This window comes from Corapipo altera, unplaced genomic scaffold (assembly GCF_003945725.1).
Source record: "Corapipo altera isolate COAL_440 unplaced genomic scaffold, ASM394572v1 79, whole genome shotgun sequence".
Taxonomy (NCBI): Eukaryota; Metazoa; Chordata; class Aves; order Passeriformes; family Pipridae; genus Corapipo; species Corapipo altera.
Window position 1 is genome coordinate 3,589,912 of NW_020884927.1, and position 128,922 is coordinate 3,718,833.

The 128,922-nt window shown below is 44.5% G+C and overlaps 2 protein-coding genes across 12 annotated transcripts in view; both read left to right on the plus strand.

Annotated features, from left to right (window-relative positions):
• PACS2 (phosphofurin acidic cluster sorting protein 2) overlaps positions 1-34,111 on the plus strand; it is a 72,792-nt gene extending 38,681 nt beyond the window's left edge. For 2 of the 7 annotated variants that reach the window (XM_027658362.1, XM_027658366.1), the window contains exons 8-24: positions 1,396-1,455; positions 2,715-2,872; positions 4,807-4,897; positions 5,626-5,703; positions 6,459-6,580; positions 7,342-7,477; positions 8,161-8,265; positions 9,781-9,887; positions 10,600-10,754; positions 14,115-14,225; positions 16,227-16,335; positions 23,411-23,453; positions 26,765-26,807; positions 28,000-28,135; positions 30,515-30,741; positions 32,739-32,852; positions 33,787-34,111. In XM_027658362.1, the coding sequence (XP_027514163.1) occupies positions 1,396-1,455; positions 2,715-2,872; positions 4,807-4,897; positions 5,626-5,703; positions 6,459-6,580; positions 7,342-7,477; positions 8,161-8,265; positions 9,781-9,887; positions 10,600-10,754; positions 14,115-14,225; positions 16,227-16,335; positions 23,411-23,453; positions 26,765-26,807; positions 28,000-28,135; positions 30,515-30,741; positions 32,739-32,852; positions 33,787-33,905 (1,914 nt within the window). In that variant the 3' untranslated portion in view covers positions 33,906-34,111. The remainder of the gene's footprint in view (positions 1-1,395; positions 1,456-2,714; positions 2,873-4,806; positions 4,898-5,625; positions 5,704-6,458; positions 6,581-7,341; positions 7,478-8,160; positions 8,266-9,780; positions 9,888-10,599; positions 10,755-14,114; positions 14,226-16,226; positions 16,336-23,410; positions 23,454-26,764; positions 26,808-27,999; positions 28,136-30,514; positions 30,742-32,738; positions 32,853-33,786) is intronic. The other 5 variants (XM_027658363.1, XM_027658367.1, XM_027658365.1 and 2 more) reach the window with 3 other exon arrangements.
• Positions 34,112-43,536: 9,425 nt separating this feature from the next.
• MTA1 (metastasis associated 1) lies at positions 43,537-120,749 on the plus strand. 5 transcript variants are annotated; one of them, XM_027658421.1, is made up of 21 exons: positions 43,539-43,704; positions 58,742-58,809; positions 61,211-61,304; positions 68,991-69,117; positions 69,283-69,346; positions 74,660-74,777; positions 76,402-76,504; positions 78,509-78,608; positions 79,776-79,964; positions 81,116-81,190; positions 87,911-87,969; positions 94,747-94,862; positions 95,730-95,881; positions 97,510-97,699; positions 98,075-98,164; positions 100,080-100,232; positions 100,982-101,017; positions 106,730-106,741; positions 111,684-111,715; positions 114,579-114,730; positions 119,068-120,749. In XM_027658421.1, the coding sequence occupies exons 1-21, from the start codon at positions 43,677-43,679 to the stop codon at positions 119,204-119,206; spliced, it is 2,097 nt and encodes a 698-aa protein (XP_027514222.1). In that variant the 5' UTR covers positions 43,539-43,676; the 3' UTR covers positions 119,207-120,749. The 5 variants fall into 5 exon arrangements, 4 of the variants coding, with proteins under 4 accessions (XP_027514225.1, XP_027514224.1, XP_027514222.1 ...); XM_027658422.1 differs by lacking the exon at positions 106,730-106,741; XM_027658424.1 differs by lacking the exons at positions 106,730-106,741; positions 111,684-111,715 and having other exon boundaries at positions 43,538-43,704.
• Positions 120,750-128,922: the final 8,173 nt, after the last annotated feature.

Genomic DNA, 128,922 nt, shown 5'->3' on the forward strand with positions numbered 1-128,922 from the left:
CTGATACTGAATCTCCAGTGTGTGTAACTGGTGCAAACCTGGGTTTGGTGCTGCTACTTAAGTTAACATCAATGCAGCTCCAAACCAAATCTCCTTGCTGTCAAACCATTCAGGCTAGCAAACAGCTCTTGCCATGTCACCTTAGCTACTGCATTTTGTGTCCTCCCTCCACAGACTGCCCAGCTGGTCCAAGGTGATCTGTGTGATGGATGATTTTGCTTGATGTCCTGAGCCAGAGGAAAACCCTCACTATCATGAGAGCATCTTGGCCTCACAGGTGCATTGGAGACAGAAATAGGGCAGTCTTTGAAGAGTCTGGGGCATTTATTCCCCCTAAACTTCAGCTGTCTAGGAGGTGGCTGCAGCTCACAGGATGTGAGTTGAGAGGTAAAGGGCTAGTTTTGAAGACATGGGTTTGTATGAACTGTCTGAGGCCAGAGTGGGAGCGAGCAGTTGGACTTGCAAGAAGAGCTCGTGAGAGATACAGGAGAGCCAGCAAGTGAACAACTTTCTTCACCTAAGTGTGTCCTGGTACCAGCCACTTTCTACCCCCTTTCCTTCTGACATAGGGATGCCGCTTCAAAAGCTCTGTACCAGCACTCAAACCTAGGCCCTTCTCATCTTCCTTTTTTTCACACTGTGCATATTGGGTTGGTCAGTGACAGGCAGAGAAGGGCTGGGCAGCTCATGGTAAATCTCAGCTGTTTCATCCTGCAAAAGAGGGGGCTCTTAGGGGCAAGCAAAGACAAAAGAAATGCAGTGGTTTGGCTTGTGTTGTTTTAGACTTGGTCTTTGCTGTGTCTAGGATCTGGGGCTATGACTTGGGAAGCATTTTTGTGATAGGGACAAGAGCTAAGGACAAGCCTCACAGCTTTTCTCCAGTGCTGTTACTCAAATAGTTCAACCTGCCAGAATGAACTGCAAGCTCCTGCAAAAAAACCAAATCCATGCTTTGGTGGTAAAAAACATAGTTGTTCTTTGGGTCAGTGGGTGGATGCCTGTGTTGGCTCACCCTTTTTATGAATCAGAAAAGCTGACAGTCAAATGTTTGCCAAAAATCTGTCGAATAGGTATAGGAGGTGATCTGGCAGATAAAATGATTTATTATCCCCTGTGTGTCCAACCAAGAGCAATGTGCCATCTGTCAGGGCCAGGAGACTTATATTGCTTGGTGGAGTGGGACCTAGGTTGTGGTAATGCAGGAATGAAATTATCATAGGTGTGGAAAAGCTGATTTCAACGTAAGAAGAGCAGAGATGTGGTCTGTGGTGCCAGGAACTGTTTGATTTGAAGCAGCAGCTAGAGCACCAGTGTGAGATGTGTCTGGGCTTCTTGCAGACAGAGAGAACAGTTCACGTAATGCTTTACTTATGTAAAAGTGTCTTTAACTTACAGCAACAAAACTTCAAACAGAAGGTTGTGGCATTGCTGAAGAGGTTTAAAGTGTCTGATGAGGTAAGTAATTAATTCTGTAAGCCTTCCTGTCTTCCGTGTTGCCCTCTGCTTGGAACATCTTGCTTTAGTCTTCAGAAACACTCTCCCATTTTCCCATAGTTTCCCTCATTTTGTTTTTAAGTCTGCAGTGGATGTGACCTTTCCTTACACCCTGGCCTTGCATGGAGGCTTGAGGGCCAGCTTCTAAATGTCAGCAAACACTTTCTAGATCAAGTTTTATCAAAAGCAGATTTTGGCAGCCATCTGTGTACCCATTAGTTTTGCAGACTGCTTTGAAATTATCTTTGACCCTTTCAAAGGCAAATAGTCTATGGTGTATGTTGCTTGTGAAGTTAAATCCCAGCCTATTTGATCATCTCACTAGAACAGCCAGGCAAGACATGTAAAACTTGGACAGGGAGCACAGATCCACAGGAGTCAGCTGTTTGGTCATAGCTGAAAATGATGAAACAGATCCAGAACCCCTGTGTAACATTAAGTGTCTAATAAAAACAGTTAACAACTCAGTTGGCTGTTTGGCCGTGTGTTGATTTTGTGGCTTGTGGGAAAGAGTGAGTAACTCCTCGTGCTTCCTTATGCTTTCAAACAGTCCTGTTAGCTTTGCTGTTCTTCCCAAGTTAGCTCAGCAGAGTCAGCACCCATAGCTAAGGGCTCAGACAGCTGAGCTGCCACTTTTCCAGAGCTGCCACTCAAAAAGCAAGCTCTGAACTGAGCACAGCTCCCTGCTTACTCTGGAGGATGTGCAAAGCAACCAGGAAAGTTCAGCGTGAGGTGTCTGTTCTGCCTTGTGTGTGGGTGGCAGTGGATCCTTGTCCAGGTTTCAGGCGCCTCTTGTGGACATTTTTGGGTATCAAATGAGAAGTTGTCAGGGCAGCTTTTTCAGTAAAACCCAAGACCGGTTACGCTGTTGGGAATACTGGAGTTTTGTGGTGATTCTAAGAAAACTGGGACTCCCTTACAGCCTTTTCAAAGCATTGTTTATAGAATGGAGTTGAATAATGGACATAACCTGTAGTTAAATGGCTTGCTCATGGATGTCTAGTCCAATATGAAACTCCTGCTTAACCAGACACTGACAAGCTTGATCCAAAACATGCATTTCTCATATTTAATGCTCCTGTCAGATATAGTATCCAAGCTCCAGGAATAGAATCTTACTCCCAGGACCATGTACTGCAGTCCTGGGGAGAGCACAGGTGATGTGGGATCAATCTGTCTCCTGACAGGCTCAGTGATACCTGTTTCTGTCCTGTGTGTAGGTTCTGGATTCAGAGCAGGACCCAGCAGAGCACGTTCCAGAGGTGGAGGAGGATTTGGACCTTCTATATGACACACTGGATATAGAGAACCCCAGTGACAGCGGGCCAGAAATGGAGGATGATGACAGTGTCTTGAGCACTCCAAAGCCAAAGTTAAAGTAAGTGTGAGGCAGCTTATGCTGGGCCAGAGAGAGACCGTGCAGTGTCAGCACAGATCAGATGTTGGTTTCATACCCACACCTCCATTCTGGTTTTCCCCCTCATTGGAACCCTAGTGTGGGTTGTGAGAATGGGAATGACTGCTTGTGAGCTTGGGATAGTGTGTGTGTCAGTTCTTCCTTGTTCCCTTTGCAGATGTTATGCTGCCCTGCCACCTGAGCACAGGGGTAGGAACTGCTGACAGGCAGGCAGAGTTTTGAGGAAGTGGTAGAAACAGATAGGAAATGTGTGCTAAGGTAGAAGATGGTGTTGTTGGAAGCTGCAGAAGTAGTGGCAGGGATGGGCAAGGCAGACTGTCTTTCTGGAAAGGCTGGTAATACCCTGTGTGGAAAGACAGCCTTTGCAAGGATTAAGGAAACAGAACTGCAGAAAACAAATTAATTCCTCAGGGCCCAAGGGCGCTGACTGCAGTGCATATAGATACACTCAAGCCTGTTCTGAAAGGGCTTTTGTGGGCACTGATGTGTGGGTCAATCACAGCACTGTAGAGTTGAACTGGGGATCACTGGCTCGGGGTCTTGAGCAGATACAGAACCCTGAACTAATGGGGGTGACACATCCCTGCCCTGTGTCACATCTCTGCCCAATAATGACTGAAGACATGAGACTCTTTGAGCTGCACTCATCCTTCTGACTGGTGTGCGGTTGTGTGCTCAGGCCTTCACTGTTGTGATGGCTCTGAAACAAAGCACTTGGGTTGAGAATAAATTCTGAGTCTGGAGTGACCCAGATGATGTCGAGAATAGATTGGAGCAGCAGTGATAAGTGATGGGGTTGGTGGCTTACAAAGGTTTGGAGCTTGACCCAAGATATTACCAGTTGGTAGGCCCTACCTTGAAGGGATTTGAAAGTAGATGTGTTGTGGTAAGCAGCAGTTTGAAACAAGCAAAAATGTTTTACTGTACACACCGAGAGTTCATATCCTGTTCCCTGGAGCCAAGGAGCTAACTGTTCTGAGATATGTGATTACTGGAATAATGCTGAAATTGGAACTTTACTGTGTCTGATCCTGGAGAGACGCTTTGTGGTTTGCTGCATCCAGTTCTTGAGTTCATATCTTGAAGAGGATGTGATAAATGCTGATGGCTTGTAGGCAAATTTTTCCTGCAACAAAAAAAATCAGTTCCTTAAATTGTAATTGAGTCTTGTAGCCTGATGTGATGAGCTGCCTCTTATGTGGAAGCACAATCTGATTGTGTGTGTGCTACCTTATCTTATTGAGCAAATGTGTAATTGGAGCCTAGGGCTGAGAGCCAAATCCAGATGCAAGCTGGAAATAAAATGCATATTAACACCAAGATTCACTTACCCACAGGAGCAGAGTATCGGGGGGGGGCGGGAGGGGAGGCAGTAATTCTAGTTGCTGTGTTTCAGTCAGGAGTTAGACCCTGTCTGGAATGTTGTGTAGTTCAATCAGCATTTGCTACATGAAACAAGATGGTCATTGTGAAACTTTGCACCTGGTGCTTGGGGTAGTAAGGACACAAATGCTTTTGTGGGGTCAATGTGCATTCTGTTCTGCTGTGGGAATATGCTGGACCACATGCCCACCCTGGATCTTATGAAAGCAAAAGCTGCTGTTTGCTGTGTAGAGTGAGAGTGTGCAGGCATTCCTAATAAGAGCTTTATAAAAATAGTCTCCTGTGTGACAGTCAGACAGTGTCAGGGCTAGACAGAAATCCTTGGACTTTTTGGCTTCTCTTACTGTCCCGGAGATCATCCTCTCCTTTTAAAATTAGCCTATAAATTTTACTGGAACCACTGGGGAGAGCAGTAAGACCCCCTGGGAACAGTCATGTTGCTTTGCTGTGAATGTGGTGGACTTCTGTGGTGTTTTTGATACTAAGGAAGTCATTTTTCTTTTCTTATTCAGACCTTATTTTGAAGGACTGTCACACTCCAGCTCTCAGACAGAAATTGGTAGCATCCATAGCATCAGGAGCCAGAGAGAGCCATCAAGTCCTGTAAGTCACGTTTCAAGTGTTACCTGTCTGCAGGTAATATAGCAGACCTGCACTAGCTCTATTTGCATGTGTAAATTAAAGCACCCCCTCTGACCTCCTCCAAAGACTTGGATGCAGAGATATGAATTTTCTCCTAAGAAAACACATTTGGTTCTTGGTTTTCTTTGTGGGATTGGGGCAGTTTTTTGTTTGTTTGTTTTGGGTTTTTTGTTTTGTTTTCTTTTTTAATGCAAATACTGTATTAACTTAAGGATACATCTTCAGGTTATGTATTAAGCACTCAGTAATGGTATGATTAGTTTCAGATTCTCAGGTGAAATGACTGCCAGGGTGAGAGATGTTGCCTGGGAGTTTTAGGGACTTTTTGGCACTGTTTGGAGGAGGCTTTACCTTACTGTTTTTGGCATATTTTTCATGGTGGCTGAGAGCGAACACTGAGAGGCAGCTCAGCCCTTTTTCCATCCCCTTGTGGATGGGCATATTGGCTGCATAAAGGGTCAGTCCCATTCCAGGGCACTTCCTTGCCTCTACTGTGTATTGTGCACAAGCTCAGCCACATCCCACACTAATATGTTTGGTCCTGGTGTGGCCAGGAAGTACTCCTGTTCATCCTGCAGAGCTGTGCCATGTTTAAACGGAGAAGTCTGTCTTTTGAGTAGCCTGATCCAGAGAGTGTGGCTGGAAACTGTGCTTGTGCTAAACCTCCTGATGATTTTTCTCCTCTCAAGCAGGTAGAAGTGCCTGAAAAGACAAAGAGTCTTGGAACCAAACATACAGGAGACAGTATTTCTGACACTGTCCCTTATGTAAGTTGAAAATGCATTTGTTGATGTTCCTCCTGTCAGTTAGGGTGTCAGCTGGGAGCTGCATGCTCTACCATGTTTCTGTCTGTCCATGTAGTTGCATGTGCAACACAACTTCCATGGGTAACATCAGCTGCAGTGAAGATAACGCTGAGCTCTCCTCCTGACCTTAGTTGTTGGAGGTTCTTGTCTTTCAACTTTTTGCAACTGAAATGCTTTACATGGCCTTCTTTTCAAACAGCCTTTCTCTTGGTTTGAGGAAGGCTGACCCAAAGTATGCCACTGAGCATGTGTACCATCCTGAAAAGGGTTCTCAGACCTGTTCCATGCTATTGGGCAGAAGTATTACTTCAAGCTGAATTGGCAGAAATCAAACTGTTCTTGGGGTAAAAATCCCAAAGCTCAAGTTGCTCTGCTGGGGACACAAAGTGTGTAACATTTATCCCATGTCTTTCTCTCTCTGCTAGTTCATTTGGGTAAGCTGAATTAATCTGCACTTCATGAGGAGTCATGTCCCTGGCTTTTAGCTGGGAGAGTGCCTGTTCCAAATAGCATCCTACTTTTTCTACCTCAAGCTCCCTTGTGAGGCAGAGCTGGGAACTGGTAACCCCAGGTAACCAGTATTGGCTTCTCCCTTTTGGCAGTGAGTAGCATGTCTGGAGGAGGCAGGCTCAATGTGCCCCAGCCAGAGCAAAGCTCTCCAGGTGAGAAGAGGGGAGGATTTGTTCCTGGTAACTCTGTTCCCTGTGTTTTTGCAGGAGTCTAACCAGCAAGCTGAGGTCCAGGAGGCTGAACTCCCCACACCAGACGTGTTTGTTGAGAAGCTCCCACCCAGCGGGAAGATCACTAAGACAGAGTCCCTCATCATCCCGTCCACCAGGTAGAGAGAGGGGGGACAGCATTGTGCCTGCTGCAGGGCTGCTCAGGAGGTCAGGGACAGTGTGCAAGGGTTTGGTCATGATGCCACTGACTGCAAGGACACCCTCTTTGTGTTTGGGCATTTGAATGATGGGTGTTGAGCACTTGGTAAATGAATGCTCAGAGCCCTGAAGGGCAGCACCGCTCTGAGGCTGCTTTGGTCTCCTGTGTTGTACCTGCTCCATGACCAAGGAGGTTTTATAGAACTCTGGAGCTACTTGCTTAAAGATATTGTTGCTAAGTCAATATCTGATGCTGATTTTGGCATGAAAGGTGGTTGGTTGTCAAATCTAACCTTTAAACCTTCCCAAATAGGATAGTGAATGTGGGCGTCAGCAATCCAACAGTATAGTTTCTCTGGTTTGCAAGTAAATAGATATTCTTTTGGAGGTATTTCTGTGCTGCTTGGGAGTGCATGACTGCAGTTTGCACGGCTGGATCGTATTTATGCTGGTGTAGCAATAGCAGAGCAGTGGTGTGGGTCTAAGCATGGGCTGTGGAAGTCTTCCTGGGACTTCTGGGAATGTGCTCTGTAGCTGAACCATGCACTCTGCACTATCAGAAGCAGAATTAACAGGTCTCAAGCTAACTCAGATCTACGTGCACAATTCCCCAGTGCCTTCGCTCGGATTATTGAGGTTGCCAGACTGGGAGTTCTGGGATTTGGGAGGTGGGTCTCACTCAGATACGAGCCAGCTCTGGAATGTAAGCACATCTCTCTAGCAGGTCTGAAGGGAAGCAGACGGGACGTCGGGGAAGAAGCACATCTCTGAAGGAGAGGCAACCAGTGAGGCCACAGAACGAGAGAGCCAACAGCCTGGACAATGAGCGCTCTCCAGACACCCGGCACCACTTACAGGTGTTAAAATGATTATTGTCTCTCCAGCCACCCATAGTTTTTCCTCTTTTCCAACTGTTTCCCATGGTCCTTTTCATTCTGGTCCGAGTTCTGTCCCTGCTGGAAAGGAACTGGGCCCTGTAGCTTCAGGAAGGAGGGAATTTATGTCTTGGCTAAAACTGTATCTTCCATCCAGTCTGCTGGGATTTGCCAGCTTGTTGTTTTGTCAGCCAGCCATAAACTGAAAACACTGGGACAGATTGTTAGAATGAGAAATGAATAGGAATGTGTTGAGGAATTACTCCTTTGAACTAAGGCAGATTGCTAGGGATTGCAGTAGGGGACTGACTTGTGCACAGCATATGTGCCATGCTTTTATTAGCTGCAGGACTCACTTATTTCCCTCCTTGGAGGAGACTGTTCCTGGCTTTTATGAATCCTAAATTGTTGGGCTACTATTAGTTGGTATAAAGTGATATAAGCAAAAGTGCATGGCAGAAGAAGTAATGGCCAACCAGTCCAAGGTGGCTAATACTGAAGAAGCTGCTGAGTGTCAGTCCCATGTGCTGCTAGTGTGCCTTTCCTGATGGGATCACTGACCAGCCATGCACAGCCACCTCTCATGAATTGCAAGAACTAGAGCTGATGGCTTGATGGTTACGTGACATCTTTTACTGTTCTCTTCTCCATGTCTTTATTTCCAGATCCCCAGGAAAACAGTGTATGACCAACTAAATCACATCCTGGTTTCCGACGACCAGCTGCCAGAAAACATTATTCTTGTCAATACATCTGACTGGCAAGGCCAGGTAAAGGCAGGAGACGTTACCTGAAGCACAGTTCTCCTGCGCTGTTCCTCCTCAGGAATGGACAGGCCTTGAGCTCTACCACTAACCAAGTAGGTTCTGTTGCTTGGTTGGAAGAGCAGTGGTGGTGCGTGGGGGCTGGCAACCTACTGAGTGCTTAGTGCCTACAGGTTGGATTTCATTTGACCTCGAGATGCTGTGGGTCTTGTAAAGCTTTTACCACCTAAATGTTTCCACAGAGGTGTTTTCTCTTCTATAAAGTACCATTCCTTCTGTTTAGCAGCACACTGGGAATGGCTTGACCCTTGCACTTAAAAGCCTGCTTCTAAACTGTGGTAGAATGGAACAAAAGCAGCAGGGAGGTCTAACCTGTGGTTTAGGCTGAGATTTCTAAACGCAGGTGGTGAACACAGGAGAAAATATTTTGGGTCAGCTTCGTAGCTGTGCACATGCACTCATGATTCCTGACTGCAGGTCTGTCACCCCATCCTTTCTGAGTGATAGTTTTGTTAAGGAGAACCCTGAGCAGTATGTTTTTTTTGCTGGCAACAAGGGGTGGTTTGTTACAGGTTTGGAACACATTTTTCTCCTTTTGGAACCTTATTCTGAGAAAGCAATAAATTATGTATGGCAGAGGACCAATAAACATGTGCTCGGTGACTGTTGCCTGGAGAACTTGTGCCAGGCATTTGGAGTTACACTGTCTGGTTTGGCTTTCTGCTTCTGGAAGAACTAGGGTCTCAATGTGTAAGAGAGCAAAAATACCAGCTGAACTACTCTTTCCAGTTTCTCTATACTTGGAAGACAGAGAAATGCCTTCTAGAGATTAACAGAAAGCATTGTAGGTCATCTTCCAGTGGTTCTGGCAGCTTGTGCTTTCAGTGTCAGATGACATGCACTTAGCAATGGCTGGGTTGTATAGATTAGCAGTACAGAATTTAAAAGTGTGAGATAATTGCTAAGTGCCATAATTTATGTCCATGTGTACACAAGCTGTGTGTTGTTTCCCATTAGCTGCATGGAGGGGAAACAGTCCCTCATGAGGAACATGTATGTTGATAGCACCCATCCCTTTTTTTTAGTGCTCAAGGGTGGGCAGAACATTGCATTTGTTTAAAACCTTTTGAAATCTGGGAGAGATGCAACTGCAGTTCTAGAAGCCGGCAAGTAGACAGTATCTGCTCTTACCCAGTGCTGTCTGCTAGGTGAACAGCCTTCTGCTGGTGCCCTGCCCTCTGTGACCATAAAAACTGTGCTGTTCTGGAGTTGTTGTTGCTATGTTTGGGATATGGTCTTGTTGTCTGTCAAGAAGGTGTTTCCATTTTTCTAGAGGAAAAGCTTTCCTTTGGCTGCTGCACAAGGACAAGGTGTTTGAGAAACAGCCATATCACAAATCAGACACAGGGAGAGAGCCCAAGTTTGGGTATGAGAAGACCTGGGAGGTTTGGGGAGGCACGTTTTCTTCTTGTGACAAACTGTACCAAAAAAGGACTATATAATGTTCTGTTCTCTCCTCAGTACCTATCAGATGTCTTGCAAAAGCATACATTGCCAGTGGTCTGTACATGCTCCTCTGCTGATATTCAGGCAGCTTTCAGCACTATTGTCTCCAGGATACAGAGATAGTAAGTTCTCACCTTGCTTGTGTTGTTTGTCTCAGCTCTAAAAGCCTCTCAGTTCCTGTGCCCCAGGGCCCAGGGATTTTATTTCTCAACTACTGGATGAAGCTTCTGCCTTTCAGTACTTCTTCCAACCTGCTCTCCTGAGGTCAGAATTGTGTGGCTCTTTAGCCCTCACCAACCCTGCAAAGTTGTTCATGTTCTGCCATGTGTGGGGGGATGCAAGTCACCCACACCAGTGACTATAAAAGGTTGTGCTTTGGAGGCTGCCTCATAGCTCAGATACATGCAGCAGTAAAGCATGAAAAACTAATAAGTGTTTTTTAAATAGTTCTTGCTTCCTCCTCCAAGTAATTCCCAAATTAATTCCTCAAGGCACTCCTTAGTTATCTGCTGATAGCTGTGGGTACCTGAGAGTGTTCTCTGACCCAGCAGCTAGTAGCAGTAGGGTACATCCTAACCTAGATAGTTGAGTCTAGCCCTTTAGATGATCCAGATGTGTGAAAGAAGAAGCAAGGAGACCAATTAAGAAACTACTGAAGAAGTGTATTTTATTAATAATGCTTTAAGCTGCTGATTATCATTGTGCTATTGCCCTTTGTATTGAAGGAACTCTCTTCTGCCATAATTGTTATTAACCTTTTTTTTTTTTTGTTACTTGGTCTGAAATATGTGGTTGAAACACGATTACAAATATGTTTCCTCTTTTTCTGTCTAGCTGTAACTGCAATTCACAGCCTCCAAACCCAATTAAAATTGCAGTGGCAGGAGCCCAGAATTACCTCAGTGCTGTATTGAGGCTCTTTGTAGAGCAGCTGTCTCACAAAACTCCCGACTGGCTCGGCTACATGAGATTTTTGATCATCCCTCTAGGTAAATAAGGAACAGTTTTTCTTCATAGAAAGATGAATGGGTTAAATGTGCTGTGTTTGCTCAGGAGAAGGCTTTCTGGAAGCTTTGGCTATAGATGTATGTCTGTTAAATGAGGCAAACTGTTGTATTATTGTGTAATGCTGGTGTTGGCTGCTCTTGCGTGAGTGAATTTCATCTTTACGTTCTTGATACCAAAGTCTACTTGTAAACCTTTCATTTGAATCAAGGGGTTAAGTACTTCTTCCCCATACAGAGAGATTCTTATATATCTTTTTATCATGGTACAATAAATGCACAGAATAATGTCCTAGAAGCTCTTTCCCTGGCCAAAATGTTAAATTCATTGGGCACCATGTTTCCCAAAGCGATAACTGTTCTGGCCTCTGTGAGCCTGACTCCAAAAATGTTAGTGGAGAAGGGGTTGAAAATTTTTTAAAGGCTCTGAAACTGCTGAGAATTTTAATTATTCAGATTACATGCATCTTTTGACCTTTCCTTTACGTGCTGTTCTCCTCAGGTTTTTCCCTCAGTTTTTCTGCACCTTATCTCTGCCTTTTAAGCAGCTTAACAAGCCTGCCTGGCTGGAAAGTTACCCAGCTTCAGTCGCCTGTGTTGAAGGAAATGGAATGGACTGATAACAACATTAAGGGTCTTGTTCTAGTCAGAAACGTAAGGAATGTTGTAGTGGCAATGCCTGGGAAGCCAGGCAGTCACTGATGCTGTGGGCAGGGACCTCTGGGCAGTGCTGGTGTGGTAAGGGTATGAGGCCAGGAGCTGGTCTAGTCCAAGTCTTGACTTGTGTGAACAGAGCACTTGGGTGATGTAGGCAGCAGAAAACTTTGAAAAGCCTTTTTCTCGATGTTTTCCAATCTTCTAGGATTGGGACCAGGTGATGGCAACTCCTGTGGGAATCAGAAGCTGGTGACCCAGCACGATGAACAGTGGAGATAGGCTGCTGATTCAGTGGTAGGATTTGTAGAAGTTGGATCCTTCTGTAAGGAAAGGCATTTAGTTTCCAAAGTGGTTGACAGGAAGAGAAGAGAGAGCCCTTTTGGGACTAAAAACAAAAAAATATTTTCTGCAAGGTTCAATGTGCTTTGAATGAGAATCTGTGTGACTGAGACTTTGATCCTCACTTGCTGACTGTCTCCTGGCCTCAGAAAAAGAGTTTTCTGTCCTGCAGTCATTAATGATTTGAAAAATGTTCTCTCTTTGGAAGTGAAACACAAGGTTCAGCTAGCGTGGCTTTGGGTTGGCTTTTTAATCATAAAACTTTGTTTCGTAATTTAAAAAAAAAAGAAAAAATTAACAAAGCACTTTGATAATGAAACTGCTTCAGAACTCTGAATCCTTTTTAAATGTACTTCAAATATAGAAACTTCTCTAACAGGACCTTTTCCACAGAAGTCTGCAGTGTTTCCTGGTCAAATCAAGAGCTTATTTCTGGCCAGCCTTCTGGCAGTTCGTTAAAGTGATTGAGGAGCAACCTCTCATTTCTGACAATTGAAAAAGCACCAAAGACAGAATGGTGACCGTGCCATAAATGTCTTAAAGGAAAAGCCTCTGTGCTGCTATCAATACTTTCGAACTAGGGATGGTGGAATTTTTCCTAAGGTGGTTTTACCTTCTGAATCCACAACTACACTCTGCAATGACAGTGGTTTATTAATAATGAGAAATGCTTAGTGTCTGTAAGCAACTGTACTGGGAGATTCAGTCCTGCTTCATGCTGCTGATTCTATGGCTGGAAGACTCTTTTGGTGTCCAAACCACTGTATAAACAACTGAAAAGGGGCAGGTAAAATAAAATAAAAAGTTGGGGGCTATTTTGGCTGTTTGAGGTATCTTAACATTTTTTTTAGCTCCTGTGGATAGAACTTCTTGGGAGACCTCCTGTTTTTTAGTTGTCTCTAACTGCATTTGCCAGGTGCAGTGTGTTTTCCCAGCATGTGGGAAAGCTTCTCCAGTGCATGGTGCAGAGCTGTTCTGTGTGCACTGTTTAAAAGTTCACTGCAAAAGAAATGATGGGTGTGAAAGTAGCCATGATCAGGAGGGACCGGGAAAGGATTTAGGCATGACAATGAGGGGAGCTCAGAGAGACCTGCTGCTTGAACCTTTCGTGGAGGTCTGGAAATTAGCACTTTTTTTCCCCTGAAAATTCGCAGGTTTTTTCCACCATAGTCTTTACTGGAGCACAGTGAGTATAGTTAAACAACTGGAGTCGCCTCAAGAGAATTTGTAAGGTTACCAGTTACCAGCTGGTGACTCAACTGTTGCAGCCTCTGGAAGTGTGAGATGTGAGAATGGAAGATGTGAGAATTTCGTATGCAGGAAAGATAAAAATAATCTGATTAGTAGGAACTCTGAGGCTGCTTCATGGCTGATTGTAAATGTACAGGATTCATGCTGAGCATGACTGCCATGTGGTGACTGGGAAGTGTGATCCTGGCACACCTTTTCTCTGATGTTGAAAGACTGGAGAGGTAGTTGCAAGAGGGTGCTGTCTGTTTTAGGGACATAGGTGGCCTAAAATGAAAATTTGCCACCTCCCAGGGTAGAGTTTGTCACTTAAACACCTTCCCTCTCCTGCTCAGTGTAAGTATAAAGTTAGATCTCCATCCAGAGCTGGAGACTGAACACACAAAGCTTCTGCAAGGAGGTCTTTCCATGCTCACAGAAGAGCTGAGCCATGAGGCTTAGCTAGAGCAAGCAGGGACCTGATGCATATGCCAACATTGACTGGGGGCTGTAATCCTTGGACTCTGTCTTCTGTCTTTAATTGCAGTGCATTTATTGAGCTCATAGCCCTTTTCCACCGATTAAACAAGGCTCCCTGGGTTGTTTTTCCTGGTTGAGGGCAATTGCCTCTTAGTATTGCAAAACACCTGTGGTGTGTGAATGATGTTGGGAAGAAGGGGTCTGGCTCCTCCTGGCAGAGGTGACCTAGCCATGGTGTGTGTGGTGCAGTCTGTGGGCAGGAAGGGCTGTTTGGGAAAGCCCCTTGCAAAGCTGAGAGACTGAGATGGAGAGTCATAGTGCCTCTGTGTCTTCCAAATCATTTATTTCCTCAGCAGTTTCCCAGTCCCGTTTTCTTTGGCCTTCTAAAATTTAATTTGTTGGGGTGAAGGGGGAAGTGTCAACTGAAGGATATCAGTGTGTTGAAGCAGTCTCTGCTGGGAAGTCTGTTTGCATGCTCTTGTAGAGATAAGCTGCACTAAATTACTTGGTTATAATTGAAGAAGTTTATTTCTGGGATGTCTAGTGTAATTTTGATTTTGGAGTTTAATTCCTTACAAATAAAAATCATGCTTATGTGAAGTGCTGGGAAGAACAACTGTCCTGTTTTCCTTTCTTCCTTAGGCTCTCATCCAGTGGCCAAATATCTGGGGTCTGTAGATTATAGATACAACAACTTCTTCCAAGATCTAGCCTGGAGAGATCTATTCAACAAACTTGAAGCACAGACCACTGGTAAGACCATGTGTCTGTGTCTGGCCTGTGTGGGATGAAAAGTTTGAATGAGTAATTTTAGCAAAGGTCAAGTAAATACAAGAGGAAGCAGAGAAATGTTTCTGTTCCTCTTTTCTCCTCACTCCACCACATTCCCATTTCAGATCTGACCTTTGTAAGCCCTTCACATGGCGGTTTGCAAAGAGTTGTTGGCTCCCAGAGGCACTAACTAACTGCCTCTGAGTCATGCTGTTCTTACCTGGCTCTCAGCTTTGTTCTTGGCAGACGTCTCTCTGCCAAGTTCAGTACATTGCTTTCCTTCAGAAACTGTACAGCGTAAAGATTTGGAAAACTGGAAAGTCTGGGAGGATTAACTTCTCTTAGCTGTGTGTGAGAATGTTCTGAAGTCTGCTGGCAGGACCTTTCTTGTTAAAGAATTTTGTTCTTCACCGGTGTGGTAGCAAGTGGGAGCTGCCCTAGGTCAAATCAACAAATTCCTATTCTGATCTGAGACTGTTCTAGGCCAGGTTAAAGCCTTACTCTATGTTAAAGTATTCATTTGCTTAAAATATTAATGCTTACAGTTTTTTCATCGATTTCAAGAATGGAAAGAAATAGGAGAGAGGAGGATTTGCATCTGGCATTTAGGGCTACATGAAAGCTTGAGATTTGATGCTGTCACGGCAGCATAGCCAATAGGGAAATTTCACTTGAAGGAAAAAGCTTTGGAGTTTGTGGAGCACCGTGAGTGTGGGGAGGTTGCAGTGTGGTTCTCCCTGTTGGAATTGCAGTGCCTGAGACTCCCAGGATGCTCCTGGAAGTCCTTTAGCCATGAGAGGAAGAGAGAGAGACCTCTTCATATGTAAATCTACTTTTTTAGCAGATGGGAAGGTGGCTGGACAAGGCCCTGGGCACCCTGTTCTGAAGGTGAAGTTAGTCTTGCTTGAGCAGGAGACTGGACTAGAAACACAGTCTACACGTTTCCTTAATCCTAAAATTGTAGAACAGGTGTATGGAACTGGTTTCTTTTAATTCCTTACTGCACTTGAAAATGCAGACAAATGTAAATACAGACCTGATTTTTGTGTCTCAGTTAGGAATGCTTCATAATACAGTACAAATCCAGCCTGAGAACCACAGGTGTTCCTTAGTGAGATGTCATATGCTGGTTATATGCTGCAGCCCTTATTTATTTTTGCATTATTGTTCAGTGCAGATCTTGTACATTCTGTGTTTTCATCTGTGCCGTGGGAACTGCACAGAAACCCTGTGATGGCATAAGAAGATCTGGCAGAGAATTGTAGCTCTTAAATAGTTCACTGTTCAAATACAAAGAGTTGGGTTAAAATGCCCATTTATAAGGTATGGAAGTGCCTGGTGAAGGTCACTTGCATTCCTGTGATCTCACATTGAGGCTTTTCGCTGGAAACCAAAGAAATATTGAAGGTGTTTAGGAGATGTCTTCCTGCCAACTTGAATCAAGCACAGTCTCACCTATCTGGAGCATTGCTACCATAGATGTGATCTTTGTGCTTTTCCTATCCTTGCATGTCTCTGTCTTCTCAGTGAACTCAGCAAGGCCATGAGGTCATTAGGAATTCAGGTCACTGAATGCTGGTGTGAGCAGAGCAGCTCACCTGGGAGAGGTGGACAGGCACTTTCTTCAGCAGATATCTGCAGTCAAGGTGTGAAAAAGCCTTAATCTGACTCTGGGCAGGTACATGTTTTCAAAGAAAAGCTTTTAACCACTATAAAATACTCATGACACTTCAGTCAGTAACGCTGGGTGCAGATGTCTGTACTTATGTACTTAGTGTTCCTTCCCAATGTTTTCACCTTAATGCTCTCATAGGATGTTTGCTTTTGGTTGGACAGCTTTACTGTGCTCTGGAGTAAGCAGAGCTTCCTGGTGGAGATGCAGTTCAAATGCAGATGGCAGGGTACTATCAGCAGGTGGGAGGACAGTGGTGGTGGTGGTGGTTGGAAAAGTCACTTAAATGCTTTCCTTTTGTTCTCTTGCAGTTCCAGAGGCGCCCGATGTCGTCTCCCGGATAACCCAGTACATAGCAGGGGCAAACTGTGCACATCAGTTGCCCATTGCTGAAGCCATGCTGACATACAAACAGAAAAGGTATGTCACTGCTGTCATACTGGCTCCCAGGGTGAGCAGCTGGTTGAAAACAGAGTGCTTTTCTCATCTCATGTGCCAGCAGTCTTAAAATCACTCCAAATGGCAAAACCCTTGGGAGCCTTATGGTAGCCTGCACCCAGTGATGTGTCCCACTTAGTGAATCTACGACAGTGGGATTACTTCAAGTGCAGTGATTTTCTTGAAGATATGAGAGGTTTGGAGAAGTGGGGACTAAGGAGGTTGGGGGACAAACAGATTATGTCTGCTTAGGTTCCAGAGATCTCATACCACAGAGACCTTAGGTGTGTAAGACTGGACCTCAGCATTCCCCCTCAAAGTATCTCCCATGAGATCTAACCTTTTTACATCAGCGTTGATGGAACTGAAACCCTTTCTTTTTGGAGTGTAAATAGCAGAGCTTCTCGCAGGAGAGCCAAAATCCTTGTTGATTGGCAGTTGCAGGCTACCAGGACTCCTTCTGGGGAGGGCTGACATTCACCAGGTTTTATCTCAGCTTTTCTTAAGGGATAAGCAGCCTTCAGGAAGGACGATTGGGGTCTGAAAGCAAGAGCAGGAGTATGTAGAACCTCATGTGGCTAGGGTCCAGGAAGAAGAGTAACTGTCATTGAAGGGTAGAGCAGCATTGTTATCAAGGGACAGACAGAATAAGAGATTCCAACTCACATCCTAATAATTTCCAAGAGTAGGACAAACATTCAGCTCATGTGATTTTTCTCAGTTAGGGACTAGCAATTTCCTATGAGGCATGGATGGTGTTAACTGTTAATCACTTCTATTTGATTTTTCATTTTTGGTCCATTAACATCCCTCATTGGTGTCTCCTTTGCGTAAGAATTGTGAGGGATTAAAAGTGTGGATAGAGTAACTTTTTTCCCTCTTTTTGGAAATTCTCATAGGATATTGCTTTTCCATTCCCGTGTCTGTTCTTACATTACTTCGCAGAAATGATTCAGTAAAATTCTGCCCACTCTACGTATTTTCCTAGGGAAAATATTTCTGAACTGACTGGTCCAGTAAAAGAGACTAGTCCAGTCTCTTCGTGTATTTGTGAACTTCTGTAAAATTAACATGATAATAAGAGTTAAATTTGAAGAGCCACAGGGTACTTGAAGCTCTTGTCTTCAATTTTCCATTTTGTTTTTGGTGTGAAGACTTACCTAGTTACCAGCAGGGAGATCAGACACCCCTAGTGCAGTGTGAACCCCTTCTCAGGGCAGCCTTCTTCTTTCTCTGCAGTCTTGGGTTACTGGGTTCTGCACTGGTTTCCACTGCCTCCTCCATTCTGTTGCAGATTCATTGTTGTCATTAACGCACATTTAATCATTTTGTTTCTAATGTGCTCATAAAGATCAATTCAGTACTTTGTTGAAAAACATCTGAAATGTACTTGAGCAACACATGCCCTTAGTCCTCCCAGCAGTGTCCCAGCAGGCTGGTCTGATCCATTTGGATTTTACATCCTCTGGACTCTGGTGCCATACCTGAAGCTGTCGATAGGTTTAAGTCAGGCTCAAACCCTGCGGAAGGCTACTGGGAAGAGAGATTGCTGAGACTGGTAGTCAGACTGGCACAGCTGGCAGTCTCTCAGCGTCTCTGTGTGTCTGCTTTAAAATAACTCCTGCGTTCAGGTCAGTACCCCATGAGCAAACCAGAGTGAGTTAGAGTAACAGGCTCTCCCATGGAGTGTGGGCAGTTGTCTCCCAGTGTGCCTTCCTTTAGATATGCCTGTCTCTCTCACTGGCAGAAGCTTAGGGAGGGTATTGTGAAAAACAGCACAGAAATTGTGTCTCCATTAGCACTATCTAAATGAATGCATCGCTTTGTTGTAAGTATAATAACGCATTTATCTTTTTCTTTGGTTGCTTCCTGAAAAGGAAAAAGAGCTTTCATTTTGATTTTACCTTAAGGTATCAGTTCCTTTTAGGTTCCCCCTCCCATCTCCTATCTCTTTTCCCAGTGAACTGGTCTTTTGTGCCTTGTTTAACAGTTCCTGCGGATCTGGGATGCACAGTTTGTGCTTTAGGTTAAATTCTGCTCGCTGCTTTGAAACTATGGCATCTGCTGGCAGAATGCGTAACTGAAAGTGACTGCTGTGCCTTTGGACCACACATTTGGGTTCCCAGCGTGTAGACTGAATGGGAACGAAGGAGTTATTGAGAGTAGCTTTGAGCAGTAAAATATGGAGAAGGTAGGGTTTTTTCTTGCCTTTTTCCTGGCTATCAGAGGATATTGTGTAGCCCCAAAAGGATCAGAACTGAGAAAAGGCTTTTCAGTTCCTGTCTGTTGGAACTGGAGTGCTGTAGGTGGCACTCAGCGGCTCAGGGTGGGGTTCAGCTGTGCAGTGTCTGAGTGCAGACCAGCAAATCTCCTCCCTGTAATTAAAACAATTGAGGACTAGTCTCTTACTGGCAGGCTATCCCAAATGTATGGGACTTAAGAAAGAGAAGACAGATGTACGCTAGCAGTGGAGTTGTGCTCTCTGAGCTGCCTCCAAGACCCCCTTGCTCTGCAGGGTCCCATCCTTTGAATCATACGATAATTGGACATTGTTTATTTTGTCCTCAGCTCACAAAGTTACTGCAGCTCCCTCTCCCTTGAGGACAGAGGTGAATGGCTTCTCCAAGTCCAGCTTTCAATGCAGTGGTCTATGCAGAAACAGCAGCACTACCTACAAATTCATTGCAACAGAAATCTCCCAGAATCCTAGCATTTGCTCTGTTAAACAAGTCCTAGTGGTCCAAGGAAAGCCAAGCCAGTCTTTAGGATGTAGCTGTATGTGATAAGCTGCTTTATAACTTTACTGCCAGCTATCCCTATTTTGACCTACCTACACTCTCCTTCCCGTCCCCTTGTTCTGTTTGTCATGGCAAAAAGTTGGCGCATGTGCTGCCTGTGATGGACTGCAATGGTGCCAAAGCTTTGTCCTGTTCTTTTGGAGCATTTGCTGGCCTTACCTGAAATCAGGGGGGCTGGCAATGAGGAAGGGGTTCAAGAAGGAAACGAATTGCCATTGCAGCTCCTCTGCGTTACACTGGGTGACTGACTTTGTCTGTGAGCTCTGGGTACTGGTTACAGAATTGTCAAGGAACAGTGCAGCCCAGGCAACATCTGGGGTGCTGGGACCATGGTGGTGAGGTGGGCTTCTCACTAGGAGAGGTGTCTCATTGATGTCGATAAACTCTCTGCATTGTTTTCCTGAAAGAGAGACTGTGATATTTGAGATCTGAGGCTCACCAGACGCTCATTCCCAGTGCTGGATTGCTGATCAGCTCTGTCAACCTGGGCTGATGTCACCCACTGTAATTCAGTGCCCAGCACAGCTCATGCCATGTGGCTTCTGGACAGCCCTTGCATGAATCTGGGAAGCAGCTTGGCTACTGAAAATGGAAGCATTGTTCACTTGTCAGGACAAAGGCTGGGTCATTTCCTGCCTGGTTTACCAAAAGCTCTTCACTCTGTCCTGTAGAACACTTCCCAGCTTTTGCTCCTTGGAGCACAGTTGCCTTGGGTTGGAGGGTTCCTGGGCAATAGGAAGCAGGGGTAACACTGCTTTCTGCCTGCTGTGTGTCTTGGAGACTCTACAGAGTCCAGGTCATTGCTCCAAGTTCTATTTCTCGAACACACCTTGCGGTAGTCACTGAACATGAACGCAGCTGGTGAAGATGGCCCCGATCTCTCCTCTGGGTCAACAGAGCCCCTGTCATCTGTCTGGTTGCTTCAGGAACCTCCTTGAGCAGCTGGTGGAAACGTAACAGGAGTTCACTGTGCCCCTGGCCTGGCCAAGCAGTGCAGCAGAGGAGAATCAAGGCTCAAGAAAGGCTGGGTGTTCTGTTGAGTATGGTGTCACTGTAGGAATGTGAAGAGTGCTGTATGGGAGGTTTTTGGGAAGGTTGAGAGGTGGCTCATCTGATGTGTCATGGGGACCTGGAGTTGCTTTGTCCCTTTTTTGGCTTGACCACTGGAGACTTGGTGGAACTGGGACAGTGTTGGCAGCTGCAGCTGCCTGGTGATAATGCTTCATACCAAAAATAAACCTTGGACAGTTGTTGGTAGTGCCTGGTCTGAAGTGGCTCAGAAGTGATAAAAGTCCCCTCTTTCCTATTGCCCTGCTTCAGGACTTGCCTGGAATAAAGGTAGTGTCTGAGACCCTCCTGCTAGGAAATCACAGATGTTTGGTTTCATTTGAATCTGTTTTGGGTTGCTTAAATTTTAAAGGCTAATAAGTGGCATAACTGCTCTAAGTGGTAATTCAGTCTCTCTTACTGTAATATCCAAGTGCTTTGCAGCTTAGCTTGTACACTGAAAGATATTATTCCTTCTGCTTGTCAGGTGGCTGACTCCTGGTGATACAGCTGCTTCTCCTTTCTAAGAGTCCTGAAGCATAAATCCAAATATATGTCTTAATCTGAATGAATTTCTTGGGGTAGGGAGGGAGCCTGCAAGTCCATTTCTGGGCAGGTTACCTTTGAGGCACTGATTACAGTTGCATGGATTTTGCCCAAGCAAGAAAAGTAATTAGACAACTCCGAAATCCAGATAAAGATTTTCTTTCTAGCCTCTCTGGTTTTTGTTGTCCTCTAGAATTTGTTGGTTTGTGGGTTTTGTTGTATGAGGGTTTTTCTTCCCCAGAATTAGAGACATGAAATATCAATAACACTGTTGGAAATTACAACCCAGGGTCAGGTCTGGCTTTAAATTACAGCTGAGGCACCAGGGCCTTCAGAAGCCCTGTGGGTAAAAGTAAAGCCTTGGATATGGCTGTGGGGTTAAACCTCTGGAGCCTGGGAATCTGTGCAACCAAGGTAATAAGGGGGAGCTGCCTTTCCAGGGACAGGGGATATTTTTAATTGCAGGGCTGTGGTAGGAGGAGTTGAAGGGGCTGTTACGAAGGTGAAAGGATTCTGGATTAATATTTTGGGATCTTGAGATCTTGAAGAACAAGAATTGTGAAAGAGCACAAAAGAGGAAGTGGAGAACAAGCATGATCACCTCATCTTTCCTTTCATCCACATGAAGAGCAACTGTTTTGAAAAGCTGCATTTTCAGAAGTACATGTGCAAGACCAGAGTTCCCAAGAGGACATGTGACAGGACTAGGCTAGCTGAACTGAAATCCAGCTGGATTGCTTCTGGAACAGCTTGTGCATCATTGTGAGCTGTGATAAATAGTGACTGAAGCAATGATTTATTTCAGAATTGCTGCTGAGCTCTCCGCAGTGGGAGTCAGAGCTCCCAGGGGGAACAAGAATGAGTTTTCTGCTGGAATTGGGCATGGTTTGTTTTTTGAGAGCTCAGAGTAAAGCCATTAGTAGCTGAGAGATGACTGGACAACTATTGTGCTTCCCTCACTTGGTCAGCAGGACTTGCTTTCTGCCTGCTTCTCAGCCCATGGAGCTCAAGGAATGAGAAAAAAGCTGAGCCTCTGTTCTGTGCTGCTCCCAACAGCTCAGTGGTTTTCTCGTTTCCCTTTGCAAAACTAGAGGAAAATATCACGTGGAAATATCACGTTTGTAGGAGATGTGTTTGCTGGGGGCCTGCAGCTGTGTTTGCAAAGATGTGACCTTTCTGCCTTCCAATCAGGGATTTGGTCACTGTCCCGTGCTTTGGGGGAAGAATGAATGGGTGCAGTGCCTGGGTTTGTGAGGTAGGAAGCGAGTAAAGCCCCGTTGTTTGCCGTAGGAATGGATAAGAAGAGCTGAGCCTAAATGAGAGGCTGTTTGCAAAATTACACTCTGCTTTGGACCAGGAGGGAACTCTGCCTGAGTCACATTCACTGCAGTTCTATGCCATTCTTTCCATGAGGCTTAGAGGAAAGTGTCCAACCTGTGCTAATCACACAGTGGTTGACAACCTTTGTGCATTTGGTGCATTTCTGATCTGTGCTGGAAACAGCATAGAAACATCTGTGTTCCTGCAGTAGTCATGCTGCCACAAGCTCAATTCTGGATAGTTTTTCTGTGAGCAGAGGGATGCACAGAAAGAGAAACATGAGAAGTCTCAGTGTTCGTCTGCTTCCTACCTGTCTCCTGTGTTTGGTCACTGAGAAATGAGTGTCTTGCCCGTGCAGTCACTTGCAATGCTGAGCTGTAGTTCCTCGGAACATGTGGATATGCTCCTGTGGTCTTCTCCTTACCCTGTGGGTCCATCTTAATCTCTGTCACCCTTGAAGGGAGCAGTGACTCTGCAGGCCCTTTCAGCCTGCCTTCCTCACTTAGATCTTGTTCCTCTTGTGTTTGCTGAGTCTTTCCCTAATTCCTTCTAAGTTTGACCGTGACCTTTGTTGCTGGCCCTTCTCTACCCTCTGGCTTCTGAATCCTGGGCAGGGCCAGAGCAGGAGGGGATTTCCAAGTGTGTGCATTGTCTTCAGTTGTTTCTGGGACGTGGTGTGCCTTTTGTTCGGTTTGGTTTACTGTTTGCAGTTCTCGAGTCGGTGTCCTGACCTGCCCGGTGTGCTCTGGTGCCCAACCTCTCCATGTGCCTGTGGAAGGGACTGTGAGCTCCCGGTGGCCTGGGACGCGCGTGTGTGTGCGTGAGGGGGTGTGAGCACGTCCTTGCCAGTGCTTTACAAATAACCACGTGTCACGGCTTGTAACCCCGTGGCAGGCTAACTGCTTTAGCGGTGCCGGGATGTGCAAGGTATGGCACATGGCTCCAAAGGTGGGACGCGGGAAGGCCGTGCGTGCAGAGCACTTCAGGGACTAGTAAGTAACGCACAGTTCTCCGTGTTGTTGTGGCACAAGATCCATTTCCTTGCAGTAGGAGGTCGTGTGTCTGTGATGACTGCCATGCCATCAAAGCATGTTTCTCTGTCAAGCGTGAGGGAGGGAGGAAGAGACTGTTCCCCGAGGGACGTGCAGAGGGACATGCCGTAGGCTGCGTGCTCCTCCCCACCCGTGCAGACTCTTGGCGTGCTGGCAGGGGGCCTTGAGAGGAGCGTTGGACTGGCGCTTGCATACTGTCCGTCCCTGCTGCATGCTGGAATGCAACGTATAAAGTGAGTATCGTGACTGGGGTGGAAGCAAAGCTGCTAACAAGTCTTTTCTCTTTGCCTTTAGCCCTGACGAAGAATCTTCGCAGAAGTTCATTCCCTTTGTTGGGGTGAGTGTTGCTGTAGTTACACTGTCGCAAGTCAGCTATAATAAGTCTGTAAGTGTTAACCCAAACTTACCTGGTTTCTGGAGTAGAGCAGAAGCCATTGGGTGCTCTGAGGCAGAATATCAACATGAGAACCTGATGGTTGGATGCAACTGCCTGGTATGTAAGCATATCTCTCTAAGATCCCTCAACAAACTACAAGGTGTATTTTACTTCTCAGATGTGAAAGTGACGTGTCCCTGGAAATCTGATTGCTCTGGTTGATTTGGCCAAATTTGCTGTTCTACTGTCAGTCCTCTGTGTGCTTGTCATGAACAGACTCCAGTTTTCTTAATATCTCATCCACTCCTGGGATGTGGGTAGTACATCCCACCAGGGAGATAATTTATACCTCTCTTAAGCTTTGAGTCTGGGGCAGAGCTATTTAATGCATTTTATTACGTGAACATGTATTTGGGATAGTAGTCCCTAGTTTTCCCTCCTGTCCTTATCTTTAAGTGTTCCTGGCAGAGGTGGCCAAGTGCAGAGTATCTAGGCAGGGCCATCTTTGTTCTTCTGTCCATGTATTTCATGCACTGTGTCCTTTGCCTTTTCTAGCTTCCCTCCCCTTATTTGATCAAGCTCTTCAGTTCATTAAGTTTTAGGTACAAAGTCATTGACCTGCAACTAAAAAGGAATCCCCTGGCTGCTCTTCAATTGTGGGATGTCCTTTTCACAGTTTTTGCTACTGTCTTGTAGCTTCTCTTTCTTGCATGCTGGCTGCCTTGCTCTGCCTGCTCTATGTTAAGCTGACTTGTGTGCACTCCCGTTTGTGTCCCTGTCGTCAGAGCTAATCCGAAATCCCAAGGCATTTAAAGAGCTTAGCCTCTCTTGCCCTCAGGCTGACCCTGCTTTCACTCACATGTCTCCTCAGAGTGAGAATCTCTCTCTGCATTATTCCCGAGAAGATATATCTTCCCAATTTGTTCCCTGCTGATGAGCTTTGCTTGATCTTGTCCCTCCCATGAACTGCAATTTCTAGTGAAGAACTGGTTTTATAAAACAGCTGTTTCACCTTTCCTAATAACATGAAAAGTCCAGAAGGGTGTGGAAGCTCCCAGACTCCTCTCATAGCTACATGGCTCTGTAAAGCTTTTCTTTAGGACTGATTTAGTTCTGTGTTATGTGCAAGCAAACGGGGCTCAAAGTGTTTATCATATTACTCTAAAGTGATCATTGTCCTGACATTAGCACTGCTTTTCCAGTCTGGATGTGATTGTCTGAAAGTGGTGGAAGAGTGAATGGCTTTGTTGTTTACATAAGCCCCCAAAAACTTGCCTTGAAAGCACAAACTGACTTCCTATGTCAGCTGGTGATGAGGGTCAAATCATTGCTACTTGCTCTTGCTTCTGAAGTGTTCCTGACACAGTAATTCCCCATGAAACACATGTAAAGAGACTCTGAAAGGCCAGTTGCAGGTGTCTCACAAAGTCAGACGCTGGATATGAACACTGAGGCTCTTTCCCTCAGCTGCAGCCTGCTTGGAACCCAGAAGTGAGCTGGGGAGTGCCTTGCTGCTCAGCTGGGCTCTGAAGTGGTGGGAGTGGAGCCTCACAAGGGGCCAGGGTCAGGTGGTGGAGGCTCCGTGATCCAGTTGCCAGGAGAGTTAACAGGATGTGCCTCTTCCTGAAAGGAAGGGAGGCTGGCTGCTGACACATTCCTGGATGGAAGCATGTTGGAACTGCAGCAGTCTCAAGGGCCTCCCTGAATGGAGGGAAGGGAACGTGTTTGTGTTCCTCCCGTGTGTCTGAACTCGAGCATCTTCAGTCAGCTAGCAAGGAGGAAAAGGCCAGAAGAGATTCCTGTCTGGCTTGCAGATCAAGATGGCTGTAGGCAGCTTCCTGTGTTGCTTGTCTTTCCTAAATCTTCTGCCTTGCCTCCTCTTGCTCACAACCAGTGACAGTCTCTGAAACATCCTCTTGGTGTTTAACACATACAGCACAAATGACTGCTGGACTCCAGAGCCTGATTTGTTGCCCTTTGGATGGAGACTGGACAAACTGAGCTACAACCTCCTTCTCCCAAGCCAGTGACCCCTCAGGGAGCCTCAGTACACACTACTGAGTTCATGATGGCTTTTCCAAGACTGGGTCTAACAGAGAACCCACCAGAAAGCCTGAGAGCTCTCCAAGATCAGCATACCTCTCCCCACCCTCAAAACTCTGCAAAGCTTTCTGCTTATAATAAAGTCCTTTTTTTTTTTTTTTTTTGGTCCCATAGCACAGAAACATGTTCCCTAGAGATGTGGTCCAAACATGGTCATGTCTGAACTTAAGGACTTTCTATTTTCAAACTAAACAGATTGCATGGCATCATTTCTCATTCTAAAGCAGATTTTATTGACTTGAACTCCCTTTGCAGCTCTTTCCCATTTGTCAACATTTACACAGGGTAGACATTAACCCTGGATACAAGTTTCTTAAGGACCTTAAAAAAGGATCTCTGCTGTATTAAGAGGAAGAATCCCTGTGCACCATAGCAGATTATCATTAGAAGATGGTCCTTGCTTTTGTATCACCAAGAGGCATTTTATCTTTCTAGGCGTATTGTGTTCTTGGGAGCTTGTTTGTAGCATGTTCTGTTCCTCAAATTATCACCAGTGGCATTTATCATTAATCTTAATGTACTAGCTGGTGGTTGGTTGGCCACACACATTTGTACCCTTATTACTGTGTGATTTGGATCGTTCTGACCAGTCCGTGTGGTAGTTTGTCCATGTCTGCATCCAGAGGCTTTGCTAGGAGCTTTATCCTCTTTGCCTGACACTACCCTTGCTTAGAGCATAGAAAACTCTGAGCAGAAACTGTACGTTGCTGCTTCTGTGGTTTCCTGACAAACCCCAGCTATGCTGCACCCTGGAAGTGGCTGCACTTCGGTGGTGGAAGCAACGTGTATGTAATTAGCAGTGCTGAAGGGATATATATGTCCCTTTCTCCTCCCTGACCCACTCCCACAGGTGTCACAGGCACTGTAGTTGCCATAGCTTGGGGCTGATGGTGAACTGTTCAGAGCTGTCAGGTCTGTAACAGCTCCATAGGGTCTCTGCTGTCCCTTCTATAGGTCAGGGATGGGCTGTGAACTCATACTGCTTGGCTGGACGCTGCTGGAACCTGCCCAGCTCTTAGAAGACTCCACTTTTTCCACTTACTTCAACTACTCTGACTGCTGGGACAGTGCCAAGGGGACTGCAGGGATGAGCTTAGGTTTGGGGTTGTGGGTTCCTGAAGTTCAAGGGACTCCTGTTTCATAAAGCTCTTCTGTTTTGCCCCCTTTAGGTGGTGAAGGTTGGAATAGTGGAACAATCTTCTGCAACATCAGGTAACGAGTATCCTGTGTGCCTTCTGTGTCCTACAGGTGGTAGGAGTCTGACTTCACAGGCTAAACAAACTTGTCCATTGATGATGTCTTGGAGTGCTGTGAGGTGGAATTGGATTTTACTGGCTCCCAGTTCCACTGCTTTGACTCCTAGTGGCTTGTCTGCAGAATGAGAGCCCTCTCAGTTGAGAGAGGCCATTTTTCATGTTACTTTACAAGGAGCTTCAGGCCAGATGAAATTCCCACACTCTCATCCAGTGAAGCTCCACTCACATTTGTGCAAGTGCCCATTTTTCTCGCTTGTTCTCAGTGGGGTGGATTCACTGCTATGGTTCCTACTCCAAAATGTGGAAGCAGGCCATCAGAAGTTCATGCCTGTCTCCCTACACTGGGCTCAACTGCCTGATAAAATCAATCTCAGACATGTACACTGGGAACTTTAGGATGGGCAAAATTTGGACCCTTTTATTTTTTTAATGGGGAGTGCAAGATGATTTACACCATACTGCCTGCTTACACACATGGATATGAGGTAGTGCTGTTTTATTAATGTGAACTTATTTTTTCCTCCTTCATACACACTACTAGTCAGGATTATTGTTTTCATCATCTGTTGGGATTGTTTCTTGTATTGCTTCACTATTAAACCCAGATTCTTGTGGCCTGTGTTACACATAGGTTTGTGTATGGAGGTAGCCCTTCTGTGGGTCACTCCTTGTGACCACAGTGATCCCTCCGTTCTGAAGGGCTGACATGAAAGGAGTGATGCCTTGGTTGTGGAGGGTGGAAGCAGATGGAATGGGGAGGTCCCTGTGATCAGCCCAGAGGTACTGCATTCTAAGAGTGCTGCTGCCCTGCAGTGGTTGCAGGGGGAGATTCCCCATCAGAGATCAATGGGCTGGGCTCTGACTGTGCAGAAGGCTTAAAATCAGCTGGGAGCAAACCCTAGGAGAGCAGATGTCACATGAGGAGCCCAGAGGAGGGTGAATGTCTGTCCCTGCCTTGTACCCAAACATAGAAACCTGGTGGTTGAAGTGTGGAGGCCATCGAAACTGGTGGGCTGGCTGATCTCTGGATTGAGTGTGAGCAAAACCTGTGCAGCAGCAGCGTGGGCAAGGAGACTGAGCTATCCTGGTGTGTATGTGCTGGGCTGTGAGACAAACCCAGACAAACAGTTTGACTTCCTTTTTTTAAGGTGACTCTGATGATGCAGCTCCCTCAAGCTCCAGTGTCCTTTCTTCTACCCCACCTTCTGTATCTCCTGCTGTGAAAGAAGCCTCCCCCACACCCCCTTCCTCACCATCTGTTACAGGCAGCTTCTCGTCCTCAAGGTAAACCATGTTTTGTCTCCTCACAGCCCCCTTGGCTGCTTATCTGGCATATGCATAAGAGAGAGCTCCTCTAAAGGGAAACCCATAGCTCTTTCTTCATCCTTAGCAAACACTCAAAGCTGTCACCTTTCCCCTTCACCTCTTTTGCCTCTGGAGTCACGATGTCTTTGCTGACCAATAAGGAGCTGGGGAGGGCAGGGGAGATCTTGCACTCAATGGGAAGGCTGCATGTCCCAAGGTCAGACACACTGGAACTACAAGGGGCAGCCTTGTTTCTGATAGTCTGGCAGAAACCAGAGCTGAGCCATTGTGGCAGCCATTTGGGTAGGTTTGTTATTTCCATCTACTGGTATTTTCCCTTTGAGACTGGATTCTCTTGAGGAGATATGTAGTCAAAGAAATTACTGACCCTGATACACGTGGGTGCCAGGCTAATCCCTCATGATTCTTATGTTTTCAATGACCAGGTGAGTGTAAGGTCAGAGGGACTCTTGAAGGAGCTGACCCCTTTCTCTGTGAGGGGAGAGCTGGAAGTCTTAAGGTGACAGCACTGGAAGGTGTTAGTGGCTGTTCACATGTGCCAGAAGGTCCAGTTCCCTGGGTGCCTCCTGTTGGCTCCCTGTGCTTTGGTGGCAGGAGAGCCCTGTGTGCCCCAGGCTGGTCCCAGCAGCAGCTGAGGGCTGTGCAGGCTCTGGGGAGCAGACCTGACTTCTCCTGTGTGAGCTTTGTATGGGCTTTCGAAAGGTGGAAGTGCTTTGGGAACCAATACACACAGGAGTGTAGGATGTTCAAGTTGTGAGCCATGGATGTGATGTATCTGAAGTTGACACCCAGGCTGGTACTTTTTAGTTCCATACTGTAGGGTAAAATCATCAAGAAATGAGGAAGTTTAGGTTCAACATTGTTCCATCTCCCCTGACCTGTAAGTGACAACACAGGGGGTGGAGGGTGACCCAGACTGAAAGATTAAGCCACATGTTTAACAGGGAATGGAACATAAAGTCCTGCCTGGGCATAGTGAACATTAGGATGCTTTGTCTTTACAACTGAGTTGAGAAATGTGATGCAAAGGAGTCTTTAAACTCAAAGCAGCATCTCAAAAGCGTCATCCTTAAAGAATCTCACTTCTGAATATTGCCCTGAGAATCCAAAACCTGGTTTTGGTGATCAAAGATGAACTCAGCTCTGCAGTCTGACTCTCAGCTGAATAAATGGCAAACAAAAGGAAGAGCTGAGAGGACTCTAATGATGGGATGTCCTTGTTTAACCTTGAGAGTTTCTTATTAGACAGATGGTGCAGAGGGATGCATATTTCATTCAAGATCAAATTTATCTTCCTTAACAATTGCCATTTCTCAAACAGGGGACATGGACTGGTAGATAAATTTAGCTTTTTGTCCAGTACCTGTATATTATTTAACACTGATTGTCATTGTGTAGGAAGAAGTATAAGCTGTCAGCCATAGGTCTGCTCCCTTGGGGTTAGCTAGCAAGAGGCAGGGGCAGGCAAGGGCTGAAATTTCCCAGGTTGCTCATCTTCCCCTTTCTGGCTCAAGAAAGGCTGGCAGTGTGTTTTGGTGATGCACAACTGTTACCACACAACGCGCGGGAGTTTTCAACAGCAGATCGTGTCCTGAAATCTACCATTGTTTAAGCAAGCATCACAGGACTGGCAGAGCATTTTTCCATCAGTGGAATTCCCCAGCAAGTGGCAGGGGAGGCAGTTATTGCATACCAACTCCATAACAGAGACCTGGGTAGAGCAGAGATGCTGTTTATTCTGAGCCAGAAAGGAAGCAGCTGGTGGCAGGAAGAGCTCAGGAACATAGGAGATGAAAGCAAGTCAGGGAGACTGGGAACTGAGTACTGGAGGAACTGAGTTCAGGGACCCACCAGGTCTTTGCTCACCCCAGTTCAGGGTTGATTTTGGCGGTGCTGCACCTGGACAGAGTCACTCATCAGTGCTCAGGAGGCAGCAACAAGTGCTTACAGCCTCTTTTCCCCACTCAAAAGACAAAGTGATCTGGGACGCCTCAAGGGTTACCTTTACTGGCTGGGTCACCAAATTCCACATTGTGGAAGGAAGCTTTCCCACTGCTCACCCCCATTGCTGTGCAAGAGGTCGGCTTGTCTTGGCTCAGTGCAGTTCTGTGCTGCCAAACTGATGCCCCTGTGCTGTGTGATGCAGGCTGCATCTCTCAGGGATGAGTTCTGGGGCTTTTGTAATTGCTGGGTCTCGCTCTGAAATGTTGCTGCCTGATTCCCCAAAGAGCCATGTGTTTATCCTTTGCCCAGGAATGCCAGCCACTCTGAAAAAAGCACAGATGGGGGGAACTGCTGAGAGCTGTGCAGAAATTACCTTCTTGTCTTGTTTTCCAGCCAGGGCCTCGGTGCTGAGTTGATGGGCCTGCAGGTGGATTACTGGATTGCAGCTCCACCCATGGATAGAAAGAGAGACCCGGAGAAGAAGGACCCCTCCACTACCAAAAACACACTGAAATGCACTTTCCGGTCCCTCCAGGTCAGCAGGTTACCTGCCAGTGGGGAGATTACCACCACTCCAACCATGTCCATGACTGTTGTGACAAAAGAAAAGAACAAAAAAGGTAAGGTGAAGGTGGACACATTTGCTGCTGCCTGAGGCCAAGAATGCAATGCTGCTCTCCCTGTCCTGCTGCTCCAGGGCTGCCTGACTTGTCAGTCCTGCATTACAGCACCTCAGTCATATTTTTATCCTCAAAATCCTGATGTGTAGATGAGAAGTGACTACATAAGGTGACAGAGTTTGAAAGGGTGGTTCCTCTTTGTGCTGTAAAAAGGGGATGTGTTCACTCTTACGGTTGAACAGCTAAGATGGTGTAGCCCAGAAGAACAAAGGTGGGGACAGAGTGCTGGAAACTTGGGAGAGTGATGGTTACTGGGATGATATCCCCATCCTGTGAGCCTTCAGCTCTAAAGAGCCACAGAGAATAAAAAAGGCATGTAAGGGGAAAAAAAAAGAGGGAGGGAGACAATAGCCCAGCAAGTACCACAGATCCCTGTGAGATGACAAAATGGGAGAACCCTCTGAACTGGAGTCTAGGACCTCCCACTCTCCCCCTGCACACAGCCTCACTCTAGAACCAGTGGGGTGATCTAGAACCTGGAGCAAAGTCATGTGGGAGTGGCCGAGGGAGCTGGGGCTGTTTAGCCTGGAGAAAAAGAGGGTCAGGGAGACTTTATCACTCTCTACCACTACCTGAAAGGAAGGTGGGGGTCAATATCTTCTCCTAGGTAATGAGGGACAGGAAGAGGAAATGGCCTTGGGTTCTGCCAGGGGAGTCTTAGATTGGATATTGGGAAAATTTTCTTCACCAGAAGGATTGTCAAGCACTGAAACAGGCTGCCCAGGGCAGTGGTGGAGTTGCCATCCCTGCATGCTTGGAGGTATTTAAAAGATGTGTAGATGTGGCACCTGGGGACATGTTTTAGTGGTCCAGTTGGCAGTGTTAGGTCAGCAGTTGGATTTGATGATCTCAGAGGTCTTTTCCAACCTAAAGGATTCTATGACTCTTATGCTTTTGTACAGAGTACTTTGTGGGTCAAAAGGAAGTAGAAGAGAAATGCTCTCAGTTCAAAGCCTCATGTTATCTTTTTTCTTTTTTATTCTTCTTCTTAAACTCACGGCTTTAAGCTTATTTTCTCAAAACAAACTAACAAAAAAGGCATTTTAAATATTGTCAGTAATTCTGTATTTGCTCCTGGCCTTGATAATGTGAAACATTTTTGAAACTGAGAACAGTTCTGCAGCAAAGTATTTTCAAGGAAGCAGCAAGGCAGTTCTGCACTTACATTCAGCTGCCAGTAGCTGTCCTTCACAACATCTTCCTGCCTGTGGGCTGGGGAGTCACTCCTGATGGAAGCAGGGGTTTTGGGGGCTCTGAGAGGAGGCTGACAGAGCTTCTTTGCATAACTGTGTAGCTAGGTCAGTCCTGGGCCAGCACAGCTGTGGCACTGCTGGTACCAGAGCTGCCACCTGTGATGACACCCTTTAAGTGTCATGCTGATGGGAGAAGCAATCCTGAGACACTCCACATGTTCTTCCCTGGGGCTGGCCTAGCCTGCAGCAGAGGTGTTTTAACACCACCAGCGTTTGCGGAGCTGATTTGTACATCTTCACTCATGCATTTGGACAGTTCTTAGGGAACTGGACCCTTTTTTAACTTCTCTTCTGCCTTCCCTCTCCACCAGCTGCCCCCAATTTGTAGCCCCTCCTGCTCTCCAGGTGTGTGTGCAGCCCAGCCCAGTTGGGGTGCAGTCAGTGCAGCAGACCTGCCACTGCAGATGTAGATATTTTCCCTGCATGGTGTCTCAGGAGCAGGAGTTACCCTGAAGGTGCCCTTTGGTGCCTGGGTTATGAGCTGGAAATGCTTCACAAAGAGACACTTAGGGCTAAGATGCTTATGTGCATATAGGTGATAGTGCTCAGCACTGACAGACTCTTGCCAAGAAGAGAGGATCTTAGAATTTTCAGACATGAATGTTTAAATACAAAAACTCAAATAAGTGTCAGTGCAGCTCCTGTGAGTGGCATAGATTTACTGTGTGCTGTTTCTTCTTCCAGTGATGTTTTTGCCCAAGAAAACAAAAGACAAGGAGGTTGAGTCAAAGAGCCAGTGTATTGAAGGAATCAGCAGGTTGATTTGCACAGCAAAACATCAGCAGAACATGCTGCGTGGTAAGTGCACGGCTTGCATCCCGTTAGGCTCTGGGATGAGGCTCAGATGATTGTCCTCCAGGCAGAGGGCTGACTTGGTGTCCTGCCCTGTGCCCTGGTGCCAGCGTGATGGGGTGTTTCTGGGGAACAGGCTTGGATGTATCCAGCATGGGGGAATGCTTTAATAGGTCTGGGATGTGGGAAAATCCTCCCTTACCTGTGAACTTCTCTGAATCAATGCTCTGGATGAGGACAAGGGCTGGACCAGGCTCCATTCCCCTCCCTTTCATTCTCTATTTCTCTTGCACAACTAGTACAAGTGTTGGTTGGTGGCAACTGGTGAGAGTGTGGCTGCTCCTATGGGCAGGATGCTGGCACGCAGATACGCCACAGCAGGAGCCATATATTCATCTGGCAGGCAGATCTGAAGTGGCTGTCACCAGAACTGAGCATTCAGGATCAAAAATATTCCTGTAGCCTGTTCAGTTGAGAATCTCCAACAGAGGGATCTGCCTGGGTCACCTCCTGGCTCAGTCTGATGCTGGGGAGCGTGAGAGGTACTCACAGAACATGTCACCCCTCTAAGAGACATGGGTCTCCTGGTTAGAGTGCCAGTGAGGAGAGACTGATGTGCAGCTCTGTAAGAGTGCATTTGCCCAAATGAGAAAATGAAGTGTGTTTAGGAAATCTGAGCAATCGGATCAGATGACACTGAAATCAGCAGTCTGGGGAGCTCTGGTGTCAGTGAGCAATTCTGGAACAACAATCTGAGCTGTTCTCCCTAAACCTGGTCTACTCCCAAGCCTTTCTTCCCCCACGTGTGCAGCTGGGTGGGGTAGTCGGGCAGAGCAGTGCGTGGTCAGGCCTCCCTCTGCCGACTGCAGGGAGATTTCCAGCAAAGCCACTTCCCCTCCGTATTTTCTAACTTTTCCTCTCTTTTTGCCCTCCCCTGCAGTCCTGATCGATGGGGTGGAGTGGAATGATGTCAAGTTCTTTCAGCTGGCAGCACAGTGGTCCTCCCATGTCAAGCACTTTCCCATCTGCATATTTGGACACTCCAAATCTAACTTCTAGCTGTGCTCGGCGGAGGGACCTTCTGCCTGTCCCAGGGACTGCACACCAGGAGCCAGGAACTGCGTGCCAACTCTGACTCGCGTCGCTCTGCCCTCTCCTGCAGAATTAATTACAGATGTGCTTGGATTACTTTTGAATTACTTTTTTCTATTAACTCTTAAGTTTACTACAAGGGAAGGAAACCCCTTTAAACAAAGGCAAAAAAACCCAGTCTTAAATATAGATGTGCTGACAACATGAAGTCGTGGGGGAGTTGGCAGGAGCAGGCAACCTGCCCAAGAACACCTACCACTTACAAGCAGATAGCTGAATAACTGCACTGCTTATTAACCTGAGACCTCATTGGTGTGAGTGGGCTGGGGGAGCCGTGGATCAGCTCAAATGGATTTTGCAGAAGATCATGTGTGTTACTGTACATTTGGCCCCCTCCCTCTATATTTCTAGGAAAAAAGGGTGGCCAGTCTGTCTTCCTGCTGCCAAAGGACGGGAGATCAGCGAGTCTGGAGGGAGTTCAACGGTCCAGTTTGGAAAACAAACCACTTAAATAGCTAGAGAGGTCTGGAGAGGGGATCCCCTTTGGAGCATGGAGTCTGCCATGGGGACAGGCAGGTGTTTGTGCTGAAGTGATGCCTGAGGAGGGTTGGGCAGGAACAGGAATTAGGGAAATGCTAAGAGGAAGGAAACTCCAGTGTCCCAGGTCTGTGACAATGACCAAACCAAGCCAGTCACCATGTCTCCACAGCTGGCTGTGCTGCAGAGGGACACCATGTCAGTGGGGTCGCTGCTATTTACATACTCACACCAATTATTTACCTGTCAATAAAACCTCGTCCAGCCTCTAAAGGGAAAGGATTTTTTTAACAGCTGCAGATTTTTTTTAATGCTTTCTAAAAAAAATAAAATAAAATAAAAAATAACAGGAAAAAATTAATTTGCCAAAAGAAAAAAACCAACAAACCCAGGAAGATGAGCCGTTGTCTGTGGAGTGATATATCACTGGAGTGGCTGGACTGGGAGCCAGCCCAGCGCTCTGCGTGTCCAGCTGCCTTCCTGTCCATCTGTCAGACTGCACACATGAGGTAGCGTGGGATGCTCTGTCTGCTGCCTGCATCCTGCCCTGACCACACTGCTCCCTGGAGCCTGCCTGGCTTCAGGGCCCTTGTCCTCGAACCACTCAGGATCTCTCCTCATGGGAACTGAAGGAATGTAACAGAAATGAAGGGTGCTCAAGGCAGGCAGCCTCCTGTGGGCTGCTCTGGAGATGGACATTGTCCTTCTGCTTCCTGAGTATTCCTCCCCACAAGTGTTTCTCTCTAGATCACATCCTTTCCCCAGCAGAATATGCTTTTCCTCTGGCATGGCGTTGCCTGTGGGTTGAGGCTTTGTGAGGGGTTTCAGCTCCAGGGTGCAGAATGGAAGCTGTCATTGGAATGTGAGTGAGAATGAAGCCAGACAGATTTTCTGTCCACTTTGGTCAGCAAGACGTCCTATGAGATGGAGGACTGGGATTTTAGGGTATCTCTGTTGGCTTGGCTCTGGCTGCACTTGTGTTCAGTTTGTATGCCTTGTTGCTGCCAGGGATGCTCTTACAAGGAGACAGCGGGACAAAGGTGCTGCAGATTGGGCCTTTTGCACTCCAGGCTTCCCAAAGCTTACCTGGGAGCAGGTGGCAGCTGGGATTTGGAGAGGAGAGTGTCCTTGCTATGGGGAAGAACAGACATCTCTGGCATTTCAGGGTAAGAGACTAAAATTTCTGATGGGTCCTTTTAGGTCCCACCCCTATGGACAAGCTAGGCACTGGGAACATTTCCAGAAGGCACTTTCTGAGGGCAGTGATGCTTTTGAACCTTTTTTTTTTTTTTTTTCAATCTGATCCCTTACCTTTGGGTTTTTAAAGGCTTGGGGTATCCACTTTTGTGCTGCATAGCTCTGCACAGGGCCCACATGGGTTCTTTTGGGCAGGGCAGTGGTGGTGTGCTCTGCTGGGCCTTCTGCTGACAGGGAGTGAGGAGTTAAGAGGTGAGAGCTGGATCTAGTGCCTGGCAGAGCTCACAGCATGGGCTGTTTCACTGACTGATTTCACAAAACCCTTTCCCAGCACAAGTGGAACCTACTTGGCCAGGGGCTGGGTATTCCCTTCAAACCATGCAGGGGAGGAGGATAAGGTCCCCTGCCCAGTGACAGGCTGCTGGGTAGGACAGATTGTCTAGCTGCAATACTCTGTGCTGCAGGCAGGTCTGCCTGCTGGCTCTTGGCTGTGGCAGAAGTTTGGCTGTAGTTGGGCTGCTGTCAGGTCCCTCAGTTCACGTGTTTTTGGTTGACCTGAGCTGGTGCTCTGGGACTATATAGCATTGCCTGGCAATGGCAGCATGGAAGATGGCATATAAGCACATCACTTCTTTATCTTTATTGAGGCTGCTGCATCAGAAAAAGCTCTGTAAAGGAAATTAGTCAGTTTGCAATTTCTTCCTCGAGTCTCGTGCTGGTGTGACAAGAGCAATGGGGCTGGGTTCCAGCGTCAGGAGCCACAGGCAGCCTGGGCAGCTCTCAGTGCTGGAGTGTGTTACTGCTGCAGAGCTGGGGTGGACTGACTGCAATAACTTTGTTTACTGGGGGATGAGGGGAGAACCATCACTGTGCTCCTCTTTGTATTTCAATCTACTGTAAAGAAAAAACCTGGTAGCTAGGACAGGATTTCCAGGGTCCTGCCTATCAAATGTGTGTTGCCCTGCTGTACTCTGTGTGTGTGTATGTGTGAGAGAAACACTTCTGCTCGTTGGATTTCATGTTGGTTTGTGTTTTGTTCTAACTATATACAAGCAAATTCACTGGGAAACTTTCCGTACACCTGAGGGCTTGTGTCTCTGCAGGGTTTCTCCCCTGTGGAATGCTGTTGTTGCTCTGAAGTGCTCTTCCATGCAAGAAAACATCCTGAAGTCTCAACCTTGTCATCCTGGAGGGAGTCCAGCAGTAGCAGGCTGGGCTTGCCCAAGGGCAGCTGTGTGCCCAGGGTGTGAATGTGGTGTTTCCTGGCCCTGGAGGGCAAGGGCTGGCCGTGCAGATTTGGTGCAGCTCAAATCAGGCTTTTGTGCCTCTCTTGTTTCTCTTGTATCACGTGGAGCCACTTTGTGTGGCTGTTTCTGTCCCTGACTGGAAGAGAAACAGATTTCTATCTCTAAGGAAAATGAGTGTCACAGCATGTATGTGGCTCGGACCTTTTTGGAAAGGGGCTTTGCACCTGGTGAATAAGAGGTGAATGAGTGACTGACCTAGGTCTCCCACCCTCCCACCTTCCCCAACAGTTTCTGGGGGGACCCTGCCAGGAACAAGCCCCACTAGCCAGAGGGATCCCTGCTGCAGGACCAGGGAAAGCTGCTGGGGCAGCAGTGGGCCTGTGCCTGCAGAGCTGTGCCAGCCTGTGGGGTTGGGTGATTGCAAGTCGGTGAGTGCAGAAGGATGGCTTAGAGCCCGAGACAGCACCACTGCCTTCGGCTCTCTAGAGTTTGGGCGGGGAAGACACATCTCAAATGAAGAAAGGCAGTGGGGTTGTCTCCCAAGTCAGGCTTGCTTTTGAGCTGTGCAGTCTGACAGTGAAGGCAGGGGCTGGGGTGGGCAGCATCTGAGTGGATCTCCAGAAGGGAGGTGCTCTTGAAGGCAGTATCTGTCCTCTGGTGTCCCTGTCCCTTTATGTCCCAGAGTTTGCCCCTGCTCCCTGTGTAGCCTGTCTCTCCAGCTCCTCTGGCTGTGACTTCTCAAAGCAGCCGGTTTCTTTTCCAGCTGCAGTTGGAGAAGGCCCCCGCCTCGCTCGGAGGTGAGCTCTCGGGAGCGGGCTCGCTGCCGCGCCGAGCTGCGTGACGCTGACCTACTTTAACAGCGCTGGCAAGGAGATGAAAGATGGAAGGGTTTTGTGGCATTGTGTTGCACCTTGAGTGCTTCCTGGTTTTCTGGCTTAGGTTTCCTGGAGACAAAGGCTGGGCTTCAGCCCTGCCAGCGCTCAAGCAGGGCTGGCTCTCCTGTCATGGACATCTTGGGCGGCTGTTTTAGCTCAGTGCTGCAGTTCCCATCCAGTTCAATTGTTACCATTTACATTGCAGTGATAACTGCAGAGTCCTCCTTAATTACACATGAGTTTGGGGAGAGCCATGGTCTCTTTGGCTGTGTTTTGCTGCTTTAATTAGAACAGAAGATAAAGCTTGTGGCTTTATCCTGCAGAGAGGGCAGGGGTAGGTGGCTGGGAGGTTTCTGGGCTGAGGAGATGTGCCTGTTTGCTTTTCATCATCAAACTCAGCCAAGAACTACAATGCCCTGTGCTTAACCTGTGATTACAGCACAAGCCCTGTTGTGTTTCTCACCAGCAGTGTGTGCTGGAGACAGCACAGGAGAGCCAGGGCAGAGGGCATTGCACCTGGCATTTCCAAGTTTAAGAAGAAAATCCTGTCAAAAGGCAGCAGAGGCGATGGCCTTCTCATGCTTCTTGGTGTGCTGAGGGATCAGAAAGGCTGGGATTAGGACAGTCCTGCCATGCAGTGGTAATGGACTGGGGGTCCTGGAGCTTTCTTGAAGCAAGATAGGATGCAATGCCTCTGTCCCCTTTGGGGAGGCTCAATCTCAGTGGATGGCTGCATGGTAGTGTTTAGTGTGGCACTTCCTGTAGGCTTACCTGGCAGGAGAAGGCCAGAAATGAGCAGCAGCATCACCTGGAGCCTCTTCGGCAGTGTTGTCATGGGAGATGTTCCTGGCAGGGCCGGCTCCTGCAGGATCACTTGGGTGCTTTGGGACAGCCTGGGGCGAAAGGGGACGTGCCACTTGCAAAGCAGCAGGTCACTGGCTTCCTTAAGGAAGAGCACCAGTTTGGGGCCACATCCAGGAAGCTGCTGCTTTGCTCCTTGGCCGGAGAGCTGCCAGGGTGTGTTGCCTGCTTAGTTGCATATACGTGGTGGCTGTGGGGAAGCGCCCTGTGAGCACAGTTCCTGGGGCTGCATGCCGCCAGGCTTGTCCAGACCAGGACATCATCACTTTGTAGATTCTCGAGTTGTCCATCTGTTTCATTGTTGTATTGTTTGGGTTCTAGGGTTGTTTTTTATGAAGACAGATTAAATGTAAATAGCCTTTTTTGGAACAAACTGCAATGTGCTCGACCTCGTCAACTATTTTATGGTACTAATGCAACACTAATAAAACTGGACATGAAAGCACACACCCGTCCCCTGCGTCGTCTCTCAGCAGGGGCTGCTCTGGCATGACTGGGGCAGTTGCCTTCAGAAGGAAAGAGCAGCATGACTTTCTGGCATGGAGGGATCTCTTGTGTTATTTATCCAGCTGCCTGGCAGCACTTCCAGGGCAGAGCTGGTGGCTTGGCACGTCCTGCCCAGCATTGAGCTCTCCTGTAGTTTTTGCAGCCCTGTTACCCTCTCCACTGTCCCTGCTGCCTCCTTTGCCTGCAGCTCTCCTGGATCTGACAGCCCTCTCCAGTCCTTACCTCCTCGCAGCAAGAAGGGACCAGGCTGGTGCCAGTTTCGGGTCTGGGGGCTGTGTTGGATGGACATGGTGGTGTTTGGGTATGAAGAGGGGGGCATCTCCGTGGGAGAAGATTGAGGCTGTGGTAGCCTGTGTGTGCTCCTGGGAGCACTGTGGGAGAGGAACCGGGATGTATGGGATTCCAAACACCTAGGCTTGGTGCTGGGGAGTCAGAAGGTGAGAAGAGCTAAGCAGCTGTTTTGAGGCAGGAAGGTGAAGAAATTTTGGGTAGTGGGCCGTGGCCATGGTCTCTAGTATACAGCACATTGAAGGCAGTGGGGAGGATGCCAAGCTGGACCAGCCTGCATCCCTGTGCTCCCCTGACCGAGGGTGAGGGGTGGAGGAGTGGCTGCTGATGGAGCAAGGAGCTGGGGTGAAGGGAGCCCCTCGCAATGGGCCAGGCTGCTCTCAAAGCACTCGGGTCTCAGTGGATGTTCTAGCCCCTCCGTGTGGCCTGGCCAAGTGCAGGCACATTTATGACCCGAGCCCTTTGCTGTAGGAGGGGACACAACTCTCACCCAGGTGGCACGGAGCAGGCATTGGCTCATTCCAGGCAGAAGGAAGGTGGGTAGCTCAGGAGAGGGCAAATTCAAGACTCTTGAGTGCAGAAACAGCACCAAAAGCCACAGAGAGAGCCTGGCTGCTGGTGAGATGGGGGAAGCACTGTGGGGCAGCTTGTATAGACAAGCATGTGAAGGCTGTTTTGGCTGTGTATTTTTTGCACAAGTTTAGCTATAAACTTGCACTGAGGGCACAGCTGTGTGAAAGAGGCACATCCTGAGCTTCACTTTTTAGAGTCTATGGAGGAGCCCATCTCAGTAAGGGAAGGAGGGTGCAAGTGGAAGAGACTGAGGTGATGGGAAGGCTCGTGTGGTGGTGGGGGAAGCAGAGGACCAGCCCCACATCAGTGGGGAACACACCAAGTCAAATGCCCTGTTTGGACCCTGGCTGTGGCCACAGCTGTTGCTTAACCTGGAAGAGGAACGGCAGGGAAGTTCCGACACATTTTTGCTGCTGTCGTTTAAAGCACACTTTAGCATCTGGAAAAAGCAGTCAACACCATGTGACCCTCCGCTTCTTCATGTGCAGCTACCGAGTGCCCTGTGATGCGATTTGTAAATATTTATTCTGGATAATTTTCCTGTGTCCTACTGGATTATTTTTTGCTCTGCTTAATGGTTGCTGAAGCAGCCTGTGGAGAGCCAGCCCTCCCTCATGTCCTGCGGTGTGCTCGGTGCCTGTGCCGGCACACGCTTCCCTGGCTGGCTCAGAAAGGAGGAAATATCACGGTAGTGCTCCCTGGTGCACTGACCTTTTTTGGCTGACCAACTTTCGCCCCCAGAAGTGTTCTCCTCACTCAGCCGTGCTCCTTGCACACGTTGGAAACATGTAAGCAGAGCCCTGTGCCCTACTGGGATTTGAGGACTGTCAGATTTGGTGCTGCAGGGTTTTTTTTTTTCCTAACAAGCAAAGCAAATTTTAACAAAAGCCCTGTTCTTTCTAAAAAAAAATATGTATTTTGGCAGATGTCAGTGTTTGGGTGGTCTTGCATAGCTGTTTCAGGACTTCAGGAGAACCAGAGTTGAGAGTGCAGGTAGAGGCTGAGTGCAGGTAGAGCCCTCATAAAGGGCTCCAGCAAAAAGTTTCATGACAGATATTTTTTGGCCATTCTGACCTGTCTGATTATGTGGAGGGGTCCTGGGCTGACACCTTGTGCTGGTTTAAAGGTAAACCAGCAGGGGAAAATGAACTCAACCCAAAAGAGAGATTATAAGTCAGAATAACAATTTAATAAAATAATACAATAAGTATGATTATACAAACAATTGGTTTTAACCCACAAAACCCAAATGTATAACCCAGCACCCTGGGGCATGAACAGAGTGGTGTTAGTTGGGCCCCCTGAGTCCAAAGTAAAGGGAGAGGGGGAAAACCTGTTGGTGAGAGTGCTGTTGCAGTCCGGTCAAGAGTGGTGATTGCAGTCCAGTCGAGGGTGGTGGTCTGCAGTTTGGTTGAGAGTGGTGAGCTGCAGTCTTCCTCTGGATCCCACGAGTGGTTAAAAAAGTCCCAAGACTCCAGGATTATATATCCTCCAGTTCAGGCAGGAATGCCCAGTACCTCCCTCAGGGCGGGGGGGTCCTTCAATGAGCGTGAGGACAAAAACACCCTCCTATCTCAAATGCCTCTTAACACCCAGTTTATAGCCTGATGAGTCAGGCTGGGCAGAGGGTGCAAATAGTCTATTGACAACAGTTTCTGGGAAATGGCATGGAAGGCTATAGAATACACAGTTTTGGGTTACACCCATCCAGTGATGAACTGGTCCCAGCTGTTCTAACTAGGACACACCTGGCTTAGGCAACACCAGGTGACTCTCCAGCTCTGCACTGATGCTGAGAAGCAAGTGTAGTTGTCCTGCTGATCCCAAGAGCCCAGCAGTTCCCTGGGTCTGCCTGTGCTGACCATCACAGTCATGATGTCATGATGTTTCCTGGAGTTCATCAACCAGCCTTGGCCACGTGCATGGAGAAGTCTTCAGAGGGCGATGGACTGTCACCTCTGCTGCTGCACTTTGTCAGTCTTTGCTGGGGGGACCTGCTGTAAAAGTGTTATGATGGTTTCTTGGGGTGTTTTTTGGTGTCAGCCTGTTGCTTCCTGTAGGAGAGGAAATGGTAATGTGCAATGTGAAAGTTTTACAGTAATCTGGACCTGACAGCTGTTCAACAACTGTGTAAGCATGGCTGCTGGGGGAACACTTGGACAGGAGCTGTGCACAAGTGAAGAAGAGGTGTACCTGTGTGGTGCAGCCCTGGTGCGCACAGGACCGGTGACCTCCCCAGGTCAGTGGGGAAGGGAAAGCTAAAGCCATCAGCTATATTTCACTTCTAAGGTTGATACCCAAAGAGGGGGGACAGCCCCAGCATGGCAGTGGGTGACACAAGTGCAGAGGGAACAGTCCAGGCAGCCTGTCACCATTGTGGGGATCCAAGTGAGGCAGTGGAGGAGTGGGGCACATGAGCAGGAGGTGTATTTAGGGCATGGGACTCCTGTGTATTTAGGGCTGGAGGGATGTATAGGGAGAACAGGCAGCATGTGGATGGAGGGTGTGAGGATGTGGATGCAAGTGTGAGGGGCATCTCACACAGTGTGAGCGGGCTGTGGGTGTGCTTGAGGAGGGCTGTGTCTGTGGAGTGACCTGTTGTTCCTGCCCAGGGTGAGGATGGGATGGGAGTGTGTGAGGAACATTCTGTGTGTGTGTGGACAGGCAGCATCTGCAAGCACAGGTGGTGCCTGTACATGGAGACTTGTGTGTGAATACAGGTGACATATGAGAAGGGCTGTGAGTACAGGCAGATGTGTGTGAGAAAACAGGTGGAGTGTGTGTAGGGCTGTGTATACAGGTAGGGTGCTATGAGGAAGGCTGTGTGCAAGTGCAGGCACATGCATGTGTGAGGAGAGCTGTGTGTACAGACAGATGTGAGCACAAGTGGTGTTTGAGTGTGTGTGTGTGTGTCGGGCTGTACTTGAGGACAGGCTGCTGTGTGTGTATGAGGAGAGCTGGAACAGGGATGGTGTGCGAGGATGGCTGAGCATGTGTGGGGACTGGAGAGCTGGGTGAGGAGGACTGTGTGAGGACAGGGGTGTGTGTGCGTGTGACTGTACGTGAGCACAGGTGGTCTGTGCACGTGAGGAGAGGCCGTGTATGCGCGTGTGTATGAGGACAGGCGGTCTGTGTGTGTGTGTGTACAGGCAGTCTGTGCGTGAGTGTGTGCAGGCAGCCTCTGTGTGTGTGCGAGGACGGGCGATCTCTGTGTGCACACAGGCAGTCTGACCCCGTGTCTGTGGATGTACACGCAGCCTCTCCCTCTTTCCCTCTCTCCCTCCTCCTGTGTGTGTGAGGAGGCCGTGCTGCCCCCAGCCCCGCTCCCTCTCGTCCCGTCCCGTCCCGTCCCTCCCCTCGCGCAGCCGGAGCGCCGCCCTCTCACGCCGCGGGCGGGCGGCTCCGGCTCCGGCTCCTTCCCCTCCCTCTCTCGCTGCCGCCGCCGCCGCCGCTGCCGCCGCCGGGCCCCCTCCGTCGGGCCGCCGGGCCGCCGCCCCGCCCTCCGCCTCGCTCCCTCCCCGTCCGCCGTCGCGGCCCCTTTAATTCCCCTGCTCCCCTCCCCCGCCGCCCGCTCCAGCCTCCATTTTCCAGCGGATCCGGCACCTGGAGGCGGCGGGAGCGGCCCGCGCCCCGCACTCGGCCCGGTCGCGGGCATGGCCGCCAACATGTACCGGGTCGGAGGTAAGAGCGGTCCCGGCGCCGCCGCCGCCCGCCCGCTCGCCCCGCGCTGCCTCCCGCTGCCTCCCGCTGCCTCCCGCGTGCGGGCGAGCGGCGCTCGGGGCCCGGCGGGGCAGGCCCGGGGCGGGGCGGCGGCACCGGGGGGGCCCGGGGCAGCCCGCGGGGGGGCCCGGGGGGCTCCGGGGGCGGGGGCGGGGCAGGGGCCTGGGGGGCTGCGGGGAGGAGAGGCCCGGCGTGGGGTTAAACGGGGTGAAGGGCTGCGGGGCCCGGAGCGGGGCGATCCGGGGCGGGGGGCGCAGCGGGATGGCTGAAGTGAGGGGCAACAGCATCCTGGGGCCGTAAGGGGCTCGGGGGTGCGGGGACATGGGGCATGTGAGATGCGGGCTGGTGGGGGCTCGGGAGGCTTGGGCAGGTCCAGGACTGGGGCAGGGGGGGGGGGGGGGGGGGGCCGGGAGCGGGGCAGCCGGGGGGCCGGGCACCGGGATGGGGCCCGGGGAGCAGCGGCTGCTCGGATGGGCATCATGGGAGGTTGTCGGAGTGGGGAACCAGGAGGAGTTGCTGAGATAAGGAGCACAAAGATGGGCAGAGGCTGCTGATAGACCGGGGGGCTGGCGTGAGGCACGTCCTGCAGATCTTGGCCTCCCCTTCCACTCTTGCTGTTCTGTTGTATGCTTTCCCATTAGTCTTCTATTCAGGGTTGCGCTCCTGTCTGATTGTCCTTTGTTTTGGCTCACGTGAAGAGAAAGGAGAGGCGATGGGGTTTGGGACTCATTTTATGGAATATAAACTGAGGGTGGTCTGGCATGAATTTGTGCTCGGCCATTTTCCTTCCTAAAAGCTGGTCCGTGGAGCTTCCTTCTCCCCAGGACTGCAGGATGTACGGGAAGACGTTTTCGTGGAGTTCTCTCCTTTTCTAAATGCCTTATTTCTTGTGAAGTTCTGCAAAACTGGAGTAAAGTAAACAAGACAAAAAATATAGCAAAGGTGGCCAAGCCATCCTGTCTGGCTGTGCTCCATCAACAACTACTTTCTGATCTTTCTGCTGTTCTGGCCTACCCTTACTTTGTGCTCTGAAAAATGCTACTTCTTTTGTCATGTTCATACTATTTTTTTGGTTGTGCCTGGTTTTGTAGAGGGATAAGGGATGACTCTTGGCTGTCCCAGCTTTGTGTCTTGGGTTGCTCCAAGCTGATAGTGTGCATGTAACATTGTGTTGGGATGGACATGCTGAGAGCAGAAGGATAGTGGGCAAGATGAGTTGTGAAAATTCACCCTGGTGTGACTTGCAAAGGGAGTTGTTTCCTGGAAATTATTGTTTGTCTTTTAATGGCCAAGTCTTGTGGGGAATGTCATCTCTTAGCATTTTTGTATGGCTAAATCTGTACTGTGCATCCCACAGGAGGTGGGAAGGCACCTCTGGAGGTCTCTAGGCCAACCTCATGCTAAAAAATGTCCTGTTAGAGCAGAGTGCTTGGGGCTGGGTCCATCCCAGGCTCTCTGTAAGGGTGGTGATGCCACCCTAGCTTTGGGCCATGTCAGTGTTTGACCATGCATATAGCAAATATTTGTTTCCATGTGCCTGGTTGGATTTTCTGTTGTTCAGCTGTTGTCCCTTTTCCCCTTATCCCTCATCCTATTCCTGCTTTTAAGCAGGGCTGGCTGATCCTTGAGGGGTGCCATAGGTAATGGGCAGCCAGGTGAAGGTTGTAACTGCTGATCATTATCCTTTGAGCAGGTTTCCTCCCACCTTTATTGTCCAGTTACCCAAGCATTTTGGTTCAAAGGATGCTGTGGAAGACTTAGCATGGCCTTTGACACGAAGTGAAGGTGTCCAACACCCCCTGCTCTCCCCTCAGCCACAGAGCCAGTCTCCTTGTCCCAGATGGGGGAGTCACGTTGGTCAGCTGTGGTTTGCCTTTGGTATATCCGTTTTGGCTGGTCTCAGTTACCTTATTGTCCTTCCTGTGCTTGGAAATGGTGTCCAGGATTTGCTCTGTAGTCTTTCTGGGCAGAGGACAAGGCAGGTGGCTGACAGCCAAGGTTGCAGTGCTCCATTATGGCTCATATGGATGAAGTCTTGATTTGATGTATTACCAAGATCAACATATGGATGGATGCAGCTGTTTCTGTGTGAGCACTCTGTTCAGCCTGAGCCCAGGGGTGTGTATTATCGAATTGTTTCTGACCTCTGGTGCTGGTATCTCCCACTAATGGCTTTATGCACCGAAGTTGTGTGTGAACTCCAGGGCAGGATTAAATCCTGAATGGGATTTGTGCATAGTCATTTCATACACTTCCCACTGGAAGACAAACACTCAGCAGATAATCTGTTATTACTCTTGTGACTACCTTACTGTGCCACATGAACTCCAGGCCCAACAACTGCCAAAAGCAGCTTCCTCACTAGAGATCAATACTACTCCTAGAAATGAGTGTTGACTCAGAAAGGCTGGTTGTTGCTTTTGGCCTGGTCATGAAACACTGAATTTTTGTATTCAGAATCCAGTGGGTGGGTTGCACCTCTCTTATACGTCCGATTTTAAATGTATAGTTGAAGGGTCTTCCAGAGGAAGTGTCTTGTTCTCTTGACATGCAGTAGTTCCTGGGTAGACAAGCTGAGGAGCCTGGACTATGGGGGCTGAGGGTGACATGCAAGTCTTCTCCTCTGTGTTGAGTACCGTGAGCATGCTGGGGGCTTAGGAGCTGCCCCTCGAATGTCAGGCTCTGTGGGTAAATTGACTGGTGGCATCAAATTGTTTGGAGAGAGCAAATGGTTCCCCTGGTTCCTGTCAAGTTTCTACTGATACATTTCTGATGGAGAGAGAGTTGGTTTCCAATACAAATGGGACTGTCACAAGCTAGCACAGCTCACAGGGGATGCGAAACTTTTAAATGTGTAGGGAAGATGCCAGGGTGTCACATTCCAGAATGAGGTATGGGATCTTACTCGTTGGCCAGAAGGAAATCCTGGAATTGCCTGCCTCCAGTGTAGCAAAAGTGAAGGTTTTCTTAACAGCTGCTGTAGAGCCATGAAATAAATGGCAGCATGATGAGAGTGGAGATGGTGGACTGGTCTGCATGATCACAGACCGCGTGGGAATGTTGGATAAACACCAGATCTGAGAAACTTGGGACCTCTCAGCTGGAATTTGGGGCCTCTAATGAAAAAATGCATGTGAGAGAGATGTTCATTGTACTAGCTTGTGCCAGGCTCCACTTTCAGGAGAGTACTGTGTCAGCTGCCTGGAAGAGAACAGGTCATCTTGGTATCCAGAGACTTTCCAACAGCTATTCTGTCTCCACCTTCTCCAGGAGAGTGTAACTGTAGTGCGACAAGTATTTCTTTAGTGGTGGCAATTAACTGAGCTCCACTGCTTGTTTATGCCCCTGTGGCATTCCCTGGATGCAGTGAAACAATGATTTTTTTTTTTTTTGATTTCCATCTTGCAGTAATTTGAGGAACTTAATTTTTTTCCACCTTCCCTCCTCCTCAGTCTTTGTTTTTTCCTGGATTATTTTTAATCTTGCATCAGCCACCCGATCTGGTTCACTGTGGGACTGTGTGAACAGCTGAATGGTCTCAGTGGGAGGGCTGGTAACAAGGGGATGGGGAAAGAAAGGAGAGGAAGGATGGAGGAAGAACTACTGAAGGCAACACTTTTGTCGAGACAAATGTCAGTTTATGCTTTTAGATGAAAAGCTTTTTGTATGTTCTTGACTTTTTGCTTGTTTGGGAGAGTACTTGGCTACAAAATTATCACTGTTTTTGAGTCTGTGGTATATTTAAGATATGTTTAAATGGCATCAGGAGATCCAATCACAAGTCAAGCAGACACATCAGTACTTGCTGCATCTGACATGTTTAAGGTAGGGGAAATGATGACCCCACAGTGCCTGATGTGGGCACCTGAGGTTCCCAGCAGCTTTATTCCAGTGTGCTGGAGGCTGAAGCTCCACAACTTACTTGGTGTTATTCTCATTCATTTCTTCCTTCCTGGTGGTGGTGTGCCTGCCTGTGCTGCAGTCATACATCTTGTTTCAGTGTGAAAAACTTGGGTCGTCCCCAAAGTTTTTAAGAATGGCAGTATGACATCATCTCTCTGTTATTATAGGGTGTTATTAATGTGTGGCTGGGGACTGTGGTTTGACCTGCCCCCCATCCCATTACATAGTCCCACTTGGCATCCAGACTCTCGTGGCAGTGTACAAGTCTTGACATCCATACTCTGCTGGAGAGCTCTGAGCAGAGCAAGTGGTGCATCAGTCCTCTTGACATCACAATAGTGTCAATAATAATATTCTGAGCTTTTCCTGGTAAAGAACTGAGAGCTGTTAAGGAAGCTTGCACAAAGTATGTTGCTGCGTCCAGATCTGGAGCAAATTCAAAGCATTTAACTGCAGGATCACATGTAAACCTCCTGTTCACTTGCTTTGTTGTCAGTGTGTATGTAGTTTGGGTGGCAGGAAGGCTTACTGTGGGACATCCTTGTTTTGGTTGTGTTTGTTGGGTTTTTATTTCTTTTTTAACTTTGCAGGTAACCTGAGCCGAGAGTGGGTTTCATTGAGAGAGGTGTTAAATAACCAGTAAAGATAAAAATGAGAGTTTATTCTTGAAAATTACTGGTAGGCTTCTGCAGTCGTTGGCCCTAATAAATTTAAGACAGCTTCTAGCTTATCACCTTTCAGCAACAGCCAGGCAGTGGGTTTCTTCATCTTTTCCTTTCATTGTTTCTAGTTGCACAACTTTATCTTCTCCTGTGTTACAGTCTCCCTTTCCTTCCCTTCCCTTCCCCCTCTCCCTCATATCGAACTTCTTCAGCATTTGTTAGCCTTTTGTTGGGAAATGCTTCATGGTGGACAGTGTTGTCTGCCAGCTTAGGTGTGTCTGGGGCTAGAGCTGTGACAACTCTGTCGATACGCGCTCCGTGCATTTGTGGTAGCTGTCAAACCCTTTGCAGCTGGCAAAATGGAGCTAAAGCACTAAGCTTGCTTCTGCCAAAGTGGGGAAATCCAGCTTTCCCTTTCTTGTCCCAGCAGGGCAGTGCTCACCTGCTGCCTCTTGGGACAGATTTGTGTCGCTGGGCCGTTGGAAAGTCAGCAGAGGAAAGGAGACAGGTTTCTGCTGGGTTGGTGAGTTTAGGCAGGTCCCGGGCTGGTGGGTGGGAGGCTGTGCCAGGGCAACCTGCCAGGAGGGCTGGGGTGGGTGGCACTGCCTGCCCCGGGGGTCTGGGAGGTGGACAGGTAACACCTTGGCAGTACCCATTTTGCTACTGGGCGGCCCCTGGGTCCTGTCAGTCTTGTTTGTGTGTTTTACCTTTCAGTGATGGTGAATAAAAGACACTTTGATAAGAAGTTGTGGTAAAAGGACTCTTAAAAACTTTTTTGTTTAACTAGTGGAATTTTGTGTGAATGTAAAAGATTCTCCTTTCGCTTGCATCCAGTCGTTTTTCAAGCAACTTTCGATGTTTGAGCATCCTGACTTGAAATAAATAGAGTGCTTAGTCTCTCCCCAGTAGGATGAGAATAGAGTATGGTGGTTGCTGTTACTGTTTTTGCTTTGATTTATAAACTACTCCTGAGCAGTTTGGGGTCACTTGAAAGCCTAGATAGGAACTGTTGGAGGTCACTTCCTGGTAGTTCCGCACATCTGCTGGCGACAAGTAACCTGTGAAGTCAATGTTACTTCTGCACCAAGTAAGGTGTTTGTTTTTACACTGTATCTTATTGCTTTGCAAGTGCATTATGATTTTTTTTTAAATCCCCAAGCAGGTAAGTGACCAAACTCTGCTTTGCCTCAGTTTCCTGCGAGGTTTACATAACTGGAACTGTTGGGAAAAAGTGCTGTTGTAAGATATCGTGGTTCTAGCTCTTTAGAGCTCACTGCCATAGATCCAATATACAAAAAGGCCCTGCTTCAGAGTGTCTTTTAAAGTCTGGTATGGTTCCTCATCCCCTCTTTACTTTTAAAACCAGATCTCGAAGGACCTGTGAAGCTTTTGGGCTGTGTAGCCCAGCCCAGAAGGAACCATGCACATGTTCTCCTTTTCCAGCTCTTTGGCTGGGCCACTGTCAGGAAGGAGGAGTGTTTCTGAGATAATTTTTGCTTGATGTTGATCAATGAAGCAAAGCAGAGAAGCGTTATAGTGAGTTTGCAAGTGGAAGAAAGATTTGGGCTTCTCCAGTCTTGTTACTCACAAGCTTTTCAGTCTTTGTGGTGCCTGGGATTTCATGGCTCTGGTTCCGTGCATTGCCAGATCACCAATCATGATCTCTGTCAGATGTGGCCCATGGTAATGTTTCTGTTAAATTGCACAGGATGTGCTCTGGTTAATTTGGGGACTTTATGCTTTTATGCAAGATATGGGAGAACAGATGATACTTGACCAAGCATAAAGTTAGTGTGGCGTGAAGAGATGATCCCTGATTTAGCACAGAGCTTGTCATTACAGAGTTAAGTTGTTAACATCTGAGCAAATTTGAGCCAGCCAAGTGAGACAGTTTCTGTGGATGTTTCTTTTGGTAGAGTGTTGATTCAAGCATAGATGTGTTACTGTCCTCTCCTTCCTTCCTTTGCTGGGCTCACAGCTGTGCAGCGCAGGTCAGGGAATTGTTTTGGTTGGAGACAGTTTTTTGACCCGTGTGAATTCCCAGTGGGGTTTACCACGTGCATATGTGCCTCCTGCCATCCAGGGAGAGGCTGTCACAACTTGAGGGGGCTTGTATGAGAGGGCAGGGGATGAATCAGCTTCACTGGCACTCTCATTTGAAGAAACAATTGCAAAAATTATGGCAGGAGTTTATACTTTGTCCATGTTTTACATTGTGAAGTCATGATGTTTCTGATCTGGCACTGAAACCCCTACCTCTGGACTTTATATTGTCATACTATAGCCAGAGCAGTTAATTCACATTGACTAAGTGAAGTTGAACATTGCTCTTAAACAAACAAGCAAACCCAAAGAAGAAAACACAACATTTTCTTGTTTGTTTCTTGAGGGTGATACCAAACTTGGTGTCTGGGTACTTCAGAGGTTCTTGTTTTGCAAGTCTTGAGATACTTGCAGGGAATATGAATCTGATTTCTTGTCATCTTCTGTGTTGCCTGAATATCTTCTGGAAAATAATGTTTTTCTTATCTGTCCTTAGCACTGAGAATTACAACAGAACAGGCTGTTCTCTTGGCTGCTACAGAAGATGATTGTTAGGGTGTAGCTTGAGGATACTCCTCTTCTGTCTCCCTCCCCACCAAATACTCCCCCATGATTTGAGGAGCTCTCTTCTGACTAGTTCCTCCATCTGCTCAAGTGTTTCTCTGACTCTTCTGTGAATTAGACCATTCTGCTCTCTTTGGGGGAAGTTTTTCTCTTTTTAAGCCCGAACTATTTCCATGAGCTGGTTCATGGTATTGCCCCACGAAGAGTGGTAGTGGATGCAGCTGGAATTACATAGGCTCACAACTTTGCTACTGCAGCTAGTGTTTGTATGGCTACATCTTTGGAAACTGAAGTGTCAGAGGAGACAATGCAGACACTATGCTTTGTGCCCAGAGGCCTTAGAATCATGCTTAGATATCTCATGAAGAGCACAGATTAAAAAAGTAGTTCTCCAGGAATGTTTAGCATATGCTTGTCCTGCTGAAAGCTGGATGAGGTTGACTTAGTGAACCTGAAGGGTCAGTGCCACATGCAAATGTGCCTAAGTTACAGCTGGGATATTGAGAGTGGATTAATTGAAACTGGTTTTCTTGAGCTGCCATATAATTGATTTCTAACAACAGAATTGCTTCTTTATCCTCGGGGTAGTGCTTCGGAAGCTTAATTTTATTTCCAGGATTCTCACGGTCTCTTTTCAAATCTTGTTTGTACACAGTCTCCTACCTTACCTTTAAGCTGACATCTCTAGTAGCAGTTATTTCAGCATGGCACAGCTCTTATCTGAGTGACCCATGAAGTGCAGCTGACACCCATAACCACTCTGGCAAAAGGACCAGCAGACTCCTGTCTTTGATTTTTACCACAGATCATCTGTGAGTGAAAACAGCCAGTGGTGCTGTGAGGAACAGAAAGAAGGACACTGACAATCTAAAAGTTGTGTTCTTTCTTCCATTACGTGATTCTTCACTGCCTTCTGTTTCCGCTCCTTTGGAACTTACACTTTTACTGGGAAAGGTACCATATGCACCATTTGTGCCTCATGCAGTGCTGAGATCTTCAGTCTTTAGACCATTGCTGTGAGGCAGAATACCTGCCTTCTTCCGTGGCAGAGGGGGAACATTTGGGAGCACACTTGGCCATCATGAACTGGTTCAGAAGTTAATCGAGCCCAGGACCTACCTTGAACAGCACTGGCAATACAGGTGTTGGGAGGTGCATAAGAAAGCAAGCACTTTTGATAATTCTTCCAAACACTGTGGAATCTCTAGTGATTTGCTTTAAAACCTAGTCTGCTAATTGTTTCTGAAATGGGAACCATTTCATATCTCTAACATCTATCTTACCTTTCTCACTTTCTCTTGTAGTTTTGGTATCTATGTCTTTAAGATATAGAACAGTGATCAGAACTTAATTATCTTTGAGACTTCTGTCCCTCTGTGAAATGTCTGAACAAAGGGTTCAGGAGTTAATAGAGAAGAACTAATGCATGGATAATGGAGTTGCATAAACCTTGTTTCACTAAAAACCAGGCAAAAAATGATATGAGATGGCTGGACAGGAATTTTTCCTCCCCCTGCCTTGACATGATAGAAAACAAAGAACAGAAGACCTCTGGGAAGTTCCAAATACCTTAATGTTTCAGAGTTTAAATTGGATCAAGCAACCGGCAGTTTAACCAAGCAAGTTGCATGTCATTAACTTTGATTTGTTTTGGTTTTTTACTTCAAAAAGATAGAGAATATTTCTTAGTTTGAGTAGATTTCTGCATGGTAGATACTTCAGTTTTTGTTTGTAGCCATTACAGGTCATTCAGAGGTTTGGTGTTTTAGTGTGGGGGTTTTTGTTTGTTTGTGTGGTTTTGTTTGGTTGGTTGGTTTGGTTTTTTGTTTGTTTTTTTTTGTTGTTGTTGTTTGGGCAGTTGTGGGTTTTTTGTTGTTGTTTTGTTGTAATAACTCTTGCTATAAGAGGAGAGCTTACAGAGATAAACAGTTGTATCAACTTCTTTATAGGTCTGTGCATAGTCTGTAGTCCTGCTATGTGGACTTTGCCATGAATCCCTTCTCCTTTGGGCGATGGTTTGGGTAATATTGCACCTGGATTTTTGGAGGCAAGTCAGAAAAAGTGATACATAGGTTTCATCTCAAAACAACCAAGTAACATTGGCTGTCCCTCTCTAGTTCTGGACATTTGGAAGAAAATGTAACATGAACATGTTGTTTACCATGTTAGTGTGTAGATAATCCTTACTCAAGAAAGAAGAGCAAAGCTGTCTTGATTTAACTGGGGTACCTCAACTTATCCTTGCTAAATTTACTGATGGTTTGCTGTTGATTGAATGGAGTGGAGATTTCTGCAGGAGATGGTGCTTGCTTTTGCCATGTCCTTCACTAATTGGTTATAGGTATTTCAGGTGTTTGTGTGCTTGGCATTTCCACACCTTTTTTAAGGAGTTGAGTGTTGCCCATAGCCTGTGCTGCCTCAACCTCAACTTGCTGCACCCTGTGCATGCAGTAATCACAAATACTGCTGATCTGTAAATAGAAATTGAGCTTGTACTGACAGTGTGTCTTCAATACCTTTGTGGATCCATGAAAGACATTCACCTGTAAATACCTGTTTTGTGTATACTGCGAGATCTATTGGACCTCATAGTTCTTTTAGCAACAGAAACAGCTGTTTCGGTGTTGTCTTTCTGGTAATGAAAATATTGTGCTGGTAAGGCTTTCTCTGTTGAAACTCTGTCTGCTCTGTAACTAAACATTTCATCGTGTTTTCAACAGCCAGAAGGCAGTGGGACCTGGGCTCTGCCAGGTGAGATTGCAGGACTGGTGGCTGAAAGAATTGTTGCCTCTGCAGCCTTCTCTTTCATGGGAATGTGGACCAGGAGGGATTACATTATCCAAAATATAACATCACTGATTGTTTAGGGGCCAAGCTGGTGAATAATTTAAAAACTGGATCTTAATGAAAGAAACTGGCTCAAAGTTGAATTGGAAACCTAGACTATGAGAGGCATATATTTCCCATTAGGGAAGTCATAAAATAAGCAGGGCATCATAAGTTTATGCACTCTCTTGATGCTCATCTTTAATTCAGGGCAGCAGCTCTGTGGATAGGGCAGGGGAAATACACAGCTGTGAAGTTACTTCTTTATCACGTGTCTGGAAATGCACCTGTTACCCACCAGTGGTAGTGAGTGTGGGAATGGAAAGGCTCCCTTAAGTCCTGAGAACGTTTGTAGGCTGGTGAAGTATACAGTGTGTAAGACTTTCTGGGGGAAAGGTAGGGAGTATTCAGGCAGGTCAGTCCTCAGAAAGCACTTGTAGCTTGAAAGGCAAATGTGCATCGGGAAGGATAAAAATACTTTTGGGCATTTTTGCAACTTGATCACCTAAAAGCCTGTAAGGTTATTAGGTAGCTCAGACATGTCTAATCTTATAAATATATGACCTCTAGACAGTGTGTGTTCTTTATTTTGCTGTACCGCTTCCTGATTTTTCTTTCCATGCACTGATGTAGACATAATCAACAGCTGACATGAAGAAGGTAGAGGGGGAAGTTATTTTGCAGTAATGCCTTAAAAGTATATGAGAGCAAAAAGAAATTCTGTTATGTTCATTGCTAATTGAGAACAATTATTTTACTGCCTTTATGAAAAATTTCCATCTTTCGTGGCTGCCATTCTAGTTTTAGCTGCTAGACCACTGCAAATGTTCTTGTGTCTGTGTGTTCTTGCAGTTCAGTCAGTACCTGTGTAATACAGCATTGCTTTCTAGCAAGTTGTGCACATTCAGGAAAAACATTACAGGATATAAAGGCTTTTTTGGGTAGATTTATGTGCATGGGTACTTCTGGTCTATAACAGCACAGGCAAGAGGAAGAACTGCATCTTGAGTTTGAGTCAGAAGGTGATGTGTGATGATCCTTACTGTCTTGTGGTATTTCCATACTCCTCAGTCATTGTTTTAGCCTTATCACAGAAAACTCTGTTATGTGCATGAGCAATGCTGTTAATTATGATCGTGGTGTGGATGCGTACCTGATTAATTTGGAGATCGAATTAATGTGTTGTGAAGGTGTGGGATTGAAACTCCAGCCTCTCTTCAGGCAGTTGAGTGGTGAGGGGTTAGCTTCATGTGCTTTTTATGGTGGTTGCTGCGTATAGGCAGATGTCATCCTTGTGGGATGCAGAGCAGTTAGATTAGTCCTTTTCTACAATTGTGTAAGTAGGAAAGGAAATAAATCAGCAAGGATAGACAGTATGTTGAGCTCGAAGGGTCTGACTTGTTTTGCTTGTTATCAGGCTCTACTTTTCTGTCCCTAGACCTTATTTTTTGTTTTAGTGAACTCTTCCTTCCTGTTCTTAGTAGGAGCTGAGATGCCTATCTCCCTGTTGCCTAGAGATTTGCTGATTTTGTCTCCTTCCCCATCCCCTCTTTCAGTCCAGGGCACAGAGACCCTGGCAGTTGTGCATATACAGGGTGTCTCTCATTGACAACTGGATTGTTGTTAGCCTGTGGAAGGTTTCTGTTATCTTGTGTATGTTTGTGCACATGCACCTGGGAATAGTATTAGCTGGGTCGACAGTATGAGAAGTCGTGGCGTGGGAGGAAGCTGGAGATGAAGGGAAGTGCTACTCAAGGAGAAAGGTGGTGTTTTGGAGTGTGGGGACCAGTGCTGTGCCTCCTTTAAACCTCCTGTGCAGGAAACCAGCCTTTGTGGGTTTTGTTGCTCTTGGAGCAATTTTAGAGGACTTCTCTCACCAGCGCAAGCATCAGTTTGGAGAGTGGTTTGTTGAACTTAAAATTTCCTTGTTGTAAATGTGGAAGAGTAATTCAAACAATTTTCTATGCAGGATAGGATTTTAATTTTAGTTCAAGTATTTAAAATCTCTATGAAAAATGCAAATCAACCCCCTCTGGTCTGCTCATGCTCTGAGTCATGTGATTTGCAGTGTGCTCTGCATTACTTGCTGAGAGGAAGAAACCCTTTTCCAGGTAATTTGAGTAATGGGAAATAGGTCTCCATTAGTTGCATAGCTACTGGTGAAATGCTTAACATATTTGTGGGATTAGTCTAAAACATGGATGAGATGTACTGGGCTGTGGATTTGTGTCATGATGAAGTCATCAAGCACTGGCCTAAGCACGCACCTCTGCAGTGTCATGTGTCAGCTCCTGAAGCATCCCATGGGACAGCTTGGGCTCTGCCTTTCTGCCAGTTGGCTGGTTCCTGTGAGGTTGGTTTGCTGTTGGTCACACGGTGTGGGTTTGGGGATGTTCCTGCTGCTGACTGAGACAATGTTTAGGGGTTTTATTATTCAAAACTGTTGGATACCACTGTGAGCTATTCTTTGGTAAACCATTCATCTGTGATAAGCTTTTTTTTAAATCCGTGCCAGATTTTACAATCAATAAACTGTAGTTACGTGAAAAATTGAGTTAATGTTCACTTGAGGTATAAAATGTGTCTCTGAAAATGTACACACGTACATGCACACAAAAAAACCTGATTGAAGATGATATGAACTATGAACATTTGTAACAACCACCTGAAAACCATGGAATTCAAGACAAGGTTATATTTTCAAGACATGGATTGACATTTCCTGTAGTTTTAATTTTTAATTTTCAGGCATAGTGTTTAGAAAAGTAAGATTTTTCCATCTGCCTCAGCCAAAATATCTGAAGTGAGGAGTAGCTGGTTGTCTTAGGAGTTATTGGAGGGGTGGAAGGAAAGAACTTATTCTTTCTTCACGTGTTGGAGCCTTCTGGTGAGAGGTGGACATTGAGCTTGGAAGCACCTCAAAGCTTTTAACACCCTTCACTGCAGTGCCCTTGTAGGGTAGTTCTGCTGTGGAAGAAATTTCTCTGTACTCTGCTGATCAGTAAATTGCTTAATGCCCATCATTGTTATTTCAGTCAGCAGTTGTTATTGCTGAAGCTGCCAAATATCTGTTTGGTTTTGGGACTTTTGGTAGAGTTGGTCGTAGTAATGTTGAGTCTGTTGTTTCCTGTTTGATGCTCTGCACAGAGCCAGGGTTTGGGGATGGAAATTTAGCGTCTAGTTACTTGGGCGTTTTAACCATTTCTGTGAACTTTCTGTTTTCTACAAACTGGAGGTCCAAACTGTATTCCTCATGTGAGATCATTCTCCAATCTAAAGCCTGTAGGGATGTGACATTTAAGAGGAACCAACTCCTACAATTGGGAGGAAAGATTTGGAGTCACTCAGATGCATGTTAACATGTGTGTAGATAGCTGATGATCAGTCTGAGAGGTCTGGAGGAGAGAGTGCACAAAAATTGAAAAAATCGGGTGTGCTATTTCAATGCTTTCTCAGCCCTGGTTACACTCTCTGGTGGGTAACCCAAGATTTGTGCTGAGTACTGGCATTGCAACTTGTCACTTTTCACTTCAACCAAGACCATGTTGAAACTTTGCTGTCAAGGTGTCTTTGTAACTCATGGCATACAGCACATTTTTTTTGCAAAGACAAAAGCTTGAAGAACAGATTTGTTAAAATTTGATGCTCTTTGGATTGCAGCCCCTGGGAGTCCTGACTAGTGACCTCTCTCCTAAGGCAACCCAGCCCTGGTAAAGGGACCAGAGGGCACTTGGGTTGTTTGCAGGTAGTGCAAGCTGCAGCTTCCTCTGGGTCGTTGGCCCGGCAGTCACTGCCATGCTCTTGTGTCTCATGTAGCGAGTAGCTCGGTCTGTAAATCCAGGGAGACCTGTGGATAACAGGAGCTCTAAACAGTAGTCTAAAAAAATCGGTGTCTGTAGCTTGAGTAGTGTTACACGGGGAATTGGAAAAGCTGCACTAGGAGAGTTAAGGAGCCCCCTTTTATCTTGAGGATGGCCAGGGAGACACCAAAACATTCACCCACCACATCTTAACAGCAGCAAAGGCCCTTGGGGGGATGTCTTCCTTCCTCTGGGCCTGGGAGGAGGGAACAGTATCTCTGCTTCCTACAGCCCTTTTAACAAGGATTTCAGGGAGATTGATGCTAACAGCTTTGGTAGTTGTCCCTATTTACAGAGGGCAAACACTGCTAAACACTCATTCATCCTGGAGCATCATGCTAATGTAGGCTATGCAGAAGATCACCTGAGGCGTGCCCAGAGGCTATGGGTGTTTTGCTCCAAACACAAACGAGCTGGGAGGTCTGGAGGGAAATCGTCTTAAATAGTCTTCGAAGGAATTCTTGTTAGATCTGTATGCAAGGTCAGCACCTTGTCAGCGGGGAGGTGGATTCAGCCCTCTCTTTACCTCAGTTCAGGCTTAGGGTTTGGCTTCTGGAGTGTTGGGAGAGGGAGGCCAAGTCCATTTTGGACTCTAGAGTATCTGTTTCCTTACCTGTAAAAAGCAGTGTTAAAGCGTTTGGAGCTCAGTAATACCCCTAGTAATTTATATGGCACTCCTGGATGTTTCTGTGATTTTTTTAAAGGTGAAGAACTCGTTTTCTTCGTGTAACTTTAGATGTTTATCCTGCTTGAAAATATACAGGTATTACTGAACAGTTTGGATGGTTATATGTGGAGTTTGGTTGAGGCATTCTAGGATCATATAGGTATAAAAGACCAGGGAGTAGAGAAAAAGATGAGAGAGAGACAGAGTGAAGCTATTTGTATTCTAAGTAAATGAGCAGTAAGTGTAAACTGGGCTGGAAGGGGAGAGAAGGATCACATATTGCTGCTGAGAAGTTTGGCTGGATTTTGTTAAGAAGAGGAAGCCAGTAAAAAAACAACGGAGTGACCAAAGTGGAAATAATCTGATCAGAGAGAGAAGGACGATCATATGCTTTGCTTTCCAGGCTGACAGAGGTTTTGGGTTGATTTTTAGCAGTTCATATTTTAAAGAGTCTCTCTTTTTCTTTTTCTCAGATTATGTCTACTTCGAAAATTCTTCAAGTAACCCTTATTTGATACGAAGAATAGAAGAGCTCAATAAGGTAAACATTTTTTTCCCATCAAGTCTTTGAAGTTAATTGAACTTATGATCTGTTTGATTTGATTAAAATCAAAACAATTCTTTAGCAGTTCACTGGTAATTAGAAGCTTAAAAATACTTTTGTTCTCTGATAATTTTCTGGAATGCTTTAAGACCTTTTGTTCTCCTTTGGTATGAAAGGACTGAATGTCAATGGCAGGTCATTCTCAAGGTGATTATGCCCACCTTTAGGGCAGGAGATTTCTGAGGTTCTTCAGTTCCATGCCAGGATCGTGGAAGATGAAGATAATATAACAGTTTGCCTAGAGGATAGAGAGCTTTAGTTTGATCTTTCTTGGGGGAGACTCTTGGTCAACAGAAAGGTTTGTCACTATTATCTGCTTCCTCAGACTTTATCTTTGCTGGTTGTCCTTTGGGCCTGTGCATTATTTCATCTGCCAAATTCCCTTTCAATGGATCCAGAAGGGTGATGGTTTGTATGTGGGAAGGCAGCTGAAGTTCTCAGTGCTGAACTTTGACCTAGCTGAGGAAGCTGTTCTGAAGCCATTGGCTTTAGTGTCCTAAACATGCCACTTTGCCGGGTTTAATACCAGTGTTGTTGCAGCCCGTACAGAAGGTTTGGATTTGAATTTTCATTAGCTGACTAAAATTAAGTATTTTTCTTCAGCAACCAGTGATGGAAAAGCATGTAGTTCTAAAAGAGTTACTTGGAATAGAAAATGTATCAATTTGATGACAAATAAAGAATCTGAAGGTAATGACATCCTTGTAAACCCTTCTTTCTTTTTTTTAGTGGAGGTCTTTTACAGAAATACCTTCTCTCTTCCCTTAAAGAAACTCGAGTGAGTTCTTAAAATGTTCCCAGTGGATCCTTAGCCACGAGGTATCACCAGCTGTGCTCCACTTGTCACAGGGTGCAGATTTGTCAAGCACTTCCTAGAAAGCATTGTTTTCCCCTCTTATTTTTCCTCTTCATTCTTCCCTGTACCTTTAAAGAAATGAACTTTCAGCCTGGATCTCCCATCTTGGTGCAACTCTTGCCTGAGCTGTAATTTCACTGACCTACTCTTTGAAATGGGTCTTTCAGTTTGAAATTAATCCTATATCTTGTCCTGCCTTTTTTCACTGAGTGCAAATGAAACCTGGATAATTAAATAAATCAGATAAATTTACATTGTAGCTGTCTGTTTTAAGAAGATGGCTCCTGCATTTTTATTTTAGTTCCTCAAAATTTGAAAGTTCTGACATATTTAACAGAAAATTGTAGAAAGTCTGCATGCTCTGTCCTAAAAACTGTTATTCTGCAAGGGAAATACTTGTGCATTTATGTGTTGTCTGGTTGTTTTTTCTTTGTGGTAGGAAAACTGGTCTTATAACAGTTGAAACTTTTCCTTCATTCACATCTTAGAAACAAGCATGCACAGGAATTTTTGTTTCCTTGTGGACACTACCCTTTTTGGACACTTCCCAGCATGGAATTTCTGTTTTAGTCTTCTAGTTTCTGAAACTGTGCCTTCATTATGATTTTCCAAGTCTCTTGAGCAGTAGGATACAATTCTTAAGCTACATTTTCATTATTTGATTTATTTTAGAGATTAGTAAATTGTCTGGTGCTGTTACAAACCAGGAGGTTTATTTCCCCATGAGCTTGTAAAAAGCCAGTTTCACAGTTTAGCAAGTGCCATCTTACAAGTAGTTGATCACCTGTGTAATATTAAGAGTTTAAAGAAAACAATCTTTCAAAAATTCAGACCTTTTTTGTGTGTTGTCACCAGTGTAGAGTTTATTGCCTGATCCAGCTTCCTTGGTTCTCCTTCTGGAATGACTTTTTTTTTTTTGTTTTTTGTACGTTGGTCATTGTTTAGCTTAGCAGTGCTGTCAGATAAAGAAAACCTTACTTGATTTCTTTTGTGAAAATAATAATGGCCTGGTTCTTTCTTGCTTTCCTACTACCCTGCAGAGTTTGGAGGACAGTCTAGATCAGAATTCTGTTGTTGTATTTCACGGTTTTTTATTAGGATTTTAAAGATGCATTTGAATTCCACTTAATGTAGGCATCACCTCAATAGTAGCAAAGTGGCTTTTTAATATGTTGTAATTGCAGGTAAGTGTGTTTGGGTTTTTTTTTTTTACCCCTTGAAACGTCTTTAACCTAAAAATGGTGATCCCACAGAAACAATTAGGAGGGAAGGGCCAAACTACCTGGAATTTCCCTACCCTGCAACAGATCGTGCTGGAGTTTGTGTGTTAAATAACACAACCTGCAGATGTAGGCTAAAAGTAGATGCCGTTGTAGCTCCTGTGCAAAATTCCAAATTATTTCTGCAGTTTCTAGTTAGTGTGTACAGTTCTGCTCTTGATTAGTGGTCAATTTTTTTCTTTTTTTTTTCCCCCTGTTTCAGACTGCCAATGGAAACGTGGAAGCAAAGGTGGTGTGTTTCTACAGAAGGAGGGACATATCAAGTACACTTATTGTATTGGCAGACAAACATGCAAGTAAGCTTGTTTGTGTTCAAATTAAATTGCTTCTATGCAAAATTGTCAAACTTGGATATGACTTTGATATTTGAATTCAAGTATCAGTCTTGCTATTCATAAATGTCTTCTTTCAGCAATTTGCATTACTTATTCGTCTGACTTCTCTGTCTTTCTACTTGCCCCCCCCTTTTGTTATTTTTTGTTTTTCCTTTCCCCTTTCCTTACACCTTTTAAAACCTCGTTTGTGTATAGTTTGATTATGGGGGGACAAGACAAAAGTTTTCAGTTAGAGCTGAGTAAAGGCATCATCTTATTTGCTCCAGAGAAGTGAATTTTTTAATTTTTGGAATGAGAAGGGAGTATTCTCCCTGTCTCATGTTTCTTCTCATGAATTACTTGGTTTGGTTTGTAGATTAACAAAACCCCTCAAACATTCTTTATAAGTAAATCAAATAGACTGATCAGAGGAAACTCACTTGAAACGTGGCCAGCTTGAAACCTGACTAACAGGATTTCTCTTTAAATTTCAATATTAGTATTTTTTGTAGTGACATAGCTTTTGTCTGAACATGTTCAGTAAATACACTTCAAAAGCAGAGAATTTTAGGATCTCCTATCACTGTTTTGAATATTTCAAGTCCTTTTGTTCAGAAAAGAAGTGTCTATGCTGAGAGGAGACTTGAAATTTAGAACTTTTTTTTTGAGTATTATGTTCTGATTTTTAAAAAAAGCATGAAAATATCATAAAATTCAAAGGGTTATTCATGCTACCTTACATCAGCCTCCCTTGAGTGTATACACTGTGTAACTAATTTCTTGGGGGTTTTTTTAAATTTTTTTTTCTTATTTTACAGAATGTTGTGTTATGTAGGCGTGTAGTCCTCTCCCAGGATGATCAGAGGCATGTGGGACACCTAGCTGAGTAAAGGTGGAAGCTTATTTCTAAACAAGAATTTAATGCTACAATTCTTTTTCAATTATAGAAACAGTTTTAAAACAGAGCAACATATTTACATGACGTTTGGCACTTTATGTGAGGTGCTTCCAGCCTGCTTGACTCCATTCCAATTGCCAGGGAGAATTAGATTTAGGTTTATTACACCTTCCTCTGCCAGTTCAACGTCCCTCTTGCCCCATCCTTGCAAGGTGATGGATACAGTACTAATATAACACTTTCCAAAACAGACATATTGAAAGGGAGAAAAAGACTGAGCGGGTGGAGTTACAAAACTGTTTTTTCCTGTAAGTAGAGGAGTGTGTGAGATGTAGCTGTTCAGATTGCTTAAAATTTAGCAAAAAGCATGGACAGCCATATGAATCCTTGTAATTCAGGGCACGTGCATAAATGAAATCAGATATGGGCATGTGAGAATTATGATTTAGCTGGCAAGCATTATTGTCTTTTAATGTGCTGCTTGGTGTATATATGAATAGAGTGATGTATATGTAATACAGATCTTACATAGTTTTACTGCATGGGGATTGATTAAATCAGATATTCAGTTTTAACAATGAATATGATATCTTGCTGTGTTCTCACTACTGTAATGCCATTGGGGAAAACATGCAGCAAAACTAGTCCCTTCTAATAAATTTGAGTATTTTCTGTTGTAGATTGGAGCCTGTCCAAATAATTCCTCCATTGCTGCCATACCTTGAAGAAAAGGTCATGAGGCATTGAGATGGGGTTTGGCTGCGTGGCAGAATTGTGGTGGCAGGCAAAGCTTTTTTGATATCTCTTCAATACAGTAATACTTATGTTGTCTGAGAAACCTGAAGCTTAATAGGAGCTTCACCATAAACAACGTGACTATTGATTCCTTCATCTGTGTCTCACTTCACTAGATTTAGTAAAGGAAGCAGGTAGGAAGGATTCACAGAAACGCGTGTCTGAGACTGGCAATGAAACATATTTGAACCCATAAAAATGCTCTTTGAATCTGCAAAGGCTGATTTTTCTTTGTGATTAGAAACTTAAATGGTTTTTTTTTAATGCAAACAGATAATTCATTGTTCATGTTCATATGTGTTTGAAAGATGGGAAAATTCTTCTATAGCACAATCGTATTAATGGAGCCACCAGAGACAACTGAGGCTGCCTCTTAGGGTAAATTTCATTAGTAACTAACATTTTCTCCAGTATGTTTCTTTCTGGTGCAGAATAAAATTGCTACTCAATGACTTCCATTTATTTAGATAGATGTGCTGTTCTGTGGTTTCCGTTCTTCCTAAGGAGGGAGAAGAGAGTAAAATGAAGCTTTTGGACAGCCATTAGTTCTTTACTCTGAAAAAAATATCTACATCTTGCATGATATAATGAAATTAAATTTTGTGGATGTTAAGATTCTAGTACAGATACTCCACACTGTCACTGACTTTGAATTCATTTCCATAAAGTCTCCTGTTGCCTCATTTTGATGCATTTGCAGTAGATGTACGTATCTGCATCGCTGATCTTTTAACTGCCTTTGTTCAGCTGATTAATGGAGCTTTCTGACTGCAGACATTTCTGGATTCACACAGTCTTCTGTTTAAGATGCCTTTATTTCAGACCTACTGTTGAGATCAGTGCAGTGAGAGAGCCAAGTAATGAGAAGATACGGCCAGAACGTGAATGGAAAAATTATATATATATATTACCCTTCCAATAAAGGAGGGAAAAAGGTGTGATTGTGAAATGAATGTTTTGAAGTTTAAAACAAAAAAAGCCACTTTAGCTTGTATGATCCATCAGATATCTAAAGCAGACAAGTCTGAAATGTTGTCTTTTCTCATAAGTCTTTACACAGAGAAATGGATTGGAAGCACCTTATTCTGTAATTGGTGGCTGTAAATTAACACCTGATGTATGCAACCTGATTCTTGGATTTGATCTGTGATCTTACTATTTTTATCATATGATATAAAGCTTATCTGGGCTGTCCTTTAAATCTTTCAGCCTCATAATGTCTTCCATACATCGTTAGCAGTTTTTGTTCATAAGCCTTTTTAATCACCTCGCAAATTATTGTAGGGAATTTCTCCACCTGTTTCTGAAATGAACCTGCTTCACCAGTAGGAAACTGTTTAATGTTCTTGCCCAGAGACTTCATAGTGGTTTAAGAGAGATACTGTATGCAAAGAAGATTGCAGGCAGGACTTGATAGAAGAGAAATGGGAAGGATACTTTACTCCTCAAGCTGCTGTTGGGTGCTGTCACTACATACTTTCTCTATATGTCTTATATAATTTTTTATAATCAAGTTAATATTTTCAGCAGCAGGAATACAATTTCCTACCCTCTCTTCTAATGATCCGCCCCCATCCATGTCTGGATACTTGTGGGTTGCCTTAGGACACAGTTTTCACTTCATAAAAATGTTTGTCCCGATTTGCAAAGCAATGAGTGACCAGTTGGAGAACTGAGTGGTTAGTGCTGGCTGGTTTGGCAGATTTGTAGTTGGTTTTCAGCAGCTGATGTTTGGGTGCCAGGCACACATAGCAGAATGGTTTGGCAAGTGCCAAAGCTTCTGAAAATAAATGTCTTGTAGTGGTTAAATGTCATTGCTCATTCAGTCCATGAGTTGCATGATACCTGCATGCCTAAACAGGTAAGGAGTCTATTGAGAATTTTTTTTTACATTTTAGATAACACCAATCTAAATAAAGTTTGACCATAGCTTCACAATTTTTATTTTATTTCTTCCATTTTATTCCCCCTTTCCATTTTTTCCCAACACCACACTTGCAGATTTAAGAGGAGTCAAATTCACATATCCACTAATGACACTTTGGCTCTGTTGTTACTGGGAGGAGGAAACTGTGGTTTTTCTCTTTGGGAGCAGTGCAGGAAGGGAAGATACAATAAGCATCCAAAATAGTGTCTGTTTTGCAACCATGGCCACTATTACAGGTAGCAAAGATGATGACAAGGAATATACGGCAGGAATCCTAGTGGGATGTCTTAATGATGTGGCAAACTCCTTCTGAAGTGTCAAGGTATAAGGATTTTTAGTTGTTTATACTTTCATTATGTTTTCTGTAGCTACAAATCAATATCTGGTTTTTGGTAGAGAGAAAATAAATAAGGCTAAGGCTTCATACAGACCATTTGAAACTGAACCTGGAAGAAAGAAACCGGTGTTGTATTGTTCATTTATTCAAGTGCAGCATTTCTTTAATTTCTTTCTAAGGTCCTTAGATGAAATGTTAGAGCAGCAAGAGTTACAACTTCCTTTGCTGCTGAAGGAGCTGTTATGCAGGTCACCAGCGCTGGCTTTACTGTGTTTCCCAATGTTTTGGCTCCACTCTTTTCCCTTACATTATTTTGTTAGTGATAACCTTGTTAACTAATTCTTCTGTTACTACAGACTGTCTCCCTAGTTGGACAGCCTGGTGTGCTCTCTAAACCTAATTTCTGTATCTTGTTTGCCTTTGTGCATTTCTGAATTCTGTCATGTAGCTGCTTGTAAAACACCCAGAATGCAGAGAAAGGGCTGATGCTTTCTACCTCTGATGTTGTTGAGAGCCCAATCTGATCTATGGCAAATTGCTATTCTTTCTAGTGTCTAGCAAATATTGATGTTTAATTTCACATCTCACACACCCAGTCATTTTAAATTACAATTACTGCCTCTTGGGTTTCTCCTGCCAACTCAAAGTTTACTCTTCCTAATTATTTTCCCCATATATGTTAGCTTTCACATGAGTCTTGCTGTTTGTGCCCAGTCTGTCTGTCTCTTGTTCCTGATATAAGGCATCTTCAAGCTTTGTTAATGTGCTATTAATGATTCTGTCATCAAATATCAAATAATACTTAATCTAATATGCTCCTTGCAGCATTCCACTGGCTGTTTCTGCATAGCTGATATATTACTGTTTGTATTAAGGTTAAATGTGTAGTTTCAAATCTGCACAAGCACATCTATCAAACAGAGAGATTAATTTTGAAGTAAGGCTTTAGGAGAGCATTGAAGTCCCAATATACTGTACCTCCTGTATTCCCATAATTCCCATAGCACTTACTCTACAGTACTGTCAAAATGCAGGCAAGTCTTTCTGAAAAGATTTCTTGGATATTTTATAAATATATATATATATATGTTTTTAAAGACTATGGTTCTTCTCATAGGCCACCATTCTTGAGGATGGAGTCTGCTTCACTTTGAGTGTGAGTGGGTGAGCTGTAGGAAGGTGAAATGCAGATGTGTCAGACAGACTTGACCTGGAGCTGTGGCTGGGACAGACCCTGTTGTGGTTTATACTCTGATTTAATAAACCTTTACTGTCTGTGCAGAGGTGGTGATGTGATGTCAGTGGGGTGTGAGGTGGTATTGGTTAGTTTTTGTCAAGGTGCTTTTGCATGACTTCAGTGAGGTAGAGGTTCCTGTCCTGGATCCAGTCCTGTGTTCTCTCCTCCCTCCCTTGGTTCCAAATGCATTTACCAGTTTCATTCTTTTCAGTGCTAAATCATGCCTGTGGAAAAGGAGAGAAGATTCTTGTGTAGATTTGTTTGTTTGTTATTTCTTGGAATGTTCTTACCTCTGTCTCTCTGACAGTTTTGCCTCTGTGTGTGTGGGGAGTTGTTTGTTACCTGTAGAAACTCCTGTCTGTTTTTAAGAAAAAATGTATTGTGCTTTTTGATTTTTAAAAGGTTGTGCATAGCAGAGCTGGAGTAAGAACAACATGTGTGCTTCCCCCCACCTGTATGTTATTACAAAAGCTAGACACATAAATAAAACACTAGTTGAAAGGCAAGCCTACCTGAAGGGGTGCAGTTCCTGGGATTAGCTTGGTTGTGCTGGTGCTTTTGTTTTGTTTGTGGATTTGACTGGCACGCAGCAGTTGACACACTTTCTGGAAAAATGTAATTTTTAAAAGCTCTAGGCTATCAAATATACTGAAGATATTAAGTATTTTAGGTTGCTCCTTATAGTGTTTTCCCTGCATTACACAGGGCACTGCTGTAATTCTCCAAAGCTGTTTTAAGTACAGGCATGAACTGCCTTTTCATTTGTGCATCCTTCAGTTTTCAGGAAAGCAAGCTTGGAACTTGCTGACTTGTTTGTGGATTGCTGCTGGTGTATTTATAGTGCAGGATAGCAGGCACAATATTAATTTTCAACTAAAACAGAATCCACTTCAGTAAATAAATTGCAGACCCATGAAACTGTGGCACAAATGTAAATTTGGTGTTCCAGTTCCCAGGAAAATATTAAAACCTAAGTGCCTGCTGCTGTATGCTTAACAGCTTGTGTGCTGTAACAGCTATTGTATGTTGCAGTCTGTTTTAATTATGCTACTATTTTTTTTTCCTTCCTTGCTGGAACAGCCTACCTGAGGGGCAAATAAACCACAGGTCTTTTTTCAGGACAGTAAAACAGTGATAAATTGTGGGGAACCTGTAGGGTACATAATTTTCTGTCACCCCCTTTGGCATAATGTTGGCCTATTTAAAACTAAATGCAATTTTAGTGTGTTATAAAATAGAGATCTCTCATTTCTGTTTGCTTTATTTTTTTTGATAACTATAAGGATTATGGTTAACTAATCTTAAGGGTATGTAAATCATAACTGTACCTGTGTGTGTTTCTGACTAGCAATGTTTCTTGGCAACAACTGTTGAATTAAGCTGCAGGCAAAAATCTGCTCTTTGAGAGTAATGCTGCTGTAAAATTAGAGTTTTACAATTCATGTATGAGGCTTTACAGCTCATTCTACTACAGTCTGGGAAACCTTTCCCATGGTTTTGCAAAATACAGTAACTACCTTAATTTCTTAGAGAAGGAAAAGTCTGATATCTTCTTTCTCAGTTCATCATGGAGGACCTTTGCAGCTTTTTTCAATGAGTATTTTGCCTTTTACAGCTTTATTTTGCATAACTGGCAGGATACTTGCTAATGAACACAAAACATACAATTTATTTCTTACAAGAAAGATACCTGGAGATGTTTTGGATCAGTTGTGTATCGGTGTGGATGTGATTTCATGTATTTACTTGGGCATACATTTAAGAACTGGTTGGATGGAAATTGGATGCCTTGAAGCCAGACATGGTGTATCCTGACTGTTGAAATGCTAGAGTGTTGCAGTTGAATGTGTGTGGTGGTGTGGTAGGGTAGAGTGGCAAGACTGGCCTTAGGCACTTGGTTACATTCCAGTTAATCTTGTAGCTGTGATCTATTGCCTGTGGTTGGAGTGAGGAGAATAAAATATATTCATTAAATAAACTACCCTTTTCAATGGGCATTTCCTGCAGATGCTGTTGAGGTCAGGATGGGACAGTGTGATATCCTGAAAGAAGAGTAGGGTTTAAGAGAACTGATGCCTGGAAAAGAGGAAAGACTTCACTTTTATTGCCTCATGCAAAGTGTGTCAACTTCTGCCTGATGAATCTGATGGGGCATTGGTGGTCTCAGAAAGCAGCTCTCTCCCCTCAGAACTTCTCTGTTGGTAGCAGATTTGTGACTTTCAGCTTGGTGAACCAGTGTGACTGTGTGAACCTGAGGTGATTTGATCCCAGTGGTGAATGAATAAATACGTTCTTCACAGGCATCATTTCAATTATGTAATTGTTCAGTTGGCTGAAACGTGAGAATTCAGATGAAGGTAGATTTAATCTGGTTGTTTATTATTTAGCAAAGGTTTTAGAGCAGCTCATCCCGATTGGCTCAGAATCAGTTCTTGCCCTGTTCTTGATGATCAATTTTGTCTCTTTATAACTAGGAGAAATGGAAGAAGAGATGGAAAATCCAGAAATGGTTGATTTACCAGAGAAACAGAAGCATCAGCTACGACATCGTGAGTTGTTTCTCTCACGACAGCTGGAATCTCTGCCGGCCACACACATTAGGTAATGACTGTTTTCTTCCATCTTATTCAAAAATCAAATAACATTGTTATTACTCAAGCATTCTTCAGTGTAAGATCAAGTTCTGTGTATAACTTCAGTAATACCATCTTGTGAATCACATGAGCATTTACGATGTTTTTTCATAAGATGTTTCTCTTTTTTTAGAGGCAAATGCAGCGTTACTCTGTTAAATGAGACAGAATCCCTTAAATCATATCTGGAACGGGAGGTAGGAGCCATTTTGTGTATTGTAAAGCTTGAACAGTTTATTCTGCCACAATTTAGGATTGGTGCCTTTTTACAGGTTTTCTAGAAAGAGGATGATTCTTTCATTTCTGCACGTACTGTGCCTTGACAGTGGGAAGCTCTAGGTCCCATACAGTTTGCATTCTGCTATAAAATTTTGGGGGTCCAGGGGCCAAACCTGGTGTTTACGCCCCTGTGACAATAAACTGCCTCTCCTTCTGTAAAGAGAGCCCAACTTGCTTCTTAGTGTGCCAGACTGAGGGTTCAAACCTGGAGGCTGATACCCCAACCAAGACAAGGTGGGAGATGCAGTAACTGTAGAAGGGGGAGCAATACAGCAAACCGTGTTTCTGTATATTTGCTTTATCCTGAAATCATACAGATTTATGTTAATATGCTTTAAGCTTGATCTTTGCCTCAGATTTGAGGAGCTTAGTTCCCTGTTCTTTGAGTTCACTGTTTAAAATACTTATCTGTAGTCCTTCATATGCCACCACAGACCACTTGAAAAACTGCTTGTCAGGTGATATCTGAGTCCTGCAGAAATTTACTCAATCTCTTTAAAGGTACCTCAAACCAACCACTTGAAACTGAATTGTCTTGCACAGTTAATCATCATTCAGAGTATAAACATTGGGGTTTACTTTTTCTAGGTATTTTGTTATATTAAAAATTGCTATTGTATTTTTTAAAAAATATATACCTTTAATTGTGGCCAGACCTCTGGCTGCTGGCTGTGTCAGACAGTCTTGGAATTTGACAATCTGGGAGCTTTACTTTGGGAGATTAGCAAAGAATTTCAGTATATTATTATTTGAATACATCTGCAAGCAAATAACTTGCATTTGAAAACTTTAAAAGGTTATACAAGAAAGGAAATCTTATAGGGGTGATGGTCATTCCTGGCTTTTAAGACAGGGAGAAAACAGGTCATTTTCTTGCAAGGAGCATATTGTAGTCTCTCTCGTAGCTGGGCTTTCTTTTTAAATGCTTTTTTAGCTTTCTTTAGTATTTATTTAAGCATAAGATTAATTTTAATCTGATACTTTAGTTTAAGAGAATTTTAAACAAAGCATAGGGATTAAGTAGTCGAGTTTCTCTTTGGAATGTGAAACCAAAAAAATCTTGGGTCTGCTGAAGGCGGCCAAATGGCAGCGCATCAAACAAGGGACGTTGTATTCAGCAGTGCTTGTAACCAGTTAGCAGCCTGGGATATGCCAGTTGGAAAGCAAAAGTTAATCAAACTGAAATCGGTTTAGATTTTCTAGTACCCAACTTTGAAGTCGTGTTTGCTCTCAATTGCTCCCCACGTGATTTTATTATCGCTGATGTTACAGGTGGGTATGCTGAGACAGAAGGGAGCTGCCTTCCTCTAATCGTGCAACTGCTCTGTTGCAGATGTAGGCACAAAAAGAGATTTTTTTTTTTTTTTCTTCCTTTTGAACTCTCAAAATGCAAGATGAGTGATGTGGGTTATTTTTAAAGCTGAGCAGGCACTTGGAAATTTCACAGAACGAGAGAGTTCCCTGAATGCGTCCTGTCACTTAGCATGGCATTTTGCTGTGGTGCAAAGTAGCTTGGACAAATGGTAAAAAAAAGCTCAGAACAAAAATGTGCTTGGGTGGAGGGTAAAGAGATTAGGAAAAGGAGATAGTTTGTTGCCTGATAAATTCCTAACACTGGATGGTATTGTTTTGAACTGTTTCTTCTTTCCCCATGCCTCCTGTTCTTATTCCATTCTTTGCTTTCAAAATGTTTCAGGACTGTTGTTCTGTTTTGTTTTGGTTTTTTTTTTTAACATGGCTGCTGTCAATAAAGCCTAAGCAGTTCCAGGGAATCTGTCATTTGATTTCTTAAATGTTATGACCAGTAAAAGTAGGCTTTCAGCCCAAGGGTGTCTGCCTTGAAGCAGGTTAAGCACACAAATTTTTAGCGAGATAGTAAGCATAGCAAAATTACATTTGTGTTATCTCTATTTTCTTCCTTCCACCCCTCTGTCATCTTTCTCAGGAAGATTGCCTTGTTACATTTGAAAAGCAGGCTGAAGGGGACCAGCATGGACTTTTTTATTGTGCCTGGTAAAACTGGATTTGTAGCAGGAGTGAGGAACAGGAAGAAAGAGGGGAAAAAAAAATAACTGGAAAACCTGAATTTTCTGTAGATACCAAATTCCCATGGAGATCAAGAGAAGGGCATAGCCAATTATGGCAAAAGCACTAGATTTTGCTATTCTGCAGGAAACTATTTTATATGTACCGTCTGTTTTACAGCTCTGCCTGAATATATCCAGACGCTTGTGTGAATTTGCCTGCTGAGCAGATGTCTGACATTTCTGTTCCTTTTGGTACCCCCCTAAAAATAAAATGTTCTCTAGTTAAAATATATGAAATACATGAAAGTAAGTTTGCAAGCTGTAATGAGCTAACCATTATTTCTATAGTGTACTTTCACTTTGGGCCTGTCTTTTTTTTTTTCTAGTTCTTCTGCCGTTTCTTAGTGGCTTTGGTTCTTGGCTGTAGCTTTGGGTAGCTTAGGGGCTTGGGTAGAGAAGCTCTAAGCATATGTATCTGTCTAACAGCTGGGAGATGTAGAAAGTCATGATTCAGTTTTAATTCTTGGCAGGTCATGTTAATTTTTCCGAACATGTTGGGTGTTTTCTGGAGTCTGAAATTAAAAGAGGAAACCCTTCTCTTTCTTGACTACTGCAGACTCAGCATACACAGTTGTGACAGCTCAGATGATCATGGAACATCTTGAACAGCTGTTCTTTTGTTGGGAACATCACTCTTGTAAAACCCTTGTGAAAAATTGTTCTTATCAAATAGTGGTGATCAAGAGTTCCCATGTGCTGTCGAGTACACAAGGATCTGGTTTGTTTCTTAGACCATGGTTTGCATTGGCACTAAACTGGCATTTATTAATGTTTTCAGAAATCCCACTCAGTTTGCAAGAATGAATTTCATATCTATGAGGGAAGATGGTAGTGGTATTTTATTATCTCTGGAGGTTGCAGTTTCTGTTGTATTCACACTTGAGCCCTCCAACTTTCATCTTTTCTCTGTTGAGGAGGTTCTGGTTGGGAAGAAGCTTTTAGTTCTTTTGTGGAACCTGCTTGATTTGAGACAAAACTGGATAAGATACAACAGGATGACCTGAGATTGGTAGAGAAGGATGGGGTTTATTATATATATGTATTAGAAAATTCATAGTGATAATCAATAAAAGAGAAGCAATAGGGCATCCAGCAGTCAAATACCATGGCAGAAAACCCCTCCACAATGTATGATTTTCCCTGGCCAAGAAAGACTGTAAAGAAATTGCCTGTTGAATAGGTCTTCCTTGGGGCCCACTGTGTTATACTACAGTGTTTGGGTTGCATATTTTCTGGGCAACTTGCCTCGAAAGCATTAATGCTGCACTGCATCTACTTTGTCCTGCAGTTAGGTATTTTAGAGCTGAAACAAATAAAACACTGTATTTATAACATGGAAACCTGTGAGACAAAAGCTTTTCTTACATTTTATTCATGCAATAATGCATTTTCAAAATATTGTAATGTCTTCAGCTTTGTGTATGTCAGGGAGCAAGAGACCCAGATTTCTTTACATAGCTGTAATATAAATGAGTTTTCATGTACTCTGAAGCTGCCTTCTGTCAGGAGGCTGATGTAATTTGACCCTAGTGCCTGTGGGAGTAGGAATCAATTTTGTCAAAAGTATCATTTATTTAGGATGCAACCAAATCCCCCCACTCCAAACCCAAATACAGACAACCCTTCCAGTTGAAGTTCAGTTCCTTTCCAGAATTTTTGCTATGTTACTGTGGAAATTCACAGCAATTTTTTTTTTTTGGCTGAGGAGGTTTTGTATGACAGATTGGGAGACTCTCTTTTCCTTTGCCACCTCTTCATATAGCTGAACAGGGCTTGAAACTGATGCTGGTTTTGTCCTAATTTTTGTTGCATGCTGTTGACACATACAAATATAGGGAAAGGGAAAATGAGGTGAGCATGAAATGAGATGTATTTAGAGAGAGTGCCTGCTAGTGACACAGAAATATGAGGAAAGGGAAAATGAGCCAGTAACCCAAAATGTAAAAAATGGCACATCACATGTCCTGTTTCTGTTCAGAAACATTTCTCCTCCTTGGTGATGATGTTGCTGTGGACAGAGGTTACAAAAGGTCTATTATGCCATGTCCTACCTGAGCTCTAATCCTGCCTAGTATCTCACACTTTACTTTGGTGGAGCATACCTGGTCTCTGATGTGTCACTCAATAGCTACAGCTAAGTACTTATCCATGCAGAAAAGTTTAATTACTTATACTATGCAGTTTTAAGTAGTTAAAATATTGGCTGTTTTCTTTCCTTGCCCTGGCAGAACATTCTCATTCTGCTGTGTCTTCTAGCTTGAATTTTACACACCCAAGTAACGGAAGCTAAGCAGCTATTTTAGCCTTTTTCTCATCTACTTGAATAAAAGCCACAAATTAATGTATTGCCACCTGCAGCTAATTACTGCTGCTGCCAAATCTGCTGCCCCTCTCCCTATAACAAACAGAAGGAAACATGATGATTTAAACTTAGATGGTGGCAGGCAAGAAGTTGGTCATCAGTGCATCTCTGTGACAAGGAAAGCTGAGCACATCCTGGTCTATATTAGCAGGAATGTAGCCAGCAGATAGAGGAAAGGGATTCATCCCCACACTTCATCACTAGTGAGACTACTTCTGGAGTGCTGTGTCCAACTTTGAGCCTTCCAGCATGAGAGACACTGACAGACTGGAGCAAGCCCAGTAGAGGCTGTAGAGGTAGTCTGGGGCTTCATGTCTCTATAGGGTTGCATTAGTCTGGCTGTAACACTCTGAAGTTATGCTTCAGTTTGTACCAATATTTCTGTGCAGATAAGTCACTGGCATCTAGTACTGCTGTTTTGGGATATGGGAAAATGCAATTTTGTGTTCTGAAACTGCCGCTAGGACTAAACATTGTCTCCTGGCCCTTCTGAACTTCTCTTGTGCAAGAGGATCTTTGTTCACTTCAGTTTGAGAGACTGTATGTTAAGGGAAGGGCTGCTGTTAAGGAGAGCTGTTACACTTCCAGTGTAGAAGGAAATGGCAGTGTTTAAATAGGGTTTTAAAGCTGGTGGTTCATTTATTGTTTGTTCACCCAATTTTAAAATCTGTATATAGGTAATAAAACCAAACTTAAAACGTAAAAGCTGGGTAATACATACGTAAAGCTGAAAATAAAAGCTAATAACACTGTTTACCTTTTTGCTCTTGTTTTATTTTTAGGATTTCTTCTTTTATTCACTAGTTTATGATCCTCAGCAAAAGACTCTGCTCGCTGATAAAGGGGAGATTCGAGTTGGAAACCGATACCAGGCAGATATAACAGACTTACTAAAAGAGGGTAATTTCTGTAATTTATTTAAATTGTCAAGAGTCCACACTGAATGTGGCCACTTCTATGTGTGCAGCCTGCCAAGGTGTGGGAGGTGGAGGTTCCCACTGCCAGGCCATGTGTACAAGGGTGGTTGGGTTTGTTGAGGCTGTTGCCCACTGAAGGCAATTAGTTCTGTTTCAAACTGGTCTTTAAATGGGCACTTGTCCAAATCACAAATGTTGTTGAAATAAATTGAATTAATGGGCTCTCTCAGAGTTTGGACTCTTTTTATTAGGAGATTTCAGAATTTCCATGGGAAGAACAGATTTCCATCGTGTCTGTAAAAGCCTTTTGTGTTTTTAATCAAGACTCACTTCCCTATGAGAGCCCCTCCCAAATTACTGCCAATTAAAAGCTGTCTGCCCTCATCAATCTGCCCATTATTGCCGGGTGCCTTTTCCCTGGAGCCCTCTCCCATTCCCAGTGTTGGCTGCCAGCCTAGACTTCTCACCTGCAGAACAGGCAGAGGGAAGAATTTGCTGGCTGGAGTGTGTGGTGAGACCTCAACCTGCCCCCACAGTGTCATGGAGCAGTAGGACACAAGGACCCTGCCCAAAGAAAGGGAGTAGCAGCAGTAACCAATACTAGTTACCAAACAGTAACTAACTTTAGATTTATTTGTCTCTGCACAGACAAATCCAAAAGATCACCACCCTACAGATCCAAAAGTGGGTGGAGAAACTGAGAGGGATGGGGAGTGTTGGCACTTAGCTGTTCTTTCTTGAGCCCTGTGCAATGCATGGGGAAAGGTCTGTCAGTACCCTTCTCCTAAGAGACCAAGGGTTGTGACCCATGTTGGAAAGGCCCTATCCAGACTGGATAGGCCAAGATGTGAAAGCAGTGAGATGCCTCTGCTGTCTTTAGGAGCTTTGCTGATATTGTTAGTCTCATGCTAGAACAGGCAAACAAATGGGGAAGGACTCTTGTTTAATTTGTCTATGAAACTGGTATTTATTCAACAGCTGGGCAAGCCTCCTAAGTGAGGGTGAACTAATTTGAAAGGAATCCTCTTCCCTCGGCGGGCCAACATGGGGCTTCAGAGAGGATAATCTCCAGATGTTTTAAAGGGAACAGAAAGAAGAGGAAAAAAGTTTCTCCTGTGTTTTTCCAGGGTGTTTTAGTTTGTATAGAATTGGGAAAATAAAAACAAGAGTGTCTGATGCCATGACTTACCCCTTAGAAAGCAGCTGGCATGAGCTGAACCAGTTACTTTTTGCCTGCTCAGAGCAGCTGGGAGTGTGTCTGTTTTCCTGAAATTGCTACAAGATAAAGGAGGAAGAGAGACGAGCTGAGGAAAGAAACTGTAAAGAAACTGTCTAGTTTGGAGAAGGATGTACTGTTTGCCATGACATGTCCTTTGAAACCAGTTATTGAAAATCTGATTACCTGATTCAGACGAGCTGTGTTGCTGTGTCTGTCAAGATGAAACTGTCACGTACAAATAATTGAATAAAATTTTCACAGTGGCCTGTCAGGCAGAGTAACTGAGATGGGCTGAGAGTGACATTATCGTGAGATAAAAAAATAATCTAGAAAGTACTTTTATTTTGAAAGAACCATGCTAAGCATTTCTGATTTGTTTTTCAACCAGGTGAGGATGATGGAAGAGATCAGTCAAAACTTGAAACAAAAGTTTGGGAAGCCTTTAACCCACTAGTAGACAAGCAGATAGACCAGTTCCTGGTGGTAGCACGGTAAGAAGCTTTTACCTCTCTTTTGGAGAAGTAAATGTCAGTAACTCTTCCAGGCACTTTAAGTTCTTTATTCGTATGAATGCAAGTTTTGGTTGCTTGATTCACTTGCTCCATTTTGAAAGATGGACATTTTACATGCCTTCCTGGGAATTGCATGACTTTAGGAACAGCTTCTCAGATTTACAACTTAATCAGCTTCATTAAGGAAGAGCAAATGGCATGTAAAAACGATCCTGAAATTGGTGAGGTTTTTCAAATGCTTTGGCCAGCATGCAGCAGACTTAGTAAGCTAAATTCTTGGCAGTTGTTTGCTCGGCCCATTTTCTGCATTTTTCAAATCCAGTGACATTTTGACATCCATTAACAGTTTGCTAAGAATTCTAGTAAATGCTTTTGATGGAGCAAGGATGCTTTCTAAGGCCTAGATTTGAAAAGGTAGGCACAATAAAGTAGAACCTTGCAAATCTGTACTGATGATGTTTTTATTTAAGCCCGAAGCAATCTTTCTTCATCAACTTTCCGTTTTTAAAAGGTTCTTGAACTAATTCATTGTTATGCATTTATATAAACAGAAGACTACATTAAACTGGTGACTGAATAATTTGGAGAAAAAAATAAACAGGTAACACACTTCACATTCTGTGTGGTTTAGGTGCCTGCTGCAGCCAAGGGCTTTAGCCCTGGAAAACAGAGTTAAGCCTTTTTGGATGAACCCTGGATCTGTCAGCCTTCTGGTTCTTTCTTTTTTCCCCTCTTTTGTTTTCGTATGGGTTGGTTTGGAGTGACTGTAGAGCTCCTTTGTGGTGGGGTTTTCCACCTTGTGTAGGCTTCTGGTGGCAAAGCTGGTTTTAGTGGTTCTGTCTGTTCAGTGCTGCCCACCGGGTTTACCAGTACAACCGCTCTAATGAGAAGCACTGAAAAAATTCCTTCTGTCCAGAATCAGCAAAGCATTCCAGTTTATAATTAGTTCACACACACACACACACACACACAAGTATCAGTCCAGCTAAAGCTGGGGATGGGGGAGTTGGGAAGCAGGGATAGGGATAGTGACTAGGAGGCTGAGGAGAGGGTGAAGTGTGAATCGCCACAGACACTGGGATGGGGGAGGCTGCTTTGGATTTTGGCCAAAATTAGATATTTGATGACAACTAGTGCTTAAACATTTACCTTTCCTATTCCTGCACTGCTTGGTACTACTGTGTTCCTCTGTGGGCTCAGCTAATTTTGGGAAGTAATCTGAGTGGAGGGGGAAAAGCCTAACCCACCTTCTTTTTGTTGTTGTAGTTGCTCAGGGGAGTTCAGCTCCAGTTCCCTTGTGCAGGAGGACAAGTGTTTCACCCATGTGATGTAGCAAGCAGGCAGGGGAGTAGGAATTTCAAGAACTGATGGTTATGTTAAAGGTTCCTTCAACTAATTTCTTTAGGAATAAGAGGAAAGCATGGGGATTGTAGCCTCAGGTGCAGAAATGACCGGTATTGTGAAGTATTTGAGAATTGCTGTGTTCTTAACAGGCTTATAATAAATATTATATAATATTAAGTTGTAAAATAAATATTGTTTTTAATGTCACTGAAATCTTTAGAAAAATGTTTGCATTACTGCATTTTTCCTGTATGGTCTTGGCATCTGTCTCTATACCTTCAGACAATGCAGCACTGCTCTTGTGATTGTGGATGAGACTATTGCCATTCATAAAGCTTGCTTGTGCTCAGTTCCTTTTATAGATTAGGTCTGTTGAGAGGTAAGGGATAAGAGAGCAGGTCAGAACTCCCTGTTGGTCATCCTTCAGTCTTTCTCTGTTTCCTCTCCTTATGCCTAAGCCTCTGTGGTCATATGAATTAAGTAAAGCGTTGATAATAACAAACCACATTGAAGAGAACGGTCTCTGGCTCAGAATGAGCAACAAATCACATCCTCTTGTAACTGAGAAAGTGTTGGCTGGGTGTTTATATTTGTACTGGGTTTGCATGCAAAGTTAGTGCTGTGTTTAATTTCTTTCAGGTCTGTTGGTACGTTTGCCCGAGCGCTGGATTGCAGTAGTTCTGTCAGGCAGCCAAGTTTGCACATGAGTGCTGCAGCAGCCTCCAGGGACATCACGCTGGTGAGATTTTTTTTTAAGAGGACCTTAAGTTTGTGAGAGATGCAAAATATTCACCTCAGCAACAACAATTGGCAAAGAGAGAGGGGCAGATGGATTGTAATTGTGGCCTGCTGTGAAGCAGACCTTGTCTTTGTAAAGGAATCCTTTAGTTACAGATGAAGTAACTTTTTCTGGCCTTGGGCCTCCTGTGATCTGTCATGGATAGTTCTGTGAGGGTTTTTTATTGTTGTTTTTTAGTTTTATTAAAATATTCTGATGACATGCTTTGCAGCCCGTCTCTCGCATGGGCTTGGTAGCTGCCTTGAGAAGAATGCAAATGATTGTCTGCCTGTCTGTAATGTTACAGTGCCAGAGTGCCACTCCTCATCATTTCCCCAACACCAGACTGGCACTGGCATCCTTGGGCAAGATTGTCTAGGGGAAAAGCTTGTGGTCAGATAAGAAATGCCAGTGGATCCAGTTGTTCTCTTTGATGAGCTCCATTTTAGAATACCCGAGGAGTGGTATTGTTGTTAACATTTTATAATCATAAATGTTGCTGAGTAGATCGAGGAAAGAGAAAACTTGAACTTTTATTCATTTACTCATATCAATTCCTCCCTCGCAGCTTGTTCTCAGCCCTTGTAAATCACTAGTTGCTCAGCTTTCTGAGGAGTAATTGCTCTTGAGAGTCATTCTTTTTTCCTACTCAGCTGTGATGTGCAACTTAAATCTTTTTTGGGGCTTCTGGCCTTTGGGGGGAACCGTATGTGCATGTCGCAACTCTTATTTTTCATATAAGCAATTTTTGTGGATCATATGATGAAGGTGCATGGCCCAGTCTATGAGAAAACATGCCCTTGGACCTCTATCTTCATGCCCCATGTGTGGAATGGTAGTTAACAGGGCTGCTCAGTCTTTGGGGGAGTGGGTCTAGGAATTATTGATACACAAGGGCTTGTATTCCACACCCCCCACTATTGCTAGTGAATGTTAGACTTGTACGCTGACAATTGCAGTGAGTCTGAGGTTGGAACAGTTTTTACTGACTTTGTTTGGGGTATAGAATACTGCACTCTCAAATCTTGGTGCAGCATTTGTCATTGCTGTTTCACTCCTAAGCATTTCCCCCCCCCCCCCCCCAGATGCCTGTCCTTACATTTCTCTTTCTCCTTTGCAACCATGTAGTTCCATGCTATGGACACTTTGCACAAAAATGTCTACGACATTTCCAAGGCAATCTCTGCACTTGTGCCACAAGGTGGGCCAGTCCTGTGCAGAGATGAGATGGAGGAGTGGTCTGCTTCAGAGGCAAACCTCTTCGAGGAAGCACTAGAAAAATATGGAAAAGATTTCACTGACATTCAGCAAGATTTTGTAAGTATATAAAGCAAGGGCCCCCGTGGTGACCGGTTCTGATCAGTGACAGAGCTGGTTTGCAGCTTGTCTAAACTGTGTTGGTTTTCCTCGTGTTGAAGAAGAGGGCTTTGAACTAGAGCATGTGTCTTGCTGTAAAGTGGGGAAAGGCAAACCTCATACTGATGACAGCCTGTTGTACAGTCAGAATTTCAAATCACAGATGATTGCTTTTCCTTTAGAGATGTTAATTTAGAATCATCTGCTCCACTACAGCTGAGGGAGAATTTAGGAAAGTGTTGTGACAGCCGAGCTGCTCTAGATTAATTTGTGTTTGAAGGAGAGTAAGTACTGGGCCTTCTGAAATATGAAAATGTAGTCACTCTTACAATGTGATTTCAGAAAGGGCCTTTGAAAGTGTTCAAATGGAATCCTGCACATCCCAGGGAAGTGTCCTGTAGTTTGACCAGAGCTCCATGCTAGGTGCTCAGCCCATGGATTGAATGGAGCACTGTAAGGAGAGCCAAGTTTCTCTGTGTCACTGATTGAGTCCTCTGGAACAAAATAAGTAGTTTCACTGTTGCTTGTCCAATGCTCTAATCTCTTAGACAGAGGGACTTGAAAACAGCACAACACTCTGTGGTCCTGCTGAAATCCTCGTGCTTCTCACTCAGAGAATAGAGCTGGCAGAGCAGGATTCTGTTAGTAGTTTGTTTTGGTTTTGTGTTTTGGTGGTTTTTTGTTTGTTTTTTTTTTTTAATAGGCCAGCTCCATTGAAGCCAAGTCAGTTGGAACTGGGATACTGTAGTTGTGGCTCTTGCTTGAGTCTCTCCTTCTCAGAGAGAGTCTGAGCCTGTGGGCTCCCTTCCACATTGTGTCTCTCTTGAATGGTTTACTGTGGAGCCAATGCACCATGAAGATCTACCTGTAACCTGCTCCACTTCTACTCTGAAAACTATGTTTCCGAAAGGGCATTTAATTTAACCTGTGTCCCATGTGCATCTAATGTCCTTGGGAGATTCAGACACTGACTTGTCTTCTATTTTTTTTCACAAGGAGGGTTAGTAGTTGCAAGATTCTGCTACAAACTGTCAGTGAGAGGAATCCTGTGAATTTGTGAGTCTGTGTGCCAGCTCCCTTCGATGACTGCTGCTTTTCCTTTGTGTCCCTAGCTCCCATGGAAGTCCTTAACAAGCATAATAGAATATTACTATATGTGGAAAACTACAGACAGATACGTTCAGCAGGTAAGAGAGTCAGAATCACCTCTTTCATTCTAACCAAAGCTGCTTTTCTTGCCTGTGAAACTGAGCCTTGTTGCTTTATTCTCCCTCTTGGGGTTCAGCCTTTCCATTGGGTGGGTTCTGTTGTGATTGGAATCATCTCCTGTCACTAAACTCATCAGCTGCTCTGTAGTTACAAACAGGTAGCAGTGGCAGGAGTACATTGTTTTCATGTTTGCTGCTACCCTGTTTGTTTGGAGCTTTCCAATGTCTGTTTTGGAATTCAGCAGAGGAAGGCAGTGCAGTTACTTTCTGCCTGTAGAGTTCAAGGTCAGCATTAACTTCATTGACTTTTTGGGGGGAGTCAGCTGCTGTACAAGAGGCACCCACGCTGATTCTCCGCTGCTCCTGCCAATGACTTTGGTGGCAGATGCATGAGACTCCCCCATGTAAGCTCTGCAAGTGAAGTGTTTGTCTGGGAAGTGTTGATGGCTCACATTCCCAGACATGTTATACTTGAGAATCAACTTTGACTGGTGTTTACAATCATTTTTATCTCTATGTGTTTGAATATGAAGGCTGGTTGGTTCCTGAAATAAACCAAGCACAATTGAAGCAACATGCAAAACGTTGCAGAGTGTCAGTTGCTGAAAACTACTTACAATATTTAATAGGAAAATCAAGTAAAAGAAGGGAGAAATTTAAAATGCTGAGGCATCTATTTGAAGTATCAGAAAAAGTGGAGTTAATGAAAATACCTTGCCTTAACATGCTTCCTTGGAAATTCAGCCTGGGGTAAAGACTAGATGCTTGAGGCATCGACCAATGTTTGCCATGTGCTAATATTTGGGCACCTTGATCTGTAATGTGATTTTTTACCATTTTCTTTCTGGTCAGGACACTGTTTAAATTATAGAGGGGTCCTCAGGACAAACAAGAAACATAACTGATACAAAAAAAAAGACTTTATTTTTAATAAAATTATTAATGGCATCCTCATTCCAATATTTTCCCAAGTTCATTCTTTGATTGAAACTTTTCCTTCTGGCAAGGAAGGTAGGAAAGTGGGATGGTGATGGAAGCTGGTGGGGAAAAATGGTTCTGGAGAAATGAAGGCATGGTCTTTCCTTCCCCATTGCCTTTTTCACTTCCATAAAATTTGTCATTACATAAGGAAAACTGCAGAAGGGATAGTTGTGCAAAATACTTTGATCATTTGTTCTTGCAGCAATTAAAAAACACAACAAACTTATATTTTCTTGTACTGTTTTGCTCTATTCCTGTGCACTGGGTTTTCTGTCATGGTTATATGGTACCTTACATGTACTGCCCAGGAGTCTACCAGGGAGTGGGATTTGGGGAAAACTTCCAATTAGAGACTCTCCACTTAGGAGACAGTATGAGTGAGTGTAAGCTGAACTGGTTGAAGTTGCAGTGCAGAGATACCACATCAATTAAATCTGAACTGAGCCGAAGACCTCATCTCAAATTCCTGGCTTGTACGAGCAAATAATGCCATGAAACATTTATAAAAAACTTGAAAGGGCTATCAATATGTAACCACAAAGAAAGCATAGGAAACTGTAGTTGAAATAATGGTGTATTACATTTATATTCTACTTGATGAGTGCAAAGTCTTTGGCAAAGCACATCTGTTGCCACTTATTCCATCTGTTTCTTCATCATGTTTGATCTATGCAGAATCTTTCCTTGGTCTATTACCACAAAATGGTTTGGGGGCTAATAGCATTTGTGTACATAAGATATTGAAAATATGCAAAGTAAGGATATGAAAAGTGTGTATCCCAAGTTACACTTCCACTTCCCTCTTTCCAAGAAGATGATTAAATTATATTTCAAGTCTGTATGTTATTGTCTTTAATAAAAGTATTGATAACTTGCTTATTCTTGTAGAATCTTTGAATGACGACTAAAAGTCCATTTAAACTGTCTGTTTCTGTGAGTTACAAAACATAGGAATAAAGATTTTTCTCACCAACCAATTGCCTGCTTGGATGAAAAAGCAACAGTTACTTGGGAACTGTTTACGTCCTTCTGTCTTTCCCTTGACAGTTTCTTGGCATGAGAAAGCACTGCTATAATCCTGAAGTAGAATCTGTCTGTTTCTTGCCCCTGAGGAAGAGACATTTTGAGTTGCCTTCAACAGAAGGCCCGTTCTGAGAACTAAACAATGAAGTGTACTCATGCTTGGTGTACCTAAGATGGAAAGGCTTAGTGCAGCACTTCCTTGTCTTGTGAGTAGGACACTCACAATATTGAGATATGTGCAAATTGACTTCTTTTGGAGTGTGCACTTGGATCTCTGATCCAGTAATTTTTATTTTAGCCCATGCTTTTGAAGATTACCAGCATAATCAGGAGTTCAGTCATTTCAAGGGAAGGACTGACCCTCCAAGAACAGAACTGCTAGAAGGAGTAATTCTACTGCAGTGTCAACACAGAATTTGTGGTTTAATGTAGGCTCCTGAACGCCTGTCCACAGTGATCCCAAGAGCTGTGCTGTCAAAGACACCCTTTCAGAATTGTTCTGAAGAAAATGAGTGTGATGCATTCCAAATTCAGTATCTTGGGTCCCCTTTGAATGCATTCTTTTCCTGGGACAGATTTCCTGTGTTAATTCACAAGATAATATATTTCTAACTCAGAAAGATTTGAAATGGCATTGACCAATTTATCTGCTGTTTGTTGACTTCCTTCAGTGCTTTGAAAGCTCTCCGAGTTGATGTGATGTCTGGCTACATTTTCCTTCAATGCAGAGGTTGAGTTCTTACCTAGTGGTGAATTCCAGGGTGATTTTTTTTTTTTTTTAGGTATTTGTAAGTGCTTCTACTGTTTTGCATATCGTGAGGGGAAGTCCTAAAAACTTTAAAAATGTTAAACTTTTCATAGGTTGAGAAGAACTCTGACATGGAGGTGGTAGATGACTATTTGAATTAGTCATATGCTTTCTGAGAGTGAAAGGCTTTACTTCTTGCATTTTATTTGTGTCTGAGGAGCAGGTAACTTCAAGAGGAAGGTCAAATACTATGAGTTTCCACTGTTCTATTTCTTATGTGGAAGCGCCATTAGAAAAGTGTAGGAGGAGTAGTCAGAGAAAATCGGTTTTAAGGTATGTATAGTATTGGGAAGATACTGGAGAAAGTGGAAGTGCCCTTATGTTTGATTCAGTGAGGTAGGGAGCTCTGGGACACTCTTGCTGCAGATAGGAAACATCTTTATTAAGGAAACCAAGCCTGCTTTGTACCTAGCTGAGGGCTGTGAGTGATGTCTTAATGTACCAGCCTTCATAAAGTCCTGTGTGTAGCAATGTAGAAATAACATCAATGAAATGTTTTTCCACATACGTAGGATATTTTATCCCCAAACAACTCCTGTTAAAACTGCAGTATTGTGGAACTCTGTCACTGGCTTGCCAAAACTGCCAGAAACTGTAGGTACCACCCCTCAGTTCTGAGATGTGTTGGTGGAGCACAAGCAGCTGGAAACATTTCTCCCAAGTGCATCACAGACTAACTCCCTTTTCTGTCCCATCTCCCCATCTGCCCTTGTATATACAACGTTTTTATGTTCAGAGGTTTGAAAAAGAATAAGCAGTGTGAAAGTTCTCCTCTAAATCCAGAAAATGCAATTTATTTTCCCTATCATAAAATAATAAAGGCTTAATATTTGAGGATGTTTGAGGCATCTCTGTGCTGTCTACCACCCCAACTCTTGCACTGTGAGTGTTGAAGTATCCCCAGTGTTCCTGGTTTTCTTCTGTTATTTCCTCTTTATAAATGGTTCACTCTTTAGAAAAGGACCACAAACATTTGCTCTTATGCGTCATGTGTTATAAAACTCTTTCAAGCCCAGTGGATAGAGTGAAAGATATCAAATCTAGGGAGAGGATATATAAAGGACAGATGTTTGCACCAACTTGAATGTACAGTGCTTAGTACTTTAATCCCTTGGTCCCCAGGGGATAGACAAGTTGGTAATATCTTCCTTTTATAGATGGGGAAAATATGATGAGGTAAATAAGTATATCCTCTTAAGATGTGTGTATATAAATAACTGAAAGAGAAAAGATTTATTTTGGGCCAAACTACTAGAAAAAGTTACAAATGTTTAGGGTTTTTCCTGTGGGTGAGGACATTCTTAACTACATCAGACAGCATTAAGAATTTATAGTGTAAATATGCTTCAGGCACAGATCAATTAATAACTGGCAAAGGACCTAGCAAAGCACTCTCTCAGGGAAGGGATTATTCTGAAATTGTGCATGACTGCATCTCAGGCCCCCTTCTTTTGTACCTTCTGGAATTGGCCACTGTCAGGAAATAGGAAACTCATCATATCTGGTCTATCGATTGCCCACAGCTGCAGGTACTTAGTGCAAAACCTCTTCTTATCCAGGACATTGTGGTACCTTCTGGAAACCTTCAATTTTCCTTGTATGCTATTTGTAGTAAGAGTGTATGCTGCGTGTTGTACACTGTGCTGATCCCTGGGCAGCTGCAGGAGAGGAGGGTGTTGCAAGGTCCAGTGATCTATGGCAGTTGTTAGCTCAGAGCTCATCATGCCAGGGTCATCAGTAACAAAGGAAATCTGTGGTATGAGGTTAACATTCATCACCTGTTTAGGAGAATGCTGCTTAATACCCTGAATTAACCATGTCCCCAAGGCAAATGACTTTACATTGTGGACAGTAGAATATTTCAGCTGCTGATAATGCTGCTGAATGAGTGCTTGGGTGAAGCTCTTGCATTCATATATTTCCAACACTGTCTTAACATAATGGGAGATATTGTCAAGAAAACTGCAGCTTTTCCTCTCACAGTCTAGAAATTTAAAAAAACAGCAGTTCTCTGCTAGTGTAAGTTTTCTGAATTTCTTGCTTAGGTCTTAAGGAAATTGGTTTCTTGTACTGTTCATCAAGCCGTATTTTAAGCTGTTAATCGGTATCTGATGTTGGGTTTCCATGTATTTCTTAGGGAGACTATGAGCTCTATGGCTGTTCATCTGCTATGTAACTGCCCACAGCAGTCTGTGCCTGGAGCATCAAGTCCTCCTTTTCAGTTGAGGCTGTGGGTGGAACAACCCCCAGTTCCTGAGCAGAAAGGCACCTGAGCATGCGTTTTGTTATTAAAGGATGGGGTTTTTTGTGTATGTCTCTCTGAAAGGTAGAGGAGGATTTCTGATGCTGTTTGGAGAACCATTATCACAGCACTTTTTGAGGCCTCTCATTGGGTGCTTTTGTTTCTTACATAAAAATGCTCAGGTAGGGTAGCTTGAAAACGTTCAACTTGAATTTGTAGTTTGGGAGAACTCTTTAGTTCCATTACTGATTGCCAGCAAAATGTTTATTATTGGTTCCTCCAAGTCTGTAGGATTGATAAGGACTGTCTCCACAAAGTCTTCATTAAGGTTTTCTTGAGGCCGGTTTTCAGGGAGCAGTTCCTGTCCTAGGTGAGGTTTAACAGAAGCAATCTTGGAAACTGGCCTACACCAGCAGAAGGGAGTCAACCAGAGAGAGTGCAGCTCTCTGAAGGTGTACTCGTAGTCCCAGGAAAACTTTCAGAAGTTCTGTTTTCTCGGTCCTTGCTCTGTTGTCTGACAATTTAATTCTTTGATTTCTAAGATAGGTCGACTATTATTTGCAGGAAAAGGGAAGAGGCTCTTTAGGAGCCTGGAGAGCTTTGGTGAGGAGCTGTCACACTATCAAATGGAAAAACTGTTGTTCAAAACTGTCCTGATCAAAGCTTTATGCTCACAGGAAACATTTACTTCATCATTTTTATGTGTGTCCAAGGTGTCCCTGTAAGAAGGATTTTTATGTTTGTCCATTTCCTCAGTGACACACTCTTCGATGTTATTACATTTTCTGGCACTTCCTGCTTCTATGAAGATACTGACTTCTGCTTTACAATTATTTTCCTAGACTGTGCCTTGAGGCTGCTGCTTAGCAAATGCTAAGCTAACCTGTTTGTCTGGAATATCACAGTGCTGCTTGTTTGCCTGGAAAACATTGTTGTGGCTTTATGCAGGCCACTGTTACCAGCTTTGAACAGAGAGTTGGACTAGAAACCTTCAGAGGCTCACCCTAAATTTATTTTGCAGATGTAATAAAGAGCAAACTTGAACCTCAGTGTGTCTCTTACTTTTTAAATGGTGAAGGTTTGAGTTATAAAAGGAGCTCCTGGCCTTCTTAATGCTTAAATAAAATCTTCTGTGTCAGTTAGGCCTCAGAAGTTCAGGGGTATCAACGCAAAAGTCTTCCTTGAAACTCTTTGAATTGCTGCACCTGTTCAGGAACTATGATGGAGAGGGTGCATTGCTATATCTGTTACTGTCCAATTACTGAATGTTATCATGGAGAATCAACACTGACTGATGTGTCAGATCTTCCTCTGCAGGGGAAATAAAAAGTTAAAAAAACGGTTGTAGGGAGAACAATTTGTGTTGAAGTGAATGCGAATGAAAAGTTTGTCCTTATTAATAGTAGCTTGGCATCTCTGACTTTTTTGAAAAGCTGTGTACTTAGTTATTTGATGCCCACAATTGTCTTGGGTGAATATCTTCTTGTTGGAAAAAGGTTTAGTGGTAGCTGCTCAGTAAAAGGTAAACGTCATAAGACCTGCTAAAGTTTTTATAAGTGTATTACTTGACTCTCAGGTAAAATAGCTTTTATTTTTTTTTTTTTAATTCTAACTGTTTTCTTTTTTCTGTTCTTTCTATGTAAAGAAACGATTGAAAGCAGCAGAAGCAGAAAGCAAGCTAAAACAAGTGTATATACCCAACTAGTAAGTATCTTTTTGTACTGTTTTGTTTCCTATCTCATTGTAGAGGGACTGGTGTAGCAGTTTCCATGGCCTGCCACTGTTATATATTTGCTTTATTTGCATAATGAGGGACATAGTTGAACAAACACATCAGAGAACTATTAAATTAGGATACCAGTATAACCAACCTTCAGCTGATGCTTGAATTCCTTTTTATTTTTGCTGAGTTAATGCTGACCACTCTGATACCGATAAAATAGGTGCCCTGTGGAAGAAAACACAATAGCCTTGGTATTTCAGAGCTGACTGGAACAAAGCAGCTCCTCCCTCTGTGCTTGCACTGCTGCTTATGAGTGTTGAGGCTGGTTCCACATGCTGACCTTCCACTGTGGGGCACAGGGTATTTCCTCCATGGGCAGCAGAGGACTTTCCCTGTGGGGCTTTCCTGCTTAGGATGTTGTGCTGTCATGTTGCTCACTTCCTTCATCCTGTGTAACATTCCCATCCTGAAGTGACTGTTACTTAGCTTCTAATTTTTTATTTTTATGTGGGCTAGGAGTTGGGGGCTTGCTGGCAAGTTCACGGTCACGAACAAAAGGGTAGCTAATTAACTGCTCAGTAGTATCTGTTTTTCTTAATTCTTGTCAGCAGTGGATCACCAATGCATGGTTGTTCTCTAATGTAATTTTTTTTACATATAAATTTCTCTCTCTGTAAAAAGTAACATATTAAAATACATACTATACAGAGTATATATTGTATATAACAACATATTATTCTTAATATATAATGCGTGTATATGCATTTTAAAACAAAAATCTTAGTAAAATGTTTTCTATTACATTTCTTCTGTATAGCAAATCAACAGTTGCTATAATGCAGAACTTCTAGTCTACTCTGCCCTTTCTCTTTTCAACTTTCACTCCCAGCTATGTTCCCCTGTGTATTATCCCCAATAACTCCTTTACTCTTTTATGCTGTCTCCTTTTAAATATGTATGAACTTCTACCATCTGTTCTGCTACTTTAGACAAAACTAATTTTTATATATTTAACTTGCAAGACAGTCCCTTATTTCTTCTGAAAATAGAGGGTTTCTTTTTTGCTTTGAAATATGTCAATATCTCTCAGGTAAATTTTCTAAAAATGAGGTGTAATATTCAGAGTGAAGCCAAATAGATTTCTTGTCATGCAGTTTTTCAACAGTATTGCTTTCTGTGGATGCTCTTACTCTGCAGAGGGACACTGGACCTCAAATTAAACATGAATTCACAATGTGATAAGCTCGTAAAGCAAAAGGCAATGTAATTTAGACTGCAGATGCAAAAGGATATTGCAGACAAGAGAGCCTGGTAGTCCTGCTGCTGCTCTTGGATTATAACGTATGTAGGTAGGGCTTTGTGTTTGAAAGGTTGTGGTGCTCATTCAATAATGGCTGTCTGGAGTGGTGTCTTATCCATCAGCACTGTACCTCAGCAAGGTAATTGTTGTTCCTATCTAGAGAATACAATAAAATCAACAACTTACCTCCCTGCTTCAGGAAAAGATTTCTGTCACTACCCATGTCTCTGGCTCTTTTTGTCTCTGGCTCTGATTTCCAGTCATGGCTGATTCTGTGAGTGTTATACCTTAACTTACATATTGTTTAATTGATGAAATGGGGATCAGATTTTCCTCCTCCTTCAATCTCCTTTCACGTGTATCAGGAAAAGTAGCAGTTGTGTATGTGATTTATTAAATGCTGCATGAACGTTTCTGCTGCTTTTTTGCTATTAATACCTCCAAATGTGGCAACAATTGAGTATTTCTAAGCTTTTGGATTATTTCTACTCAAGTTTCAGTATGAGGTCTGGCACATAGGTAGTGCATGCATACTTAGAAGAAGATTATTTTCTTGGCTTGTAATAGCAATACACGGTGCAGGGATCTAAATATCAATGTTATTGATTTGTCCTTATTGTGTTACTGAGCCCATTCCTGTTTCAAGGCTTGAACCATAATGATTCACTTGTCACCCCGAAAATAAATTACTTGATGTAGGCTGTCACAAGACCTACGCAGAAGCAAATCAGCTGATTGACTGAAACCTATTCCAGCAGTACCTGGTGCAGAATTGTTGGCAGGGAGAGACCCCAAAGGATATCAGACTTAAACAGTTTTATCTTTTTTTTTCGTCTCTGACTGTCTTCCATTGATAGGACTCTTGTTGTGATGTTAATAAGAAAATGTAGGAGAGAGGAGGAAAATAATAAGAAAAAGAATAGAAACTGCCTTCAAGGGTCACATACATGTTACACAATGAAAAATAACAGCTCTGTGTGAAGCATTAGAGTTGGTATTTTTTAACTTGAGGCTGTGCCCCAAATTTATTAATGCAGATAACTGAAGCGTTGGAGAGTCATACAGGTAATTTCTGTGAGGTTATCAAGTCCTAAACCAACATCTTAGAAAAAACACTTCTGTCCTAGATTGGACAAACATTTATGTGCCTCTTCCAAGAATAACCCTGGTTTTGGGACAGACATTTGTAGTTGATGTGACTGAACCAAGTGTCTGTGTTATACCACAAAAGGCTGTGGTGCAGCCCTTTGGTTGAAAAGCACTAACGTGCTTTCCTGGTGAAAGGAAAAAGTGTAAAACCAGTTAAGTTCTGCATTTAGGAATTACTGAAAAAAATGGTTTAGTTGTTTTCTGTAGCACTGTCTCTGTCAGTGGGAGTGGTGTTAAAGCAGCAGCCTGAATGCACAAAGAGGTTCCACCTTCTCACATGCCTTGTTCTACCACCCTCCAATGTGAATGCAGGGCTTGGAGACCTTTCTTCATGCAGGTGTAGTCTCAGTCTCTTTCTCCTTCTAGTGTGTACCCAAACATACCCTTCAGGATGTTGTGGAAGTCATATTCTGGTTTTACTAATCTTACAGGCATCCTATGTACTTGCTTCTTTTTGATGACGCTCTGGTTGTGTAGCTGGTGCTTTTTGGGATTAGGACATCTGAAGTCATGGAGGCTGAGACATCCAATTTTGTGTGGCTTTTTTTTCTTCTGCTTTCTTCATCTAAGTGATATCAGAAGGGCTAAGAACAGAAAAGGAAGAATGAACTGCTCCATACAATCTTTAGTCTCCAAAATGTATTTATGTAAAACATGAATTTTAGCTGTACATCTGTAAATGTAAATTAATACATTCCATTTACAGTATTTTATCTGAGAATCTCAAAGCGCTTTGACAAGCTGCAAACGCTGCCTCACAAAGACACAGGGAAATACTGTTCTCCCTGCTGTGCCCCTTTTGTGAAGCCAATAGGGAAACTGGAGGAATAGGTCAGAGAAGATAATGCTTTGTTTCTTGGTTGTCCTCTGCTCGAGGAGCAAGACTTCTTTTTCTTCCCTGTTTCATTGTGCAGAGGTCTGTTGCAGCATGGAAAACTTAAAGGTGTAACACTGCTCTTTCTTCTGAGCTGTGCTAGTTAAAATGGTGATCTTCAATATTTTGTTGGAGAAAGCTCCTCTTCAAAAAGCATTGTTTATAGGGGTCATTAGACCTGTTCTTAGAAGTGGTTATTTCCAGGAGCCTGGAGAGTTGTGAGAAGAGCTCACCTCTCTGTTGCCTGGATAAGGAATCCAGACAGTTGCATTTACCTAGAGGTAAATGGCATAAATGTGCCTCACAAAGGAGTTTGAATTGTTTTTATTACTGATGCTTTATTTCTTAATTGTTCTGGTGCATTTAGCACAGATGATTCCTTTAATAACAGGAAACATTCACTGGGTGGTATTAAGTTTATAATTATTTCTAACAACAAAAATTTTATCACCGTGCTGTGGGTCAAATGCTAGCCAGTCATCTAGTGAAGTGATTTCAGTCTCCTGTGGGGTTCAGAATTATCTTCAGGTTGGGTTTTTTTGGGGCTGGGGCTTCAGTTCATGTTGACAGGCTTCCAGTGCCTTCTTTCTGCATGTGCTTTATTACCTTAATCTCTTCAGTTGAGACTGATCTTCTGCAGAATACAGCCCAGAAGTCTGCACTTCATGGTCCCTGTTCTAGCATAACTCACTGCTCCTCCACAACTGAAACCTCTTTAAGAGTTCCATTCCTGATGCAAGAACTGGAAATGGTAGTTTGCCACACCATCAGTATTCTCACTACCTTATTTGCATCTTTCTCTTCAGCTTCATTAATTGCTTAATGATTCATCCTCTTACTCATCCGATTCTCTTGTTAATAGCTGTAGCAGGCTTTGGTTATATCAAGCAAGTTTAATTAATATATCATCAACAATTACGAGCTTTTTGCTTCTCATATGATGAAAACATTATCTGCCTGAATTTTATTATTACTACCACTTTGAAACTTGACCTTAGCTTTGGAGCAGGACAGTTTCTGGTGCTTGCTGCAGCTTCATTAATTGTAGTGTTTCAAAATCCTGAAGTTTGGCACAACTACAGCATGTTAGTCCTGCTGATCAGCATGGTTTGGTGATCAGCTTTCACCTGAGCATCACTTCCACTCGTGTTTAAATACAAGCTTGATAATGATTGTAGAGAGGACAGTGGAGTCAGGCCATCACCCTCCTTTCTGATCTCACTTCTTTGAATGTGCTTTGTTGGGATTTACTGATGGATTTCAGACTCTTTTACTGCCTTTTTGGAGGATAAATCCAAGGTTTAGAAGGGAAGCAACATTCCTGATGTTAAGCCATAAAGCTTTAATTTTCTTTACTTCAGTCTTCTGCTCTGTCGAGCAATGCCACTTGTAACAGTGTTCATCTGTGAGGGCTGTTTGTTTTGCAGTGTCTTTGGTAATGTTTGCACATGGAGTTTGCTAGTGAATCATTGGCAAAAGTTCTTTTGCTGCAGGTTACTATAGTGACATCCCAGAGCAAAGTAGTGTGTGAATGTACCCTCTTTCAACTGCCCCTTTGTTAAACGTGCCTGCAGATCTCCTGCCATCTGTGGTGTCAGAACTTCGTGCCATTCTGATAAGCACTCTGAAACACTTTAATCTTTGTAAGAGCTGGATGAATTAATAAGCAAAGGGAGATGAAAACCTTATCAAGCTTGTTAATTAATCTGAATGCCTTTTTCTTCACCTCCTGTGCTGCTTTTGGGCTGTGTATGTGCTGCTCAATGTACTGCAGCAACAACTACTTACAGTGTTCCTGTGCCACTTGGCCTCCTGAGCTTTCTCTGCTGCAGAAAGGCCCTGAGCTTTACAGTGAGAACACTATCAGAAGTTTTTCCTTGACTGGACAGACACTCTCTTGCCTCCTTATGCAACATGTGTGTGGTTCCTGTAGTTCATTCACAGCAGAACCTATTTTGTCTCTATAGAAATGGAGCTTTCCTGAGCTGTGTGTCTCAGGACCTGATTTGACATTTTTCGATAAGAAGGGTGACCTTCTGGCTTCCAGGGCAGTGTCAGCTTTCCAGCGGCATTTGGGTTTGTTCTGGAGCTGGAAGGGACAGTTGTCTTCAGAGTTATAGCACTTGGAACTCCTTTGCTTTCAGGGGTCATTGCTGAGAATGTGAAACCTAATACTGATACCCCATTAGAAAGAAATTATTTTGGCTGTATTCCCACAATGCTGTTTTTACAGCAATAGCCAGGCTGAAGCGTAATAAGTATGTTGGGTCACTAAAATCACTGGGACTTCTGTGTCAGTGTGCAACTAATGTGTAAGAAAATGGGTTTTTAGAAAGCCATTTAAAAGACATTTCTGCTTGAATAAACAGATTCCAAATCACAGAATTTATTACTTGGAAATAAAAGGAATATACCCACTCCCTTCAGTCTTCAGGTAAAAGAATATGAGGGAAGTGTAATCAGCAGTGCAGTTTGGGGTTGTGTTCAGCAGTTGGCTCCAAAGCCTGCCTGCTCTTTGTTGCTTCTATAATGTAAAGTCCTAACAGCACCCAGGAGTCCTTGCGTATTTGATAACTCCTTGTGTATTTTTGTCTGAAACTTTGTGTGTGACTTCTTCCGTCTTCCTCCATTCCCCAGAAGTCCTGTTGGTGCAATATTGATATTCTGTCCTTCTTGTTCCCACCCATGCTAAAGATTTTTTGAATGCCTCATTTTCTGCCTCAGATACCCCTTCCTCTGCAGAGATTCTGTACTATTCCATATTACTCTCTGTGCCAAGGTTTTATTTGCCCTTCCATTCTCAGCTCCTGCTAGTAGGATTTTTTTCCCCCTCTTTTCCTGAAATCAGCATTTTAAAGAGGGTATAGGGATGAGGTGAGGTGATTCGGATGTTGTTATAATGTGTTGGATGTACTTGTGGGAATTGCGGCCACATGATGCAAACCTTTGCAGTAAGACAAGTGGAAATATTTGTGACTGCAGTTTAGGGTTATATTCCCGTGAATAAAGCAGAGGTTGCCCTTTCTTTGTCTACATTTCCTGCTCCACTCCCCAGCCTTCTTTTTGGAGCTTTAAGTAAAATATCCCTCATGTTAAGAACCTGTAGGTAAGATCTTTTTTCACCTAGATTTGGATGTCTGGGGTAGTTAATAAGATACCTACCTGTCCTCACTGATTTATTGTTTTCTAAAAGGTTTTGAACTCTTGTAAATGGCATCCAATTATCATTATTTTCATTAAACTGATGTTATTTAAATATTACTGGAGAGAGTGTGTTCATGGAAGTCAGGTTGCTGGTAAGTACAGCTGGTTCTGGAAACCACATGTCAAATGAAATTTAAATCTTCAAACATTTTGGGCCATACTTTTGAAAGCCAAGTAAGAAATCACATGCCTCGATTAATGCTTGTCCTTCTTTTTGCTTTGTGTTTTAAGTAACAAGCCAAACCCCAACCAGATCAATGTAAATAATGTCAAACCAGGAGTGGTAAATGGTACTGGAGTCCAGACACAGAACACAGGAGCAGGACGGGCCTGTGAGAGCTGTTACAGTAAGTGCAGTGCCAGCATGGCAGCTGTGTGTGCAGAGTGAGTGCTGTGCTGTAAACCTTAAAGTAACAGCTGTGTTGTGGTGGGGGTGGCAGACAAGGCTTTGCAAGGGTGTGGGGGCAGAATTGAATATAGCAGCCTTTAAGCAAATCTGCTTTTGTTGGGTTTTTCGGGGTGCTGTTTTCGTTTGGTTGGTTGGTTTTTTCCTTACTGGTGTCATATTTGTAAATAGAATTATAAAGTATGAAAAGGGGAGTTAGTAAATGTTCTGCATAGTTGTAGGTAACTATTGAGTGAATACTTACTTTACCAAGGTGTGAATTTGACAATTTTTTCATAATTTTTTAGTAGATTTCAAAATATGTGATACTCCTATATTTGGTCTGCTGCCTAATATTAATATAGAGAGTTCTAATGATTGTGTTTCTTTATGGGGAGCTGGAATGTAGGACTGTATGAGAAGTCAAGTCACAGATTCTGAACTTTCTTTAGCTGTAAAATTAGTGTATGGGGAGTTCCTGAAGACAATCCTCCCTCTCTGCTATGCTCTGCAGATGTTGTTGTCTACCAGTCCTCCAAAATGAGAGCCTTCAGTTCCATTGGCAGGAAGTTTTCCCATCCTAATAGTTGTTTTTTTCTGTTTATGTTTTAAAAGGGGTTTAGATTAATTAATGTAATTGATTCTGCTGAAATCACAAGTGTATTTAACAGTGGTGATGACAGTGAAGACATTATGAGTTTTTTAAAGTCTGTTTGAGCTTTGCTCTGTCTGTGTGTGGGTTTTCTTTTGTGATGGTTCTAAAGAGAATAAGCTCTGAAAAGTGATCCTGTGTAAGGATATATATAATTTCCACCTTTGTTATCTCTAGCCACCCAGTCTTACCAGTGGTATTCTTGGGGTCCCCCTAACATGCAGTGTCGCCTCTGTGCATCCTGTTGGACCTACTGGAAGAAATACGGTGGCTTGAAAATGCCAACACGGTTAGATGGGGAGAGACCAGGACCAAACCGCAATAATTTGGTAGGTACCCACAAAGCAGGCTGGTACTCTCACCTGGAAAGCTGGGTGTCATGGTATCTAACTAGCTGTTCACTGTTCTTAAATATTTAACAGCCCAAAGAATGCCTTCAGCCTCCATTGTTGTCCTTGGGTTTGGTATTTCATGTCTTGCAGAAGTTGGCACATTAGCTTCAACTAGAAGTAATTTGTTGCCAGGTACTACCCTGAGGAAAAAAAAAAACAAACACAACATCATTTGTTTAGCAAACTAGCCATCAAATGCATGGGATGACTTAATGGAGATGGGGAAAAACTGAAATGCCAGCCAGTGTTTCTGGTATTTGGTTTCCATGATTTTTGCTGTAGGGGGAAGAGGACTTTTTTTTTTTTTTAATTCCCAAAAAGGAATTAATTATTTCCTGAAAGCTGTTTGCTTTCCCAAGGCACATTCAAAATTAGATACCCCAAATAGCTAGTGGCTTTTTAGAGATCCCTTATCTTGTTTTTCTGTTTCAGCCTGGGGTTTTTTTTATAATCCTCCTTTTTGGGTAGGTTTGAGTAAGCATTGTATGAGCTGCTTCTGTTTCATTTTTCCTCTTTTATTTGAAAACCAAAATTCTTGGATTTTTCTTTGAATTTGTGGAAGTTCAACCTGGAAGCATCAGACATTGGGCTGGTTGGAAAAAGTAGCTGCATCACATGGACAGGAGGATAGTGCCCACTGAACTTTGGGTTTAGGTTAATTTCTTTCCTTTCTCCTTTGCTATCATTCCCTTTCCATTTCTTCAGTTTAACCTCTGTCCTTTCCAGGCTTCTCCTAATTGCTGAGATAACTGCCAGATTTTATCAGCCTTATGCTTCTTGTTTGTTAATTAAAAAATATGTAAATAGTCAGAGAGGGGAAAACCTTGTTCTCCCCAAACTGAAATTTCTTCCTGTTTTCCATCTGTGGGATAGGTTTGAGATAACAAGGTACTACTTGCATTATTTTTTTGGTTGATTTAGTTGCTTTTAATGAAGAAGATACTACTTAGGCTCTCTGTAGTTGCTAAGTGTCTTCCAGTAGTATTCTTTATTACGTGCAGCCAATATTTGACATCTGTGAGTGCATTTGTTGAGTTCAGAGTAAGAATTAAAAATAATTCTTGTAATTTTGAGCCAAAACCTTTCCTGCATGCACTATGTTTGCTTTGAGAAGCGAGTTTGTGGTGTATATTTTCATCATGCAGCCCTTCCTGATTTTCTTCTCCTTACAAAAGTTTTGTTATAAGGAGCTTGCATTGTGCATCCAGAGCAACCCTAAGCACCCAAAGTTGCAGAGTCTTTCTGTTATCTCTATAAACACTACATCATGTGATAGCACCAGGTAACTTCTTTGGATCCCTGCCTTAAAACTTGGGACAGAAATAAATATTCCCTGTGAAGTGAAAAGATTTACCTTCATTTTATCCTTTGAGATATTTTCGATAAGATTTGGGAAATGGGGAATAGCTGGGCTGAAAGTATTTTTATCTGCGATACCATTTCTGTTTTCGTGTCTGAGAGTCAGTAGTTGAAAAAGTGATTTTGTATGCTATTCTTTCTCTTCTGTAAAACCATACTTTCTAATTATTTTTTTAGAAACAGTTTTTATTTTGCTTTCTCTTTAGAGTCCTCACGGTGTGCCAGTACGAAACAGTGGGAGTCCCAAGTTTGCTATGAAGACACGACAAGCTTTCTATCTCCATACAACAAAACTGACAAGAATTGCCAGACGTTTATGTCGAGATATCTTGCGCCCTTGGCATGCTGCAAGACATCCCTATCTGCCTATTAACAGTGCAGCAATCAAAGCAGAATGTGAGTGGTGCTGCAGCTGGGACCTCCTTGCAAAGGAGCTCTTTGAGGCTCCTTTCCTGTAAAGTTCGAGTTGCAGCTTGTTGAGATGCTCTCTTGCATGGAGCTAGTGGTTTCACAAAATCTAGCTATATTTGCAAAGATTGTGGGCTAGGCAAATAACTTTGAAAATTCATATAGTTGTCTGTTTTAATTTATTCATGTTTGCTGTTACATCGAGTTGTTCTCCTGCATTTGTGTCATGTTGCCAAGACATGCTTGCCACCTGTAAAATTTCTTTTAATGGGAGAGCTTTTTCAGGACACTGGAGTTATTAATTTAGTTTTGCTCTGGTATCTAAATGTCTTTACCCTCTAATTATTTTTCTGTGTTTTACAGGCACAGCACGTTTACCTGAGGCATCAGAAAACCCATTGCTATTAAAGCAAGTGGTTCGAAAGCCTTTAGAAGCAGTACTCCGGTATTTAGGTATTAAAAAAAACAAACACCACCAAATGCAAAAGCCCCCAGCCACAGAAAACACCCTCCTGGCAATTCTGCTGACCATCTGGTTCTTCCATTTGGTTCTAAATTTAGATGCTCATTCTCGACTAGAAAAAGCCCAACAAAAAAAATCCCCCAAACAAAACAAAACCAAACATGAAAACCTTCCCAATAACTTGTCCTTTTTCCTTTTCCTACATAATCTGACAGACCTAGTGGCTCCACACTCCACTCCAGGCTCATCGACCTCTACCAGAAACTTTTTCATGTGAAGGGAGGGATGTGTTTGCTGTGGCTTCTGTTGTATGTGGGTACAAGTTACCAGCTACTAACAGAGGCACAAATGTAATATTTTGGGAACATTTGGTTGTCCACTTTTCCAATTTTTGGGCTGTCTGGAGGCAGTTCATACAGTTGGGTCCTCCAGGAAGCCTCTTGGATTTAGAACAGCACTGTGTCCCACAGCAGCAGTCACTCAGTTGCTGGCTGTTCTGTTCTGAAACTAGACAAGGGGACTGTATGTCCATTCTTTACTTTCCCCTTGTTTTTTGGAATTTTTTTTTTATTATTATTATTATTTTAACTACAATTTTGTAGAGGACTTGGACCTCATCAGCTGATCTGTGGGAGAGTACTGAATATCTCCATCCAGGACTTGGGTGTATAAGTTTTAGGTGCTGGGAGCATCTAGAGTGATGCTACGTGACATGGCAGTGCTGACTCCAGGTGAATGCAGAATCGTTTTCCCTGGTGTTGCCGGTTGCTGTTGATACCCTGCAGACATATCCCGGGTTGTTCCAGCAGCCAAACGCGAGTCTAACCGCAGAAAGCCGGCTTGGACGGGGGCTCTTTGAAGGCTCCCAGCCTAGCAAGGAAATTGATTGCCTTCTTATTTAGATAAGCAACACTGGATCTGATTTTAGGTTTCTTTGAACATTTTTGTTTATGCAATATTGTAAGGCTGAGGGTGTATTAAATATTTACTGCTTCTCTGTAGAGTGTTGTACTTCTGCTGTAAACTAATGGGATACACAGATTGAGGAACCCTTGGATACTTGCAGTGCAGCAAAAGAAAGCCAATAAAGGGAGAAGTTTGCTGTTGGATAAAATCGTTCTTTTCATAGTTGTACAGAATGTAGCAGAAGATTTTGAGTTTTCATTGCACTGTGTCAGGGTCTCCATTGGATTATTGAGGTAACGATAGAAATGGAAGGAGGCTGATGCACTGGTAAGAAATGGAGGGACGCTGGTGGACTGGCAAGAATATATTTTTGGAGATGTTGTGCTTAGTGGGCTTGAAGTTATATGTTACTCTGCTGTTGGGCCCGTAAGAGGAAAAACTCAGTTGAAGATCCCATTTACTGCTGCTGGTAACTTTCTCAAATTCTTTTCAGTTGAAGAGCGTGTGCTTCATCTCTGCCTTGGCCCAAAGCTTAAATTCAGACTCCATGGGTTCTTTATAGTGGGTCTTCGAATCCTCACTTGTTTGGCTAGTTAGGAAATTTTATTTTTTATAAACCTTGCAAAACTGGCAAAATTGTAATTTCCCCAGAGTTAAGAAGTGTTTCCAAAGTTGGCTTTTAATATACAGCACCCCCAAAATCACTCCATATTGTCAGAGAACAGTATTATGGAAATAGATACAAAGTGCTTTTGTTACCAAATCTTATTTTAGGATGATATAATGACATTGATTTTAACATCTTCAGTAGCGGTGAATTTCTAAATGTAGGGATATGCTTTGTATCAGTAGCAAACTCAAGTCAAAATTATTGACTGAGATCACTTGTATATAAGGGAAGGTATACTTGGTCATCTTGGAAGTTTGCAGGGTGTTTTCCGATTTATAATTCCAGTATCTTTGCTGATAAAAAAATACCACTTTGCTCTTTTTCAACAGAGTCTCATCCATGTCCTCCGAAACCAGATCCTGCAAAGAGCTTGTCCAGTTCTCTCAACAGTTTGACTCCTGCTAAGTTTACGCCTGTCATTAACAATGGGTCCCCAACTATCCTGGGAAAAAGAAGTTACGAACAACACAATGGAATGGATGGTAAATATTTTTCCACAAAATGTATATTGTCTCTATAGGCTTTTCCTTCTGTCCTTTCGGTATACAAAGAGATGATGTAAACCCACAGTCCTTTATATAAATTCCAAGTTTCTTATTCTTGAGGGAGGCTGTTTTTTCCTGTTGTACAAATCGCCTGTCCCAGTCCTCCTTCTGGGTGAGACACATGATGTGGACTGCCTGGGAGGTGCATGCACACAAAAGTCGCTGTGCTGGTGAAACTCTGCCTGGCTTGGCCAACCTTGCAACTGGGATAGTGAAGAAGAAACTTGAGTTTTTAAGTTAGTAGTACAAAGAATAGCTTAATAGCTTTTTCCAGTGATGCTTCCTTTTTCTTTTGAGGTTTACATGTTTTTAACCTGTAGGTAGTAGCTGTGCAGTTCCCAAGTGGCTTTCTAATGTGTGGGTCACCTGGCTTTCAGCAAAGCTACCAGGGGCTGCATGGCCACAATAAAGGCAGGCTGCTGCTTAGCTGAAGGAGGCAGAGGAGCCAGATCTGGCATGGCATAAACTTGTTCCTGCCTTGGAGCAAGTGACTTAACAGGGAGGGAGAGCTAGAGAGTTTTTCTCATTTTTACCTTTAATTTTAACTTTATATGTAGTTTATCTGAAATATAATTACAAACATTTGATATCTGATTGTGTTTTAACATTAAGAACTTTTGAAACTGCTGCTGTTCAGGTTGCTGATGTGATGTTTTTCTCTTTTCTGTTCACTTGTGCTCTATCAGGCAACATGAAGAAGCGCCTGTTGATGCCTAGCAGGGGTAAGACCTTGAAGCTGCGCTCAGCTTATGCTAGGAGAGTGATTTTTAGTTTCATCTGCTGGCTTGTCTGTGCTTTGTGGCTAATGAGTCTGTGTGCACCTTCTGTGTTGATGTCTAAGTGTTCCTTGGGTAACCACTTCCACCCATGGTTATGCTGCTCACCTTTCAGGCTTTTCACATGCAGGCGACAAGTCGTACAACCCTACTGAAGACACAAAATCCTGTGTTCGTAATTGATTACCAATTCCTCCAGTTGACAGAGCAGTCTTCTAGCAGTTCTGTGAAACTGCTGGCAGCTGTGATGGTTGGTTTGAAAATAGGTGTTGTTTCACTTACCTTTAAGAAAACAAAGTTTCACTGATCTTGAACTACTTCGAATTCACTCTGACCAAAAGAAATAGAAGACAGTATTTACATCAAGTCTCAAAGTCTCTGTATTTTCCACTGAGAGTGGACAGTCTCACTGGTGAGAGACTCTCTTCATATTCTCTGCTGGCAGTAGAAGATTATTTTCAAAATTTCCACTGCTTAAAAATTAATCTGTTCTGAGTATTGAACAAACCTCAGAAGCTTTCATTCATGATAATGCAGGAAATGTATACATGGTGTCACTTTACCAACTTCAATGGAACAAACCCATTCTGAATAGTTAGGCTAAACAAGTGTCATTGTGAGACAGGCAAACACAAAAACTTACCTGTTCCCATGAACTGGCCAACACTGCATGCCCTGATGTTAAGCTTTGTGATTAATGGCTGAGGCAGCGGATGGTTACCAATATTTACATGCATGCATACATGAGTGCATGTGGAGAATACAACAGTGAGGACAGTGGTTGTTCTACTGTCTGGCTGTCTTTGGGAATTTATGCCTTGATACCACGTTGCTGAGTTTTCATGTGCTTTGTAACTTGTCTTTTGGGAAGAATAACAAAGCTCTGCTGCCTTGGTCAGTTTTGCTTCCTTGGAAGCTTTGTCCAGTCATGAGGGATGTAGATGAAGAGTAGCTCATTGAATTTCCACAGCTCCCAGTGAGTACCTGCTTATGGGCATGGCGGCTGCTCCCTGCTAAATGTCCTCCTCAGCACGGGGACTGCTGAGTTGCTCAGCAGATGATGCGCTTGTGAAGCTCAGAGATGTTGTGGCCCAAAGGAGGGAAGTAGAAGAACAGATCCTTCTCTCAGGAAGGCTCTCTCTGCACTGAGCACTGGACTTAATAACCCGAGATGATTCTCTGGAAATGGAGGTTTCTTGTTTTAGTGTTCCAAGATAGAGAGCACTGCTCGTATAAGTATTTGATTAGATACGTTTCAGTCGTAACTGTTGCTGAAGCAGTTTGCAAAAAGATTTTGGAGGAGTACCTGTTCAGGCTCCTCAGAATACGTGTTTCTCTGAAGCAGGTGTGTGTAGCTGTGCAGATCTCCCTGAGCACCTGCTGCTTTACCTGCTCAATCTGTTCTCAGCCAGCCACTGAAATACTTGCAGTAGTACTTGTCTCTGTAACTGCTAGGTAGCAGAGTACAGTTCAGTCCCAAAATCTGTTTACCTGCTGAGGGAGTGAGTGTTAACTGAATATTTTTGTGAGCAGTTCAGCTTAAACTTGTTGGTTGAGGTTTATTTGCGAATGTAGAATGTTTGCCACGCTGCAGTTTGACATCTGAAATACTTCCTGACCCTGGGTTGCTGGAAGCTTTGCCAAGACAGGGAAGGAAGGGAACCACCTGCAGAGAAACAAAGTTTAAAGAACTTGGATCGAGATCTGCTGGGCACAGGGAAACAGATGGTGGAAGTTTGGTGGATCTCTTTCTGTCCTGTTCCCATTTTGTGTGTTAGTGTCCCTTAGCACAGGTTCCCAGTTGCCTTGCATGTGAGCTGGTAAGCCTTGCTGGCTGGTGGGCATGGCTAACACTGGTTTCCTGTGCCGTGCAAGAAGTGGGGGATCGTGGTGCTGAGAATGGAGCCATATAGGCTTACTAATCTGGGAGGGCTGTTGGCAGGAAGGGAGAGGAAGAGCATGAGTTGAAACTGTTCAAAAGAAGGGGCAAACAGCAGTGAGAGTAATGAAGCCTTTTGACTGGAATTTAGGAGCCTGTGAGTGAGTTACTATAAAAGGATAGAAATAAACCCATCTATCCAGAACTTTGGATTATAGCTGACCTAAAGTAGAAGGAAAGGATTAATGAGGGTAAACTGAATTGGTAGAACTGATCAGATTTTGCATTTACGTGGGTCCTACAGATACTATGGGAAATTGTGGGGGTTTCTGTGTTGTTTTTTATGTTTCTCCTCTCCCCTTAGTGATACACAGTAACATACTGGATTAGGTCACTGTAGGAGTGTCCTGCAAAGAAAAGCTGGTGTTCCAACAACTGCACAGAGGCTGAAAATACTATTTCTGCACAAATTTACATGCAGGAAGGTACTACATCCACCTATATTGAAATAGTTTTCACGGAGATGTTAACCTACTGCAATGTTGTATGGGTTATCCAGGTTTTTCTCTGCTTCCTGCTGCTGTGCTGTGTTGGTGGCACCTGCAAGACACCTTACAGTTTGGACAGGTCACTGTGTCAAAGTCTCTGACAGGTGACAGTGGACAGCTGTTGTGCTGGGCTTTAGCTGAACTCTCTTTGCTGGTGATAGAAATCTTTTGGTGCTGGGCTGTTACTTCCAAAATCAGAGGAGAAGTATGTACACTGTCAGTTATGGCTGGTTGCTGAGCTGATGGCATGTGATGAGTTTGTAAGGCTTCCTCATGGCCAGGTTGTAAAGCAGTATATAATCAAGAGATTTATTTGCAGGAAATAAGCCAAGTAGCAGCTTGTATTTTTGCTAAGTGTAAATCATTAAGATCCGTGTTTATGCATGGTAATTGCTGAATTTTAAGGAGTACTTCAGGTTTTTCCTTTGGAATTTTGTTGTTTAATTGCTTGTTTTTTTCTCTTGCTACTGTAACTCCAGCTAAGTAATTTTAACTTTTCTTTTTCTGACTCATGTCTGCTTAACTTTTTCAGGCTTTGAATATGATTTGTCTGGCCAGGCATCTTGAGTTTTGACCGGTGCCTGAATTCCAAGGGCAGGAAAATATTCTTAATCTCATGTCCTCACTACCTGCACTCTGTTTTATAAGAAGGGTGTAGTCCTTTCATCTATTTCGTTTTCCTCCTCTTTAAATCATCTTGGAGGCATCACTAGGCGTACAGTGCCCTTCCCAGCTCTCCTTCAACATTAGATTAGCATGGACAAATTGCTGCAGGATCCTATTTTTGGAGCATGAAAAGTACAAGGAGTCTCCTAAGATGTCAAATACAGTAAGATTTAAAAAAATTACCAGTTTATTGCTTTTTCACTAATGTTCTGGAGCTTGACTCACAGTCTTCACCATGAAACTTCCCCTAGAGAGATAGATTGGATGTTTTATGTCCTGGAACCTGTTTACTTGATTCCTTACACCTATCCAGTGTGGGATCCATGTGGTACTTGTCTATGCAAATTCCTGCTGGGGGAAGGGAGGTAGCATTGTTAGATTTTTATTTTTCTCCCCTCTCTTTTATACCATGTTAGCTTTCATGTAATCAAATTTGTTTTTCAGAGTCATCACATGCACTCTAAAATTGGCAGAAAGAGGGAGGACATGAATGAGTAGCTGGAATAAAGGGAAGGCTTTTCCCAGCAACAAACTTGCATTGATAACATGGTAGTGGATCCAATGCTGAAAATTGGAGAGGGTTTATAGAAGAGCTGTGAAAACGGTGAAGGGACTGGAAAACACACTGTATAATGGAAAATGCTTTTACCAAAGTGGAAGTTGTAGATGTTTGTCTCTGCTGACAGGAGCAGCAGAAGTATAATAATAGAGGGCTTTTTGTCTAGCTGGGAATCTAATAATGAGCTGCAGTAGCCAGAAGGTACAGTAGAAAAATTTTGGCTGGAAACAAGCTGCAGATTTTTGAGCAAGGTTAATTAACTGTTGGAATACCTTGCTTCTGCTGCTGGGGATTTCTAAACCCAAATGGAATGTCAATCCAATTTAACGTATTCTGGTTCATTGTCTCTCACCTCCTTTTTGGGAAACGTGAATGAACTTCTAGAAATTGAAGCATTCATCAGCCTAGCATGGCTTTAGTTCAGTTATCAAGAGATGAGCATGACAGAGGAAAAACTGTTCTTGAGCAAAACCAGCTATTGAAGTGGGAAGGTAGGGAAGTTCTGTAACATCAGCTATCTTGGGGACCAGAATTATCTCAGAGGTTTTTTTCCAGCTGACTTAGACCTTGCAGAAAATGCATCCAAATTCTGCCTTTATCAGCAGTGGCCCCAGTTGTTCTTCCAAAGTTGAGGAGGGTGTATTGGTCCTTTAGTAAAATGTGCGACACAGGGGGTATGGGGCAAAAGCCCTGGCCTTAGCTGTTGATATCCAAACCACAGTAATGCTGACTAATGACAAGAGAGAAAATGTGCAGTGTTTTTTAATGGAATGACTGTTTCTTGCCAGCAGCAGCACAGCTGGGAAGAGTGGCAAGTTGCTTGAAAAGCTTGTGCCTGTGCAACTTCCTTGCTTTAGATTATTTGACAAAAGTACTGATTATTTTTGAGAATTTTACTTAGGATTTTGTATTCAGATGTTAGGTGAAATTTTTTTCACTTGCCTTCAGTTTAGCCATGGTACTGTGTTTAGTTTCTTTTGGTGTTATGGATAAAGATCTGAAAATGAAATCAGCAGATGGGCATCATGCTCTATGGATCAGCTACTAAAAACCATTTTGTCTAGGAGCAATGGGATGGAGTAAGATGCAGATGTTGACTGAGTAAGAGGCGAGTTCATATCCCAAGGCAGTGGTAGAGAGCAGGTGTAATTAATGTGAGAGGAAATGAATGTATAACAGTGCAAGGGCAGAATTGCAAATTCTCAGATAATACAAAGCCTGAATTTGTAATTGAGTGGAATCTACCTGTGTGACACATATCATTCACATATATATATATACACACACACACACACATATGTATATGATGTATAATGCTCCTAACTCTAAGAATAGTGAATAATTCAGTGCTTTCTAGTTTACATAGTTTGGATCAGCAAATCCTAAAGCAGCGAGGTGTGCATGGTTTTGTTGCCTCTTTTTAACCACTTAGTGTGTTACAGCCAGGCAGAATATATATGATGCTCTTTTTGGAATGTGAGTAGATAGTATTGATTGGCTCAACTGTGAGACAGATGGCAGCTCTCCATTCTCAACATCCTTGTCCAAGGGTAACTGCTGACTTCTTAGAGTTGGCTGTCACTATCCAGAAAGTATTAGCAGGGTCCTTGAAGTACTTGTAGCAGGAGGTACAGCTTTGCATGAAGAGACACATCTGTGAGGTGGTTACAGTAAATTAGTGAGACCTGTTAGACCAAGCATTTTAGGAAATGCTGTCCAAATCCAATGAAGTTAATATGCAGGGGTTAGTGGAAAGAGGTGGGTAACATCCAAAATTAAAGCCACTCTTTGCAAAATCTCTCATTTGGAGTTACTGTGTGTTTAATGTTGTCTTGGGTTTATCTGTGCAACAGAGAACTGTGATCACTTCTGTGTTTCTTTACAACCAAACCAGTCTGTATATCTCTATTTGTTGCATGGGGCTGGGCTGTATTCTGAACTACATCAATCTTTCCCTTTTTTAACCTTAAACCTTTTTTTTCCTTTTCCTTTGCCAATCTTGGTAGGAACTTACTTAGGTAAGTAAATTGCAAATTTAACATTGTTTTTATGTACAACAGAATTTAAAGGAAATGTTAGTCTAGGTGGTGTTTGGTACAATTTATGTTCTGTTCTGCTTGTTGCACTTGCATTCCTGAAAGTTTGTAGCCTCTGATTGTTAGAAGGTGGACACTCAATCTGCTCACAGCAATAACACGCTCTTGGTAGTTATAAGAAAGGGAGGGATGCTAAAGTGTTCTTGCAAGCTTGTAAAAAGTGTATGTATGTATATGTCAACCCACTGAGACTGCCTCAAGTGAACCAGTAACCTGGAATTGAAATCCTTGTTCATCAAGCCTCATTCATGCATGAATTTTTATATTTTTTTTCTAGCTTGCTCACAAATATGATACTGTTGATGGTTTTGTTACTGCTGGAAAGGATGAAATCCCAGGAGGAGGATTCCTTTTGGAAAAGGAACATGCATATAAAGAGTGTATGGATTTTTGAAAGGAATGTATTTTAGTGGAGTAAAGTTGCTGGTTGTGAAAGTGTACATGAAATTCTCTACATTCACTGAGACTGGAGATGCACTTATGAATCTTGCTGCATATTGCATGCTCTGCATGATACTTCTCGTTGGTAAACAGAAGGTAAAAAACAAAATGACTAATTGCTTGATGAAGGACCCATATCTTTGTGTGTGGTAGATACTCTGAAGACTGAAGTTAGTAACTTTGCATAAATATAAATTTAACAACTCCAGGGTTTGTCCAGTGGCTGGAAGCTGGGCTACTCTTCCTCCTTGGTACTTGAGTCAGTTTTGTACAGACTCGTGTTGAACTATGAAATGGACTGTAAATATCCAGCAACAGTGTTGTATGTTCACACATGGAAAAGCACTGGAAGGTTTCTACCCAAGCAGAAAATTGTCCATGCTTCAGCTTCTTGAAGCTTGCTGTGGTAACTTAATGGGAACATCCTTGCACTCCGGCCTGTGCTGGGCATGCTGCTGAGGGTTTAGGCTCTTCTGCTTCTCGAAATGGCAGTTGTGTATCGTGTGGTGTTGGCAAAAAAGCAGGCAGAAACTGAGTAGTGGGAGTGATTTTTTATGCTGCCATTGAGATGCTGAGGTCCTCTCTCTAGAGTCGCAGGGGATGGGACTGGATCAGCAAAGAGCGTATTTAGTGTCAGGCAACCAGTGGGAACAGATGTGCTGGTTTGCTTTCCATTGGGAAATGAGATTCCACCACTCCACTTGATGTTGTTGGGTGCCACCTATCCCCTGCTCCTGCAGTGTGCTCTTGGGGTGGTGCTCTAGTTGCTGCTGGAAGTTTAGGTATTCTCTCATTCAGAATTTTTATTTTAAACAAATCTGAAAGCATGAGATTCAAATGAAATAGAGAGTGTTAGAAAAGGAACGGGTTGGTTGACTGAGAGGTAGTTTCCCAGTAGCAGCAGACTTGTGTTACTGTTTGTGGTAGTCCTTCCCCACCTGTGCTTCCTTAGGTGAAAGTATATTCATCTGCAGCTTTGATACTTCAGGAAGAAAGGATCATTAGGGCATAGTAACCTGCTGGACTGGTTTTCAGCCAAAATCTCTGTGATTGTGCTTATGCTTGAGGAACAGTTCTGAGGTCTTTGGCACTGAGTTGTGGGGAGTGGAAGCCTGCTCTGAGGGTGTCTGTACGGGGATTAGATGTTTTATTACCATTTCAGTAACAATGTAGAATCATCTGTGGCAAAGGACATTTATGATTCGCTGCAGCTATACCTTCAGTTTGTCTTCATTTTTTCCTCTGGTACTTCCTCTTTATTTCAGAGACTGGCAGGAGGAATTGGATGTCAGGAGATTTTCTGGGGCCTTGGGTTCTTTTCAGTGCTATGGAAAAAGCCCTCAAACATTTAATCTGGAGTTTTCAGAGTATATTTCAATTTCTTTGGCTACAAAAGAGTGGAAGACCTACTTACAGGCACGACTGTAGACCTTTACACTTTGTGGTTTTAAAGGTTTGGTCATCCTAAAAGCTCCTTTTGTTGTTTGTGTATTTCTGTGTCATTTGGAGGAGGTCAGTGTTGTTTCTGATGTGGAGCTGTGTAAATTCAAGCAGTTGGACCATAGATTATCATTTTAGCCCCCCAAATGATCTTCTAATGTGGATAAAGTGAGGTTTGCCTCAAAACTTTCTGCCCCATGGCTTCTCTAGACATTCCACCATAAAATAAAGTTGGACAGTTTTTTTTCTTGGAGAGGAGCTGCCAAAACTGTTGTATTCTGCTGCTGATTTAAATTCCTGTGCTGTCTTATTTTTAACCTGCTTGTTGGATGCATGTGTGTGAGATGCATCTCTCTCTCAAACCTTGATCTGTGAAAATGGAGCAGGCACGTGGGGCAGGTCTGAGATGGTGAGTTACCTGTCTGTACCCTGCTCACCCAGAGACAGAGGATTGGTTTAGTTTGTAGAGATGTCTGTATCTCACAGACTTCATCTCTCGCACAGAAGCCACCAAAAACTTTTGGGTGAGAATCCATTGTTTCCAGTACGGATGCATCCTGTTGACTTGCCAGCTGTTCTGCAATGGGTTACAGATGTTGTGCTGTCTCTCTGCATCTCTTTGGTGCATAAAAGTTGCTCATTTAACAGCAGTGCTTTGGCTTCATATGCTTTTACTGTAATTATTTTTTTAATTGCCAAGTGAATAAGATCTTTTTAGTGCCTGTTTTCATTCTTTCAGACTTCAGATATCGAAGTGTGACTAAAGGGAAAATTCACGGATTAATTCACTAAGATTAACATGCTAATTGATACCTTACTGCTGTGATACCAAGAGTATAAATTGTATTGAAACTGTAGCTTTGTTTTGTGTCCTATTTTACTGGAGCAAAAAGTTGTCATGGGCAGCTTTATGCTAGAAATGGCAGATTGGGAGCGAGGTGTGTACCCGTTGTTAGCACTGCTTCTCTGCTGTTTGAGGGCTCTGAAGCTTTGGGGCTCAGAGCAAGCAGCACTTCTGCTTAGCCTTTGCTCAGTTTGCATCTCTCACTTCTCCCCATGGAATATTCTGGGTTAATTGTGGTGCTTAGGAATAGCACTGTTTACTGTCTGTCATACATCCATCAATAGTCATCGCAGCAGCCACGTATCAGCTGCTTCTGTAGCCCAGTCTTTTTTGGCATCAGGGATGGTCTTCGTACAAGAAAAGAACTGATCTGGACTGCAGTTAAAACAAAATGTGTGGCTTCAGTCCAGGGACTAGCATCAGTTGATTTACATCTCTCAGAGCTCCTGTGAATGGAGAAAACATTATCTTTCAGTTATGGAAGGGGGAAATAAAAGACGAGTGCTGGAGCTTAGCTCTTAAGCTGACAGATTCTGGTTGCATCCTGCTGGCTGTGCTGTTTCCCAGCATCCGTGGAACTCTTTGTCCATCCATCTCAAACGGCTGCTCACAGCTGTGTTTTGGATGCAATTGCTGCTCCCATGTAAAAAGGAATGATTATCCGGCGCCTGCATTGCCTTTGTCAACATCCAAAGGTTGTTACTGGTCTTTTAACTTGGTGCCTGGTACATCTGTCCTACAGATTTGGTGGAAATCTTTTTGGCAATTACTTCTTCTTCTCCATGGATGGTTAAACACAAAAATGCAGCAAAAACTGAAACCATGTGTGTTCCCATTTGGGGTAGCTGACAGCATACAGCTACACAGAATGCAAAATACACTTGATATAAACTGTTGATTTTAATGTGGTGTCATGATACCCAGTGCTCAGAAAATGTCCCCTGTTCCGCCTTCCTCCCTCCTAATACATTGCTGTGGCCTGTGTTTCCTGTCATACCTGATGCAAATACAGTATGTTTGGCTTTACAAAGGAGAACCTCAGGGGACCTGTTGGAATACGGACCATGAGCTGTGAAAGTTCATTTTTGCCTGACTCTCTGAAAAGTTTTGCTCTCTCATCACAGCTTAACTCACTGGCAGTAGGAAGGTTCAAAGGTCAAGCTGTGAAGCTTGCTGTGAATGTGAATGCAGAATTTGTAGTGGTACCTTCTCCAGCCAGTGACAGCATTTGCTGATGCCTGTCCTGTAGTAGCTGTTGGATTTGATGTGCTGACATGTCGGTTCTCAGCCAGAAGAGGATGAGAAAGGTGGTTTGGTGCACGGATGTTAATGAAATGCTGTTTCCTGAGAGCGTGCATCTTAGAAAACCAAACAGTGCCATGCCATGCTGCCTTACAGCAACACATCCTTCTCCTAAACCCCCAGACCATTGTTTGTCCTGCAGGGTCTCGTGTCTGCAAAGTGCAGTCCAGTGCATGCACTGTGGCAGCGTGATGGGGCACCTGATAGTGCAGCGAAGCACCTTGTCAGACCAAGCTGTTGTGCTCGGTGCTGTAGGGCACCGTTTGTGTTGCTGGGGAAGGGCTTTGTGTGGTAGCTGGAGTCACTGTGCTCTGTGGCTGATGGAGCTACGCCTGTGGAAGTATTTACTTGTGGTAGGTTCAGCTCTGTTAGCTAACAGCTTGTAGCTGACGTCTGAGCCGAGGGGTTCCCAGGGGACCCCAAGGAGGATGGAAAGATTCTGTTTGTTGCTGTCTTGACAGTGAATAATGACGTCAGTAAATTCCTCAAAGTAAAAACAGAACGTCATATTTTTCCCAAGACTTGTGGAAAACCTTGGATCCGAAGGAAGAGGTGTACTTTTAGTGGTAGTTTGAAGAAGGTGAGAGTTAACAGAGAAAAGACTGGGCGAATGGAACGTGTTTGTAACTTGGGGCCTCTGCTCTTCAAACCATGTTGTTAAGGAAGCTCTTTTCTCAGACAGTTTTCTAGGATGGGAGAAGTTAGTTCAGTAGACAGCTCTAGTCTTAGCAAAACAACACAGTTGCAATCATAGCTGCGTGTGTTTTGATTTTGTACTTTTTTCTGTCTTGGAAAAGCAATGGTCTTACCAGCTCTATTCTCTTTCCTGTTTGTTAGGTCTGCCTAACCACGGACAAACCAGACAAATGGTAAGAGAATGTTCATTTAACCAAAACAGGGAAAAGAAGAATTATTAACCCGTGCTAGATAGAACACCCCATTAAACCGTAGTGCTCACTTCCACCTTTGCTGTTTGCAGCTGGTCACATTTCCCAATTAACTGAAAAGTAAAAAAAAAAAAAAAAAAAAAATATTATTTTGGCACATATGAAACATCCAATTGGTTAAATACATTTTAAACCTCAAATCTATCTACCTGTTTATCTACAAATGAGATCCTGTTTTGAATGGAACATTTTCTTTCTGCTCATGCAGAAGCTGAGTGGCTGTTTACAGCAAAGTTTTGGGATGTGTTTCTAGGTGGAATGTGTTTCCCTGCAGGAGAAAGGTTTAAATGATGGAAGGTGTGTTTGGAAAACAGGGATTTTTGTTTGTTTGTTTGTTTGTTTTTAGGAAGTTGGTGTGCAAGTTGTCTGCTGAGAATGCTTGTATTTTATGTTCCTTTTTTTTTTTTTGAGTAAAAATTATTCCTAGCCTTTCATCTATTGTGCTGAGTTTAATAAAGGACAGAAGCAAATAGCCAGTCTCAGTGATGTGTCTCTGGCAAAATGCTTTCTCATGAAATTCACCCCAGTGTGAAGGGGCCAGTGCAGAGGCTCTGCATCCCCTTTGGCCCTTACATGTGGCTTTGGGAGACAACTTCAAGCATATTTTCCCCCACCAACCAAATGATCTTCTGATGTTGATAAAGTGAGGTTTGCCTCATTAGCTGAACTGCCACAATGCATTGGTGTCAGCAGAGTCCCTGTGACACAGGTTAGTCAGCAGCAGGTGTCTGGTGGTCACTGAACAGCGATCACAGGCATTATTAAATCTGACAGTGTTCTGGGATAGTGTGTAGAGTCCTGAGGGGAGGCTATAACTAGAGCATGCCAGGCTGCTTGTAATAACAGAGTATTCCTTTGGTTTGTTCCTTGATCCGAAGTGGTAAATTGTATTCCTCCATGAATTCAGCTTAATTTTTTTGTCACTGAGGAGACTGGCTACTTGTTTGTGTCTGCTGAATAAACCAACTCAGAGCAGTGGGAGAAATCTGCGATGACCTAATACTTTTTAGGTGTTTTAGAGTGAAACCACCAGAACTGTCTTGATTTCTGGTTGCCTGATAAAATGTGCTACTGAATGAAAAATAAAAGGTCTGCATTTCAGGATGTATCATTTGAAATAGATTTCACTGTGCAAGTAGAGAAAAGGCAACCTGGAAGCACAGAGGTGCCCTTTCTAGGTATTTTCAAGAACATTTTCCGGAGTTGCTCTCCTGTGTATGTTGCACATGTGGAAAAAATATCCTTTGCAACTTCAACAAAAGGATTTTCTTGGAGAAGCCTCGTGGAGGAAAAAAAAGCCATCAGACAAGCTTTTATTTGAAACCTTTTGCTTAACAAATGCCAAATCTCAAAGCAGTTGTTGAAGTATTTCAGTGGTCTGCTGTGGTGCCGAAGTTCTCTTGTTTCACATGGAGCTGGGCAACTAAGAAATTAAATTGTTATTGCACTCGTATGCAACAGTTTTAAAGAGCTTAGGATTTTAAAAGGTGGGATTTTGTTTGTTTAGCTCTAAAGCCCTGATGTTCTACAGGAAGCAGATCTTGCTAGAGCAGTTGATTAAGGCTGGTCAAAAAAAAGTCATCTATCATTTTTTATTTTCTCCTCAGATAAAAAATGAAATAGATGCAGGGTTTTGTTGGGTTTTTTCCCTTGATTGTCAGACTGAAGTCTCCCCTTTGTAAGTCAAGGTGTTAAAATTTGGTTGAGCTTTTGCAATGACGTGATACTTAAGGATTTGAACACCTCACATCCCCACTGTTCCTTCTGGGGTGGATCTCCCAGTGCAGACATCTCTGACTTACATACTCAGTTTCCCATTCCATGGGCAGAAGGGGGAAGCCTTGGAGCATCTGAGGAGATGATCTGACCTCAGATGAATTAAATTTGTACCAGGACGTTTTCTGACCAGCTTTAATTTATTCATATCAAGTTTTCTGGGCCTTCATTTTGCATCTTTCCCAACTATTCAGTGTTACTGATTTCAGTGGGATTTCTCAATGTACTAATCAGCAGGAAGAGGGGCAGCAGAACTGGACTTCAGTGATCAAGGACAACTGCATTTGAGAAGCTTAACACTTTGCTCCCTTTCATCTGCACCTCTCTTAACAACAGTTCATGTTTTTCCAGTTGAGTCAAAGGGGGGTTACTGTGGGTCTGGAAAATGATGCCAGTGTTCATTCGCAAAGCAAAAGTTTTGTTATGGGAAATCTGTTATGGGAAATCTGTGGTGTTCAGTACTAAAAGGATTTTATTATAAAAGCTGCTAGATTTGTTTTCAACAACGTATTTAATTCTATACTATCCTCATTAAATATTAACCTCCCTAGAACAAAAAGGATATGGGTAAGTTTAGTACCACAGAATAACTGTAAATACTGATTTTTGTGTTTGATTTGCTCTGTAGCTAGATTTCCTTCCCTGAAATCAATAAAGTTGCTCTAGATTTATGTAGTAGCTGAAATCTTAATTCTTATGCTCAATCTTTTGAACTTGATGTCATCTTTCAGACACAAGCAACAGATTATTGGTAATGCCTGCCATTTTATTATTTGTCCTGTCGCTGGAGTATTGCTGTCCTATTGCATATTGAAGGTGCCTAACTTGTATTGCTTGTGAACAATTGCTTATATGTGAATTCTGTGTTCTGGGCCAGAGGGGAGGTATTTATCATAAACTCTCAACAAGTTACACGAAAACTTTAATTCTCTTTTCCTTTGAGTGCTTTTCATGTGCTGCTGCAGGTTTGTTGCAGTCCATAACTGTACGTTTTTATGTATCACGTTAGGGACCAAGCCGAAACTTGCTGCTCAATGGGAAATCATACCCAACAAAAGTCCGATTAATTCGTGGTGGATCCATGCCTCCAGTGAAAAGGAGGAGGATGAACTGGATTGATGCACCAGATGATGTTTTTTACATGGCCACTGAAGAAACCAGGTAGGAAACATGGTCTTCCAGAGGATTTAAGGGGAGGCCTTTTGGTTTGTGGGTGCTGCAGCTGATGTTGTGGTTAGACAGGGATCTCGTCAGCAGATCTGTTGCTACAAACTGAAGGCAGAGACCACTGCCAGTGTTGAGGTGAGTAAAGGCTGGGAAATACCTCATCATGCACTTGCATTCCAGAGAGAGCAGATTCTTCTTCTTTCAGAGGAGTTACTGTAAGAGATGGGCACAAAGGGGAGGAAGACTGGGATGAGAAGTTCACTTGGTTCAGACCCATCACTTCCCTTGGAGGTCCCACTGCAGTGGGATTGGGGCCCCCTGGCTCACAGGTGATGCTGTGGAGCAGAGCCTCCTATACACAGAGCTCTGCGTGCCCTCTTGCATGTTGAACTCTTTTGTATTACCTTTCAGAACACCTCCTAGTGTGTCTGGGTACTGAAATCTGCAAGTGACAGAGGGTTTCCGTGGGTTGAGTTGACTCATTTCTTTGGTAGTTTATATTTGCCACCACTAGCGGTGAGATTTAGCCCCGCAGCGTCCTCCTTTGATGGTGCTGCTTCTACTAGTCCCTCTTGTTGCTCTGCCCACAGGATAAAAATAGCAAAAGAAACTCCTTGTGTGAGTTTCACTTTAAACTCTGTTTACAGACTGCTGGCAGAGTGGTAGAAGCTATGTGGCCTGATCCCTAATGCAAATGCTTTGTGTGTATGTTCCCAGTATTATTATTACTAGGAAGGGAGGGAGAGTTGCTCCTGGGTGTGGTGAGAAGGCTTTGTGGTTTCCTCCCAAGAACTTGATGTCTCTCTCCTGGGTGACCTTGAAGAAGGTCAGAGCAAAGCTGCAGCCCTGCTTTCCAGCCTTCTCTGAGAGCAGAGGTGCCGTCTGGCTTCTGTCATGGTCTGAAGCCTGCAGTTATCAACACTTGCAATATCAGTGCCCCAACAGCAGAGAAGCACTTACCTTTCTTTCCAGCTTCTTGCAGAGATGGACCTGAGAATTACTGGATGTCTGAGCCCTTACAAGTGACTGAGGAGGTCAGGAGTTTTGAGTGCTTTGTCTCTTCCGGTACTACTAATTTGGCACTACTCTGAGTATTGATTTGTTCAGCATGAAGTGAATAGTCAGTCTTGACATCCCCAACCTCCATCTTAGCCTGCAAAGCATGTCAAGTGCCTGTGGGCCTAGTACCAACAGTGGGCTTCATAGACAAGCTGAGACTGGTAACGCTGGAGCTACTAACCACTGATCTATTGGATCATCAGATTTCAGGGCAGGAAACACCCTGTAAGAACTCAGAAGAAACATGAAATAAATTTCCCTATCAGACTTGATCCTATGGACACCTCTAATGCAACTATGCATTTCACACCAGCTCATATCTTGACCATGTCTTTCCCTTCTTTCTGTGCCTGCAACTTGCTGTGAAAGAAAGCAGTGGGGCTCCATATATGATTGAAAATTAAGCGAGAGAAGTATTTAATTTTCAGGGGAAGCAGTTTCCTTATTCCTGTTGTCATCTTGCTTTGATAAAGAGGTACTGGAACCCTGTTTCAGACCTGCAGCTGTGGCAAATTCACATACCATTGTAGATGCAGGTGTATGGTCTCTAATTCACTCCTTAGATGCTCAAGGCTTATTTCATAATCCTACATCTACGAAATACTTCTTGACATCTTCATCATCCAGCCCACATGAAATACTGCAGGTGTGTGGTAGCAGTTTATCAGTACAGGGTCCTGCCCTTTGACCTGTACAGAACAGAGAGAATATTCATCAAGTGTGGTGTTGGTCGTGACAACAATTTACTGTAAAGATTCGGAATCATTTGCTCATACAGAACCACTGACTGACACAGGAAAGAGGAGTCCCACAGCAACCAGCACATCTCTAATGAAAATCCTAGTTCAGTGATAAACATCAGCTCAGTAAGATCTTATCTCTTCTATTTAAAAATAGAGAAAGAAAGAAAGAAAAGAAAAAGAAAAAAAAAGTCTTCTTTGTCTGACAGCCTTGCTGCTTAGCTGGCTGGTGAGTGGTGAAAGGAGATTTTTGGCAGCCTGTTAAAGAGCAGGGAAGCCTGAGCACTGTAGCATTGTCAGTGGCACGGGTTTTCTGTCGAGCATTTCACCTCTAACTTTTCCCTGAACCATCTGCTGCATTCCAGTGTCAAGAATGTAAGACTTGTTTGTGAGCTCTGAAACAATTTGAGCTTTGTGTTGGCTCCGTAGCAATCAATCTAACTGCAATATCTGCATATCATCCTCCAGCTGAGGGTCAGGCTGTGTTCTCAGTCACAGAAAGTAGGTTTTTCTGAAGTTTTACATGCTCCCTCCTCCCCTTTTTGTGTAGCGCTGTTGAGAATGGTGCTGGAAAACTGGATGGCTCTGAGGGAGTAGTTTGAAAAGCTGGTCGAATGAAAGGAGTAAGTTTCTGCATTCAAGCTTCACAGTAAGGAACTTGGCATTTATAACTTATGCAAGCGGAGGCAGCGAGTGACCTGATCAGAATCTAGAACTGCTGCAAGACGTGTTTCAGATGGTGGCGTGGCTAAGGAGGCACATGGGGGTGCTGCAAGGAGCTCTGCTGGCTAAAAGGAGATCAAATGCAGCCAAAAAAGTCTTGAAAAAGTAATTACATAAATGTTTTTTTATTTTTCTCCCCCACCACCACTTTGCCACCTTGTTCTCTCCTCTCCCTGTGGCCTTCCAGCTTCAGAGAAGAGAGAAAGAGGGACACTGGGCAAACAAAAGACATGTCTGTGTGAGTGTAAGTTCTGTGCAGCAACTTGTCTTGTTCAGTGGGCAAAAAAAACAAGGGAAGACATGACCAAATCTGACAAGAGCCGATTCAAAATCTTCAGCTGGATTTGATGATTTGTCAGTTGTTGTGATGCTAAGGGTAACTTTTACGGGAAAGAAGGACCACTTTCTTCAGCAACCATCGTATCTCAAAGACAGAAATCATAACACAGCGATAGGCATCAGCTCAGTAAGAATGTATCTCTTCCATTGACAAATAAACCAAACCAACCAACCAAAAAAACCTCAACAACCAACAAAAGGGATTTTTGGTCCCAGCAATGTTCACTAACCAGATTTGGGGGATAGACAGCCGAGATGTGGACTGTAAAGCCTTTCCCCTCAGGTCTTGTGCTAAGCCAGAAACTCGTTCCATCAGGAGCCTGCAAGGGAAGGCAGTGCTGCCTTATCAGACCCTCCCTGTTGCCCCAGTTCCTCAGCTCAAGGCTGTGCATAGTGGGTACTGGTGCACTACTCTTGTGAATATTTATTACTTTCTTCTCTAATCTCTATATGCCTTTGACCACTACAACATCCTCTGTAAAAGAATTCCTCATTCTCATTACACAATATATTTTTCATTGTTGCAGGTTTTTTTGGTTTTGATGGGGTTTTTTTTAGGATATTTCCTTTAGGTCTAAGCCTGGTATTGACAAAAAGAAACAAGCAGTCATTCAGTACTGTCTCTGCCTAACTTATTTTGGTAATTTTAAAACTTTGGTATATCCTCTCTCCCTTTTCTCTCTCTCTTTTGCTTTCTCTCCATATGGAAAACTGCTTCCTGCATCTGATAAGACTTGCTGCCAGTCTTGTAACATATAGGGAAATCCTTAACAAATGCAAGATATGAGTATTGCCCATTTTTGGGTTGGGCATACATAGTGTGCAAGAAATAATAAGAGGAGACACCCTATTAGTGTTCCCAGCGTGGGGGAAAGGCTCCAGTACTGGTTCACTGGTTAGAGGCTGTCACGGAGCAACCCTGCACAGCTCAGCCTTGAGGCACAGCTCCATGTTGAACTGTGGGTTTCCAGGAGCTGTGTGCTCCTGCTTGGGGCTGAGGAGCAGCAGAGTGCTCTGCATTAGCAGGTGGGAAGTGACCAGCATTGCCAGAAGCGGTTTGGTTGTAACTTGGCTTTATAAATTCACACAAAGCTGCCTCCAGCATGTCCGACTGATGAAAATAAATTCAAAATAAATCTGTGGTATAGAAACGGACTATCCCGACCATTTCACATGTTATATTCACAGCAGTAGACCCTGGTGCTTCAAGGCTGGACCAGAATGCCTTCTGCTCCGAGGGGGAAGGATTCTGGAACAGAAAATGCAATTTCCTCATCATTGGGGGGTTTATATATCAGAAAACCTAAGTTTCCCAGGGAGGACACAGCAAAAAGAACCAGAGTCAGCCCACCCCGTTAGCGAGCAGCCCCTGCGTGTGTAGGCCTGGTTTCCCTTGAAGAAAGGGAGAAACCTATGCTGCCTTAGCATCCAGTCTCTGTAATCCCTTCCTTTCTTCCTTACTGTCTGCAGGAAAATCCGCAAGCTGCTTTCCTCCTCCGAAGCCAAGCGAGCCGCCAGACGCCCTTACAAGCCTATTATCCTCCGGCCCATCCAGACAGTGCAGCTCCGCCAGCCCATGAATGATGAACCCATAATCATCGAGGATTAACACACGCTGAGCTCCGCACGGCGGCGGATCTGCCCGACAGAATCTCTCCTCCAGTATCTACTTGAGTTTCTATGGCTACAGCATTGAACTAACTGTTGAAGAGAGGGAACTTTTGAGGAACTGTTTTGCATCTTTTAAACCCTTAAAAGGAACTCAGCCCTGCTCTGAGCCTCTGACCACAGACTGCTCTCTCTCTGTCTCTCTGTCTTTCTCTCTCACGCTCTTTCCTTCTCTTTTTTTTCTTTTTCCTTTTTTTTTTTTTTAATTTTTGGTAGCCTCTTTTCCCTTTTGCTTCTACCCCTTTTGTAGACAGGGGGAGGGAAAGTAAGTTTAACTTATTAAGAGAATGTGGACTAGTACTTTTTAGCTTTGTTTCCTCTTCTGATGTATGAAGAGCTAGAACCCTTCATTTTGTGACTGAGCTCTCATTGCAAAGCCATTTTTATGAGGCTGTGTTGTAAGATTTTTCTTTTCCTTTTTTTTTTTTAATTTTGTGGACGGTGCCATTTTTTTATTTCATTTATATTATTTCTTTTGTAGATAAATTTCCAACCTTTAACTGCTATTTGAAAATAGGAGCTGAAAGCCAGCCCCAGGTTCAGCCAGTTTTCTTTGGTCCTGTCCCTTCTGTTTTTTGGATCATTTTGCACAGCCGGTTGTGCTCATGCACAAGACAGAACCAACTCAGGCTGAGAAAGGAGTGAGCTAAGAACTGAAGAACCTTGCAGAACATTACACTAACGTTGTGTGCAGTGGAGGCCAGGCTACCAGAATTAGGTGTCCTTACTGTAGTTGCTCCCTGGGAGATGTGGCCCGTGGCATTTCTCCCAGTAACCAGCAGTTTGTGTGCTGCCTTCTCTATGACACCTGGAATCCTACGTGCTGTTAGGCCACCAAGAGCCAGCAGTAGGCCCAGCAAGTGTAATGAGTTGCTTTGCTCTGGCTCCAAGAGTCAAGTACACCAATGCCCAGGGACATTTTGCTTAGAACTCTGAACCTGTTTGTGCATCAGTGCTTTTGGACGTTTCCCAGGATGAGACCTGGTTTCTCTTTAATTGCATTACTGTATGTTTCCCGTTTTGAAGGGACTTTAAATTACAGATGGCTTTTCATTTGAACACATTGTGTCTGAAATTAAGTGGTTTTTTTCCCCCTTGACATTTCTTGTGTTTGAGGTTTCTTGCATCTCTTGAACTTCTTATGTATTTGCAAGTCTGTATCATTTCTTTTTCATATGTCTTCTCATGGCAGTGCATTTGCTGAATGCCCTGCTTGGTTTTGAAAGGATGTAAACTATCATTTGCAACTTGTGCTGATCTGTACATGTACCTGCCTCAAGCAGACACAGCATGTAATAACCCCCAAGTCATTCCATATGTGTCAGCGGTGAGATGAGCCAAAGTTGTATTTGGGTTATCACAGTCCAACCGTGATTCTGTGCAACTCTGCTAACCTGCCAGGTTAGACGGAAAGGAATCCCCACAAAATGAAAACAATTCAGTTAACTTTACTTAATAAACCTGGAAAGTGAGCTTTTGTGAAACATCTGCTTTTTGTCTCTTGTGAAATAGCCGCTGCAGCTCGGGGGCCGTCTGCCTGGTGCACGCACCTCTGCACCTTCCTTCCCATCCTGGAGCCGTGCTCTGCTCTCCAGTGTTTGTGCATCCCTGTGCCACTGGTGCTGTTATGTTGTACAGGGCAAGAGTCACTCACAGTTTGATTCCCCTCATGTGCAGTTTAAACATTTCCAGCGGTTCAAGCTCCCTCCTCAGCATCTCCCTCCCTCCTCCTCTGAAACGTGGCAGCAGACGCAGCGCTGGGGCTCTGAATGAGCCTTTTGTCCACAGAGGCTCCTGTGTCCTGCTGCTCAGGGCATGACTGGCATGTGGCAGAGGGAGATCCCTGGGGGTCAGCAACCCAACCTGGAGGCAGTTCTGTCATTCTGTGTTGCTACGGCCGGTCCTTGCTGGGACGAGCGGCGCAGGCTCCATGTTTGGTCTCGTTTGCTGCTCAGCAGTGGTAGGATTTACTCCGTGGCTGTGAGTAGCTGTGCAACTTGGCAGATGTAAGTGTATCCTATATTACTGGTCATGTTTCCTGTCCATAACTTAGAAGTGGAATGGAACAGCCATTCCTGAAGGATATGCTAATCAGGAAGGGCACAAGCTTACTCAAAGGCAAAAGCCTTCAGGGCAAGGCACCAGTGACAATTGGCAGTTTTACTTTGTCTCCATCAATCTTTAGGATTAACCTTTTGTACATAAGAAACATTGCCAGCCGCAGGAAGGTTTTGTAACGCTTTTCTCTGTGGGGGAAAGCTCTCACAGGGATTCCTTCCTGTATCAAAATGAAATCTGAATATATCACTTTGAAAAACTCCATGCCCGAGTTGGCTTCAGCCCCTCCGCGGTGGGATTTTGAGCCGATGCCTCTGCGGTAGCAGAGACCTGTGCTCTGCCTGGGGCTGGGGGAGCTCTGACACCCCGGTGTGCCAGAGTCTCTGCACTGTGATTCCCAGTGGATGAACTATTGATGAGCCTGGTGAGAAGCGGCTCCGGCTGCACCGAGGGCTCAGGAACCACTTGGGGGTGCCAGCCCTGCAGTTTCCAGCAACTTAAAAGCTTTCTTGGAGCAGCTCCAGAGATTGCTCTGGGAACAAGTCCAGGCAAGGAGAGAGCATGTCCTGTGCTGCCCTGACTTTGAAGGATCCTTGTGTGTCCTTCAATAGGGATGCTGGTTTTTGGCATGCGGTAGCGGACTCCACTGCCATGTGTTTCACTGGCTTATGTTTGTACCAGCTTGGGAGGAGGGGTTGGAAGATACCTTTAGCAATGGAAGGAAAATGCTGGTTCTTGGGAAGTGCAGTGAGTGGTCCTGCCACTGACCTATCCAAGCCTGAGGCGTCACTCTCTTAAGCCGACTGCTGTCACTAAGCCTCTCCTGTACCAGCCTCTCCTGTATTCACATTTATGTGCTGTAGCTGCAGGAATTGCCTGTAGTTATTCACCCTCCTGCTCTAGAGCCTTGTAAAAATAAAACAACGTTCATACAGCTGGGGTACTGTCCCATTTTCTGTGTCCCTTCTGCCCCCTGCTTCTACCTCCTTAAGAGCCCCTGAGGTTGTAGGGGACACATTCTGCTGGGAGCTGCAGTGAGGGCCGGGCAGGCACTTGGGTGCATTAGCTCCATGTGCAGAGCCTGGAGTTTGGAAGTGCTCACCTGGAGCAGGTCAGGTCTACCACACGTGTGTCCAGGATGTAGTAAATTTTGCCACATGCATTTGGGTGTTTTCCTTTAGCCATATGTCCCTGGCATCCCCATCTTTCACTTGCCTCTCTTGCTAGCAGACGTGGGAGCAGGCATGTCACAGGCTCAGCTCTGATCCCTTGGAGAAGGCTGTGCTCTGTGCTCACGTGGATGGAGCATGCTGGTCTCCAGACTCAGTACCATGCTTGCAATTTTACAGGCTTAAAAGAAGCAGGAAGCTGGTCAGGAAAGTATTTAAAAAACAAAACAGAAATCCAAACATTCCTACAATATTTTATGCCAAAATGCTTTTGTTACAGATTTTGACTTTTTTCTTTTTAAGTTAACTGTGGTATTTTGGGAGCTTTTTTTTTACGTTGCATTTTGCATTTTACCAGCCTGTCAGTAGCAGCTCCCTGTGATCTCTGCTTTTGCTGCTGTAACATGAAGGCAGCGCCCTGACTGTAACAGCACTGCTGAAACGGTATGAAAAAAAGCAAAGCATGACCAAAACTAACAATTCCGAACCTGGCATTCCTGCTGTGGGAGGAGGGCTGTAACCGGGACACTACTGGAGAGTTGTAAAGCAAAATACACGCTGAAATTGCCTTTGAAATGGAAATTTGGAGCCGGTGCCAGCTCTGCTGCGGGCTCTGGCTCTCAGAGAGAGTGTTACACAAACCAGACCTTAGGAAGCTGGAGAGGCTCTTTTGGATGGTCGGCTTGCATCACGGTGGAGCTGCCTCCCACTGCCGTGGGAGGAGAGGGCACTTACCTGCTTACACAGGGACGTGGGCCTGAGCACTGGCATGGGAGTTGTGCCAGCCTGGGGGATTTCTGGGAAGAGCGCGAATAAAAACTTGCGGATTTTGACTGGCTGGGGGAAGCAGGGGTTTGACACAGTTACAGAAACTGGACCCTGCATCTTTTCTGGTTTTCTTAATCCATCAAGAGGGCACAGGCTTAAAAACACCATTAACCCAAATAAGCTTTGGCAGCAGCTTTAGAGAAAGAAAGGAGGGATTGCTGCAGAAAGGCAAGTCAAGGCATGACAGTCCTCTCTAGCTGGTGAGGGTTTGTTTGGGGTTTTTCCTGTAAATGTACTTTTCAGTCAGTGTTTTTCTAGGTGAGCTTGCAAGAGCCAACAGTGATGGGATCTACTGTGATGCCCATCTTCAGGATATAAACATGTCTTGGGCATGTGTCTTGAGCACGTCTACTGTCCCCCCCGAGGGAGGAGGCTGGCATGGCCCATGTCCCCATGTTCCTGTTACCCTCTCTTCCCTTCCTGGGGGCTGACAGAAGGGTTTTGCCCTGCTCAGCCACCTTTGAAACCTGGTGAAAGACTCAGTCTCTGATGATCACATTTTAGGCATGCAGGGGGAGGAAAGCTGCTGCAAGAAAATGCCCACAGTAAATTCAGATGGGCTGGGGACTTGTCTCCACCTCCTCTTCAGCCTGGAAGAAAGTCAGGCAAGGTCAGGGTTGAAGCACACTTGATTCCTGCCCTGGGCTTTGCAAGTTCATTCACCACATTCCTGGAGCGAGTATGAATAACATAAATTCAGCATCTTTCTGCAGACAGCTTCCTCCCTTCCCGCCTGCAAGGGGACTCTCCACCTGGATCCAGTGCTCCGTGGGATGCTGGCAGCGTCACAGCGAGCAGATTTACAGGTCCTTCCTGGAGAGTTCCAGCCAAGTCGTGCTCGTTCAGAGATTTTTCCATCTGAGCAGGAGCGAGTTTGTTCCCCCTGCCTGCGTCTTGGCTGCCCCTGGGCAGGACACGCAAGAGAGGAGCGTGTGGATCGTGTGGATGAGGAGCCGAGCCCGGGGGTGTTTGCGCGCTCTTTCCCTGCATCCCAGGAAGAAGCCCATATTGTCTGGTGAGCGCTGGGGGCAAATGCATCCTAATGGGCGGGTCTTCCCCCTTGTGATGCTGAAGAAGATGGTGCCATGGAGACATCACTCATGAGGTGCTGGATTATGTGTCCAGCCCCATCCCTACCCCAGGAGCTCGCTGAGAGCTGTGTCCTGGAGGTGGTGTGCACATGGGCCACAGACAATGAAAGCTGGGCAGCCACTTTCCACACTTTTCCTTCTGCTGTGCCAGCCCTCGGAGCTGTATTGCACCGTGGCTGGCCTGACCTCTGGCCACAGCATGTCCAGCAGGGGCTGTGGGACTGGGAGGGCTTAATGACAAACTGCCCTGAGCTGAACTTTGCCGCCTAGGCCTGACTCTGAGCACAGCCTGTTCCCTGGGGCAGCATTTTCTTCACGTGGAAAAACTGGGGAGGAGCCACCACTGCCAGCCACCCCTACACCTGGCTACTCTCTGCACAGCCTCCTGCTGCAGTCCCACCACAGTGCCTGGCTCTCCCGGGGGTTTGAGTGCTGGTCTCTCCAACTGTTTTCCTGCCTTTTTTTGGTTAGAGCACTGCTGCTCAGGCATTGTGATACTGCCTCACAGAGGCATTGTGCCTGCTCTGTGGAGGTTCGCGTGCTCCACACCAAGTATCTACATGCTTGGCATCTGCATGCAGCCTGCTGGGATGCTCACTGGCCCTGGGTGGGCCAGCAGCCACAGCCCCTTGGGAAGGGGTCGCAGGGACAATGGGGACATCCATTCCAGGTTGCAAGGACAAGTGGGATATCTGTAAACCTGTTTATTGCAGGCGTGACAGTGCTATCGACTGTACCTGATAACGGCAGGGACTCGGGTACCTTTTAAAGGAGAGAAGTGACAAGTGGATGGTTGGAGCTCCAGATAACGGGCGCCGGGGCCAGGCGGTGACGTGCCGAGCCCTGGTCGGTGGCATGTGCTGCCTGACAAGAGCCAGCTCCTGCCAGCCCCTCGGCATGCTCTTGCTCTGCTCCTCCATCTTCCCATCTCTTGCTAATCCTTCTTAAGGCCCTGTGCTCCCCCTTCCCGAGCCCTGTGCTTATCCTGCAGATGCCCTTCGTCAGCGAGGCTGGGTACCTGGCATGTGTAGGCTGTCCCTGCTCCATCTGCAGTTCCTCCCCACCTCAGCCAGCCCGGGGCTCCTTGTGTTGGGGGGTAGGTTTCCCCTGCTGCAGGCAGGCTCCTGTGCAGCCCCAGCAGCCCCAGCTCCCATGCAGCCCCAGCTTGGGATGTAGGACAGCCAGATCCAGGCTGGCAGCCACTGCATATCCAGGAGGGCTGTGGAGAAAAAAAGAGAGAAAGAAAGAAATGTTTTGCAAGGTTTTGTGAAAGGCTCCTTCTGTCACATCCCTGAGCAACCACAGGGAACTGCTCCCAGGCCACGAAGGGAAGCCCAAGCAGTTTTTGCATGAAACTCCTGCCTAACAGCAAAGACCAAGGCAAAATGCATGCAGAGCTGGGGCAGCCAGTGGGCAGTGTCTGTCACTTGCATGGGTAGCAGGTGGCTGCTCTGCCGTTTGTAACCAACCAGCGCCTGGTTGTGGGTGTGTCTGGGGGTGCAGGAGCTTTAGGGGTGACAGAGAGCTGCAGCGTGTCACCCTGGGGTTGACCCTGTCATGGGGGGCTGGGCATGTGGTCTGCAGGCCTTGCATAGATCACTGACCTCTGGGCACACCCAGCCAGCAGCAGGGGGTTTTTGACTTAACCTTTTTTATTGGGTATTTTTTCCCCTCAGTCTCTTCTTGCCCTGTAACAAATCCAAAGGATCCTAGGTGCCAGAAAACATGAGAGAAGAGGAATGCTGTCCAGCTCCAACTCCCCACATGAGCAGCTCTGTCTGGGTCCATGAGTTTTTGTGGTATGCATCTGAGGGAAGAAGAAAGAGCTGAGGATCGTCAGCGCAGGGAGGGGGATAGAGGTGAGCCAAAGGAGAAGCAGCCTGAGGGGAGTTATTCCTTATTTATTCCTTACTTTCCCTTAATCTCTATTCAAAGCTCTCTGTTCGACCTGCCCTAGGCAGAGGTCCCAGCCTCACGCCTTTTGCAGGCTCCCAGTGGAGCTACAGACACTGGCTTTAGGATGTGGGCTTGCTTCAGTCTCAGTCCCATCTGGAAAGGATGTTGTAGGGATGTGGCTCCTGCTCCACTCTGTGCAGCACCCCTGAGGGAAGGGGCTGGGTTAGAAGCCCCCACTTTATTGGGGAGGGGGATGCTGGGCTGCCAGCCACTCAGTGCAGGAAAGCCCCCTCACACCCCTGATGTGGGTAATTGAGGGCACAGCCAGATCAGCAGAGCTCCAACATCAGTGCCCTGCGGAGCGATGTGTCTTGACCAGGGAGCCAGCTGGCCATGGTAGCTCAGGAAATCCTGAGGCTGCCCAGGGATCGTGCCATTGGAAGAAAATGGGTCACCTACGTCCATGGGGGTGAGGGCCGAAGGGATGGTCCCCTCAGCCAGGACACCCCCGGGCACTGCAGCATGCCAGAAACCTCCCAGGGCTGCTGAAAGGCAGCTTTGTCACCCGCTGCCAGGGAAACTCCAGCTCAGCCCTTGGGCAGGATGAGGGCCCATAAATGTCTGATGTAAAATGCATCCTTTGGTGAAAATTACTCCCCAGCCTATCCCCTGTCTGAGGAGAGGCACAGCGAGGTCAGGGGTGACCCTCATGTGTCACTACACCACTGCCCACATCCTGCATCCCCCTGGCAGCAGGCTGTCCTGTGCCTGGCACTGGGTGTCCTGTCCCCAGAGAAGCTGGGCTATCCCTGCTTGCTCAGTCAGTGCCACCTAAGTCACCTGTCCCCAAGACAGCCCTGCCCTCAGTGCAGGAGCATGCCGAGCCTAAATCAGGGCAGATTAAGACACGACCAGCTAAAGCCACTTTGCTCCTGAACGAGCATATCCGCTTGGGATTTAGCGCATTTGCAGACAGGGATTCACACCTTTAGGTGATTTGTCTTAATTCCCCCCAGCTTCTGTGTGTGAAAAGCCCTTGGCCGGTGAGAGCTGGGCTGGGTGCTCCTTCTGCAGCGTGGCAGAGCCCAGGCTTTCTCCTGTGGCCAGCTCACACATACTATTGGGTGGATGCAGCCTCCTTCCTCCTCCTCCTGCCCCCCCAGCCCTCACGGCTGGGAAATCAGCTGAAATTTTCTATGGATCTGGAGAATTTAGACAGTAGACCCTTTTCAGGATGTCCCTTACAGTGCAGGAGAGGAGCTGTTGTAGGCACAGGGATGCTGCTGGTGCTGTGTTGGCACCTGTCTGCTGCCATGGGCTGCTTTAGGGCTGCAGATACACTGGGCAGCACAGAGGGACCCACTAGAGTGCTGTGGGGCTGTGCTGAAAGGGGCAGCTGGTCTCCCAGAAATCGACAGCTCCAAAAAAACCCCAGCTCTTGTCCTACCCTGGTGGCTGCTGGCCTGGGCTGGGACATGTTGGCTCCATCGTGGGACACACAGGGCTCAGCTGCCCCTCCCAGGGGCTGTGAGGGGCTGGGGCGCCCCAGAGGCACCGCTGCCACCTGCCCTTGTGCAAGGACCCCGCAGGCCACAAAGCCACACATTGTTGTGACAGCAGCTGGGCGAGGAGTGACAGGGATGCCTGGGCTTTTCAACCCAGCAGGATGCATGAGCGATGGAGAAACCCACTATCAAGCATCCCTGCCCCGTCACCCCCACGCAACTCGCCGGCAGGGTTACCCTGTCCCATCCCGGAGCCTCAGATTCCCTTCCCAAGCCTGTCGTTGCGCCGGGGGCCAGGCAGGCGCTTGGCAGCTGCACCAGCTGCCGGCAGAGAAAGGAGGAATTCTATGACAATGGCGGCGGAGCAGAGCCAGGCTGCCGGCTGATGAATAATACAAGAGCTCTGCTTGCGGAGCGGCAGATGTCCTGTTTACCAACACCCGGCCCCAGCCTGCGGGATGATGGTGCAGGGACGCAGCCCCCAGAGCACCCCAGTCAGAGGCCCTGCTGCCCCGCTCGCCTCCTCTGGACACCCCCTCCCCTGCGCCCCCCACAGCCCTCCCCGTGGGGCAGGATCTGGCCGGGCGGGCACAGCGGGGCTCCCCCGGGTGCACGGGTTCTGCACCCCACCATGGGTCTGTCCTGCCTCGCCATGGCTTCGTAGCTCCCAGAATATCCTCGCCATAGCTTCACGGATCCCTGAGCATCCCTTTGCAGCCGGAGGGGTTTTTGAGATGGGAGTTTCCATGGCAACGGAGCGGGATGGCGCCAGGAGCCGGGGGGCGCGGGCGCTGTGGCCGGACAGCCGAGCGGGGCTGGGGCGGGTCCGGGCTGCGGGGTCCCGCGGGGGCGGTGGGAGATGCCCGAGCCCCTCTGCAGGGGATAGCCCGGGGCCGGCACCGTCCGCTCATGCCCCGGGGGCGGCTGCTGGCCGGAGGCAGCCGGAGGGGCTCTCGGCGGTGCCTTCGGGGCCGCTAAAAACCCCTAAGTCGCGTCGCTTAATTGCAACTTGTTTATCTTTTTTTTTTTTTTTCCCGGGCAAGGGCAGTCGGGAACACGCGCGTGCCGACTTTGGACTGTGCGGGTGGGGGACAGGACAGCGGGGGTTCT

What these genes read in the sequence shown, in the direction of transcription:
- MTA1 (XM_027658421.1), top strand. Translation starts at nt 43,677, where the DNA reads ATGGCCGCCAACATGTACCGGGTCGGAG. An exon ending in GAATAGAAGAGCTCAATAAG is followed by an intron (nt 58,810 to 61,210) that starts GTAAACATTTTT and finishes CCCCTGTTTCAG; the next exon opens with ACTGCCAATGGAAACGTGGA. An exon ending in GGCCTGTGAGAGCTGTTACA is followed by an intron (nt 94,863 to 95,729) that starts GTAAGTGCAGTG and finishes TGTTATCTCTAG; the next exon opens with CCACCCAGTCTTACCAGTGG.